Source organism: Sparus aurata, chromosome 1 (genome assembly GCF_900880675.1).
Source record: "Sparus aurata chromosome 1, fSpaAur1.1, whole genome shotgun sequence".
Classification (NCBI taxonomy): domain Eukaryota; kingdom Metazoa; phylum Chordata; class Actinopteri; order Spariformes; family Sparidae; genus Sparus; species Sparus aurata.
In genome coordinates, this window is record NC_044187.1 from 16,606,792 (window position 1) to 16,750,970 (window position 144,179).

A 144,179-nucleotide genomic window follows, 5' to 3' on the forward strand; every position below is an offset into this window, starting at 1 on the left:
TAGCTGCAGTGCTTTTTGTTTTGTTTTGGAGACAAATGTGACTAAAACTCAGCTGAATTCTCCACTAGTAAACTGGAGACAGGCGGCTCTCTGCCAGTTTCATCTGATCTCACCACTGGAGAACCAGCATTGGTTTCATCTTGAACCATTATTTGGTTAAGGCTCACTTTGCGACCAGCTACGTGACCATGTGCAGCATCCCCTCCCTCCCTCTCTCCCTCTCTCAGCATCACACCCCTCGTACACGCTGTCCTCAAAACCTCCAACGGCACTGTACGCGTCGGTCTGTGTGTGCTGAGCCGTCAGGGAGGAGGAGGAGGTGGGATCTAAGCTTCTGGTGGTAGTGGGCTAGTATACGTTGACGAGCGAGACGTGCAGGTCGTCATTAACCGCGATTCCCACTGGTTGTTTTGGGCCCAGCGCAGGATTTCCCGACACCACTCCCCACACAACATCTCAGCGAACGACATACACTCATCCACCGCTGTCTTTAATTATCGCCGTTTTCCTCTTCCCGCGGAGATCCCAGCGAGGTTTCCCGTTAACCGCAACCGCCACCATCGTCAACATCACGGGCAGAAGGGGGGCTGTGTGATGACCGGGTCGCCCTGCTGCGGTGCTTTGGTTATGTTGAAATAAGGCAGCTCTCGTCGTCAGGACAGTCTTCGCTTTCAGTTTTTTTGGGTCGGTTTGTCGCTTTTTTTTCTTCTTTAAAATAAAGCCTTCCAGCACCCTGAGTGTGTGTGTGTGTGTGTGTGAAGAAACACACACCAGAAGAGCACGGCTACTACTGGGGCTGAGGGAACCGCTGGTGAGTGAATGGTCCTATTTTCTTAACCCTTCATGTTTTAAGTTAGCTGCTAACCGTGAACCGTTAACGGCGCTGAACTTGGCAACAGTCATTGTCACATTACGAGTTCAGTATCAGAGTAACGCACGGTTTGTTTACTAGTTTAGCATGTGAGTGATTATATAATGTCATGCAGACTTGTTTTTTTCTCTGGGGAGACGCGCAGATGGTTATGCTTTTGACCTAATGCTATTTAACATCATTTTGGTTCGTTAAATTGGGACCAAACGGCTGCTCTGGTTTAAACGTTAAGTAACGCTATGTCATGTGTTGCTAGGTTAGCCGTCAACGCTGCTAGTTAGCTAGCGAGCCTACGCCCAGTTATCCCCCCTGTCCTGCAATAATCTGTGACCGCACCAAGCATTGATTAGCTGCAAGCATGAAGAATCCCAGCATGCAGTCACGTAAACGACATCACTGTGTGAAGTCATTTAGATTTGGCTCTCAAAGTGCCCCAGTGAGTGGCGTAATGATGTCCTATCACCGTGACAATCGCAACATTTTTCGCTCATTATCGTCATGTCAGTGCTTCACAGTGGCTGATCCACTGATAGTGGCTTAAAACCTCAACTCCACTCCCCTGTTATCCAGACAGTAATGACCCTTGTGAAAACGCATGGCAGGGGGAAAAACAGTAGGGCTTTTCTCTGCGTTTCCGTCCACACTGACAGCATTGTTTGGGCTGTGCACGCCTGTGCTATAACACGCTAATCCTCCGTGGGCATGGTTGGCAGAGGTGCAAGAATGAGACTATATGGGGCTGTATGAAGCCTCTGCCCTCCTCACTTTGCCTCAAGAGAGAAAAGGTATATGCGTAGAAAATGACTGCTCCCATCTGATTAAGTGCTGCGTGCGATGCAAGAAAGTGTTTGTGAATCATTGCAGCCCCCATGGTGCAGAAATCATGTTCGTATTTTTAGCTTACTGTTAAATTAGTCATGTCAGTAGCCTGCAAAAGCTGCCACCATACCAGAATCTTAGATTTTAATATATTTCCAGTGTAAGAAAAAACACTTGATTGCCTCTTTCGACACAACAAACACATCTCTGTACATTTGTAACAAAGTTAATATCTGTGCAGCCATCTTTTAAAAAAAAATGTTTTTATAGCTTTTGTACTTTTGATACTATCGAAGAAGGATATCATATTATTTAAAGTACCAGTGCTTTTGATGAGTGATAGGGGCAGACCGATATGCCATTTTCGGGGTTGATACCGATTATTAGAAATCAAGGAGACTGAAAACCAATATTTGGGACCAATATTTATTTGCAGTAAAAATATAAATCATGGTGTCAAATAATATAATATAAAAAAAAAACAGTGATTGAACAAACCGAAGTAAAATTTAGTTAAGTACTGTTAAGTAAAATTTCCAGGTACTTGAGTTTTTCCATTTTCTATACTTTCTCTCCACTACATTTAGTTACTAGTTACTTTCCAGATTCAGATTATTCAGTATTTAAAGGATATTAATTGTGATGTGTTACCAATTGTAGATATTGTTATGGGCAGGACATTGTGTGAGAGGATGTTTCATCAGAGCCAATATCTTTAGATTAGTTGTACTATCGGTATTCTGACAAAAAGATCACTGACAATTGGAAAATGCTGAATATCGGCCCCAATAATCGCCCATGGGCTATAATCGGTCTTCACCTACTTTTGACAACCTTAGTAATCTGGAAACAGAATATATTGAATCTCAACATACTTTTTACCCCTCTTTTTCCATTAAATAGTCTAAGGATCAGTGTTGTTATATGTTGCAATTCCCTCAGAAGGCTTTACATCTGTATGTCTGATTTGCTTAAATTGAAAGGTTTTGCTAATTCATGTGATAGATGGTGACTTGCATCAAAATTAAAAAATTGATTAAACGGTATACGCACTGACCTTGGTGATACCATGAGTGTGCATCTTGTTCAGAATGGAGACTAAATCGATTGGCAGTGTCTGTAAACACGCTGACTATGCTCATTCAGACGCAAGTAGTATTGTAACTGAACCATGCAGCCTTCTCAGAATACATTTCTGAATAGTTACTTCTTATTGTGAAAGCCCAAGGTCAAAAAAATCAGTGTCCCAAAAAACTCTTTCACTCTTAAATCTCTGGACAGATTTTTGTCTTCCTCCACATTGTATTGAATTTAGGTCATTTCACTGACTACAACCATGTGCCAATGCAGGTAATGGGACAATGAACTTTGCCGAAAGCTCAAATTTGATCAACCTTATGTGCGCTGACCTCTGAGAGCGATGCCATTGACTTGACTGTGCACATGATTGGACCTTTAGTACTAAATGGAGAAAGGAATTATTATACATTATACAGCATTTTAAAAAGCACACAGACTACGGGTGGCAGTTATACGTAGCTGAATGCCATATTTAGGTGTAGAACACAAGTCCTGAGGGGCTTTGAGACTGTATTGGCAGAGTTCAGACATGCTTTACAAGGTGCCTTAGCACTCAGTTAGGGCTGGAGGGGTTAAACATTGCAGTGCACTTTGCATTGCATAAATGTGAAAGCATGCTAGTATTAGTATAACCTGCTCTTAAATACATTAAGCTCAGCTCAACAGGTTTCATGTCTGGAGACCATTATGTGTTTAAGCAGTTTCAGAAACTGTATCAAAAAGGCAGGAACAATGAAAGAAAAACAGACGGAAACATCTGCCAAAGAATCAACTCAGTCAGTATGTCAAAGCAGGCAACAAACGGATTTCTATATGATCTGCATGCATAAGCTACTTTACAGTTGTAAGGCTTAGGAGAAATAAATACAGTACACAATAATACTGAACACTTAATCACCTGGCCCACAGCTTTTATTACTTTGTGCTGCCAAAGAAGCATCAGGGATCTGTTTTCACAGCTGTTGATTTGCCTAGTATTATATGGACCATCTATCTAGCAATATTAGTAAAACATTTAACATGATGTTGCTTCCCTTAGAGGTAAACCCAGAAAATATTTTTCAGTAGAAGGCAAACTAAATTACATCATTATTAAAATGGCTCATTTACATATGACTAGTGCAACCAAATCCTTAAGAAAACATTTGTAGCTGGCTCCTTCTTTCATTTACATTTACAGAATTAGTTTTTTTTTTCCCTGAAGGGATTGTGTAGTGCTACTAGGCTACACTAGGCTTCTGTCACTGTAAGGTTTTAGTGCTTATACAAGTTGTGTAATTTTCCACGTAATAGGAAATGAGCATTACTGGACATTCATGAAGTGAGGGGAACTTACTGGAGGGCCTCACATTCAAGGCAAAGGTTAAATAGTCGAATAGCACATTAAATAACAGATTTAAGGCAGACTTGTTATTTCCTTTAAACACATTAAACCAGTCCGTCATATTTCAAATACATGTTTCTCTCCCTGGAGACAATACAAGCTTGACTGCTGCAGCATTTGAGACATAGGTGATCAAGAGACATCCTTCAGTCTCCTCCAGTCTTCTTCAGTATCTGCAGTGCTCACATATAATGAAGGAACAATATGAAGAATTAGGAAGAGTGGTAAAGGACCTAATTTTTTTTTTCCAGTGTAACAGTATTTTCCCATGCTCTTGTAATTGGTGGCTGAATGTGACTTGTAGAAGCATGTAATCGTCTGAAAATATATTTAAAAATTTAAGATTCTGTGGCTATGTGCTTATGTTAGTTCAATAAAATAAGAAAGGGATAATGGTGGAACAGGAAAGTACGGAGCGATAGCTGTACAGAGGAAAAGGGGCACAGTAGAGAGACGGGAGAAAGGCTGTCTGGACAGGTCTTGAAGTTTTTTATTAAATGTAATCTGACACCTACAGCTGTGTACGAATATTTGTCTGAAGCCCTTCGTGTGTCAGTGGACGTGTTATATATCTTATGGCAATACGAAGGGGGGGAACACTTAAACAACCAAGTACGAAAGGCTTCATTTGAGACAGTAATGGCAGAGGTGCTTTGCAATGTTAGCATTAGCACTTACCTGATCTTGAACTGGAGTGGTTAAACATTTAGCTGCAATATGTGGAGCACAAATGTGAAGGCCTGCCAGTATTATGTGCTTTTAAACACATGAAGCTCTTCTTTGCAGCCTTCAAGCATTAATGTTTGGAGACTGTCATGCCCAAGGTATTTCAGGCACCATATCAATAAGGCAGGGGCACAACAATACAATTAGATTGCCCAGAGAAACGGCTGGGTGCTATTGTGTGTATTCGTATTGACACTCCAGCATCAGAGAACACAGCAGGTCCTTTGTATAGGTTGCATTGTCTTTTATGTGAGTGTGTGGGGGACAGCTTTGTTTGAGTTAAATGCAAGCAGAGGGTCATGCATGAAGCCTGCATGTGCATTTCAGGTTGATAAATAACTGACCCCCTTTGGTCTCATCTAGTTGGTTGATATATAAAGTTCTTGGCAGAATTTTGGATATTTTTTTGTTTTCTCCTTAGATTTATCCACTAATAATTATCATAAATACTGTTGTTCTTGGCCATGAGCTCAAGGAACTTGGCCAACTCAAACAGTAGTTTCTCAAATAGACAACACTGAGTGCACACACAAATGGTCTTAATAGAATATTTTAGATTTAGTTACAGTTTGTTACTTGACACCTTTCGTTTGTTCTGTTTGGTCTCTGTAATTGTTTATTTCATGCAGGTCAGTGGTTGATGACCCCAAGTTATCTGGCATGACTTGCAAAGGGTTAAGGTTGTTTTCGTGTTTCAACTTGACTTACTCACTCTCACATGACTAGAGGTTTTATTTATAGTGGTGGTGACCCTGCATTTGCAGGCCAGGCCTCAAGTTTCTTTGTGGAAGGTTGCTATGTACTTTTCATAGTATTAAGCTTGATGCAAGTTGAATATCATCTTTTTTCAGTGATTTTGTTTTAAAAGTGTATTTTCAAATGTTATATCTCAGTTCATTATTTAATGGGGTGCGGGTGTGGCTACTAAACCTAAAATCTAAGAGTCAATGGTTTACAAAAATAGATTAAGATAAAGTAGAAAAGAAAGTAAAACTAAGACAGTCTAATGGCTTCAGTTCATGAGGTGACACAGTACACTGCAATTCGAAACAAGCCCTCCAGAACTGGCACTAGATACAGGGAGACAAGAGTGCTATGAGACAGCTGTGTGTGTCAGTTTCTCTTGTTTGTGTCAGCTTGTGTTACTATCAGAATCCAATGAGGAATGATGGGCTTTAAGGGTAGGGAGAGAGAAAGTAGAGCAAACGTTTTCAGTTTGCTTCCATTTAGATCATTTTAGTTGATGATTGAACCTCCTCCCCAAGTCAAGTCAAATAAGAGGTATTAGGCCTAAGAGTTTTGGTACTCAGTTTGCCTTTAGGCCTACATTCAAAATTTGATGATACTCAATAAGTTTCTGGATTTCATACCGTTTGGATATTATTTAGATACATTATGATTATTTAAATCAGTCATAGTAATCAGACTCTTTACCACTAACCCAACTCTCCATACTCCCTTAGCTGCTTCCCCATACAAAATTAAGCCAGCAATGCAGTAAAGCTTCAGTTTTTCAACAAACCTTAAAACATTCCACATCTTTAAAACATATTCATGTAAGAATTTCGAGGACTTTCGAGGCTAACAATGAACTGCATTTCGAAAGTCAAACAATTCTTGTAAATTATTCTAGTAAAGACATGCAGTTCAGCCTAGGGCTGGGCGATATGGACTAATAGTCATATCCCGATATATTTAGGCTGAATATCGATATACGATATATATCCCGATATTTTTATGCAAAGTGAGAGCAAATGTTAAGTCAAAGCCAAATATGACATGTGGGTGGGAATTTCGTCATTTTAGGGGCAAGTCCATTTGGCCTTCACTTTTTTTTTTTTGTCAGGGGCACCAAGGCCACATGACAGGGCACAAAGGCCACTGAGTAAAATGTGTTGATTTACCTTTCAGACTGATACCATAACATCCTAATTTATAATAAGACATGGATTATGTATTAAAACATTTTTTAAATACCAATATCAAGTTAATGTTACATTACAAAACAGTTTTTTTAAGTAGGGTTAGGGTGAGGTGAGTTTTGTGACACCACACTGAATATTAGTGTTACTGAATATTTCTCCCAAATAGAAATTCCCCAAAATTATGGCAAAGCACATTTTTTCTAAACAAAAAAATTGTAGAATAACCAGCAGGAGACCACTGATGTGTTGAGTGATTTTGGTGGCACTACACCCTGAATAATAGTGAAGTTATTGAATATTTTTTGTACTTTCTCTTTTCAGTGCTGCACTTTGTAGACGGTCCCTGCGCTCTCGTCTCACAGCTGGCTGAGCTCGCTCGCTGTGCTGTAAGTTTCGTTCTTCTGTTTTGAGACGCTGCTGCTGTGTGGCTTTCACCTGAGATCATCGTGATGATGAGACTCCACCTGCGCGAACCGCGGACTCACTGAAGTTACTGTGAGTGACTACTGTGCACTCAGGTGGCTGTAATTAAAGACAAGCTCGCTATGCTGTCCGGTGGCCGTGCGATGATATTTTTTCACGGGGTATCAAGGCCAAAGTGCGGGGCAACGGTGGCCACCATAGTGTTTGTTGAAGAGTGCCGGAGTGTCTGTTCCAGCCCCTCCCCTCTCTGTACATGAAGGAGGAGGGGCGGGGGGAGCCGTGCAGAGAGCCCCGGTTCAGCGGTTTGCCTGGAGCAAGGATCACAGCGCAAAATTGAACTATATCGATATACGCGATAGGGTCTAATTCCATATCACATTTCAAAAATATATCGATATAAGTTTTATATCGATATATCGCCCAGCCCTAGTTCAGCCCCCAGTTATTGGTGAAGACACACAGTTTTGCTCCCAGCCATTATTCAAGTCATGCAGTTCAGCCCCTAGCCATGAGTGAACCATAGAATTCATCTCCCATCTTACACTATGTTTTGAGTCCTTCATTCCTTTCCTAATTTTTCAACTACTTATACTCTTCTAAACTTTTATCTACTCATTCATACTTTAAACCACAAATTCAATTTGAACTGCATTTAAGTTGAGTTCAATTCAACCATTTTTTCCACGTCTTTCATACAATATGTTTGGTGGTACGTGTAATGGCCTTAGATGTAGGCTAAAGCCAGTAATCGGAAATAAGCAGCCGACATCAGGTTGACCTTGTCAGCTCCACTCAAGTCCTGTGCCTCCCACATCTCCTTAACTGGAGTTATAGTTACAGCGACCTACTTACTGTAGAACTTGGCCAAACTTTGGAAAAACAAGCTTTTTATAATGCATATTTCAGGGCTTCAAGAGGAAACACAGTTGGATACTTTCATAAGTAATCCGGTGTGTGATCATTGATATCATCATCTTCATTCCTCCTGTGAAGAAACACAATAAAACTCTGTGCATTGCCTTTGAGTTTTTAACAAAGAGAGGACCTTTTTTCTAGTGTTCTTCACACATCAGTGACAGTTGTATGATCCTAGGTTTGGATTTTGTATGCTTTCTGACTAATCGGTTTACCTCCTTTCTGGCTAAAAGGACGATTTAACAAGCCACTCTTGTCATAAAACATTAAAACTAGGAGCCATTATGTTTTGATGGATGGTCTGATATCTAAATGGCCCATTGCCCCATGATTTACCCTGCTCATATGGTTGGAAATGTGGTATGTTTGTTCAGTATCATCATGAATGTGGGCATTTCATTGACCACAGCCAGCACATTTTGAAGAGTCCCTTGCTCTGCCTCTGAGGCCCTAGTGTTTGTTGCTGCCCTTTGGCATATTAAGTTTCAGATGTGCAAATCTCACGGCTGGCCGTGGCTGCTAGTGGAAATTTCCACTTCTTGTTTGGACAGCATCTTGTGAATATGAAGATGTGGGCTCATGACAAGAATCTCCTGAACTGAGTTAAGGTTTTGGGGTTGTTTTTGAAGGGAATTTGGTGTGATAAAACAAGGGAGGATGTACAAAAAACTAACAAAGGAAAAAGGCACATTAGATGCACATTCAATTCCTCTCTACTGTTTAAGGATTTGGCAACCTTTTTCTTGGAACAAAACAAATGGTAGTCAGCAGTTGCATGAGACTTATCTTTTCACATGACAAATATGAAATGTCATGGGTCTAAAGTCCATTATCTGTTCATTTGATGTATCTATGGGTATAGAAGAGCACTGGGGAGGGTTGGAGGAGTGGCTTGTTCCTTAGGTTTGATTAAGCTCTACAGCCCATACAGCCTTTACAACACATGAAAACATCAAGCTGTGATACTTTTAAAAATTGGTTTAAGGAAGTCTGTGCACTTGTTTGGACAGGGCAAAGTTCACAATGAATCTATGTTGTTACCCAAAGAAGTGATGACTCATTGGCCTAGAAAAGACAGTCCTTCAGACAGTATTTAAGGTTGTAGAGTGGTTAATAAACACTCGACAGAGGAAAAAGATTCATGCTGAGGCCGTACCTTTGCTACACTTATGGAGCGATGTTATCCCCAGGCACAGCTAAGAGTTCCCAGCACAGCTCATAGATAGCTTTATTCTATTACATTTCCAATGGAAGAAAAGAGTATACTGTCCCCATTCCCAACCCTAACAGAATTAAGCTTTCATGTTAAATTGTTTCTCAGTCCAACATACAAGGAAAGTAAACCCAAAATACAAATGGTTGATATTAAATTTAGTGTATTGTGAATAGTTTTCTGGATAAGCCCATATGTGCAGTTATATGGTGGGGCGACATTTTTTTGTCCAGATTTTTTATATAATCATTCTGGTTCATTTTCTTTGTTGTTTCCTGGTTGTGTACATATTCTGTGTCAGCACAGGCTGAATTTATTTGGGAAAAGTATGTGTCCTCTTTATAATTTCACTGTATCTTTATGACCAGGTTTGGGAAACATGGTTCTCTGATACTTAAGATATATTTTTTTATAATTTAGGTGGACTGATACTTTAAGGCTAACACAGGAGGTTAAAATATACAGTACATTTTCTGTTCCATCATACCACGGGAAACGGTGCACAATGAATGTGATTTGCTCACTCGCACTCATTTCCTATGAATGTAATGTGCTGCGCGTGGTCTCGTTGCTGGTTATGTAATAGGGTGAGGCCTTGTGAAAAATGTCCGAGTGAGAGAAGCAGATGGTGGCAGAAATGGTGGGATGAGGAGAGCAGATGCAAATCACATCTGCCCTTTCCAACCAGAAGACGCTGTTCGTTGCCAAGTCATCACATTCACTCTGAATGCTTTTTAGTCTGATTGTTGGATTGTCCTCTTTGTGAGAGGCACACACAAAAACAACAAGCTTGTAACTGGTATACATCTCTACTTCAGTAGGTGTGCAGTGGAGATAGCCCTGTCGGCATTGCCTCACTGTACATTCACATTTCACAACTAGTTTAGGCCAGTACCCAATGAAGCATGCAAGTTTGGCTTTTGTCCTGAGTGGGCCCTTCAGTTTCAAAGAGGGAGAGGGCCAATGGGGTATTTTTAGATGCACAGGAAGCTATTTAGTTGCAGGAAGCATCAAGGAGGGAATTTAGGACCAAGTGTTAGACCTTGTGCCTAGACTGTGGAAAGTTTTAAAAGTCACGGCTGAGATTTGATTTTCTTTTTTTTTATTTGACTGCAAGATTTGTTAAAATTTGTGGGAAATAGATGGGTGGCAAATTAAAACCAAATATTAGTTGTCTTTACAAGCCACCAGAGGAGCTTCAACAGGCCTTAGCACAGACTACAAATCTGTTTAACTCCAAAGACTAACAGGTACTATTTTTTCAAAATGGTTATTTGTCATTAGGTGTTTTGAGGATGGTGATCATACTCATCCAATCATTCAGTCATCTCCTGCAGCCTACAAGGAAGCGGTTGTACTTCTGTATCTCCAGTCACTCAGTGTATTGTATCTATATTGATTTCTGATTGTTTCACAACTATATTGCTCCATGACTGGTTGCATTGTCATCCTTTTTCAGTTTTAGTTCAGCAGTACATGTTGGTTCATTTGTAACAGACCCCCTGAGTTTGACGATGCAATACCCTCAAAAGTGTGCTTCTGGTATGTGGGTTGTTTACTGCTAAGGGGTCCGATTTCTGGATTGCCTGATGAACCCATAATCCACTAGGTCAGTGAATCTTGATACTGTAGGGGTGTTGCACTGAGCAAAGGGGACAGCCTTGGAGCAGAAGACTGACTGAAAGTTGGACCTTTAAAATCTGTCATATGGTCTTACCCGCATTGAATTACATTCTCTCACCTCCTAAACTCCTGCCAGCAAAATGACACATGTCTGTCCTGTAGCTTTCCATAGAACTGTAAAGGTTGATTTATGCATTTGCATTGGATGTTACAGCAGTTCTGCTATAGCTCCCTTAGGGGCAGAAACTGAGTTATATTTTGGTGTAGGTGTTGATCCATTGATTGTCAAAACCCCACAGCTACTTTAGATGGATAATTCATAGATTTTCAGGCCATGTCAAGCATCCATTATATACATTGATTTAAATGAATTGTTATAGCGCAATGCTTACAAAGGGTTGCCTTGTTTCAGTCTTTTTTTGTGGTCATTTTTAAAGCTAAATATTGATGGTTAAAATCATCAATCCAGAAGCCCCCAAGGAGTATATTACCCTAAATATTTATTGGCTTGTGGACTTGAAGGTCAGTGGTTCAAGTCCCACCCGGACCAAAAAAAAATAAATTATGTGGACTGGCAGTTGGAGAGTGCTGGTTCACATCCTGGGCATTGCCGAGGTGCCCTTGAGCAACGCACTGACCCCTAACACTGCTCATTGGGCGCCGTGGCTGCCCCTTCGCTCATCTCCGTGTGCGTTTGTGTGTGCGCACCTGTGTGTGATGTGAGTGGAAAAAAGAATTTCCAAATTTGGCATTAAAATAGTATATATAAAAAAAATAAAAAATAAAATAAAAATCCTAGCTCTGTAGCCAGCTAGCTATAGGGAAGGATGACATCTGACACATTATCTTTGCCTCTCCAACTGGTGGTAAACAGCTGACCATTAGCACTACACTAGATCTATTTAAATGACTGAACAAACTGGAGATGTGAGTGGTGATTCAGAGGTCTGGAGCCAGACTAGCCCCATATGGCTTTTGAAATGTTAACTACTTTCATGCATAATTAATGTGTCTATTGTAATGTCAGATTGATTGATGTCTTCATTTCATGGATAGTACACAGCTCACTATTTAAAACTGATATGCCAACAAAGAAGTGCTAAAAATGTCCAAATCACAATGCGGAGCAGCTTTTACATACATAGGAATTGGATGTTAGTAACCCAAGTGGCTATAGAAGTTGTGGCTGGCCGCTGGCAATAGAGATAACCAGTTGATGGCCGGATTGCAGTTTTCCTTTGTCTTCGGGAGTAGAAATGGACTACTGCTAAGGCTCCAGAAGAGTTAAGAGTGATGTGAAGGTTAAGAGTCAAAGAGTTAATTAGGGACTGAATTATGTGTGGGGCTTGTTTGAAAAAGAGAAGGCTGTGAGACACACCAGTCAACCAGAGGCAACCAACTGAGGGGGTTCTCAAGGACAACCCAAGTAACTTCTCAAGGACTTGAGTTATAGATCTACAGACATTTCTGCTCTTCAGCATGAAGGCGCCGCTCGGGTATGTGCACAGCACGTTCACCACCAGGCAATCTTTATTTAAAACTGGAGAAAAGTCAATGTATCAGTGCACTAAGAAGAAGTTTGCTAGTTTCATTTCATTTGAGCTTTAACTATTTAGTATTTTCTCTGTTTTGTGACCTTTTCAATTATATGGAATTACTTCAAATATACGAGTTGACAAAGGTTACCTAATCACGTACTCTGAGGAATGGAATGTCAGCCTGTCAGTGTCATGTATTTCCAGAGGGGCTTGTTGGTTTGTATGAAAGGTACGTAGCGCTGCAGCATGATTGTCTGTTCAGATAAGCAAGTGGAGGTTCTCCAGGCTGTGGATGCAGGGACTAAGACACAAGCATGGTGTCAGTTTAGCATGGAGCCTTGAAGTTGGTCAAAGAATACCAAATTGATGATACCGCATGATAAATCATGATACAGCTGATAGTTAGCTGGCAAAATCAACGGCTAAAATGTTTGGAAATTGCACCTGCTTGAGTCATAATTTGATATGGCGGGGAATTGTGCACATTACTATGGCTGAACAAATCATCATGACTACACCTGGACCGGAGGGGAGATGTTGCCTCTCCATCCAGAAGCCTCCGTTTATAGGCATTTAATTTGATTATAGTTGAGTTTAATTTCAGTGCCTCTGTTCGGACTCTCCATGCCCCAATACAGTATCCTGAAGATAAGAGCTGCATGGTAAACAAGTGTTCCTGTGTCAGTAATTCTCTCCCCTTCAGGGAACTGTTGGATGAAGTTCTCATGGCGGTCCTGTAAGCTTGTGGGTTTAGTATCCTCTTGTTTGTCTTTTTATAAGATCCCTTGTCCAAGCTATTTGTCCCATCAAAAGATGTATCTTAAATGCTGGACACAGTGTCCCAGCCACCATTTGAAACCCAAGGACATGATGATTCTGTCTTTTGGCACTCACATCACCAAAACATGCCAATGATATTTACTGTGATTGCACGCGCAATGTGCTCGATTTGCCAACTTTTATATGTTTAATCTGCCTGACAACATATAGTGTGAAAAGGCACTTGATGAAATAAGATTATCTGGTGATATGGTGAGAATTTGAAACATGGAAAAAACACTTCAAGTTACAAATCCCGTCAACCCCTGATATCAAGAGCCAGGTGTCACTGACACTGTCTAGTGGCTCCATTTTGAGGCACCATCATGACTGCCAATACTGTCTGGAGTAATGTTACATAGTGATATTGAGAGAGTGTTCCCCATGCTGACATACCGAAGTTATTTAATACAAAGCTAGGTTTTGGGGTGCTGTTATTTACATATGGTGTAATCATGAGCAGGAGAGGATTGTTAATGGCCTCAGCAAAACCTTCAAAACTTTCCACTGTCCAGAGTGTGGAGGAATGAAGCTCTCTGTTTAGTGAAGAGGAGGGGCACAAGACACGGTTCCCAAAGGAGCAAAGTTATTCCTGTCCTTGCCTCCTCCTCTTCTCTGGGTAGGCGTATTCATGTCTGGTCTTGTCCCTATGGTGTATTGTGTAAGAGAACTTGACCAATGGATCCTTGTTGGTGTGCTCTGGCTTTTTATGAATCAGCTTTTCAGAAGGATGCTAACACAGTATGAGCAAATACATGTAAATATCTTGCATTTATAATTTAAATTTAATTGCATTTTTACTTCTTTGTTAGCAGTGCAACAGTATGTATTTTAAAAGGTATATTTCAAATTATGAAAACATAATCAACAGCTTTCTTTCCTGAGATAGCGACTTGCCTTGTTTATGGAAGATAAAGAGGGCAGTTGAATATAAAGCTTTAGCTCGAATTCCATGCCATGGCATGTGCAAGTCATGTATGTTAGAAATTGGAACAGTTTCGTAAAGTGACATGTATGTACTATGTCCAGCTCATATTATGTATGTTTATTAATAATGTAAATTATGTATTCGTAATGTGTTATATACAAACTATACATAAGCATAGAAAATGGTGAAAATATGTTTGAAATATTTATTTTAATGTATGTCTATGGCTATTTCATATAATGTTTCCCCACATAACCCAAGGATGTAGGTAATAATCATATATTGCCTTATCGGTAACAACAGCTGTAGTTGAACATGTGGAAATGTTTTACAGGCTGATAAAGCCGAGGATAACATCAACATTTACAATAACACTAAACTGAAAATGAAACCCAACCCTGAAAAATGTTCCTGTAATGCTGAAAGTGAAAGTTCAGTTCCATTTTTCTTCTGTGTCATTTATTGCTGTCTCACTATTGGTTTAGGTTTTTTTTCTGTCAACAATGTATTTAAAGGTGTGTTACAGACTCTGTCATTTGTCTCTCTCTACCAGAATATCCATGAGCTCCGATTTCCCACACTACAGTTTCAGGATGCCAAATATAGGGTTCCAGAACCTTCCCCTTAACATCTACATTGTGGTGTTTGGGACAGCCATCTTTGTCTTCATCCTCAGCCTACTCTTCTGCTGCTACTTAATAAGGTAAGACCCATGCAACCATTAGCTTTGGATTTGGCTCCGCTTACAATCATTATCGTGTCCCACGTTGCTTTGCTGTTCAAGTTTGTGGCAATATGTGTCATACAGTGCTCTCTCTTTGGCGAGGCAACATTGTATATTCACTGGTGGCAACATCTAATATTAGATGGATGCAACAAGTTCTGGTGGTAGTGTAATATTCATACACAGCCACTTAAAAAAAACAGGTTGTAAAACACAGAGAAATATGTATTTTTCAGCCTTTATTCCAGCTCACACATTGATACCTCCACAAATATAACAGCACTGAAAGATTAATGCAGTTTTATTATAAAAGGATGTGGTGCGCTCTAATTTTGCTTGTCCTACAAGGTCACATTTACACATTCAAATAAAAAGGCAAATTCCAACTATTGTTACTTAACATTTAAACAGATTTTAAATTTACATGTGAATTTACAAATCAGCGTGCTTTGTTCAGAAAAGGCTTTGTACAGCCTGAAGACCATGACAGCTTTGAACGTACTGTACCTCCTTTGACAAGCAGATTGTCAGAACCACCACTTATGTGGGACTTGAAAATTATAATGAGGACTGAATGTTGATTGTCCCTGACTGTCATTATGCATCTTTCCTCTTAACACCTCCTTGTACATTTCAGGTCGTGTTGGCTCATGAATTATTTGTTCAGAAGTGCCCTCATGTACTTCTTCACTGTAGCTGTATCGTAATGGCTCATTACTAATTGCAACTTTATGTCTGGTAATCTAAAAAGTAGAAAGACAGCCTTGAAGGTCAGTACTAAACTTGTGTGCACCCTGAACTTACGTTCATAAAATCTATGCAAAATAATGAAATGAAATGTCTTATCTTTGTGCAGTTTCTATCTAACAAACTGCATGACACTTGTCATAAGAGCTTTTAGTTGTGGCTGAACCAAAAGGATTTCATTTTTTTCTCCTTTTGGAAATGTGTGATTTTGTATGTTGTGCTAATAGTTGTTTCACAGGCGGGCAACATGTTTCAACAGCACAGTTTGGAGAAGTTTGCCATGATACCACAATAAATAACTTGAAAATCTAAATCTATAAGAAAAGCAGTAATATTCTGAGATCAAAAGCTGCTTGTCTTCATTATTAAGATCATGGCACTTGGCGTCAAAGAAACTCAAACCCACTTAACCACCTTAATGTCCTCACCAATTCCTACTAGTACTCAATTGCTGTATTACTATGTATAGAATACTATTTGCATTAAATTTGCCTTTGGATGTTTGAATATCTTGTTTGAACCATTGATATTTACAGTGTTAAAGCTCCCTTCTCTAGCGTTTAGCTTTGAGTGTAATCCAGCAATTATTTCCCATAAAGTAAGGTGGAGGTGATTACTAGCCATTCCCTTGCCCCTTTTTTAAATCCCACTGTCAAATTTTCCTGGCTGCTGTTGCTGCAAGAGGTTTTCTCCTGGCAGCAACAAACTGAACCCAAATAATGTCCAACATTTCTTATCTAAGACAGTGACAAGCAGCAGTTTCCAACAAATTTCACCCCTCGCCTCCCTGTCATATCCTATCTTGCAGGGCAAATGGTAAGTAGGTTAACAGATACTCTGTTCCACCAATTCCTTATCTAACTGTGAAGTGACACTTTATGACTTTGATGCAGTATCATGATTCATCACTGAAAGTAAAGATAACCGGCGTCAATCACTTAAGGAAAAAGAGCGGTTTTGCTCCATAAAAGGCATGTAGAGATGTAGTCTCCCAAAGAACTTGCCCAAAATGACTTAAATTATTTGGACCATGATGCATGTTGAAACTACAAATTGTTCTGGCTTAGATAAAGGCCACCGTAACAGGGAAAACCTAGGGTTTCTTTGCAGTAGCTGTTTACATTGACAGTTGAATGAAGGGACCAGGGAATTTACGTTAGAGCTGACATGTGAGAAGTCATCATTCCAACAAAAATAAACATTCGCATGTAGTTTGACACATGGCAGACTCTCACAGAAATACTCAACCACCGCCATCACTGAGTCTTCATCCACACACACACGTGTGAAATATGCAATGCAGTATACATTACAAGGAATAAAAGGTGTTTTTTGATTATGGGGTCTTTGTTAATGTAAGGGACAGGAGGCCTTGAATTCATGCACTTGGCCTAAAGGTTTTTAAATAATCAATGTAAAGAAACCTGTTCAAAACTACAGTTTCTAACATTTATTCAGTGCTCTCGAGGGTTCAGTGAAGTGACCCAACCATTTGGTCATGTTTTACTACACTGCTCAAAAAAATTAAGGGAATACTTACATCAAAAATCGGATCTTGATGAACAAATCATTCAAGTTGAAAATCTTTACTGATGTAGGCCTACATTGTATACGTTTTTGAGAAAAAAAACAGCAATCAATGGAAAACAAAATTATCAACCTATTGAGTGCTGGATCCAAAATCACACAGATCAAAGTAAAAAAAAATCAATTCAGGCCAATCCAACTTTTGCAGATTTTATCATGGCAACACATAATGCGACTCAGTAGTGTACTATATGGCCCCAGAGTGCCTGTAAGCACTCCCGACAACATCTCATGCTCCTGATGAGTCAGCAGATGATGTCCAGGGGGATCATCTCCCAGTCTTGGGTCAGGGCATCGTGAGCTTTCTAGACAGTCTGTGGCCATACTTGGAGGCATCGGATGCACCGATACAAAACATCACATAGTAGCTTAATTGGATTTAGGTTTACGAGAGGGCCAGTCCTACTGCAGCAGCGAATGGTCTGACACTCGCTCTGAGGATTTCAACCGGTACTTAACAGCAGCCAGTGTACCGTTGACTATGATTTGGAGGTCTGTGAGACTCTCCAAGGATATGCCTCCCCAGACCATCACTGACCCACCACCAAACTGGTCATGCTAGATGATTTTACAGGCAGCATAACATTCACCATGGCGTCTTGCGGCTGCAGGTAGTGCCCCATGCTACCAGTAGTGATAAAGACACTAGCAGAACACAAAACTAGAGATTAATCAGTCAGGAAAGATGAGGAGAGAACAAATGTCTGTGGCCACTACATGCAAACCACACCCTTTTCAGGGTTTTTCTTGCTTTTGCCTCTCCACTGCACCTGTTGTCACTTTCATTTGCAACAGGTGAAAGTGATTCACAATCACTTGTGCTTCCTAAATGGACAGTTTGATATCCCTGAAATTTAACTGACTTGGTGTTATACTGTGAGGATTAAGTGTTCCCTTGATTTTTTTGAATAGTGTATAATCACGGCTGATGGAGACATTTATGAGTCAGTACAATCAAATAATGAGAAAGATGATTTAGCTATGGTTTGAAGGGAAATTTGGATGCCTGATTCAACTGGGCTACTCTCCTTGCTCACTTTGACTTAGTACTCAAGGGCCATTGAGCAACCCCAATCAGTCACCCAAGACCAACTCACCCATGGCCAGTTGTCCACTACCCTTGGGAGTATCTGCACCTTTTCCTGCTGACCTCTTTCCAAATGTCAGTTTCTCTCCTAGACTGTGCTGCTTGTTTTACAGATCCCTCTCACTCTGCTGCGAGAGGTTAAGGTTACTTATAATGGAGGTAAATCTTACAAACCTATGAATTTCTCCTATCTCTCTTGTTCTTTTCCTGTTTTCTACATGTTGTATTCTCCTTCTCAGTACCTAGATTATTTTCTTCTCCACTGCTCATGTTTTGTTTTACTCATTTACAAGAGTGATGTTAAGAGTTAAACATTGATTGCATCTGTGATGAGTTTAGCAAGCCATTTTAAAGTGTCTCAACAACCTGCAGTAATGCTGTTATTGTCTGATTCAATACATTTTGGGTGATATTTTGAGTTGACCTATTATTTTTCTGTTTTGACAAGAAATAGGCCTTAGGCCTAAGCCCTTAATCATATCTACAGTGAAGAAAATAAGTATTTGAACACCCTGCTATTTTGCAAGTTCTCCCACTTAGAAATCATGGAGGGGTCTGACATTTTCATGGTAGGTGCATGTCCACTGTGTGAGAGATAATCTAAAAAGAAAAATCCAGAAATCACAATCTATGATTTTCTAACAATTTATTTGTGTGATACAGCTGAAAATAAGTATTTGAACACCAACGTTAATATTTGGTAGAGTAGCCTTTGTTTGCAATTACAGAGGTCAAACGTTTCCTGTAGTTCTTCACCAGGTTTGCACAGACTGCAGGAGGGATTTTGGCCCACTCCTCCACACAGATCTTCTCTAGATCAGTCAGGTTTCTGGGCTGTCGCTGAGAAACACGGAGTTTCAGCTCCCTCCAAAGATTTTCAATTGGATTTAGGTCTGGAGACTGGCTAGGCCACTCCAGAACCTTGATATGCTTCTTACGAAGCCACTCCTTGGTTTTCCTGGCTGTGTGCTTTGGGTCATTGTCATGTTGGAAGATCCAGCCACGACTCATCTTCAATGATCTGACTGAGGGAAAGAGGTTGTTCCGCAAAATCTCACAATACATGGCTGCAGTCATCCTCTCCTTAATACAGTACAGTCGTCCTGTCCCATGAGCAGAAAAACACCCCCAAAACATGATGCTACCACCTCCATGTTTCACAGTAGGGATGGTGTTCTTGGGATGGTACGCATCATTCTTCTTCCTCCAAACAGGCTTAGTGGAATTATGACCAAAAAGGTCCATTTTGGCCACAAAACTTTCTCCCATGACTCCTCTGGATCATCCAAATGGTCATTGGCAAACTTAAGACGGGCCTTAACATGTGCTGGTTTAAGCAGGGGAACTTTCCGTGCCATGCATGATTTCAAACCATGACGTCTTAGTGTATTACCAACAGTGACCATGGAAACGGTGGTCCCAGCTCTTTTCAGGTCATTGACCAAGTCCTGCCGTGTAGTTCTGGGCTGATTCCTCACCTTTCTTAGCATCATTGAGACCCCACGAGGTGATATCTTGCATGGGGCTCCACTCCGATTGAGATTGACCGTCATGTTTAGCTTCTTCCATTTTCTAATGATTGCTCCAACAGTGGACCTTTTTTCACCAAGCTGCTTGGCAATTTCTCCGTAGCCCTTTCCAGCCTTGTGGAGTTGTACAATTTTGTCTCTGGTGTCTTTGGACAGCTCTTTGCTCTTAGCCATGCTGAATGTTTGGGTCTTACTGACTGTATGGGGTGGACAGGTGTCTTTATGCAGCTAACGACCTCACACAGGTGCATCTGATTCAGGATAATACAGTGGAGTGGAGGAGGACTTTTAAAGGCGGACTAACAGGTCTTTGAGGGTCAAAATTCTAGCTGATAGACAGGTGTTCAAATACTTATTTTCAGCTGTATCACACGAATAAATTGTTAAAAAATCATAGATTGTGATTTCTGGATTTTTCTTTTTAGATTATCTCTCACACAGTGGACATGCACCTACCATGAAAATTTCAGACCCCTCCATGATTTCTAAGTGGGAGAACTTGCAAAATAGCAGGGTGTTCAAATACTTATTTTCTTCACTGTATATGTGTATTGGATTTATATTCCTGTGCTAAGCAAAACAAACTTAACAGAGTTCAGGATGGTGTTATTCTGGCTCTTTCTGTTATTTGTGAATCCAGTTAATATTTGTTCAGTCAAAAAGTCACACGCTTATTATTCTACTGCCTGCCTGAGGCATAATGATCTTTAATGCAGAGCATACACAACCCAGACATGTTTATTTAAAATGGTTGTCTCTTTTTCAGATATGTAATTTTTATAAAACGTAGAACTGGTATGCATGTCAAGTATTATTCTATACTGTATGGATTGAGAATTGCCTTTTAATTATAACATCCATTGGACACCAGAGTGTTAGACTAGAGCAGACTGGTATCAGAAGGCAAGTATTTGAAAAGGAAACTGCATACATGTGTGTCATTTTTCTCTCTTTTTCAGGGATGTAGAACTTCTTTGTCTCTGTTTTGATATAGTCAGTCGGAGCCCCTTACTAATCAGAAAGATGCTTTGTCTTTACGTCTCCCCAGGTTACGGCACCAGGCACACAAAGAGCTATATGCATACAAACAAGTAAGCACTCCAGTGACACACACACACATATTTACACTGCAGTTCAGAAAAGTGAAATAATACATGACCTAATGTCAGCAGAAAATAAGTGTCAGAGTATGTGTACTTTAGTAGAGATTATCATGAAGTGGTCCCTAAATATCGCCGATTCTGCAGATTCTTCTGGCAGCGTCAGGTATTTCGAGGGTGCTTGTTGAATCTAGCCCATTTAGAATTATTTAGAGGTTTTTGGTGAGCACAAGTGTACTACCAAACATTATGAACTGCTCTCAAGCTGAAGGGAAGCAAGTTGCCCTGCTCTGCTCACAGTTAGCTCGGGCTGAGCATGATGGCAAAGTATAGCCTGCAATGCTAGTGAGAGAGAGTGATTGAGGGCATAAACATGACTCTCGCTACCTTCAATTATATAATAACAACATGTGAAATGAAGCCAAACATGTCAGAGATAAACACACACACACACTGGTGAAGGAGATGCAATTAACTCTGTAATTTGTTTCCTTACCCAAATCCTAACGCTGTTTATCCAGAGGAACTGATTGCTGTGTCTGCATAACAGCGTTAGTGTCAACCAGTGACTAATCTCTCCTCATCTCTTGTTATTCCTCTCAGGTCATTCAGAAGGAAAAAGTCAAAGAGTTAAATTTGCATGAGGTAAGCAGATCAACATCTTCTTTTGTTCAGTTATTATCAGTAATCACAACTTTCTTTATCTTGTGGACAGAACATTCTGTAATGTAACCTGAAAAGTACACAATGTACTGTCCTATAAACAATGCTTCTGCCACAATGTTTTTCATATACTCTTTTTTTTGTACTCCCATCCTCTTTGGATGTTCTGATACATGGAAAGCCACAAACCACACACTGTGCTCTCCACTGATTTATGATAAAGGGCTTAGGCTTATGCTGTCATTATCACAAACGCTGTTTGCTTCAGTGTGGTTAATGATAGGTTCCTAATGGCACACATTAGGTAATATGGTATATGCCTGCAGTTAGTTAATTATCTGTGCTTCTGTTTGTGAGAGTTTTTCTGGGTTTTGTTTAGTTTGGCAACGACGATGACCTACAGATAATTAAGGGTGCTGATACTATCAGCACTTCATTGGTATCAGCAGATAAAGGTTTCAAAATGGAACACCAACATCGGCCTGAGATGAACATTACTGCTAAGACGACTAGCTGATAAGATGACACACATGACTAAACATTTTCATTGGTCGCACTGCTGCACCTGATATCCAGGTCAGATTTTAAAATGTTTTTCTTGTGTGTGTTGTGAAAAAACATGTATCTGCTCCTTCATTGACATGATTTGGTTGGAATCCAAATTAAAATGTGTTATTGGTTGCGCTTACATTATGTGCTGGTGCACCTAAATGAAAAAGTTAGGCACACCAGTGCAGCCAGTTCAAAAGGTTAATCTGGAGCTTTGTATGTACTGTAACAAACTGTTTTTTTGAAAAGAATTGTATTTCTGCATCTGCCTTTAGGCTATCATCATGGAAGTAGATAGACTATGTTAATTCCACTATAGGAGAGTCTTGATGCTTTCTACAATTCGGCTGAAAAGATATGTGCATTTATCAGTTTTGGGATTAGCATTTGGCCAAAATTCAATATCGTGCATCCATGTTATTTAACATTTATGTGTCATGTGTCTTGTTATGTGAAAACTAGAATCTTGTGGTCAAGTCATGATTGTTCGTCCCTGTGCTTTTATGTAATGCTGTATGTCAGCTCACCTTTGTTGGAAAGTGACTTCCAGCAGTTGGTGAGTCAAGTGGCAGCACTGGCTTTGGAGTGGAAAAATGGTAGTCCCCAGACAGGAACACTATCCCTTTAACACTGTGGTGCAAATTAAATGTTATCAATAGCATCTTCATGTGTGCTTGGACACAGTTCCTTGTCATCAGTGTTGGAATTTCCCACTGTTCCACCAGGCCTCAGACTTTATTGTTTATGTTGTTAGAAACTGAGAGAGAGCATCAGAAGGTGTCATGTGAATGAAAACTGTGACAGAATAACCAGCTGTATTTGTTTAAGGACAATAATACACACATGCACACGCACAAGACTGGGTGGATGACCCAGTTTTAGAGGCTCCCACGCCAAAGGATCACCCTGGAGATGCGAGTATAGACTGAGCTGCAGGGACTCAATCTCAGCATTTTAAAGGAATTTGTAGAATAGGAGTGCTAATATGGGATCAGTTTACTGCTCCAGTCATATTCAGCTTTGTTTGTGTAACCTGATCAGTTTGAAGTGTGCCTTTGACCCCTATCCCCAGTTCTACTGACCCGTATTTGCGTGTAAAGAATGAATGTCAAGAATTCATGCCATGCAATATGGTATGAGAGTAAGTTTAGCAGTGGGATTTGCTTCAAATGAGCAATCTCAGAAAACAGTCAAAATGTGTTGATGTAGAAATATAAACACTCAGCAATGGATTGATGGCATTAGAATATGAACAACTAAGGCTGCAATTACACTACACATTGAATAGTTACATTAAATCAGCATTAAATGTTATACTTGTTTTATTTGTAGAAAAGTTAGTAAAGCTAATGCAGCAGGATTCTTTCAACAGTAAAATGAGTTGGGATGATGTAAAATGACAAATAAAGATTACTCAGTCATTCCATAGATGTAGTTATTGAACTCACAAGTCTGTTATTTACCACACTTAATCATGGAAGGCACAAAACGGAGCAGATTGAAGAGATTTTAGTGATTTATAGTTGCATCCTTCCTTGAAACATTTAAACTCCAGAATTTTCTGCTTTCCGGCAAATCAGCCTTTTGCCACTTTGTGGCTGTTTAGCATTAGATTGATGGCACAGGTGGACACAGACCACTTGCAGTCACTGGTGTGGTAAGAAGGCACTAAGCTGACACTCTTTTGTACATTGATTCATCTCGGTCTTAAAATTTTGTGAAATTGACACCAAATTTCAGTAAAAAAAATACATCAGTCCTGCACTTTGCCTTTACATGGGTATTTTTCTTCTTCAGTCACTGAGATAGCTTGATGCGACATAGATGATTGTCTTGCATTGTATCAGTGACACCAGAGTCGCTGTATAATGATAGTATTGTATCATCAGCTATTCTGTGACTCCCATTCCTACTTACTGTATCTCCAGTTATTCATGCAACCTTCATTTTAATGCATATAATAGATTCATATAATTACACTTAACTGATTAGGCAAAGGTGGACACCGGTAGGATAATAGCATCTATAGCTGGTTAGAGCCAAGTCTCCTGCAGTCCCTTTGTGCAGTCTTCATGATGTGCTGCTTCATTATCATTTGAGGAATCACTATCAGTTTTTAGGTTGGCAAAATTAATGGATAGGTTTGTTTCCTGGTGTCCAAATAGGCTTGAGCTTATTATATCACATTTAAAACCTTTTTTCATAAAGTAGTCATATATGGCATTATGAAGTTTAGTGTGACCGCTGCTGTTTTCATTTTGATAATGTGACTGGTTCTATGTTGACAGTGTTTTTGGTAATAGATTAGATTGAAGGCTTGTTAATGTTTATGGCACAATGTAGCTAGGAAATGGCTTTCACTCATATCTCCATGCTGGATATTGACAGAAGTGCCAACTTTAAATATTTACTTTAAGACTGATGATTTGTGAAGAGTTTTTTGCACGTTTTTTTATTGTGTAGGAAGTCCAGTAAGACATCCATTACCCCATTTATCCATACTAGTAATTTTTCTGTCACTAAAACGTTTATTTTGTCTTTGTGTCAGTGTCAAAGAACTAGTTTGTTGCCACCTGGACGTGAATTCTTTTTGAGGCAATGACTTGTTAATTTGTCTTTACACAACAGAAACTACTTATCTTTGTGCCAAAGATAAGAAACCAATGGCATCATGACCTCATCACTAGACATCCAGAAAGAAAGGACCTGTTGGTGTGAATACCCATTTAAGATAACTGTTGCTTTTGAGGATTATTCTAAGCCTTGGTCCTCCTCTTCTTCTCACTAAATCTTAACCCCACTCCATTGCTTGGCTTTTTTAATAGTACATTAATTTTGGAACTTATTTCTCCTTCACGTCTGTCAAGTAAGTAGAACCATGAATCTTAAAGCATGCTTGTCTTGATGAGCACAGGTTAATTTGCTGTTCTCTGATCTAATCCATGATCTAGTAATGTTTTTCCACAAAGTTAAGTCCATGTGTTTTGCATGGAATTTGTAACGAAAGCTTACAGGGTTATTCAATTAATTGGGAGAAAAGGGTTCTGTCAAAAGTTGGCGCAGGGTGCCAAATCCCACTGTGAGTGTGACACCATAGACAAGGCACAAAAGAACAAAAACACTGATCTATTCACAAATAAAGCGAGCAAAGCTGACATCTTAACAGAAGATTGTTCTGTGTCCAAAAATCATCAAGAGTGAGAGCCAAGAGCCCCCATGCTGTTCTTTTCATCCTTCCTTGTCCATCCATCCCCAATCAAGTAGAGCTGAGAAAAAGAGTCTGTGTGGCCAAAGGAGTAATAGTTGCGGGGTTAGACAGCCAAAAAACTAGTGTGCCAAATTAAAACCCTCTCTCATGAAAGTGTTATCCACTGGTTAGATGAGGTTTGGTGGTAGGAGTGCTGTGTAGATTGTATCCCATTTTCTCACCATTTGAAATATCCGATTCAACGCTGTTGTCCTTGTCATTGCAACTCTGATGTTTGTCTGGTAACGATATGGTAAGCCATCTGCCACCGACATTATATGTGGTGTTCTAAGTCAAACACTCTTAAAAACGGAACTATATTTATATTCAGTGTATGAATATATAATATGGGAGATATCAATCTATCAATCTATCAATCAATCAATCGCTGCTTCCTCCTATCCCAGTGATAAGTATATAGTTGGACAACTCACGTTAGCAGTAGCACCTCCGGCACGCCGCCGTCATGGCAGACAAAAAGTGTCGATCCCCGAGTGCGACCTTACAGGCAGGAGGTCCACCATTACTCTCCAGCCTGTTAGATCGTACTCGGGTATTGACACTTTTTGTCTGCCTTGACGGCGGCGCACCAGAGATCCAGCTCCAACGGTGAGTAGTTCAAAAACCTTCTTTTTAGTAAACTCTGCGTACACAAACAATGTTCTCAGTGTTCATGTGTAGAGACACTGGTGATACTACGAGCAAAGTTTCATGTTGTGTCGAGCCTACTTAGTGTTTTAAAAATAGCGATTTTGATGCTAGTGTCAGAGTGCCCCTGCACCCCATTGAAAATTAGCTTGCCCGAAAAGGAAACTACAGTAAATCTTAAAAGTGCCTCTTTCGTCGTAATGTTGCATTTGCACGAAGGTTTGACTCATATTCAATCACAAATAAAGCCTCGGTTGCTTTTTGGCGAGAGTTTCACTTTAATTTTGCTGTTTTATCCAGGGAAATATTAGTTAAGGCTAAGTATCAGATCGGGACCTGGTATTGGCAGGTACTAAATATTGAAGGACTCAGATCAGGATAAAAAAAACCTGATGGTTGGTTGGTTGGTTGGATGGGCCATTGTAGCTCATGTTTTGTTACCACATGCTTCATACTTTTTCAGCAGATTCTTGCTAGAAAGTATTTATCCTAGACAGTACCTGGAATGCATGTAGAAATTGTACATGCATCTTATTTGCAGTATATATATAAAAAAAAAAAATAATATACCAGCAGTCAGTTGTTTAAAAGTCGACCCAACAAGACAACAAAACGAAGGGAAATTGACAATTTAGAACTGGAAAAGATCTCCCTTGCACATTTAGTCTAGACTTGCAGGTCATGACCTCATTGTTGTTCCTGCTGAACGCCTGCATGAGTATGTGTGTTAAACAAACCTATAAAAGGACAAACAACTCCAACCTGTCCATCAGGATTTCCTCAGCGACCCCTAAAAGGACACCAGTTATCATTCATCTATTTTGACAGAAACCAACAGCACTGAGATCATAGACTCAGAGAGTCTGGTAGAATGTCCTGAGATTGATAACCAGTAGAAACATGGTGATGGTCAACTTATGTGCCTCTGGGTGTCTTTTAAAGCTTTCACTCTTTATTAGTCTTTGGCTTTTGAAGCAAAAGCTGAATAAAAGATTCTTCCTCTCTATCACAGTGATCTTTAGCCACTTACGGTAGCCTCCGTCCACCAACTGAACAAGTCCCCAGTGTTCGAGTTATATAACAGAGCATAGCTGGACAGTTACAGCTCTGTTGTTTGTGTCAAATTCTTTGCAGATGTTGGCCAAAGTTGTCTTTTTCCGTGAGTTCTTGACCTCGGCTGTTTGGATAATTTGTTTCCAATCTGCCAACACAAAGATCAGATGAAAACTGAGAGAAACAAACCACCAAAGAACAACCAACAAATTCAAAGCTGTTGCATTGCCTACTCCATCAAATATGTCTAACTGCCCCTTCTGTCTTTCAGATATGTGCAGTGTGCTTGGAAGAGTTCAAGCAAAAAGACGAGCTGGGAATCTGTCCATGCAAACATGCCTTTCATAGGAAGTAAGTATAAGGTTTTGTTGACATTCATTGACGCACAAACACAAGTGGGCACACACAAAGTCAAGGACACATACATCAGACTAGATAAAAAAGGAGGTTTTTTTTATGTGTTGCTATTTCCTACCCCCTTAAAGAGAGATTAAAGACTAAAATTAAGTTATTTTAAAGTCATTGCTCGGATGAAGTGTATGTTTGTGTCCTGGCAAAAAGTTCATAACGGTATATTTCTATACACAAAACTAAAGCCATGTGTGTAATGAAGGGAGGAACTACACAGGACATGATGGATTGCTTTAGCCAACTTTGTCCCACACCCCCCCTCCCTGTGCCCCGGCCGTTTCGACTGAGTTGTTTATATCAGCACGACACCTCCCTTGGCCTAGTTTCTTCCCCCAGTTGCAGCAAGAGTGGTCACCACTCACTGAATCCACTGTATAAACACCCCCTTTAGTGTGTGTGTGGACACAAGTCAAGTCGTGCTGTTTTCCAGAAAAAACAGACATTCCAGGCAGACCGTTACCGAAAACATTCAGCTAACATATACACTGCTAAAATTAAGGTTAAAAAATTACATTAAGGAATAAATGTAATGCTCATGTCACACACACTTTTGAAGTAACGACTTAAAGTGAAACTCTCGCCAAAATGCAACCTAGGCTTTTTTTTGTGAATGTATATGAGTCAAACCTTCGTGTAAAAGCATAATTACGACGCTATTCTTAAAACACTAAGAAGGCTCAACACAGCATGAAACTTTGCTCATAGTATCACCAGGGTCTCTAGACATGAACACGACCATTGAAAACATTGTTTGTGTATACAGAGTTTACTAAAAAGAGAGTTTTTGGACACCTCACATTAGCAGACATTCCCTCCACTCGCCGCCGTCCTGCCAGTGAGAAGTGTCGATCTCCAAATGCGACATAACTTGGAGATGAGTTAACACTCATAACACTGGTTACATAGTCACGCAAATAGGTTACGGAAGTAAAGGCTCAACTCTAAACGAGGTATTTCTGGAAGTACAGGCGCAGTGTTTTCTGTGGGAGAGAGAATCTCCCTTTGGTGTGGACTCTGCACAAAAGTGCTAAATAACATAGAGAAGGAAATGCAAAACCCCAAAAAGCAGAATATGAGCTCTTTAGAGTCGCTCAGAGATCAGAGAACTGTTGGATGCAGCAGTAATATGGAGCCTAGAAGGTGCACAGCTGCTGCCTCTATGTCAGTGATTGACAGTGCTGGCACCCCAGCTGGATGTGTTGATGTGCAGTGAGTCACATAATGTTTGACCTTACCCACTTAGTCAGTGTGGTTGTAGAATGTGATTGTGAGCTGAGTATATTTAGCTGTGGCACATGCATAGCCACCACATACTGATTCTGAATAGCTGCCTCCTCCTATCCCAGTGATTCAGTATTCCTGTGGGCAAGGAGGGTGAAAGCTGGGCCGATGAGCTGCCCCTGAGCCACTCAGGACTACAGCATAAACAGCAGCTCATAAGAGCTTGTATGCCACTGAACATCCACACAAAAAATGTTTTACTGTGACATAGTGGCTGCAAAGGTTTGTAGTTTGCTTTTTGACAGAGAACAGAGTCTGTGGTCAGCTTGGATTCTTGGCATTTACAATGGATTCCTATAATAACAGGTTTCCATTGTGAAAAAAATGTAAACATTGAAAGGAAATCAAACCACTTGTGCACTGTTAAACCCTTATCTGCAGTCTGTCTGTATTACAGACTTTTTAGGGTTCTACCAACATCATTATTGGGGAGTATTGAGGGGATAAAAATGGGATATACCATGATGATATATGTTAATTATTTTCTTTTAACATATTTAACAGTCACTTTTCAAAGGTTCTCTTTAATGAGTTTTTTCGGAAGTAGGACATCATACATGTTTATAGAAATATTTGTCTGTTCCCTCTAGTGGATACATTATGTAATGGCAATATGAGCTAATATGATACATTTATGATAAGCTAGATTTACCTGAGAATAACATATATTGTACTTTGTATTAGAGCTTGACTTGTATATTTGTTGGCCGATATTATTGGCCGATATTGGCCTATCAGCTATATATCAGTACTGGCGTATATGTAGTCCGATATGCAATGTTATGAAACCATTTTCCTGCAGAATACGAAGTTTACTACTTTTTCTTTCTTCCAGGTGCCTCATCAAGTGGTTGGAGGTGAGGAAAGTGTGCCCGTTGTGCAACATGCCTGTCTTGCAGCTCGCCCAGCAGGCTGGCAGCATGGATGCCACGGTGCCAATAGAGCAGCCTCTGCCTGGGATCGAGAACCTGGTGTAGCAGACTCAAAAACCTCTCTTACAGTACACTACAGTCACACAACCCATCACTCATACGCTCACCTGTACAGGTACACTTCGGTATGAGTCCATGGACCGACCGGAGAAAACTGGAGTTACTGCGCAGATACTCACAAGAACTGTGAATCTGCACCTCTCTTATCCTTGTATCGTTCTCAGAAAGGATTTCCTGATATCAGTTCAGACTGATAATCAACTGCTTTCCTGTTTTATTTTTTTATTTTTATTTTTGCGGACAATGAAGAAGTTGATGAAGAAGAAGTTTCGTTCTTGGCCAAGACGTGGTCAACAAGTTTCTCACAACCAAAGCACTTTTTCTGGGGACACCAGCTAAAGACCAGGAGAAAACACAAACACAAAAGCCAAGAACTACAAAACACTAAAACATAAATTGTTGTTGTTTTTTTGTTTGTTTTTTTAACAAGCACTTTACGAGAAGTCGAACCTTAATTGCTTGTGATCTTAGTAGCAAGGTCATGTTTTATATTTTATCATTAACTATTATTTCTATGTACAGTACAGAGCCACATGAGTTTTCACTTTTAATTAGTAAACTTTTGATTTTTAAACATACAAAATATTTGAAAGGGACAACAATACCTTCAGTATGTTGGTAGATGTCAGGAAATTGGACAATGCTTTGTGGCATAATTGCGCACACACACACACACACACACACACACACACACACACACACACACACACACACACACACACACACACACGAAATTATGCTCAAAGCAACCTCGAGACATTACGTCTGACTAAATGTGAAAAGTTTGAATGTGTTGAAACCCAGAAATCTTCACACTAAGCCTAAAGAATTTTGTTTACCCTCTTCACCTGTTTGTCATTCGCCAACAATGCGACTCTTGTTATTATCCGTTTAGCTTATTCTGTCAATACAGGAAGGGTTAGGGAGATGCAGTAGAAGAAGTATTTTCATTAAAGGACTATACCGGATAGCTTCCTGTATATATGAGTACTGTTAGGTAAGTGCAGGCTTGATAAACCCTGGACAGAAAAGCAATCCAGGACTTCTCCAACAGAAAATCAGTCTATTTCAACTACTTTGATTTTCAGTATTAGCGTTATAAACTGGTGCTTTATATATAGACCTGTTAATCAGAACAAACACCAGAAATGACATTAAAGATATTAAACAGAAAGATCTAAAATACGTAACCTTAATGTTTCAGTTTGATTTTGGTCAGCTGCTGCATCGAGCTAAGTGATTGTTACAGTGGCTTGTTTCCCAAAACAAAAATGACAACAGCCCTGATGATTTATCTTGAACTAGTGTAGCATATCCTGCAAGAAAATTATTGCTTATTTAGGAATAGACCAGGATGAAGCAAGCTTTTGCCTTCCGAGCTGTTTAACACCTACATAACACGTGCTGCAGACACAGTTGCAGTTAGTTTTGCTTCCAACCTGAAAGATTATTCGTATTTTTATATTTTTTTATTTATTATAATTTCTTGGTACAGCTGCATAGATCGAATGAGTAAGCAGACCGACACCTGTGTCAGAATCACTGCCCTCAGCATATCATCAGCATATTGTTTGCTTAAGATACACTCTACTTTGTAAAACACACACACATGCGCAGAGGGAGGGGCTCGAGCCGTCCCCTGCCAGGGCTGCCAGAGAGTCTGTGGTCAGCAGGTTGTAATAATGCAGCATTTTCATTCATACACAAACACACACATACAGGGTAGTTGTGCTTTTTTGGCTGCAGCATTCTGGTGCTTTCGCCTCTCTCCCTCTTTCTGTACGGTACAGGGTGCTTTTTGTTTTGTGCCACACTACAGTGACTCTGAGCCCCCTCTCTTTTTGTCCGCGTCCCTTGTTAGCTGCATTTAGTGAATGTGTTGTGGGTAAATGTGCTGATCTACAAGGGTTGCTTTAAAAACAGCTGCGCTTCAAAGTGATGGACCTAAGAAGATGAGCCTGGGAATGTCTTTTACCTGTGATATGTATTGTCAGATGACAATCACACATTATGTTTAAAGGAACAATCTGTCCAAATGTAAGCAAAGGATTTGTCCCACTATAAGAAAATAAAACTCGCTCAGGACTGACACAATTCATCTAATTTTACAATGTGTTCTGGTGCTGTAAACAACTTCCAAAATAACCAGAGCTGCAACAAATGATAAATTGATTGATTCGTTGTCAGCTATTAAATACATTTTCAAAATACTTTAAAAAAATTCATTAATTGATTATCAGAGAAAAAAAGCCAAATTCTCTGATTCCAGTTTCTTAAATGTGAATATTTTCTGGGTTCTCTGCTCCTCTCTGACAGTCTACTGACTATCTTTAGACAAAACAAGACATGTGAGGCCTCTGGGAAACACTAATCGACATTTTCACAATGGTCTGACGTTTTACAGATCACACAACCGATTGATTATTTGAAAAAAAAATTAATCAAATGGATTAATAAACAGTGACAAAAAGCTGCAGCCCTGGAAGAACAAAAAACTAAACAGGCCTCTGATTGGTGTAGAAACAACACCACCAAAAGACAGCAAAATGTGTATGGCAAAATCCCCAACTACTCTCTGTCATTTAGTCAAACAGGTTTATGGACGGTTTTAAAAGGAGACAATGCGTTTCATCCTTCATGGCAGGTGTGCATCGTCACTCCGACCTCTGTGGTGTGAATGTTTGTCATCTCTGTTGAATGTCTGCCCAACTCCCCCACAGGTATGACCTCCTGCGGTTGGGTCAGAGCATGCTGCAAGGTGAAAATGTCAGCACTGAGATGAGAGCCAAAGCAGGATTTCTTTCTCCTCTGTGAAGCGTATTAGTCAGTTGTTCCATGCTCTTAACAAGGTCCAGACCTCTGACAGATGAGGAACTATTAACATTTTAAAGCAGCTCAAATTCAAAGAAACACATTGTCCACATTCGTCTTATTTGAACAAAAACTGGCACAATTTAAAAAAAAGAGAAATCATCCCGGGCCGTGTTCATTTGCAATCTCATAACCTCTTCACTCTACAATACATTAATAATACTTTATCAGAAAGTCCTTGTTATTACCTCGTCTGTTAGTGAAGAGATTGTGGTTTTATATCCAGTATGTTGTGTGATGTACAGTGTTTGGTACCTTTTTTTTGCCTCGTTGGTTCTGAAGAGGTTGCGACTGTTTCTCAACGTGTATCTCAACATTCTCTTTCATACCCTTATCCCCAAAGCATCACTCTATAAACCATACAACGGCGAGTATTTCTGCCCCTGTCGCCTGAAAAGATGACACATTTTGTAGCTCAACGCTAATAACGCAAGTCTTAAAGCTTTGTTCCTGCTAACGATGTGTCTCAGAATGTAAGGTTCGCGAGAGAAAGCCAAGAATATGAGGAGATTTAATGTGAAAGCATGCTATTTTGCATAGTGAAGTTGCCACTGATATCAACATTTTTAAATGTATGTAGAGAGTAGTATCAGTAGTAGTGTATTTATACATGAGGTGCACAAAAACAAAAGCTCCTTCATAACAAACTAAATGGCAGCTGAACACTTCCTGCCATTTGGCCATCTTAAGTGTTGTGTTTGATTGTAAACACTTTTAGCCTTTTTCCACCTGAACTTTCCTGTTTCCTTTCTGTGTGCCGTCCTAATCCCACTGAAAACAAAGTGCCAACTCAAAGTGAGCTAAAAAAAAGAGTCCCGGCCCCGGTGAGAAAGATGAGATTATAGGCAAGGGTCGATCGTCAGAATTATTGTCCAAAAACAGAATGGAAACTGAGCCGGTCGTGAATATAGTAATAAATGGCTTCCCGCAACTGAAATGGCCATTGACGTCATTGCTGCCACTGAGTAAACTCCATTATAAATAGACGAGACACAATCAGATGGAATACGACAGCGGGAACACCGCTTCACATCAAACATTTAAGAGAAGAAAGCGTCTGAATGATGGCATCAGAGGCCATTTATATTGTTGTCCCTTGATGGCGGACATTGTTGTAGAAGAAAAAAAACATTTTAGTTAAAAAAGTAAAAAACACAGACATCCTCTGTAGATGAGGGCTTTCACTATATTTCCATGGTTGGTTTTAGCGACCAGACCCTTTAGGATTATGAATCTCTATCACTGCCTCCCTGAAGTGAACTTTCTCTGTTTGTATGGTGTGTTATTTATTCCCATGTAGCTCATGTAGTGCCCTTCCAACTCACAAATAACTCCCCCTTCTCTATCCAAACAAACCTCCCACCTCTACCACCGTACCTAAACCACCCTGCCCCCCCCAAACCTGCCCACACACCCCTTTTTGTTAACACTGATTATGTTTGTGGACTCTCACAGACATTGTTTGTAAAACTAAGAATTCTGCAGCAGAATATTTTTGGAGACAATTGCTGTACAGTATTTGTAAGCTCTATTTTTGTATATTGCTATTTTGGAGAAAATAATATGCATTATTTTTTTTTTCTTTTCTTGTTTTTGCTAATTTCATGTTTATTCATTTTAAGAAAATGTTGCATGTGACTGACTTGAACTGTAAATAAAATTTCCAAGTTTTGGGAAGAGCGGAGTGTTTTTTTTTTTCTTTGCCCACACAGTCAAAATGTCTTTCAGGAAAATCTATGCCAAATATTATCCAAAGTTATGTTATGCTTAAGGTAGATGTTGTTTAGAATGTTATATTTCTACCTCATACAAGTTAGACATGGTTTGTTGTCCAGATTCACTTAAGGACTCTTCACAGTCTGATGAGGACTAATAAAGTTGTCTGAACTGAACTGAACTGAATACATTCAAACTGACTGAAGTTGACGTCGACATTTGTAAAGATTGTGTCATACCGCCACCTTGTGGTTAAATTACAATAGTGTACATGGTCTGAATTACGCCTCTATCTGATGACTATATTTACATTGTCCTCATGGTTTCACTAATTAATTAAATGGGGACATGTTATTGTCTTTTATACTGAGTATAAAATTGAGGCCTTCCTTTAAAAGGCTGACACTGGAAAGGGAATTTAATCGTCCAAACCATTGACACACGAGAGACATCAAGTAGGTCTTAAAGCCCATTTCCTCCAGTAAAGGAAAAAATGAGATGAAAATTAAACTCAATTAAAATCAATACCAATGTAAGAAGAAAAAGGGGAAAAAAAAATATGTATGAGATAAAAGTCATAATAAAGGGAAAAAAATCTAAACTAAGAGATATAAAGTAATAGATGTTAAATAAAAAGTTGTCATAATGAGATAAAAGTAATCTTTGGGTAAAGTCACGGTTATATCATACAAATGTACAAAATATGAGATACAAAAGTCATAGTTTTGAAAGAAAGCGTCAACAATTATTTAAAGATTTACCTTTTATCTTTTTTTCTCATAATTTCTTGTATCTAATACTTATGACTTCAGTTTTCATAAATTTTTTTTTCTTTAACTGGCAGAAATGGGCCTCGATAGGTGAGAATATTCAATACCTGAGGTTGAATTTAACCTCAGAGACTGTCGACACATTTGATACATAATGTATGAACACCTCAGTTCAATTCAATTCAAAATACTTTATTTGTCCCTGATGGGTGGTATCATCTCTTTTTTTTTTAGTCCAGCATAGTTCCCATTCTTGCCTGACGCCTACATGTGTGATGGCATTTTTATGCTTAATAGACCGCACGCCAGTAACACGTTTGGAAGTGATCAGACAGTCATCCTCTGGACTGGGGTGGGAACAGCAAATTAAGAGGCCTAAAGTGACAAAGGATACAGCCAATCAGACTGCTTCTAACAAACACTGGAGGCCGAAACATAAGACGAGTGCTGCAAGAGTCGAGAAACATAATTTATGTAATATGGTTATATTAATGTAAAATAACACATCCAACTAAGTATCCTCTCAAAAATGGAAAACTCTGGTGAAAGTTTAGTTAAGTGAGTCATTTTAAAATCACTTTTAAAGGAGGAAAGATGGAGAAACTTTGAAAAACAGCAGTCAAATGTTTCGAGGTGGTGACAAAAAACTGTGAACCGAGATAATCTGAGTTCAACCAAAATTTTATTTTAACATGTTAACACACTGGATCATCTAGTTTTCCCAAACCTATCAACACTTGTGCGTCATAACATGATGATTATATCTTAGCATAAATAACATCCGCAGGTGGGTAACAAAGACTGTGGTCTGTGAAAATAGATAACATAACCCAGTTACACTGTGAAGAGGAACTTGTAGAACACAGTGCTGAAGTAACACACAACCAGACTGCTCGTGTACGTGATCCCGGCATGTGCAGTAGCAGCAGCAGCGTTGGTGGCAGTGGTATTTGTTGAGACTGTTGTGGCGGCAGCAGTTGTTGTAGCTGCTCCAGTCGTGGCTGCAGTGGTTGCGCCTGCGGTTGTCGTAGCTGCGACGGTCGTGGCTGCCACGGTCGTAGCTGCCACGGTCGTAGCTGCCACGGTCGTAGCTGCGACAGTTGTAGCTGCGGCAGTGGTGCTGGCCAATGTTGTGGCTGCAACAGTCGTCGTGGTAGCTGCTGCAGTTGTGGTTGCCTGACCATTTGCTGATGCTATCAAGCAATAAATAGAGCGTCAGTAAAAGAGAGGGCTTTGCCCCTTTTTCAAAAAATTGCAACACAGAAGAAAAATTTGTTTTACTTACCGACGATCAAGAGTTGTATTAGAATTGGGAGAAGCATCTTGAATCTCTGTTATGTCTAAAAGAATAAATACGATTTTTTACATCAGTGTTTTCTAGCGAGTATAACTTTAAGAATCAATCTTAATGATGCAGTTAAGTCAGTTATCTTCTCAGTAAAAGATTGTACATACCAAGCTTCTCTGGATTTCACTCATTAACAGACTAACTGACTTTGTTCTCCTGTCTCGCTCTTTAATCGGCTCACCCTGGGATTTGCACCACTCTGAGTTTGTCAGTGTCTTTATATAGTCAATGACAGACATGAAAAATTATGTGAAAGAAACACAGCTTTATGTACATGTGATGGATGATCATTCCTTCCACATTGTTCACCTCTGTGTTACAAGTTGCTTTGTTCATCTGCATATTTTAAAAGGACGTGACATTATTCTGCTGCAGCTGAAGGGATTTACAAAGCAAACAGGTCGATGACGAACTCCACGCGTTGTCTGGCCGTAAGACACAAAGACCTTAGTGTGTCCTCGGTGACTGTGAATTATTTGAGCATTGGATGCTAAGGCAGAACTTAAACAATGAATGTGTCTTGTAAAGTCAGAGGAATGGGAACAAACGAGAGCGACAAGAAGCGCGTCTTTGTACGCGACCTGTTCTTCAAATTTACTCTGCTATTTTAGGTTCCTTCAGCTCGGTGTTTTGGACTCAAACTATGACTTCATTTATGCTGCATTACAACGCCATGAGTCACAGTCGTTAGCAGTTTGCATGAATAAAGCTGTACCAGTGCCGAACATTGACAAAACATTATTATTCAGTTTCAAAAGCTACTCCAACCACTTCAGTGCGTTCATGTCCTTATGTGCGAATCTCAGTCAGCCTCCTGTTTTTCAAAGGACTTTTGAGCACCTCAATTCAAAATGTCCAATAGCTATTGATGAAGGTTAAAAATAGATTTGCTAAGCGATGAACAAACAGGTGAAACAGTTGAATAAATGTAACAAAAAGGTGGTTTAAATAACTTAATAAAATGGATAAATGGATGAAATGTCCAGTTTCTGACACTGGACATTATGGTCTTAAAATAATATCACCATTTCTTTTTAAGCTCAAGACACAATATATGTTGATATTTTTAAACATCCTCAGAAGGACTTCATGAATGCTAAAACCGGGCGACGAGATGTGGCATGTGTTTTGACCAAAGACAGTAACTTTAGGGATGACATTTTGTACTTTAAAAAACAGTCTGCTAAGTTTAGAAAATTACCTCAGTTACCATATTTCAGCCTTAAAATCCAGGGAAAGATAACACTTGTGCCATATCACAATATAACAATGTCTTAAATCTATGAAAATACATAGTCTCATATCACAATTATTATAAATATGTTAATATATTGCCTAGTCCTGCTCCCAAGTGGTAGTAGAGTGAATATAAACTCGACCAAACACGTATGGATAAAAAGTGTAAGAAAAAAAATTCGTATTCAGTTAGTCACATATAAGAAATGTTAAGCTTCCATTGTGTGTTTTAAAAATGTATATTCATAAATATATTGACATCTTAGCAAGTTTTAGATGGGAAATTCTGTGTATCTTTAAGACGTATGTTAAACATTATTTGAAGCAGGCACTACTTTTCCACTCTGTCGGACTCCCGGTTGGCAATAAGGCCCCGAGGTATGTGCCTGGATCACGCCCAGGTGTTGATGTAGGGGGTACTTTAGTTTATCTGACATGGCTGTAGGGTTGCATCAGAGAAAAAGGTTTGGGGCCCAAAATTTCTGCATTCATATAGTTCATTTATATCAAGGGTGAACTGTGACCCAGTCACTCAGAGCCATAACAACAGTATCTCGCTTAACTCGTTGAAAAATAAACAGTGAGTCCGGCCCGCCCTAAACCGTCACACACTGTACATCTCAGGTGAAACCACAGTAGACAAAACTGATTATTATCTTGATTAGTAGACACATTGTTTTGCCTGTAAAATGCCAGAAAGTAGTAAAAGAGAGCCTGTTGTCATCTTCACAGGTCAACTTCAAGTAGCTTGTTTTCAGTTGGAAGATCAAATATACTAAGCTAACTATTGGATAAGAGAAAGAAAAGCATTGAAAGCCTCACAGCTGAGAAGCTGGTAATGTTAGCATTTGTTATTTTTAGATGAAAAATAAATCTGCCTTCTGATTCTCTTTTAATCGACAAATCACTTTCTTTGTTTCGTAAAAATTGGGAATATTAACTTGTACACATTTTTCCTTCCAGCTAACTTTTAAGTAATAAGGATCCAATAGAGCAATATCAGATCTTCCAGTATGATCTGTGATATGCTAATAAATATTTAAACTTGTCCGATTTATCAGTTGAGTTTTACAGTAAACCTACAGCATGACTTCATGGGTTGACATGTGTTTGAATACGGTCATAAAATACCATTATTACACTTTTAAGTTGTAGTCTGTAACTATGTATTTGTTATATTTTCTAAAATTGTCATTATGATCTAGCAGAGGATCAGACACAGATGTACTGTGTGAAAATCCACTGTCTGTGGCTCCACCCAGTGGCCCTAATTTGATTTGCAAGAATCCACCGCTCACGGATCAACACAACCAATCAGAGCTAAGGGGAGTTTCTGAGAAGTGTCAATCATGCCCGTGCAGCCACTGCTGGCAGCCCCCCTCCATGCCAGTGCATACTTGGCAGTATCCACCTGTTTCCTCGGAAGCCTATGGGGGCTGCCATGACAGATAACTACTTCCGCCGGCGGTTGTCTGTTTCTGGTTGCCTTGTAACTGCATGACTGACCGCTGCCGCTAAGCTAGCCCTAAACAACTAGCGTTAGGTCATAAGTGCTAAATTGTTTTTAAAATGAGCTGAGGTACAACATGTGCCGTTGTTGGTTGCCACAACAATTCATGAAAATTGAAGTTTTTTTAAGAAATGTCTCCTGTAGTACATCAACAACTTAGACAAACTTGTCCGTGCCCTGCGCCCTACACGCCATGCTGAGGAAGGAGGAACGGAGACTAGCGCGGCTCGCGGCTTTGACACAAGAATAAATATATGGGTTTATGAATATCTTCCGCTGCTGCATGACTGCATGTCTTCCCTAACCCGGCAATGTCCGAGCAGCCGCCTGTCTCCACGACTTCCCTTTCCTTCAGCATTATCCACGCTGTAACGTTATGTTTAGCTTGATTGACACTATGGCTGGGCGCTACTGCTGCCTTCAGAAATATAAACTCGCTGTGTTTCTTCAACAGTACTTTCCCCATTTTGTTACTGTGCAGGTAGTTGTATGCTTCTGTGCTTTTCTAACTGCGTAATTCTCCGCCGTCAACACCTTCAGAAAATATAAGATATAAGATAAGATATAAGACGTTAGCTACATGTCGATGTAGCTAACGTCGGGCTAATGCTTCATGTCATCTGCCCACTCCGTGAGAACTGACGGGTGAGGCACTGTGAGAACTGTCCTCACGACTTATTAGAACATCTGTACTGTGTATCCACCTCCGATTTTTATCCATTCTGTCGCCTTCTTTGTGTTAAAAGCCGGTTTTTAGAGCGAGCATGACAGCTACATTAGCGTAAACACCGAGGTCAGCCAGTTCAACCGGAAGTGCATAACCGAATACCGCTATGAACCATGGGTAAACTCACGAAGTCAGGAATAAGGTGGATACTTTGCACTCCCCCGGGCAGGCAGTGCCTGCTCTCACGTGGTCAGATAGTTGAAGCTCAGAACTCAAACTGTTAACAATGGTGGAAAAGCAACAGCAGAAATATGCCCCACCATTGACCACGTCAGAGAGAAGCAGTGTAAAAACAAAGACTTGGACCTAGCCAGAGAGAAAACAAGGACACATTTTGGAGCGTCATTTCAGAGGTTGAGGGAGCTGCAGAATTTGTAAGGACTCAAGAGCGACGCAGAGTTCGACACTTTTCTGCTTGAAAAGTAAGGACCCCTGCTTGATATAATTATGGTTAATAATATTTTTTAACCATAAGGCTATGGTGGCGTCGCTTACAGTAATATTCACAATAGCGCGCATACTGCCACACGATGTTGCGGTCGAGCTACGTAGCTTGTTGGTAAATCTGGTTTGTTAGCTTGTATGCTACCTCCTGTGTTTAGCCTTGACTTCATGGCTACTGGTTAGCAACAGTATCTTTCAAGTGACCGGGCAGTTATAACGTTAGTTTGTGTTCAGTATGCTGGTTTAGAGAATTGGTTTAGAGAAATAATGTTACTCATGCTTGAGAGAAGCAGCATGGTAAAAATGTTGCACTGGGTAATGCTTAAGTGGTAACTCCGTCTATTGTGATGTGAGGAATATTGTTTGTTACTCCTGATATCTACAGTGATCGGCATGAGGCACTCGTCATTGCAATTTAGTTGTATTAGTCAGAAATAGAACAATCAGGGTTTATTTTGTTGTTATTCTGAATGCGCCATCTTGGTTATCTGGCTTACTCTGTTACTATGGTTACATGCCTGCTCTTTCCCAGCAGGCTCCTCTGTGTGGAGGGGCTTTGAAGGCAGGGCTGCAGCGCAACAGAGAGGGAGAAGGGGGGACCTGCGTGCTGTGCTCATTCAAAATTGGTGGCTCAGTCCACTTTTCTCATAACTCCAGACTGCAGCTTGAACACAATTACAGAATTTATTCTATAGCATAAAAACTTTCAGTATGGCGCTTGTCTAGACACTCTTACAGGGTTCCAGGTTCCATCCACACACAGTCATACTGGTGGTGGAAAAACTACAATAGTAGCTACAGCTGCCCTGGGGCAGACTGACCGAAGCGTGGCTGCCATTAAGCACCTACGGCCGCTCCGACCACCACCTCAAACACACAGCAGTCATAGACATTCACACGAGGCAAGGACACAACAACCATGACACAAGTGACAGGGCGGGGATCAAATCACCAACCCTCCGAACATTGGCCAGCTGCGCTACCACCTGAGCCACAGTCGCCCCACGATTACTCCTTGAGGCCCATTTCAGTTTTCCTCTGAAGTGTAGTTATGGGTCAGTCTTACTGATTTCATATGCATGCCCTTAATGCCCCACAGGGTTAAGTATTTTGCTTATTTTCCGCAGCAGAGAATCTAATTATCTTTTGGTGCGGACATATTGCTACCAAGCAAATATAAATAAAATCTTGCTCATTCACCAAAAGACACATCCAGGTCAAAGGTACATTAACCACAGATTTACAAGTCTGCCTGCCTGTTATGGCTGAAAACTTCAAAGAATCAAAGAAATCATATAATTAAAATGACCTTTAAAAAATACATGAAAACTGCCAGCTATACATTAACAGCAGCTGAATATAGTTCACCTAATAACTCCAGCAGACTGTGAGATAAAGTGCTAAGTTGTGAGAAATGTCTCCAAGGCTCAGGCTTCATTTAGGACTCCTTGCTATGTGCAAAACTTAGAACTTACAACAGATGTCTTAATAACTCTTTCATTTAAGGCCATTGCTTTCTATAGCACAGAGAGGTACATGTACATGTCTACAGAAGGTCACAAGCAATAACAGTGTGTTCTTATCTGGTTACACATGCTCTGCCCCCAGAGCCCCTCGTCTTTGCTGCCATCTAGTAGAGTGAATCATTACATGTCAGGATGGCCGAGCGGTCTAAGGCGCTGCGTTCAGGTCGCAGTCTCCCCTGGAGGCGTGGGTTCGAATCCCACTTCTGACAGTAACCTTTTTGAATCAAATCTGACAAGACTAAATCAAATAGTCTTTTATTGCCAGGCAAGAAAAAGTTCCTTTGAAAGACTTTTAAGCTGCAACAAGTCTTCAAAGACAAAAGTAAAGAACTGCTAAGTCTGTCACATCAGTTTAAATAGCTCAGATTTCTAAGTACATCCTTCCTGGACCTGGGCATGGTTCAAGCTTCCTGCACTTAGTCTCATATGCTGTTGTCATAAAAAGGTCTGAGGGTTGGTTAAAGCACATAATGCTCTACCACAGAATGTTTCTATAAAAGCAGTTTAATGGCAGAGTAAAAGTAAAGACCCAATGAAGTCGATGTGATGCATGTAAACAAACATAGGCTGTCTATCAGAGCAAGAATTTATTATTTTGTCCCTGTTCATTTTCATTATTATTTTATATCCACAGCAATTGGTGTATACTGTCACTTCGTTTATATTACTGTTAATGTAACATCAGGATTGTTTCATTTCATTTTTCATTTCAAATATGAAATTATTTTTATGAGTGATTGTGTTAATGACAAAGCAGATTATATAAAATCTGTAAAAAACTTTTTTTTGAGGATTATATTTCAATTCAAGTAAATTCCTAACCTTAAAAATACAACAATTAACATTAAACCCTAACAGGTAAAAATAAAAATATTTCCAAATTTTCGTGGCTTTGTATGAAATCTTAATCAATTGATACTCACTTTAATTTCACACCTTCACTCATACTTTAAGAATAAACTTAAGACGAAGGTAATGTCACTCAAAAGTGCATCCATGTCTTTATGTGACATGATTCACGGAGGGCCTCATGTTGACATGGAAAAGCACATATTCTGCATTCTTTCATTGAGCCTTTTTATCCTTTGTGCAACTTTCCCAGCAAACCATTTGCGTGACGATGTTAATAACAATTAAAATGTTCTTATTTAAATACATTTTAAAACCCTGCCAGTGAAACAATGTTGGTCACATGTGATCCTTCACAGACACACAGGATCTTACAATGCGAAAAAAACAATTATTTGTGATATTTCTGTATTTAGAAAGCTTTTATTGTGTTAATGTGTAAATAAATCCACTCATGCTTGTTGTATTCCAGACATCCAAATATAAGACATGTACACAAAATACTGAACAAATGCATTTTTTATTATGTCACAGGATCAAGCTTATTACTTTTTGGCCCTTTGGCTTTCACAGTCTGCTTCTGTGACTTCTGCAGCAGGGCCAGTGTGTCTCGCTTCTCGATTTTCCTCAGTTGTTTCTTCTTCATCCTCTTGATCTTTGCCGTGTTCTTGATCTGTGGTACAAAAGAGAATATAAACAAAGCTCAAATCGCCAAAGAAAAAGACTGTGCTAGTGCTGCTAATTAACAGCTCCCTTTTAACTTTACTGCCTTTGTGTTTGTCGTACAAATCAAATTATGAAGCAGTTTACAACTTTCATTGTAGCTTTGGAGCAACATTACTTAGAATTGTGTCTGTGTTTTGTGCAAGTTGGCGCCCCCCACAGTTTATGACTGCAACACCACTGAGGTAATACAAATTCCCAGGTCCTTATCAATTTGTCAGACGTAAATGTAGGTGCTAACTGCAAACAAAACTCATTACTACATAACAATGTTATGTGTTGAAAATGTGTATGTTGAAGTTATGTATGCAACCCTCTCACTGAAGTTACATAGTGCAGAAACAAGTGATAGAGACAGAGACATCATTCACCCTGTTACAAGACGCTGTACCAGCAACATGATTTGAAGCAGTTATTTTAGCATAAAAAGTGACATAATGTTGCTTTAATCATACTCTAAACAGTTAGAGAACATATTTCAGCCAACACTACCTTGGTAAACTAGGGCCATATGATATGACTGAATCATATATTAAAAATATATATTTCTATATAGTAAAAATGTGGCAAATACATGCAACATACATTAAAATAAATGAAGTAAAACCAATTATTAGTGTTCCACTTTTTGTGCAATTAATAATTATTGTGTGTGATTTTATAAATGTGCTTACTCAAGTTGAATATTGGCTCGTAAAGATTTTTAAAATGTTTTTTGGAGGCTCATGTTCCATTTTATGCTTAAGACTCAACCTTGAATTGAATATATTCAATACTAATAAAAAAAGGCACGGATGATGATCTTTAATAGCACCATTTTGCCAAAATTAGCATATAAATGTGGGTATTGTATGTGTAAGTTTTAAACCAGTACAATTCTGAATTAAACGTGTTTTTTCTGAGCTGATACAAAAGTTGTTAAGGAGTGAGACATCTCTGTTGAGAGTTGTTGATGAGCACTGAAGCCACTAAAAACAGGTACTTTAATATATTATATTTAAATCTCTTAAACACAGCGCTGACTGAACAATGTCCTAATTTTGGCCATTAAAGCAAACTTCAGGGCCAATCATCTGTTAAAGGACATTAATTATATCATTTACAAAAGACAGGCGGTGTTGCAATGTGAAGCTGCAGCCCATCTGTACGTGTTTTAACGACTTGTGCATGCCTGGTTGCAGTTTTTGGAAAAAGTCTGGTAATATTTACCAGTATGTTTACAATATGAAATATGCCTGGCAGAGGAAGACAGTATGAGGAGGTATTAGCTCTGCTGATTGGTTTTCAGTTCTTTTTTTATCCACTCGAACTTGTCATGTATTAAAAAAAAAAGCTACTGTGAAGCATTTTACCCTCACTTCTTGTATGCACTGTTAAAAGCTCATTTTAACACTTCAATGGTTTATTATACAGTGTACTCTCTTTTATTTTCTAGACTGCATGTACAGAATTGTAAATGGTGTGTGGTGTGGCGTTAGGGTGTAAGAAGCTAGTCAGAAATTGTTGACGTACCACTTGCACAATCTCCGCTTTGCGCTCGTTCTCTGCACGCCGTTTCAAGTTTTCTTCTCTTCTCTTCCTCTTATCCTATAAAGCCAGGAAATACAAAATACACGTGAAAAGGTGCACATACTTAACAGTATAAAGGTTAAATTATGTCACCGCTTCAGCTCACCTCTTTTTGTTTGGCTTTCTCCTCTTTAAGTTGCAAAGAATACTGTTTCAGCAGCTCCTTCTCCCGCTTGGCTGCCATCTTCTTTTCCCAAGAGGAGCACAGCTGCTTATCTCTCACCACTGCAGAGAACCTAAAACACAAAATCACATACAGCAGGTAAATAGATAACTCCAGACTCATTCAAGCAGTGTGTCTATTCAATAAGGTCAGTTGAGTTTTAATGCCAGTATTTTTGACAATGTGTGTACATGTTAGTATAAAACCCCTCCCCTCCTCTCAAAGCAGAGATAAACAAATGACTCAATTAGTCTTCCAATTACTTGGAAGATTCTGCATCGAAGCAGAGCCAGAGCATAAGCCAGAGATTGCAGGCTATGTTGGTTTTTCATGCAGCTTTTTATATTGTAGACTGTTGTAGTCTGAATTTTAAAATGACTTTTCTCATAAGAAGTTAGATTTATCTTTCCACTTGTATTGAAAAAAAGAAAAAAGAGCTATGTGCACTAATTTAAAAAATTGAGGGTGCAAAGTATTGAGACACATCGAGAATTGTTGTGCATTCAAATCATTGACTGCTGATTCGTAATTGAATCGAGAGGCCAGTGAAGATTTGCTCATTGCTCAGTATAAAACAGGATTCTACAAAATCTAACTTCTTTCAGTGAAATTGGCCAAACTTCTCAAATTCATCTGTTACATTTTGCTTTCGCACAAACTGCCTGAAATTTTGTATCCCATTTTCTAAAAATTAGGCTCAAGAATGAAATTTAACATAGCATCAAAAGTAAGGACATTTGTGTTAAGAAGATTACTTCTTTGTTGTAACAGTGCTCCTTGTCAATACATCTCATACATAGTACATATAAGGATAGCCTTTTTTTTTCCCTTTTAAATGGTGGCCACATCTGTAAGGAACATTTGTGAGATGAGCACCGGAGCTGAGTATGTGGGCTGCACTCGTGAAAAAATCTGTCAAATCTTCTCTGCCACACACTTTATTCTGCTATTGACTCTTGTTTGGTGTTGTTTGGTGGACTGGATGATCGAAAACTCAAGAAACAAGACTTATTGGCAATTTAACAATGTATAAATTTAACACACGAGCCTCAGTAGCATGTGGAAGAACCAGACACTACCTGGCACCTCCTCATCATGCCGGTCACCAGCCTGGTCACTAGTCAGCCAACGTGGTTGTGTTGGTCACTCTGGCACGAACAGCATGCCCAAGCTGATCCCACAAATGTTCAATGGGGTTGAGGTCAGGACTGCTGGCAGGCCATTTCATCCTCTCCACTCCCAAAATCTGGAGGTAGTCTCTGTGAAACCCCGCTCGTGTGTGACCAGGCTGGTGTGGCTGTGGATGGTTCTTCTACAGGCTGTTCTTAAGTACAATTTTGAGGTACTTTACTGGCATTTTGTTCATCTGGTACTTTATACTTCAATTTCACTCCATTTATTTGATACATTTAAATACTAATGACTTGCACATTTCGATTATATTCTTGTTTGAAGGCTTTTAATTGTTGCGTGTAGTCAGACAGTGCTAAGGGTGCAACATTGTGTGAGAGGATGTTACATCAGAGCCAGAGTAGCACATTTTTAAATTAGCGATACCAGTGAAAAATCAGTGATATTGATAATTGGAAAAAAGATCGATATCGGCCCGGATAAATAGTCTGTGCCTCATTTATCTATAGTTAGGCAGTTTAATCTATGGGTCATGTAAGCCTGTTTTATAGACTGACATGTTTTTGTTTGTATACTCTTAATCTGAAAAGTAGAGTGTTAGAGTAAATTAGCTCAGTACAAAATTACAATATTCCACTTTTAACCTTGTTGGAGTGGAAATATAAAGTATCCTAAAGTGTAAATACTCAGTAAAAGTACCTCTAGCAGAGTAACGTTACTTGAGTAAATACTGAGAGTCTTTCTCACCTCTGCTTGTTGCGGTTCTTCCACACTCTCCCAGATTTGGGTTTTCCCAGTGGGATCACCGGGCTCTGGTTTCCACTTGACCCCAAACGAGGCTTCTTCTTGGGGATGGTCTCGGTACTTGTGGGCGCTGTTTCTGCCGGTGCAGGCTCGGGCAGATGTCTGTCTTCGGCTCTGTGTGTGTCCGGTGCAGCCTCGGTGTGCGGCTCCGGTTCAGCGGCAATGCTGAGATCCTCCTCGGGTAGACTCTCGGGTCTCCGCTCGACCACCTCCGTGTTTTTCTCCTCCACTGCCGGCAGCTCCTGGAGGACAGACCTCCTTGTTCTCCGGGTGGGTGTCCTCACCGGGGCTTCGGAGTCTAGCAGTGCGGCAGGAGTGCGCACTTTGCGGCCGCTTCGGGTCCGTCTGGTCTCAGGCGGCGGTTCCTGGACCTCCTCCTCCTCGTGTCCCACCTCAGAAGCGGTCTTTTCTTCTGACATAGCTCTCTGCCTCTTCGACATGTTTTAATAAACTAAACTTACCACATTACTCTGACAGACCTGCGTACCCACGTGTGACCAGCACCAGCGTTGTGTACGTTGATGTACTTCCGCTTCTGTGGCGGATGGTAAAGAACACTGGAGCGCATTACCGCCATCAAGTGGTCAGGAGTGAGAACAGTAACCTCCATTCTGCACCAACTTCCTCCTTCTTCTTCTTCTTCTTCTTCTTCTTCTTCTTCTTCTCCCACAATTCTTGTTCTTCTTCTTCTTTTTCGTCTTCTTCTTCGTCTTCTTCTTCTTCTTCTTCTTCTTCTTCTTCTTCTTCTTCTTTATGACAGTTGCCATCATTTGAGTTGCGTTAGTGCCTCCTGGCTCAATTCATCCCTGCATCTTTAGTTGTTCTATACTATTTTTAATAATCCCAGTTGTTTTCAAAATGATCGCTTTGCTTCCCTCCAGTGTATCCCCATATCCAAGCAGATCCCCGACCCCTCTTCTTGGTGTATAAATCTCCTCTCTCTTCTACATATTTTCTACACATCATCAGGATGTGCTCCACTGTTTCTGCTTCCCTACATTGCTCACAATGTCCAGTTGCTCCTGTCTTTGTTTGACCCTAAAGTTAATTCATACAAACACCACATTCAGCTAAAAGAGCGAATATACCATTCAGTGAGTAACATCAGAGATACACATCAAGCAGAAGATGAAAAAAAACCCCCATGAAATTAGAGTTAGAAAAATAATATCCTATTAAAACACATGTCAATACAGAATTACTGAATACATGTAAATTCAGTTGTGAGTCAAGTTATAATGTGTTGACCTGCAGCTCGGGGCACCTTGTTCGTTCAGCGTGGATTCCAAGAATGAAAAGGTTCATAAATAAGGAGCTGCCATGGGGGAAAGTGAGCAAGAACCTTGAACCTGAACACACCTCAGTACAGCATAGTTCTGATCGATCCGAACTCCATTCAGGGAACAAGAATTTTAAAAGTTGTTTTCTTGTCATCCAGCCAATAGACCTGATGAAGCATGGATTCAGGCTTTTTACAAGGCAGAATGATGATGCTGTTATTTCTGCGTTCTTTTGATCCATTTATCACAGTCAGATCACAGAGACATCTTTTGATTTGGGTTCATACCGATGTAGTTTGCGGTTATTTTATTCATGATCCAATTCTAAATGCGGCATGAGATGTACTGTACATGGCAGGACTGAACGTCATCCAGATGTAGAAAGTGCAACAGAGAATTAAGAACACATGTTTATAACATCAAAAACTTGTTTTACATTTGTGATTGTGAGGGGATTTCTTCTTTTTCAGAGAGGAGAAACACTGAAGATGGGTGTTATATCAGCTCTTTATTAAATGCAGAATAGATTGAGAGGAAAACATCGTAGTGTCTAAGGCCATACAGGTGTTGGAGCACAGGATCATGGAGACAAGATCTCTTTCTTTGGTGATAAGAACCTCCATTCTACTGTATTAAACAAACTATGTTCAGTGTGACAACTCACGTGAGTTGAAACAGACACGGTGCACTCATTGTTTTTGTCTTCTTTCAGTAATGGCCTTTTTTGACACACTGATACATAAAACAATATAAACTAAATTCAGCAAAGCATAGGTCCCTACACTTATTTAAACTTCACCATGACGATAAGTCATGAGGCACAGTTTACTTCTACAGCGTTACAATAAGTGTGCAAAATAACATTAGTCCCCCAGTATATAGTTTGATTAGATGCCCTGTATGTTCACTAACAACATACGTTTTATAATATGGATTTAGGATATAAAAGAGTACATTTTCACCACAGTTCAATTAAGTAGGCTGTATGAAAAGAGAAAAAGATAAGCATGCACAAGTACAGTTATCAGTTAAACACAGAACATGCAGATCCTTTGTTAATGCGAATCTGACTTCTGCCCACCGCTGAGGAGCTCACATCATCTGATACTCAGATTGCCACACTATTCTCTACCATATCTGGTTTCAAGTATGTGTATGGGACTTTCAGAGTCTCATCTCTGACTTCGATGCGTGTTTTTAGCACTTTGAGCTCTCCATCAAGCTCCTTTATCAGCTTGCAGGGATACTCCTCAGTGAAATGCTCCTCAGGATAGTAGCCAAGAGGGACCTGATGAGATTAATCATACATTCAAAGTTTATTTATTTATTTTTAAAACAATTGCATGTTTATCAAACAGACTATTGGCAACATAATGTAAAGTTATAGAAAGTCAGCAGGGTTTCTTGAGTTGTCTCAAAGGTAGTATTTTGGGTGTAATGATATATTGATCTACAGTACTTTTACACAACTTGAATTGTTCATTAAAAACTTACAAAGTCAGTGGACTGCTTGCTGAGTAGCCACAAGGCGGCCATTCCATTAGCTGTTGTGTTGATATCAGGGAATGTCTCCAACATCGTGGCCTCACTTGTTGTCCCCTTTCTGGTTGGTGGGGGAAGTTGCAGGGAGGTGGGGGCGTTGGGCATCCAGCCACCATAGTCATACTGCAATGAATGATTAACATATGACTGATTAAAAAAGCCACAGTGGACTTTTGTTTATAATTAGGATTATTATTACGGTTGTTAGCTGCCCAGACACTATTGTATTCCTAGGAATTAGGGTCCGGGCAGCTAAGCTGCCAGGACACTATTGTATTCCTAGGAATTCTTTCTTTCTTTAGGGTCCAGGACACTATTGTATTCCTAGGAATTCTGTCTTAGGGTCCAGGCACCTAAGCTGCCAGGACACTATTGTATTCTTAGGAATTCTTTCTTTCTTTCTTCTTTCTTCCGAGGAAGTCATACTTCCCATGGGTGAAAACTCACCAAACTTTGCAGAAATGTCTGGCCCCATGCCAGATTTACTTAATTCCAAGGGCATGTCAATATTCCTCCTGGGGGGGGGGGGGGGGGGCACAATAAGCGTTTACATTTTAAAAACTTAAAAATTCCTACAAAATCAACAGTACATGCTACAGTTTTGAAACTTTCAGCAAACTGTAGCCCCAATACTGCTGAAACTTTAGTCAACTTAAACTCATTACAAATTATGAAGTCCATCACTCAGTTGTCACCTGTAAAACTCCTCCCACAATTTTTGCTCAATTGTCACCAAACTTGCTAGAGAGCATCTTCAGACCGTCCTCCACAAAACTTGTTTCTCGGATTTTAGATTTATGAAAAATTAAGCCTACAGTGCATCAAAATATTTGACTGTAAAAAGTACTGTAAACATCTACTATCAAATTCTTGCTAAATAAATGTTCAATCTTCCTGAACAAAATTGAGAATATTTTGGAGTCATGGTTGATGAAGTCTGGCAAAAATCTGAATTTATCTCAAAAACAAAATTTTTGAGAACATTTTGAATTGAATTCTGCTCTCATGGGAACAACTGGAGTCAATGTAAGAGTGGCATTTTTAAACATCAGATTTTCTCTTAAAAACAGTTAAAAACAAATCACCAACATTTCCATGCTGTCAAGATGCAATTTATGTATTATCAGATTTTTGTTCAGGTAACAGAATTTCTGACATTTTGACCATTTTTGAAATCTGCCTTGACAACAGCTGCCCGGACAGTGACTCCCAGAGTCGACAATGAAGCTACACAGGAGGTCTCACTTCCAGCCAATTAGCTCAGTGAGTTAGGAGCTGGTTCTTGGTGTCAGGGGTTGTGGGTTTGAGACCCAGCGATGATGATGATGACAGATCAAAACACAAGACAATTGTCCTGATGGTGGCATCACAGCAAGCTTCTAAATTAAATAAAAACAAATAGGTTGAACCGGACCATGAGTGAAAGCTAACCAAATTTTGCACAAAGGTCCAGTCTCATGCCGGATTACCTCAGCTGTAAACCCAAGCCAATAGTCCTGATGGTGGCGCTACAGCAAGCATCTAAAGTTCAAAACATTGAAAATTCATAACAAATCAACCCGCTAGAACTTCACACTTTCATCAAACTGTAGCCCCAATACTAAAGAAACTTTTGTACATTTAAACCTATTAAAAATTATGAAGTCCATCACTCTGTTTTTTTTTTAAACTGTAAAACTTATATCTCCTCCCACAATTTTTGCCTACAGTGCATGAAAATGTTTGACTGTGAACACTACTGTAAACATATACCTGCAAATTGATAAATAAATCTTCAATGTTCATGAAAAAATTTAACATTTTTTAGAGTCATGGTAGATGATGTTTGACAAATATCAGAATTTTACCTAAAAAATTTAATTTTTGAAAACATTTTGATTTCTGCTCTCATGTGAATAATTGCAGTCAATGCAAGCAGCATTTTTAAACATCAGTTATTCACTTATGGAGCAAATCAATCATTTTTAAAAACAAATTACCAACATCTCCATGCTGCAATATGTGTATTTTCAGATGTTTGTCTTGATAACTGAATTTTTTACAGTGGTTTCAAATCTGCCTGCACAACAGTGAATGGCTTACTCAATTTGTGAAGCCACTGTTGTATTGCCACTGGCCAATAAGCTTAGAACGAAAGATGAAAGTCTTTGGTTCCAGAAGTTGTGAGTTCAAGCCTCAAGTGGTCCAAAATGAACATTGTTATCAACTGTCTTGTCTTCCTATTTTCCTGTTTGTTTGTTTGTTTGCTCAGAATTACCTAAATTTGCCAAAAATAGCCCGGACCCGACCATCGCTGCGCAGCAGCTATAATTAGGGCCCGAGCAGGGAACCTGCAAGGACCCTATTGTATTTGAAATGGTTATTTTTCTTCGGCCCAAATGATCACATTTTTCACTGCCTGAACATACCCCAAAACTCACCAAACTTGGAATATAAGTCACACCTGGCGAAAATTAAAAGAATTTTGATAGTCAAAGGAATTACTCAAGTTATTATATAAATACTTTCTGCAGATTTCGTTACAAACAGGAAGCGTTGCATATCTCAGGAAACTCAGGTTACTACTCCCCCATGAGCAACTGAGGCTCTGTGAAACATTTTAGGCGATGACCACAAGGTGGCGCTTTTTAAATTTAAGTATTTTATATCTCCACATCGGTTCATCGGATTAACACAAAACTTAGTGTAGTTATTGTCAGTGCCCTCCTGAGGAGAGCTGATGTGAAGGGTTTACCGATCCGACATTAGATGGTGCTATGGTGCCAGTTTAATTTTATATTTGGCACTGTGCCCACACCATAACACTGAAATGAAATTCATAGGGATGGTCTAGAATGGCCCCTGTAACTCACACACCAAAAATGATCAGCAGGTGGCGCTATTTTCCACATGAAAGCGTTTTTGGCTCATAACTCCCACATAATGTGTCGCACATTGTTAAACATGTTCCCTCAATTCAGCTGAATTGTGTGGGCCACGCCCACTTTCGCGGTAACTTTCCATTTGTATAATCACAATAAATGAAAAACCTACTTTTTCGAACTCCTCCTAGACGATTTGACCAATTTGCACCAAACTTTGCATGTAGCATCTGTTGACCCTCTTTACAAAAATGTATCAAAAGAATTTTGATAGTCCATAAAATGCCCAAAATATAAGACAACAACTTCCTGCATATGGTGTTTAAAACAGACAATCTTACACATCTTTACAAAATACTGTCTGATTATCACATAAATGTTTATTATTATGTTCCATGGACTGATGAGGCTTTGTGTAAAATTTGGTGCAAATCGGCCAATAGGTGGCACTCTGGTTGCAGTCTAATTAGTGTGAATGAAGGTAAATAGGAAAATCTTCAAATCCTCTTCAAAACTCATCGAATTTCAACCGCTTCTTGTGCTTCATACTTTGAGCTACAGACACCATTCCACCTTTTAATGAGTCAGAAGACCTTGAACTATTGGGCATGTACTCAGCTTTATAAAGACTTTTATGGTTTTGAAATCATCACAGTTTTAGTTTTAAGTATTTTTAGGCCATCTTCTGATTTTATTATGGGTGTGTATTGCGTGAGCTAGAGTGCGTGACATCATCGCTAGAGTGGAAAGCAGCTAGAAATCTGGAGAAAAAATTCTCTTCAGCTTGATTTGGATCCCACATCTTTTACTTCACAGCCCCAGAGCGACAAGCACTCCAGCAACTCCCCCATAAGCCGCAATGTTAATTTTAAGCCTACATTTCTGGAGGAGAGCAGACGGTACATGTTTTATCTTGCGCTCTGCTGCCCTCATTTTTCACGTTACAGAAATAAAAAAAGACATCACAGAGTTCAGCAATGTCTTATGTTACTCAATACTAACTATTTTGGTGATAACCATTACATTTTCTTCAAAAGTTGCAGGAGTTTGGGAGGTGTTTTCCTATTCATTCTTATGGGAACATTTTCAACTTTGGCTCTGCTACTGCTCCAGCATCTGTGCAGCCACAGAAACTGTAAGAAAGCTCTACAGGTCAAGGTCCAACAGCACTCTCTATTGGTGCAAAGACAACTAGCAGTAAACAAGTCAGGACATGCTCAGTCACACTGAAATGCAGCAGACCAGTCTGTGAGCAGACTGTGTGAAGCTGCATGGACTTTCTGTGTGTTTCGCTAATAATGTGTGCATTCTTGAGGAAATGTGAGTGGTTTCTGCTTGTAGTTATGGATAATTTGATCACTATTGCAGTTTGTGATATTTAAATGGAAATATGTTGTGTGAGTTTGCGTTAGCTCAGTAGCCTGTGTCTCAGTAGTAGTTAGCTGCCATTTGCTAGCACTGCAGCTACATTTGGATCGTGAGGACTTAATGATGAATATTGCGTTTATAATGCCAATATTGCAACTCAGTCTATTTGTTGTGATTGTAACCATGTTTATTGTTAATAGAGTTTAATGGTCGAATTATTAACTGTGGTACTGTGGTCAGTATGTAAAGCTATCATGCTTTTTAGCATGCATTGCCTCTGCTAATGTTTTGTTGGACATTGTACTGCTTATTCCAACACTTATAATATATTGCTTTCAGCTTTTCAGCCTTTTCAGATGTTCTTTAATACCGACAGGAGGAGCAGCCCACCAAATCATAGGAAGAACTTAAATAGAGGGTGTTGCGTGGACAAGCCCGACGGCAGCATGCATCGACAGCAGTATGCCCCGACATGCGTGGACTGCGAGGGCCCGTTCATCGCTGCTTGCAGCTTTAATTACCCTTGTTATTATTTATGTAATTTGTCAGATTAATTATTGTTACATTCATTACTATTGTTTATTTATATTATTTATTCTTCTTTCCAGTTTTGAGAAAACTGCAAAATCTCATAAACCCATTCCACAAAAATAGCATTAAACCAGTACTAAGAAGATTCACCTGTCCAGAGTTGACAGCCGCATGCTGTGCTGAGCAGGTGAAGATCACCATGGTGACGAACTTGACCATCTCAGCCACAGAGGTGAAGCTCTGAGGAATTCCTGAGAATTGAAAAGAAAAAACTTCACTGTTTAAAGACATCTAGATGACTATATTAAAGTGTGATTTTTGCTTACATAATGATAATAGAATGGTACATTTATGTGCACATTTATAATCTTTACGGTTGAGTTTTTCTTTAAAGCCCACCTGTGCAAACTTGGGAGAGTAATCCATGAACAAAAATGTCCGAAATCCACTTCTGCAGTTCTGAGTCTTCCTCGACCTCAGCGTCAGTCTTGTAGTAATAGCTGAGCACTCCCTGCACAAACCTTTTAGAAGTATGGATAAGTTCTGTAAAAATCATTCCTAGTTGAATTGTATATTATTTATAAACACAGCAGTATTAAGACACTCTGCAAACTGAGACACACACATTATGACTTACAACAGTAACGGAAGTTTCTTGGAACGTGCTGGTATCTCTCTCTTAGCCGATCTCACTTAAATCCACGCAACACAGTGTGACCGTTTTTGTATCGTCCCCTTTAAGCCCATTAGTTAAATATGTACACATAGACATTTATTTTACATTTAACAGTATATTAATGTTAAAATATAAAATCATGTAAACTTGTCATTTTGATTTTGCATTAATATCATATCAGCTATAAAAAAAATGCATGGTGGAAACTGCCTACAGTACCTGTGGATGTATTTCCACAGCCGGAGTCCATCATCCCTGTAGTAGAAGTTTGGCACAGCCTCCAGTCCACGTTCAGCAATGTCATCTGGTATACAGAGGGAGCTATAGGTCATCGAGGACAGTGATCTCTTTAGGATTTCGATCATACCCTCTCCACCAGATGCTGCAAACTAGGGAACAGTCAAATATGTTGAAATTATAGTAAGAAAATAAAAATACTATATATGATATTGAAAGAAAAGAAGTTTTTAAGTTAAGGTCTACTGGGCATGTTGGTCATTTTATACCTCTGTGAAAATTCCAGTCTTAGATATCAGAAGATTTCGAGCCAAAAGATTGATCTGCAGAGTGTAGCGAGTGTGAGGTATGAGGAGCTGAGGGAGAAGAGGAACTTTAGTTACACTGTTACTTCTTAATAAATTCAGATATCTTGATGCTTCACTGTGAAATAATTGTACAAATATACAAACTAAAACATTTTGGTTCATCAACTTTTTAAGATCCCAAAACCAGCAGGTTGAATAGACTCAGACTACAGTCGATTCAGGATTCTCTTACACCGTTACTTTGTACAGAGGATGCACCATGGGCACGCTGCGCAGCAGTGACACTGCAAACACTTCAGCCGGCAGGTGAGTGCGCAGCAGGTGAAAGTTGAGTTGATGCAAGTTGAAATCTGCGCTTCTCACAAAGATCTTGGCCATCAGCCAGTCGTACTCAGAGTCAGTAGCAAAGAAGATGGGGTTGTTGTCTGCTGGAGTCTGCTTCAGCTGCAGGAGAAGGAAGAGGGATGAGGTTCATTCAGTCCATTTGATCCATCACCAGGACTGGTTAATAATAAATAAATACTTTTTGTATGTTTGACTGTTTACTGCAGATCTGTTCTGCTGTGCAGATTATTATTTTCAGTTTGATAAGCTGTTGTTCCCAATTCATATTTTCAGCAATAGTTGTTTGTCATGTGAATATAACTGACTTGTCTTTGTGTTTGAAAAACACAAAAGTCAAGCCATCATCGGTTCCATGATGGCTTCTGGTTGAAACTCATTTGTTTTTTGCCCACAGTAATTAAGAAGAATGTTTTTTGTAGCTGGTATTTTGTTTATTTTGGATTCTTGTCACGACCGTGGACCTGATATGTTGTTAAAGTTTTGGAGAAATGTGTGCTGATATTTTTTCATTGACTTCTGTATATGATTCTACTGTCAGCCTGTCAAACTTGGATATGACTCGTCAAGGAACATTTTTACCTGACTTGGGCATGTAGGCATTGCAGCTGGTGTGATATTTAAGAACTAATCTCACCTGAATAGCAATTGGCATCAGCTCATTTCGAGGTGTTTTGTGCAAAAGGACCAGAGGAGCCATCAAGTACTGCTTCTTCCCATTGATGGTGTTTGTTTTCACTCCATCCAAAAGTTTGTAGTCCGCCTCGAATATGTTACCTTTCTGTGGGAAAAATGAGAAACAACTTGACCCACATGTATACAGTGCAGATATTATTTATGCTAAGTGAACATGAAAGTGCAACATGTAATTCCAACTGTAAATGTGTGTCAAAACATGACTCTAATACTAGGATCAGTCAAGGCCAAGACAATCACCTCCATTTCTTCTTTCAAGCTGGACTGACCACGGAGGAAGACCATCTCATCAGTGACAGGAAAGTTACTGGGCAGGGTGGTGCAATGTCTGATCAACATGGGGTTCACTCCATTCAGATACTGTTCGTGGACGTATTCTGGGAAAAGGAGGGAGATTTACCTCCCTGAGTTGCAGTACAACCTCACTCGATCTTATGGCTTCTACTGCATGTGAAATGCATGTGTTTAAGAAAAATCAGAGTCACAGACTCTATGTCACATATTTTCTCATGTGCCTAAAATTAGGAAACTTACTGCATATTTATACACAAATTCCCCTTTGTATTTTTTTTTATCCATTTAGTGAGCAAAGTACAGAAGCCAATAGATTATAAAGTATTCAGTCAAAAGTCATGGCTTATCTCAGGAATAAAGACATCATAAAAGGTTTAAGGTAGCATAATAAAATCCAATGTCATATCTGAATAAATATAGTTGGATGTATACTATCATGCATCAAGTATCAATTCCATCAAACTACCATGATAGCACAGTACCTGACATGGCAGTCTCTTTGTACCAGAACACCCAATTGATACCCTCAATCTCCGTCCACTTCTCCTTGCAATCAGCCAACCCCTCCAGTTTCAGCTCAGTCAGCCTGGACAATAAAGGAAAATAGTAACTTTACTGTTTTGAATCAAATACTTTTGATCAACAGGCAGAGAGACAGGAACACAGTCATATAGATAGATATCTGATAGAATTTGAGGATTTTACCCTGCAGCTGCAGTGAAGGCAAACTGTGTAAACTTGGTGAAGGAGAAGCGGACCTCAGGAGGCAGAGAAAGAGGTCATTCTGTCTCTATGCAGTGAGACATTCCCTCTGCATACACTTTCCACATGGGAAAAAACAAGTCAAGCTTCCAACAGTTAGATACCACTGTATTTGCTTTTCAATTAGAGTATGCAAGCATTATATACTTGACACAAATTCACGTATTCAACATTGCAATTATGCAATTTTGCAGTTTTTCAACACATGCAATTTAACAATTTCTGAAGAAATCACGGCTGTTGACAAGCTGACGCTCGGCGAGTTGAATAGTGAAATAACGAAAAACATGTGAGAAAGATGTGGAATAATTTAAAGGTGCTATTTGTAAGAAAAGCTGTTTTTTTTTATTTTGTCAAAAATTGACGCTTTGGGATTTTAGGACAGGTCAGTCACCATCTCAATGTGACATTAGTTGACGTGTTGGGAATGAGACTCAAAAATCTACTTTTCTTCCAAATAGCATCTTCAAGATTTGTTGAAAAGCTGATGAAAGCTAAACTGAATTTTTGATCATGACTACGAGGAGTCTTAATAATGGGATAAGGATGAATCCTCAAAATATACTGTGGTCTGGCAAATAGATTACATTGCTGGAGGAGCTAAACTCAACTGATTGTTGCTTGTATTTGTACAGAAAAGTAACTGAAGGAAACTGAGGACAAACAAATACTATGAATGGGACAGAAAACTTATATAAACTTCTGATGTGTTAAATATGAGGTAATTACAGTATTTAAATGGACTTCCTTGCTTAAAGAATGACTGAGCAGATGAACACTAATTACAGTTAAAGTGGTTGGAAAAGTGGTAAAGAGATAACCAAATTTAAGTACACTGTGTCTGTGTGTGTGTGTGTGTGTGTGTCTGTGTGCACATGCTTGCATGTGATTGTTTGAATGAATCTGTCTCAGATGTCCTGCCAGTTGTAATCAAAGGCTGCCATGGTGAAGGTAACTACTGTTTGACTCAAAAGTTCATTTCACAGAGATTTTAGCTGAGGTTGACCTCTCCACTCTTTCTTCTTCCTCAGAGACAGTAACTGCTCTCATGTCAGTGAAAACTGTGGGACTTGGAGCACTTAGAAGACAGGATTTGCAGAATATTTTAAAGCTTAAAGAGTCCTTCAATGTAGCTACAGACATTCACTTACATACACATTAACGTAAAACGCTGAGAATGGCTAAAAAGTAGTGAACTTTTGAACTGTACATGTGTAGAAAGTATAAACGATATGAACAAACTGAATCAGTATGAGAAAGTCCCAGTCAATGTTGGAAATGAGGGAAGAGAGACAAAATGGTGACCATGGGTTTTCTAATTGACTTCCATTGTAACTAAGCTTCAGATAAAATTGAATATTCTGGAAAACAGTTTTAATGTGATTTGAAAGTTGAATAATACCTTAAATATTCAAAAGAGTGTTTAGTTGATCACATGAATGAGCAGATGAAAAAGCTTGAAAAAATATGATCTTTGAACATTCCACCATTCCATTTAAAGGGGAATATATGCTGTCAGAAAACAGTATGTATGATATAAAAGAGAAAAGTTATGGCACACAAATCTCAATGGAGCTGATTATTTTGATGTTTGAATGATGTTTTTAAGTAAAAAAATGTGGAAGATACAAATTGGAAAAAGTAGGTGGAAGAAATCATTAAAAAAAAATGTAAAATATATTTTGTTAATGCTGACTCAGCATTCACAATCAATAGACCCTTGCAGATCTAAAAAAAGTGTTTAAGAATTCTCATCATATAAAAATATTTCCAAACAAGACATGTTAGTTTTGGGGCGTGTAAATCTAAAATGTGTAAGCTCGAAGATCTCACCGATAATCTTCTGCTCGGTGCTTCAGCTCTTTCTCCCGACTGTACCTGCCGAGAGGATCCTTGTCTTCAAAGTCCCTCAGAGCTGAAAGACAGAACCACAAGAAAGTTTCTACTTGTTGATGTGTTTGCATAAATTTACTCTTTGTAAACCTCCTTGTAATCTCATTACGTTGATCATTGCAGGTGTCAGACAAGCAGTTTCAACAAACCTGTTCCCTCTCTGAAGTAGTGCACCTCGCTGTCAGTGATCCAGCGGTAGATGGGAAAGGTGTAGGCGTCTCCCTCAGGGGATTTTACTTCCACCTTGGCAGGGAAACAGTTGTCTTCAGGGAACAACGTGAAACGCTGTTTGTCCAGCTCTATCAGAACCAGCTTTCCAATGGATTTAGTGCAGGACACGGTAAAACGATGCTCCTGGAATAAAGGCAAACATTTGAAAAACATCAAGGTGGAGATACATTTCATTTGATAACCAAGAACGGAGCTGTAACGTCACAATAATTGGCATACAGTTACTGAAAGTAGAAGGGAACTTTGCATAACATATCAGCTTATGGAGCTCATAATGGGAATTTTTTAGGTTTGAAGAGTTGTGTTTCAGCACATACCTTGTTGCAGCGCATATGAGTCTGAGTTGCTGAGGGCTTACATCAGCTTTTTCTAAATTGGTGTTAAATGTGGCTTCGTGTGATCTCATGAGGAAAGGTCCTGTAGAGTTTTAGATGGATATTTGAGACTTACTATTCCTGTTAGGACAGATAAAGGTCCTTTGGCCCACGTGCGATCACTCTGTTCATTGTTCATAGTGGTGGCATAGGCACGATTGCCGGTGAATATGGTCACTTCATAATCCACCATTTCCACTCTTGGAAAGCAGAAGAATCCTGATGGGGGAAAGAATGATAATAATCATTTTCAGCACCGATTAGGTTGACTGTCATTACAGGAAACTGAATGCAAAAAAACTTTAAAATATGGATATAACAACATATTAGTTCATGTTCAACTTTTCAAGAACAGAATAGAAACGTGTTTGCAGTAGCAGTGCAGCACTTGTATTAGTAAAAGATTAGCCCTAATTCAGACCCTCTGCAGACTGGACCCACACCTGCTGCTCCATGGCAAAGAGGATAATGCACATGGCTCATGATACTATGGTTTGTGTTTAAGTCCCAATCTTCCCACTTTAAGAAAAACCTCCAACATATTGCAAACTTCACACAAGCATGCGTATGTTGATTGCATGTTTGATTACACTTGTAGCAATACCTGAATGTTTTTTATGTAATAATAATAATATGACAATGTGTTCAGTAGTGCCACGATTGGTACGTAGAGTTCTGGTAAATACCACCAGAAAAACAATGAAACTCTCTTTGCTTATTTGACAGGTACTATATATCTATTAAAAAACACCACTTTTTGCAGTTTCTCAGTGGCTCAATTAGTAGATCATGCCACATGTACAGAGGCTGTCTCCTTGCCACTACCCCACGGTTTGAAACCACCCTGGGGTTCTTTGGTACATGTCCTCCACACTCATTTTCTCCCCATTTCATGTCACTCTTTCTTGTTTCTGTACATTCTGCCTTTTTGCCTTCTTTGATTCTCAATATCTCGGCCAGTTTAAAGGCTAATTATATGAAACTTGGCCAGGATTTTCATTATTATTTCTAAAATTCCATTATCCCCTCTATTGTAAGGTGTATAGAATAGGAGATTCGCATCTATACCTACAACCTTTCACCTCGGGCCCGACTCTTTTTGATATACTGTAATCCTGACATATTGTAATGCTTTTCCCATGAATACCTAATAAATCTAAGCTGCTGCCTTCAAAATACAGGGGAAAAAAATATATATATATATGACATTTTTATTACACTTTAATAAGAGACCATTTTGGGTCCCAAGGTTGGAACTTGTACGTTTGTTGAATAAACTCTCATTGCTCCAAAAATAATAATGCATCAAAATCAACGTTGTAATCAAATATTGGTCTTGTCAAGGCTGTAATAACCTCATCCTAAATATTCAACTTTGCACCTTAATTTTGGAAAATATTGATATTTTGTGTTTTTATCATTGAGAAAATCATTGAGGTGTTTTATGACAAAAAGGTTAAAAAAAAAACATAAAAAACATTTTAAAAATATTTTAAAAAATCTTATATCTATGGTTAGGTCTGAAGTTGTTGAAAAGATGTGATGCGGTCAAAGTGAAAAAAAAATTATGTATGACATTTTTATTACACTTTTATGAGGGACCCAGTGTTGCCAGGTGTACGATAATTATCGTATTTGTACGATCATTTTGCCCTCTGTATGATGTACGATCAATAATCCCAAAAAAGGCCAAATATACGATAATTTGACCATTCCGTGAATGTGTGGTTGTAATTGGTTGTAATCAGCCTGTCGCAACTGTCCGTTGGAGTTTTTTTTGTGAACCCTGAAGGCATCTGTTTCCATGTGACAAGTTTCCAGCCAATCGTGCTTTTCTAAATGTGAGCTACGAGTGACGTGCATGCGTTTGCCTCAGAACAACGGTCATGATTGGCTGAATAGTCCACTGCGCCTGCCCCATGAGTGAGGAAAAGAAAAAAAAAAAAAAGAAGAAGAAGAAGCAGAGCCGGTCTGAAAGATAGTCTCCTCTCCGCTCTTCTTCATTTTATTCAGAAAACTGCCAAAGGCGGAGAGGTGACATGACTGACGCAGACCGGACAGCTTATGAAGACCGAGGCGATTAGGGCTACACACCACTTAGTTTTTTGTCAACATTAGATGTTGGGGTTTTGGTTAACTTGGAAAAAAAACATGTACCCCTTGGCCTGTTGTTTTTCATTTATTTATTTTTTTAAATTAATTTGTTATTTTGGTTACGTCTTTTCCAGGTTATTATATAGCCAGGTTATATATGCACTTTATTTTAAGTTATAACCTGGTAGCAGGCACTCTCTGCTCTGCTCCCTGCAAGAACCATTAGCATGAGCAAACAGGCTAGCTCTCGGTGCAGAGCGAATGGACTCATAACAGGCTATTGTAAGGCTAATGGATCATGGCAGGCTGTAACATGAACATGTACGTTATGAACAGAAAAACGAAAATGCTGGAATACGTTTCTGTCTGCAAAATTCAAGTTTCCGTCGCTGCCAGTGAGGGAGTAAGCACACGCTCGACAGATTGACTCGTTTGGTCTACGACATGGATGTAAACAAACGGTATGTAGCTCCTTGCACAAACACACTGTTTTAACCACTTTTTTGCTCAGTGTGAGTCATAAACGCTACAGTGCTGTGTTGTAAGGTGTCTGCTGATGTTGCATACCTTTTGGTGTGAGATGTGGAGCATGTTGAGATGCTTAAAACACAGTGTAAAGTTCTGACCCCATGCTGTTAGCTGTCACTGCTAACTCTCCGTTCAAGGAGCTCTGTAATGGTTGGACCAAAAGTGTTTGCGTTTTTGGTACTGGCCAGTCAAGGGTAGCTTGAGCAGTGAAGCTGCATGTTTAAATCGACCGAAGTTCTCCTTTAAGGGCTGTACGGTCCTTGTACGAACGGAGCAGGAGCTTGGTTCGCATTGCTGGCAGCAAGTCAGACCTGTTCCCAGTGCATGTTCGACTCCGGCAGGGCTGCCCTTTGTCACCGGTTCTGTTCATTATTTTTATGGACAGAATTTCTAGGCGCAGCCACGGGCCAGAGGGGATCTGGTTCGGGAGCCACTGGATCTCATCTCTGCTTTTCGCGGATGATGTGGTCTTGTTGGCTCCTTCGAGCCAGGACCTCCAGCATGTCCTGGGGCGGTTTGCAGCCGAGTGTGAAGCCGCTGGGATGAGAATCAGCACCTCCAAATCCCAAAAATGGTTCTCAACCGGAAAAAGGTGGCTTGCTCCCTCCAGGTTGGGGGAGAGTTCCTGCCTCAAGTGGAGGAGTTTAAGTATCTTGGGGTCTTGTTCACGAGTGAGGGAAGGATGGAGCGTGAGATTGACAGGCGGATCGGTGTTGTATCGGTCTGTCGTGGTGAAGAGAGAGCTGGGCCGAAAGGCGAAGCTCTCGATTTACCAGTCAATCTACGTTCCTACCCTCACCTATGGCCATGAACTTTGGGTCATGACTGAAAGAATAAGATCCCGGATACAAGCGGCCGAAATGAGTTTCCTCCGCAGGGTGGCAGGGCGCTCCCTTAGAGATAGGGTGAAGAGCTCTGTCACCCGGGAGGAGCTCGGAGTAGAGCCGCTGCTCCTCCACATCGAGAGGAGCCAGCTGAGGTGGCTCGGGCATCTGTTTCGGATGCCCCCGGGACGCCTCCCTCGGGAGGTGTTCCTGGCATGTCCCGCCGGGAGGAGACCCCGAGGAAGACCCAGGACACGCTGGTGTGACTATGTCACTCAGCTGGCCTGGGAACGCCTTGGGATCCTCCCGGAAGAGCTGGAGGCAGTGTCCGGGGAGAGGGAAGTCTGGGTGTCCCTGCTCAGGCAGCTGCCCCCGCGACCCGGCCCCGGATAAGCGGACGAAAATGGATGGATGGATGGATGGATGGACAATGATCACATGCAGAAGTGAAGTATCAGTTAAAACAGAACATCCTTTCTCAATTTTGTTAATGTGAACCTGACTTTTGCCCACTGCTGAGGAGCTCACACCATCTGATACTCAAAGGGCCACACATTTTTTCTACCTCGGTCGGATTCAACTATGTGTATGGGACTTCTAGACTCTCGTTTCTGACTTCGATGTGCGTTTCGAGCACTTTAAACTTTCCTTGAAATTCCTTTATTAGCTTGTGGGGAATCTTCTCAGTGAAATGCTCCTCTGGATAGTTGCCAAGAGGGATCTGGTGAGATCAATCATACATTTAAAGTGGAAATGAACAGGATGTTAGCAGTGGCTCAAAAGTGGTATTTTGGCTGTGATGGTATATAGACCTACTTTACACAACTTGAATATAAATAGCAATTTATGTAATTTTTAAAGAAGTCCTGCAGTACTTTACACAACTTAAAAATGAATATGGTTTATGTTATTTTTCATGATGTTTTGTCACATACAAAGTCAGTTGACTGCTTGCTGAGTAGCCACACGGTGCCCATTCCATGAACTGTTGCGTTGACGTCAGGGAATGTCTCCAGTATTGTGGCCTCATGTGTTTTCCCTTTACTGGTTGGTGGGAGAAGTTGCAGGGTGATGGGTGTCTTGGGCGTCCAGCCAACATAGTCATACTGCAATGATTGATGAAAGAGACTATATCATGGTTTCTGGATTTTCCCTTTCCTTTAGTGTTTTAAGCAGCTTTTTTTGCATGTAAAATGTCTGTAAAATTACAAACCCAAATTCCATGCCAAAGGGAATCATTCTCTTCAGACCCGGTAGCTCTGCCCATATTTTATACATTTAATGACTTCTACCAACCGAGGATATCAGGAGTGGATTTACTTCATTTTTGGTATTTTTGTTTGTGTGTTGCTGCTATGTTTAAAAGTACTTAATAGACATGCCTTGAAGTAAAGATTACAGCTACTTGGGAAAAAGAAATGGTCAAGCTGCAGGAATTTATTAGTTTGTCACAGTAAAACTATACAAAGACTATTACAAATCTGTAACGTTTAGTGGCCTGCTGGGCAGTGAGGCTGAGGCTGATACGGATCAGATTCCTTCTCTATCATATGGCAAAGTTTTTGTTCAGAAGCGACCATTGTAGTGATATTCACAGTAGAAATGCAGCTAGCTGGAAGCTTAAAACACCAGTATGAGACCATTACCAGTATGAGAAAAATAATGTGTTTTTTTTTTTATTACAACATATAAACCTGTTCTTATAGGCACATAAAATACATGTGAACTGTTCAAAATGTAAAGTGTGAACCTGAAAATGAGCATAATATGTCCTCTTAATACTTTTTGAAGTGTAGCTTTATGATCATGCTGCAATATATTTTTAAAGATCCCTATTTTTAGTCATGTTAGCAGTGCGGCCTCTACTTTAGTCCACACAGAAATATCTTAGCAACCAGGCCTACTGGATGTTCCGTCATCATGGTCCCCAGAGGATGGACCCTGTGATACCCTAAATGTTCCTCTAGTGCCGCATTAGGTTCGCACTGACGTTGGTGAATGAATGTCACAGAAACTTTCAGTCAGATTGCCTTTAAATTTTTTTCCAACATCTCTCACTGTGATAACATTGGTGATTTTTTTACTTTTCATCAGATCATAATATTTATTTGTAAAATAAGATTGTGACCGTGTAAACACCATACCTGCAGAAAAATAATTTATATGAGTTGGTTAGCATTTGTTGCAATTAGCTCAAAGCACCTCTGTGTTGAAGTCTAACCTGTCTGATTTCACCATGTTGGTGTTGTTCCTAAAATACCCTAATTTTGCTCCAGGATAATAATTTCTGATTACGAAAGTCTGCATTTCAAGCAAAAATTCTATTAAAACACATGTCATTACAGTATTACTGAATACCTGTAAATTCAGTTGTGCCTCAAGTTATGATGTGTTGACTGCAGCTCGGGGCGCCTTGTTTGTTCAGCGTTGTTTACAAGAATGAAAAGGTTCACAAATAATGAGCTGCCGTGAAGGGTTGTGAGCGAGAAAGTAAGACTACACACAGCATACTACACTACAAGACCTCATGAAGCATGAATGTAGGCTTTTTACAAGACGGATTTATGATGTTATTTCTCTGTCCTTTTGATTAATTTATTGCAGTCAGATCACAGAGAAATCTTTTTGAATTTGGATTCATACCAATGTAGTTTGCGGTTATTTTATTCATGATCCAATTCTAAATGTGACTTGAGATGTACTGTACATGGCAGGACTGAACGCCATCCAGATGTAGAAAGTGCAACAGAGAATTAAGAACACGTGTTTGTAACGTCAGAAACTTGTTTTACATTTGCAATTGTGAGTGGATTTCTTCTTTTTTTCGGAGAGGTGAAACACTGAAGATGGGTGTTAAATCAGCTCTTTATTAAATGCAGAATAGATTGAGAGGAAAACATCTTAGTGTCTAAGGCCATACAGGTGTTGGAGCACAGGATCATGGAGACAAGATCAGAGTTTTTGTCTTCCTTTCAGTAATGGCCTTTTTTGACACAGATCCATAAAACAACATAAAGTAAATTTAGCAAAGCACAGGCCCCTACAAGTATTCAAACTTCACCATGATGATAAGTCATGAGGCACAGTTTACTTCTACAGCGTTACAATAAGTGTGCAAAATAACATCATTCCCCAGTAATATAGTTTGATTAGATGCCCTGTATTTTCACTAACAACATATGTTTTATAATATGGATTTAGGATATAAAAGAGTACATTTTCACCACAGTTAAATCAAGTAGGCTGAATGAAAAGAGAAAAACATCAGCGTACACATGCAGAAGTACAATTATCAGTTAAAAACAGAAGAATGCAGATCCTTTCTCATTTTTGTTCACGTGAACCTGACTTTTGCAGACAGGTGTTGGAGCACAGGACCACGGAGACAAGATCTCTTTCTCTGGTGACAAGAACCTCCATTCTACTGTATTAAACAAACTATGTTCTGTGTGACAACTCACATAAGTTAAAACAGACACAGTGCACGCAGAGTTTTTGTCTTCCTTTCAGTAACACACATATACAGATTTTTAACACACAGATACATAAAAAAACATAAAGTAAATTTAGCAAAGCATAGGTCCCTACAGTTATTTAAACTTCACCATGATGATAAGTTATGAGGCACAGTTTACTTCTACAGCGTTACAATAAGTGTGCAAAATCACATCAGTCCCCCAGTAATATAGTTTGATTAGATGCCCTGTATGTTCACTAACAACACGTATATACATTTTATAATATGGATTTAGGAAATAAAAGAGTACATTTTCACCACAGTTAAATCAAGTAGGCTGTAGGAAAAGAGAAAAATATAAGCGTACACATGCAGAAGTACAGTTATCAGTTAAACACAGAACATGCAGATCCTTTGTTAATGTGAATCTGACTTCTGCCCACCGCTGAGGAGCTCACATCACCTGATACTCAGATGGCCACACTATTTTCTACTTTCTCTGGTTTCAGGTATGTGTATGGGACTTTCAGAGTCTCATCTCTGACTTCGATGCGCGTTTTTAGCACTTTAAGTTCTCCATCAAGCTCCTTTATCAGCTTGCAGGGAGTCTCCTCAGTGAAATGCTCCTCCGGATAGTAGCCAAGAGGGACCTGATGAGATCAATCATATATTCAGTTTACATTTCAAGTTTATTTATTTATTTTTAAAACAATTGCATGTTTATCAAACAGACTATTGGCAACATAATGTAAAGTTACAGAAAGTCAGTAGGGTTTCTTACGTTGGCTCAAAGGTAGTATTTTGGATGTAATGATATATTGACCTACAGTACTTTACACAACTTGAATTGTTCATGAAGCACTTACAAAGTCAGTGGACTGCTTGCTGAGTAGCCACAAGGCGGCCATTCCATTAGCTGTTGTGTTGATATCAGGGAATGTCTCCAGCATCGTGGCCTCACTTGTTGTCCTCTTTTTGGTTGGTGGAGGAAGTTGCAGGGAGGTGGGGGCGTTGGGCATCCAGCCACCATAGTCATACTGCAATGCAATACCCTTGTTATTATTTATATAATTTTTCAGATTAATTATTTTTACATTCATTACTATTGTTTATTCATATTATTTATTTATCTTTCCAGTTTAGAGAGAACTGCAAAATCTCATAAACCCATTCCACAAAAATAGCATTAAACCAGTAATAAGAAGATTCACCTGTCCAGAGTTGACAGCCGCGTGCTGTGCTGAGCAGGTGAAGATCACCATAGTGACAAACTTGACCATCTCAGCCACAGAGGTGAAGCTCTGAGGAATTCCTGAGAATTAAAAAGAATAAACTCCACTGTTTAAAGACATCTAGATGACTAAATTAAAGTTAGATTTTTTCTTACATAATGATTATAAAATGGTACATTAATGTGCACATTTATAATCTTTACGGTTGAGTTTTCTTTAAAGCTCACCTGTGCAGTCTTGGGAGAGGAATCCATGAACAAAAATGTCGGAAATCCACTTCTGCAGTTCTGAGTCTCCCTCGACCTCAGCGTCAGTCTTGTAGTAAAAGCTGAGCACTCCCTGCACGAACCTTTAAGAAATGTGGATAAGTTCTGTAAAAATCATTCCTAGTTGAGTTATATATTATTTCTAAACACAGCAGTATTAAGACACTGCAAACTGAGACCAACACATTATGACTGACTACGGTAACATAAGTTTCTTTGACCATGTCAACGTGCTGGTATCTCTCTCTTAGCTGAACTCACCTACATCCACGCAACACAGTGTGACAGTTTTTGTATTCTCCTTTAAAGGGATAGTTCAGGTTTTTTGAAGTGGGGTCATATAAAGTACATATCTATAGTCGATCTGTTTCCTACCGTAATCACCGCTCAGCGCAGCCTCAGTTTGGAGAAGTAGAGAGCCGCTCCAGCCCAGAGGCTCAGCTTTGTACTGCAGTGAACGGGGTTCAGGAAAAAAGCGAAATTAACCACCTAAAACAAGACTCACCTAAAAAAATCTATATCAGGTCAAGTGTACGTTGTATAGGTAAAATTCACACAGCTTTACATCGCCGTCAGACTGCGCTTTCTTTTGGCACTACATTTTCTCAACCACAGAACGCCGTATCCCTATGCATGAGCGCTAATGTGGAAGGATAAGGAGAGTTAAGTTTCGTTTTTATCGAAAGAAAACCTCTCGTCCAGCCGCCGCTCGCAGATCAGCTGTTGCCCAGTTACGCTAATGCGTAGGGATACGGAGGTTCTGTGGTTGAGAAAATGTAGTGCCCAAAGAAAGCACGGTCTGACCGTGATGTAAAGCGGTGTGAATATTACCTATACGTAAACGTACACTTGAACTGATGTAAATTTTTTTAGGTGAGTCTTGTTTTAGGTGGTTAATTTCGCTTTTTTGCTGAACCCCGTTCACTGCAGTACAAAGCTGAGCGTCTGGGCTGGAGCGGCTCTCTACTTCTCCAAACTGAGGCTGCGCTGAGCGGTGATTACGGTAGGAAACAGATCGACTATAGATATGTACTTTATATGACCACACTTCAAAAAAACCGAACTATCCTTTTAAGCCCATCAGGTAAATATGTACATACATAGACATTTATTTTATAATTAACAGTATATTAAAGCTAGGGTCTACAATCGTGGAGAGCTAGCAAGAGAGCTAGCAAGATTTGAAAGTGGCACCTCCTCTAAGTTCCACCCCCCCTCCCCATCCCGTCAGTGCTCCGTCCAGAGCCACTCCCCCACAAACTTGAACGTGCATCTGTTAGTGGGACTCCGCAGGGAGAACGAGATGCCGGAGCACGACGCAGCAATTCGGCTGAATTTAGCACGGAGCAGACAGGAAGTCAAGCGCCAAAATAACAAACTACATCCGGTTACTTTTCAACATAAAACACTCCGTGTTGACACCAGCACACATCGTGAGGCCAGCTGTCTGCCGTACTGCACCTTTGCAGACTCAAACCGCAACCGGTGGGGATTGCCGGAAGGCGGAGCAAAACCGGATCGGAGCCGCAACGCAGCGGACCCCTATCCAGTGGAAATTGGGCAGACTCATTAGCCATTCTCATGGCTATAAACAACACACAAAGAAGCTAACATTAGCATTGGGTTAATACAAGCTGCAAACGTAGCCAAGTTGGCAAACCTCACATATTTCATGAAAATAACAAATCCCCCTGAAACAAAACAAATAATTACCTGTCCAACAGAAAGAGAGCAACCTCTGCATCACTTTTCAAGCCCTTCACATGCCCCTGTTGTCTACACCGCTCAAACACCACACCGATGTTGACTTGGTCGACTTCTTTCTTTATCCAGAGCCTTTTTCGTTGCAGCCTTTTCTGCCTCAGGCTTTCTTTTCTTTGCCTTTTTAGCGGGGTGAGCTGTTACAAGTAACGCTGGCTGCGTTTTCTCTGCCATTGTAACCAAATGAACGTCTTCTACTGCAACTCCGTATTTCTGCAGAGGAGTGTGCTGACTATTTCCGGCAACAGTGAAACGTAACGTGTGCACGCGCAGAGGAGGGAGGAACAGAACCAGACATGAAGGCATCTGACCAATCCGTGCTATCCGGGCCGGATGGCACGGATTGGTCAGATTTTTCTCAGTCCTACAGCTGCCACAGAGGTCTGATTATTTTCGTTCCTTTTTCTGAATACATAATGTATTGGCTACTCTCAGGATAGCAGGATCATTTCACCCAGTATAACAAAATGTGTTTCTGAACAACATTACAGACCCTAGCTTTAATATTAAATTATAAAATCATGCAAACTTTTCTTTTGATTTTGCATTAATATCATATCAGCTCTAAGAAAAATGCATGGTGGAAACTGCCTACAGCACCTGTGGATGTATTTCCACAGCCGGAGTCCATCATCTCTGTAGTAGAAGTTTGGCACAGCCTCCAGTCCACGCTCAGCAATGTCATCTGGTATACAGAGGGAGCTGTAGGTCATCGAAGACAGTGATCCCTTCAGGATTTCGATCATACCCTCTCCACCAGATGCTGCAAACTAGGCAACAGTCAAATATGTTAAAATTATTGAAAGAGAAAAATACCATATATGATATTGAAAGAAAAGAAGTATTTAAGTTAAGATCTACTGGGCATGTTGGTCATTTTATACCTCTGTGAAAATTCCAGTCTTAGATATCAGAAGATTTCGAGCCAAAAGATTGATCTGCAGAGTGTAGCGAGTGTGAGGTATGAGGAGCTGAGGGAGAAGAGGAACTTTTTTAGTTACACTATTACTTCTTAATAAATTCAGATATCTTGATGCTTCACTGTGAAATAATTGTAAAAATATACAAATTAAAACATTTTGGTTCACCAACTTTTTTAAGATCCCAAAACCAGCAGGTTGAATAGACTTAGACTACAGTTGATTCAGTGTTCTCTCTCACAGTTACCTTGTACAGAGGATGCACCATGGGCACGTTGCGCAGCAGTGACACTGCAAACACTTCAGCCAGCAGGTGAGTGCGCAGCAGGTGAACGTTGAGTTGATGCAAGTTGAAATCTGCGCTTCTCACAAAGATCTTGGCCATCAGCCAGTCGTACTCAGAATCAGTAGGAAAGAAAATGGGGTTGTCGTCTGCTGGAGTCTGCTTCAGCTGCAGGAGAAGGAAGAGGGATGAGGTTCATTCAGTCCATTTGATCCATCACCAGGACTGATGGATAATAAATAAATACTTTTTGTATGTTTGACAGTTTACTGCAGATCTGTTCTGCTGTGTAGATGATTCTTTTCAGTTTGATAAGCTGTTGTTCCCAATTCACATTTTCAGCAATAGTTGTGTGTCATGTAAATATAACTGACTTGTCTTTGTGTTTGTAAAAAACAAGTCAAGCCATCATCGGTTCCATGATGGCTTCTGGTTGAAACTCATTTGTTTTTTGCCCACAGTAATTAAGAAGACTATTTATTTGTAGCTGGAGTTTTGTTTATTTTGGATTCTTGTCACGACCGTGGACCTGATATGTTGTTAAAGTTTTGGAGAAATGTGTGCTGATATTTTTTTATTGACTTCTGTATGTGACTCTCATGTCAGCCTGTCAAACTTGGATATGACTCGTCGAGGAACATTTTTACATGACTTGGGTATGTTGGCATTGCAGCTGGTGTGATATTTGAGAACTAATCTCACCTGAATAGCAATTGGCATCAGCTCATTTTGAGGTGTTTTGTGCAAAAGGACCAGAGGAGCCATCAAGTACTGCTTCTTCCCATTGATGGTGTTTGTTTTCACTCCATCCAAAAGTTTGTAGTCCACCAAGAATATGTTGCCTTTCTGTGAGAAAAATGAGAAACAACTTGACCCACATGTATACAGTGCAGATATTATTTATGCTAAGTGAACATGAAAGTGCAACATGTAATTCCAACTGTACATGTGTGTCAAAACATGACTCTGATACTAGGATCAATCAAGGTCAAGACAATCACCTCTATTTCTTCTTTCAAGCTAGACTGACCACGGAGGAAGACCATCCCATCAGGGACAGGAAAGTTACTGGGCAGGGTGGTGCAACGTCTGATCAACATGGGGTTCACTCCATTCAGATACTGGTAGCCAAAAAATGCATCCTCCTTCCAATGTTCCTGGACATATTCTGGGAAAAGGAGAGAGATTTACCTCCCTGAGTTGCAGTACAACTTCACTCGATCTTATGGCTTCTACTGCATGTGAAATGCATGTGTTTAAGAGAAATCAGAGTCACAGACTCTATGTCACATATTTTCTCATGTGCCTAAAATTAGGAAACTTACTGCATATTTATACACAAATTCCCCTTTGTATTTTTTTTATCCATTTAGTGAGCAAAGTACAGAAGCCAATAGATTATTAAGTATTCAGTCAAAAGTCATGGCTTATCTCAGGAATAAAGACATCATAAAAGGTTTAAGGTAGCATAATAAAATCCAATGTAATGTCTGAATAAATATAGTTGGATGTATACTATCATGCATCAAGTATCAATTCCATCAAACTACCATGATAGCACAGTACCTGACATGGCAGTCTCTTTGCACCAGAACACGCGATCGATACCCTCAATCTCCGTCCACTTCTCCTTGCAATCAGCCAACCCCTCCAGTTTCAGCTCAGTCAGCCTGGATAACAAAGGAAAAAAGTAACATTATTGTTTTGCATCAAATACTTTTGATCAACAGGCAGAGAGACAGGAACATAGTCATATTGATAGATATCTGATAGAATTTGAGGATTTTACCCTGCAGCTGCAGTGAAGGCAAACTGTGTAAACTTGGTGAAGGAGAAGCGGACCTCAGGAGGCAGAGAAAGAGGTCCTTCTGCCTCTATGCAGTGAGGCATTCCCTCTGCATACACTTTCCACCTGGGAAAAAACAGAGAGTCAAGCTTCCAACAGTTAGATACCACTGTAGTTGCTTTTCAATTTAGAGTATGCAAGCATTATATACTCGACACGTAGTCATGTAATCAACATTGAAATCACACTGTTGAAATGCTGACGCTCGGCGAGATGAATGGTGAAATAACAAAACAAATATGAGTAGGATGTGGAATTACTCATCAAAAACTGAAACTTTGCGATTTTAGGACGGGTCGGATGCCATCCCAAAGTGTCATTATTTGACATGTTGAGAATGAGACTCAAATATCTACTTTTCTTCCAAATAGCATCTTCAAGATTTTTTGAAAAGCTGATGCTAAACTGAATTTTGATCATGAGTATGAGGAGTTTTAACAATAGGGTAAGGATGAATCAATAAAATATACTGTAGTCTGGCAACTAGATTACATTGATGGAGGAGGAACTAAACTCAGCTGATTGTTGCTTGTATTTGTACAGAAAAGCAGCTGAAGCAAACTGAAGACTTAAAACACTGCGAAAGAGTCAAATACTATGAATGGGACAGAAAACTTATATAAACTTCTGATGTGTTAAATATGAGGTAATTACAGTATTTAAATGGACTTCCTTGCTTAAAGAATGACTGAGCAGATGAACACTAACTACAGTTAAAGTGGTTGGAAAAGTGGTAAAGAGATAACCAAATTTAAGTACACTGTGTCTGTGTGTGTGTGTGTGTGTGTGTGTGTGTGTGTGTGTGTGTGTGTGTGTGTATGCGTGCACACGCTTGCATGTGATTGTTTGAATGTGTTTGTACATGTGTGTCCATGTCTGTGTATCAAACTGTACTCATTAGCAAATCTGTCTCAGATGTCCTGCCAGTTGTAATCAAAGGCTGTCATGGTGAGGGTAACTACTGTTTGACTCAAGAGTTCATTTCTCAGAGATTTTGGATGAGGTTGACCCCTCACACACTTTCTTCTTCCTCAAATAAGATAGAAAATAGTGAACATTTGAACTGTGCATGTGTAGAAAATATTAATGTTACAAACAAACTGAATTAATATGAGAAAGTCTCAGTGAATGTTGGAAATGATGGAAGAGAGACAAAATGATGGCCATTGTAACTAAGCTTCAGATAAAATTGAATATTCTGGAAAACAGTTTTAATGTGATTTGAAAGTTGAATAATACCTAAAATCTTCAAAAGAGTGTTTAGTTGATAACATGAATGAGCAGATGAAAAAGCTTGAACAAATATTATCTTTGAACATTCCACCATTCCATTTAAAGGGGAATATATGCTGTCAGAAAACACTGAATATTTTGAAAAGTATGTGTGATATAAAAGAGAAAAGTTATGGCAGACAATTCTCAATGGAGCTGATTATTTTGATGTTTGAATAATGTTTTTAAGTAAAAAAATGCGGAAGATACAAATTGGAAAATGTAGTTGCTGACTCAGCATTCACAATCAATAGACCCTTGCAGATCTAAAAAAAGTGTTTAAGAATTCTCATCATATAGAAATATTTCCAAACAAGACATGTTAGTTTTGGGGCGTGTAAATCTAAAATGTGTAAGCTCGAAGATCTCACCGATAATCTTCTGCTCGCTGCTTCAGCTCTTTCTCCCGACTGTACATGCCGAGAGGATTCTTGTCTTCAAAGTCCCTCAGAGCTGAAAGACAGAACCACAATAAAGTTTCAACTTGTTGATGTGTTTGCATATTTTTACTCTTTGTAAACCTCCTTATAATCTAGCTTTTGCAACTTCTCTTTTTTTGAATGTCTCATTACGTTGATCACCGCAGGTGTCAGACAAGCAGTTTCAACAAACCTGTTCCCTCTCTGAAGCGGTGCACCTCGCTGTCAGTGATCCAGCGGTAGATGGGAAAGGTGTAGGCGTCTCCCTCAGGGGATTTTACTTCCACCTTGGCAGGGAACCAGGCATCTTCAGGGAACACCAAGAAACGCTGTTTGTCCAGCTCTATCAGAACCAGCTTTCCAATGGATTTAGTGCAGGACACGGTAAAACGATACTCCTGGAATAAAACCAGAAAACATTTGAAAAACATCAAGGTGGAGATACATTTCATTTGATAACCAAGAATGGAGCTGTAACGTCACAATAATTGGCATACAGTTACTGAAAGTAGAAGGGAACTTTGCATAACATCAGCTTATGGAGCTCATAATGGGACTTTTTTAGGTTTGAAGAGTTGTGTTTTAGCACATACCTTGTTGCAGCGCATATGAGTCTGAGTTGCTGAGGGCTTACATCAGCTTTTCTTTCTAAATTGGTATTAAATGAGGCTTTGTATCATCTCATGAGGAAAGGTCCTGTACAATTTTAGAAGTATATTTGAGACTTACTGTTCCTGTCAGGACAGATAAAGGTCCTTTGGCCCACGTGCGATCACTCTCCCCATCTGTGCCCACCAGCTTAACGAAGACATTGTTCATAGTGGTGGCATAGGCGCGATTGCCGGTGAATATGGTCACTTCATAATCCACCATTTTCACTCTGGAAAGCAGAAGAATCCTGATGGGGGAGAGAATGATAATAATCATTTTCAGCACCGATTAGGTTGACTGTCATTACAGGAAACTGAATGCAAAAAAACTTTAAAATACGGATAAAACAACGTATTAGTTCATGTTCAACTTTTCAAGAACCAAATAGAAACGTGTTTGCCAGAGCAGTGCAGCACTTGTATTAGTAAAAGATTAGCCCTAATTCAGAACCTCTGCAGACTGGATCCACACCTGCTGCTCCATGGCAAAGAGGATAATGCACATGGCTCATGATACTATGGTTTGTGTTTAAGTCCCAATCTTCCCACTTTAAGAAAAACATCCAACATATTGCATACTTCACACAAGCATGCGTATGTTGATTGCATGTTTGATTACACTTGTAGCAATAGCAGAATGTTTTTTATGTAATAATAATAATATGACAATGTGTTCAGTAGTGCCACGATTGGTACATAGAGTTCTGGTAAATACCACCAGAAAAACAATGAAACTGTGTCAGACTCTCTTTGCTAATTTGACAGGTACTATATATCTATTAAAAAACACCACTTTTTGCAGTTTCTCAGTTGCTCAATTAGTAGATCATGCCACATGTACAGAGGCTGTCTCCTTGCCACTACCCCACGGTTCGAAAACACACTGGGGTTCTTTGGTACATGTCCTCCACACTCATTTTCTCCCCATTTCATGTCACGCTTTCTTGTTTCTTGTCCTATCACAGAAAAGCCTTGAGTGTAAAATTGGACTTACTGTTACTGAATGAAATCATTTCTTAAAGCGCCTCTCTTACCGTTTGATGAGGATGAACAGGTCTTCCGAATGAAAGAAACACCACTGATGTCTGCTTTTATAGGTAAGGTTTGGTAGGAGTATCCAGAGTGTCATACCACTGACTCAGTTCTGGTGAAGGAATGTTGGTGTTGATACTAATTTTACTGATCCCCATTTCATGAGAAAAATTGAGCAATGAATTTACATGTTCTAACAGCACAATATACCCTTGAGGCACCTTGGGGTACCAAACGTGTACATTCTGCCTTTTTGCCTTCTTTGATTCTCAATATCTCGGTCAGTTTAAAGGCTAATTATATGAAACTTGTCCAGGATTTTCATTATTATTTCTAAAATTCCATGATCCCCTTTATTGTAAGGTGTATACAATAAGAGATTCGCATCTATACCTACAAGCTTTCACCTCGGGCCCGACTTGGACACATTGACTCCCGTTATAACCACATCTTTTTGATATACTGTAATCCTGACATATTGTAATGCCTTTCCCATGAATACCTAATAAATCTAAGCTGCTGCCTTCAAAATACAGGGAAAACAGGTTTTAGGTCTGATGCCCCCCCAAGCCCCAAGGGGCAGCAGAGCTTTATCACATAAAGTTTCAATGGAGGCCTGGTTCTCTTACTTTGCAAAATGTATGGCAATAAAAAAAAGGAACACCATAAAAATGGTCTTGGTTCATGGGAGTGATATAAATGAGTGTGTGTGTGTGTGTGTGTGTGTGTGCGTGTGTGTGTGTGTGTGTGTGTGTGAAATTCGAATAATCAAAGGCCAAATGAGCTGTTTACGTTTTTTCTTGATCAGGAGAGAGCCACCTCTCCTATTGGACGCGTGATACAGCATGTTTAAGCAGGTGCATGTTTGAAGTCTGTGAGAATAGTTTGCAGCCTTGTCTGGCTGGTCATTTCTCCAGCAGGCAGCCATGAAGAGAAGCTTGTAACTAGAGGAAGCTCTTGTTGCAGTCGTGCAGTCCTCTGAAGAGAGTGAGCAGTATGTTACTGAGGTAGATGTTACTAGCAGTGAGGATTCATTTGAAAACCAGGAGGGATCAGGGGAGGAATTCCTGCCAGGCACAGAGGTGATCAGAGAAAATCAGGTGTTTTTATGACAAAAAGGGCATAAAAACATAAAAGAAAATATATAAAAAACGTTATATCTATGGTTAGGTCTGAAGTTGTCAGGATTTGTTTTTCATTATTATCTTTAAAATTCCATGATCCCCTCTATTGTAAGGTGTATAGAATAGGAGATTCGCATCTATACCTACAACCTTTCACCTCGGGCCCGACTTGGACACATTGACTCCAATTATAACCACATATTTTTGATATACTGTAATCCTGACATATTGTAATGCTTTTCCCATGAATACCTAATAAATCTAAGCTGCTGCCTACAAAATACAGGGAAAAAAATATTTTGTACAACGATGTACAATTAATAATCCCAAAAAAGGCCAACTATACGTTAATTTGACCATTTCGTGAATGTGTGGTTGTAATCGGTTGTAATCAGCCTGTCGCAACTGTCCGTTGGAGTTTTTTTTGTGAACCCTGAAGGCATCTGTTTCCATGTGACAAGTTTCCAGCCAATCGTGCTTTTCTAAATGTGAGCTACGAGTGACGTGCATGCGTTTGCCTCAGAGCAACGGTCATGATTGGCTGAATAGTCCACTGCGCCTGCCCCATGAGTGAGGAAAAGAAAAAAAAAAAAAGAAGAAGAAGAAGCAGAGCCGGTCTGGAAGATAGTCTCCTCTCCGCTCTTCTTCATTTTATTCAGAAAACTGCCAAAGGCGGAGAGGAGACATGACTGACGCAGACCGGACAGCTTATGAAGACCGAGGCGATTAGGGCTACACACCACTTAGTTTTTTGTCAACATTAGATGTTGGGGTTTTGGTTAACTTGGAAAAAAAACATGTACCCCTTGGCCTGTTGTTTTTCATTTATTTATTATTTATTATTCATTTGTTATTTTGGTTACGTCTTTTCCAGGTTATTATATAGCCAGGTTATATATGCACTTTATTTTAAGTTATAACCTGGTAGCAGGCGCTTTTAAGTTTGCATAAGTGCTGTTTTTATTTATTGTATTAGTTGTTATCATTTTTGAGGACAGAGACATGTTGTTGCTCTGAAAATAAAATTTTAATATGTGAAGCCAGATCTTTATTTTCTTGTCAGTTATCATGAATACTGTTTCTCTTTGTCAAAAAAGTAAACCTGGTGCTATGTCTATTTCCTAACAGTAGGTGGCCTCATGATTTGGCTCATTAGTTCCCACCCGTCATTGTTTATGGGGGACATGTTAGCCTAACGCAATTGTGGGGCTGCTGATGAATCCATTCTGTACTGACGGCACAAAGCCGGGAGTGCCTGTTAGATGCTATTCAACACTAGAGTGACTATAGCGCATCAATAGACTTGTTATGTTGGTATGACAGGTGTACGATAATTTCCCTCAAAATACGATAATTTTATGTCTCTGGTACGATAATCCTACATTTCCCACCTGGCAACACTGGAGGGACCATTTCGGGTCCCAAGGTTAGAACTTGTACGTTTGTTGAATAAACTGTCATTGCTCCAAAAACAATAATGCATCAAAATCAACGTTGTAATCAAATATTGATCTAGTCACGGCTGTAATAACCTCATCCTAAATATTCCACTTTGCACCTTATCTTTTGAAAATATGATATTTTGTGTATTTATCATTGAGAAAATCAGGTGTTTTATGACAAAAAGGGCATAAAAACATAAAAAAACATAAAAAAAAATATTAAAAAAACTTTATATCTATGGTTAGGTCTGAAGTTGTTTAAAAGATGTGATGCAGTGAAAGTGAAAAATTATATGTGACCTTTTTTATTACACTTTTATGAGGGAACATTTCGGGTCCCAAGGTTAGAACTTGCACATTCATTTTAAAGGTGCCTCAAGGGTTAAGCCTGGTGCCCATTCTTTTCTGCTCTGGCACATGCATCTATCAGGCTACCCATCCCAATCAGGCAAATTTCCCTCAATTCATTTACAGCCTTAAATGATACGATGTTCTGTGAGCCAGTTGGGTTTGAGTATGAGCTGTAAAGTTCTGATAGATGAATGTTACTGGTTACATAAACTGTCACTTATTTTACCTTTTGGCAGTCCACCAAAATCTGTTTGTACGGGACAAAACATTTCGTTGTCCTAACCTTTAATTAGTTCAGCCATCACACCTGTTACCACCACCATGGTATAATTGTGATAAGACAAACTAAAGATTGAAACCCCTCCCCAGATTGATTCTCCTTTCTTGGGAAACGATGAGAAGAACAGTTCATATACCTTTTATGGTTTTAATGCTCTGTGGCCTTTATGTAAAAAAAGACATGGTAATAAACTGTGAAGTGCACCAGCATCAATTGTTTCTGTTCTCTCCTTCACCTGGTCACTGTCGGTGTGCTCTCCCCCGATATTTCACAAGAACCTGTGTCTCATCTAAAATAACCTTTTACCTAAATTATTTCCACATCTCATCCTCCCCCTTATAGATTGGGGCAGAGTGGCTGCGACAGAAACACCATTCATCTTATTACAAGACACTGTTCCATGAAAATGATTGTGGAGCTGTTATTTTAAAGGTAAAAGTAAAAAGTTACATAATGTTGCTTTAAAGTGGTGGCATCAGAAGTCACATGATTTTAAAATTCACACTCATCTGAGTTTACCCATAGCTGAGGCAAGAAACCAAAACTGCTAACAGATTATGTGTTTTCAGTGTTTATCAGTGCGTTTTACACTGTTATAGGTGTTTTCTGTGTTTGTGAAGTGTGATTTCAGTGTTCCCATTGATTTTAGTTTCTCAGCTTTTTTGTGTTTTTTGTGTTTAGTTCAGTAATGTTTTTAACTAGAGCTCAAACTCTTCAGTGTGTTTAAGTGTGTACATGTACTCTGTATGATCTAAATCCCCATTGTGAACAGAAAAGTATTTCAAACATATTGTACGGCTGCAGTGATTAATTGATCACTTGACAAGTTAAATTAATCACTAACTGCTTTCTATAATCTATTTATTCAAGTGTTTTTTTAAAAAGAGAAAATACAAATTCTAAATTCTCTGATTACAACTTCTTAAATGTGAATATTTCATATTACAAAAATGTCAACTTTCAGAAAGATTGGGAGGAATTTTTACAAACAAATCAGAAAGAATGATCCTTAGAGTCTACTGGGAGGATTAACTGCTCAAGATGTAAATGGCAGGACCTCAAGTCTCACTCTGTGCTTTACTCTGATCTAACCCTGAACCTGGATTGACATTTGAAAAAAAAAAAAAATTGAACTGTTATATGTGGAAGAAATCAGTTTTCTTTTCAGAAGAGTGTTTTTTTTTACATACAGATACATATAACAATATATGGTAGATTCATTGCAGCATAGGTCCCTACAATCATTTAAACTTAATTGTGACAATAAGTCATGAGGCACAGTTTACTTCTAAAGTGTTAGTCATAATGCAAAATGGCATCTTTCACCCAGAAAAAGTTCAGCATACACTGATATCTACATATATCTGTATTATCAGATGTAACATATTTTCATTCTTAATGCTAATGTTCCTCGTGTGAATTGTTCTCTTCCTGGCCACTATGGGGGAGGTTATATGGGGCAGCTGCCCCTTGTGGTGTTCAGTTGAGCCAAGTTGCACCTTTGATGGACCCTCTCCAGAGTTGGTCCAAAGTGCGCCCTCCCTACCTCCAAGTAGGCTGCTGTGACATCTCGCAACCAAGACCAACCTGCTGAAACGAGCCTCAACTCATGTCAGCAAACCTGAGAGAAAGGCATTTTTAGTTTAGTCAAACTCCAGTATCCTTGGTCAAACTTTCAGATATATGGTGTATTTTAATGTTTCACCGTGTTTGCTTTCAGCTGTTTCAGAAGTTCCTGCTAGAGAAAAGTTTTTATTGCAAGGAATTTATTGGAAATATTGTATATTGTACAATATATTATTGTTATATAATATTGTTTGCCACCTGATTAATGGAGCTTCGTTAGTCACTTTTTTTCAATAGTGTTGCAGGGAGGAACAGTGTTTACAGCCACTTCTCTGACTACTGCACAAGCAGAGCATGTCATCATTTGCAGACACACTTTCAAGAAGGATTCCCTGTTGGAATGGAAATGCAAATCCCTGGCATGCTGGGCTGACGTTGTGAGTTAAACCTAGTTGAGCCAGGATGTCAGAAAGAAACACCTCAGCCTGCAGTTGCAGTATCCTGTCAGCAGCACTTCAAACTCACACTCAGCTACTATAATTTTAACAAGCCAAACTAAAGATTGAAACCCCTCTCCAAATTGATTCGTCTTTCATGGGAAACGATTGGAAAAACAGTTCATGTAACTTAAAATACAAATTGGAGTGGACTGCTGAAGTTAATACCATGGAAAGTAAATTCTTTTCTTTTTTAGGGGCACAAAGGCCATGGATTATGTTTTAAAACATGTTTTAATATCAAGTTAATGTTACAAAAGAAAAGTTTTTTTTAAAGTAGGGTTAGGTGATTTTGGTGACACGACACAGAATATTAGTGAAGGTATTGAATATTTCTGCCTATAGAAATTCCCCAAAATTATGGCAAAGCACATTTCCAAACAAACAGTTGTAGAATAACCAGCAGGAGACCACTGATGTGTGGAGTGATTTTGGTGACACTACACTGAATAATAGTGAAGTCATTGAATATTTTTTGTAGTATCTCTTTTCGGTGTTGCACCTTGTAGAAGGTCCCTGCACTGTTGTCTCACAGACGGCTGACCATGGAGACCAATGTTAATGTCCAGCCCGGAGGACCGCTTGTTTTGATGAAAATACGGTTCTAAATCGTTGTCTACCTTACTATGATGGGAAAGAGTCGTTCTTTGTGTTTTAACAATGTTTCGCTTATGAGTTATTGATCCAGGAAGTTCAAATCTATTTCCAACTTTACCGAACTAAATCCTACCTCATAAGTCAGTTACGTGTTATATCAAAACCGGCTGAGCTCGCCTGCATACACCTGTGCTGTAGGTGTCGTTCTTCTGTTTTAAGATGCTACTGCTGTTTGAGAGGCTCAGGCTTTCGCGTGAGGTCATTGATGTGATGATGAGACTCCACTCCACCACTACGCTGCACTGGCGCTTTTTACATGGAACTTGGACAGAGCCAGGGGCACAAAGGCCACTGTGGCCGTACGATGATTTTTTCTCACGGGGCACAGGGCCATGGCCGCAGTGGCTGCTGTGAAATTCCCACCCGGCTGCCAACAGACGAGTTCCAATTTGTTTTCTTTTGTTTGTTTTTCATTTCTTGAGAAAATTCATTTTAAGTTAATTTGTTCACACCTTTGAAAAATGCCGATCGCGCTCTGATCTTACACACCCACAAACAAGTGATGGGGGCAGAGTGGCTGTGACAGAGACACCATTCATCCTATTACAAGAAACTGTTCCATTAAATGATTGTGGAGCTGTTATTTTAAGGTAAAGGTAAAAGTAATACGTTACATAATGTTGCTTTAAAGTGGTGGTCGCATCATTTTAAAATTCACACCCCGCTGAGTTTACCCATAGCAAGAGACAGCAAAGATTAAAACCCCTCTGCCAGCTGATTTTTTTTCTCATGGAATCTGTCACTGGCCACACTCCATATCTGTTACTTTAATGGATACAATCCAAACGTGTTCAAAGAAGCTCCACCCTGTGAATGCCACATTTCCTGAGAATAATTGAGCAATGTTTTAGGTTCTCTGTTATTATTCACTGTTTTTAGTGTGTTTTCAGTTCAGTAATATTTGTAACTAGATATCAAACTCTTCAGTGCATTCTGTATGCAAGTGTATGTGTGTGTGTGTATGTGTGTGTGTGTGTGTGTGTGTGTGTGTTTGTGTGTGTGTACTCTATATGCTCTAAATCACCACTGTGCCTTCAAAGAACATTAGAGAGTTTCTTTAGTGAGTGTCTCAGGGCAGACAGGTGTTTTACAGAAACAGCTGACTCATGGAGCACAGGACCATGGAGACAACATCTCTTTCTCTGGTGACATGAAACTCTTTTCTTCCATTAAGCAAAGTATTTTCTGTGTGATAAGCAGAACTTTTCCCATGAGATCAAACAGACACATGATTCACTCAGACGTTTTTTTCTTCCTCTCAGTAAAGTTTTTTTTTTTTACATACAGATACATATTACAACATATAGTAAATTCATCACAGCATAGGTCCCTACAATTGTTTAAAAGTCATTGTGACAAAAAGTCATGAGGCACAGTTTACTTCTAAAGTGTTATAATCATAATGCACAATAGTGTCTTTCATCCAGTAATTTAGTTTGATCAGATGCCCTGTATATTCATTGACAAAATAAGAGTTATGATGTGGATTAGGATTTAATCAGCATACAATGATAACATGTAGAAGTGAAGTATCAGTTAAAACAGAACATCCTTTCTCATTTTTGTTAATGTGAACCTGACTTTTGCCCACTGCTGAGGAGCTCACACCATCTGATACTCAAAGGGCCACACTATTTTCTACCTCTGTGGGATTCAACTATGTGTATGGGACTTCTAGACTCTCGTTTCTGACTTCGATGTGCGTTTTGAGCACTTTAAGCCTTCCTTGAAATTCCTTTATTAGCTTGTGGGGAATCTTCTCAGTGAAATGCTCCTCTGGATAGTCACCAAGAGGGACCTGGTGAGATCAATCATACATTTAAAGAGGAAATTAACAGGATGTTAGCAATGGCTCAAAAGTGGTATTTTGGCTGTGATGGTATATAGACCTACTTTACACAACTTGAATATAAATAGCAATTTATGTAATTTTTAAAGAAGTCCTGCAGTACTTTACACAACTTAAAAATGAATATGGTTTATGTTATTTTTCATGATGTTTTGTCACTTACAAAGTCAGTTGACTGCTTGCTGAGTAGCCACATGGTGCCCATTCCATGAACTGTTGCGTTGACGTCAGGGAATGTCTCCAGTATTGCGGCCTCATGTGTTTTCCCTTTACTGGTTGGTGGGAGAAGTTGCAGGGTGATGGGTGTGTTGGGCGTCCAGCCACCATAGTCATACTGCAATAATTGATGAAAGAGACTATATCATGGTTTCTGGATTTTCCCTTTCCTTTAGTGTTTTAAGCAGCTTTTTTTGCATGTAAAATGTCTGTAAAATTACAAACCCAAATTCCATGCCAAAGGGAATCATTCTCTTCAGACCCGGTAGCTCTGCCCATATTTTATACATTTAATGACTTCTACCAACCGAGGATATCAGGAGTGGATTTACTTCATTTTTGGTATTTTTGTTTGTGTGTTGCTATGTTTAAAATTACTTAATAGACATGCCTTGAAGTAAAGATTACAGCTACTTGGGAAAAAGAAATGGTCAAGCTGCAGGAATTTATTAGTTTGTCACAGTAAAACTATACAAAGACTATTACAAATCTGTAACGTTTAGTGGCCTGCTGGGCAGTGAGGCTGAGGCTGATACGGATCAGATTCCTTCTCTATCATATGGCAAAGTTTTTGTTCAGAAGTGACCGTTGTAGTGATATTCACAGTAGAAATGCAGCTAGCTGAAAGCTTAAAACACCGGTATGAGACCATTACCAGTATGAGAAAAATGATGTGTTTTTTTTTTATTACAACATATAAACCTGTTCTTATAGGCACATAAAATACATGTGAACTGTTTGAAATGTAAAGTGTGAACCTGAAAATGAGCATAATATGTCCTCTAAATACTTTTTGAAGTGTAGCTTTATGATCATGCTGCAGTGCATTTTTAAAGATCCCTGTTTTTAGTCATGTTAGCAGTGCGGCCTCTACTTTAGTCCACACTGAAATATCTTAGCAACCAGGCCTACTGGATGTTCCGTCATCATGGTCCCCAGAGGATGGACCCTGTGATACCCTAAATGTTCCTCTAGTGCCGCATTAGGTTCGCACTGACGTTGGTGAATGAATGTCACAGTAACTTTCAGTCAGATTGCCTTTAAATTTTTTTCCAACATCTCTCACTGTGATAACATTGGTGATTTTTTGACTTTTCATCAGATCATAATATTTATTTGTAAAATAAGATTGTGACTGTGTAAACACCATACCTGCAGAAAAATAATTTATATGAGTTGGTTAGCATTTGTTGCAATTAGCTCAAAGCACCTCTGTGTTGAAGTCTAACCTGTCTGATTTCACCATGTTGGTGTTGTTCCTAAAATACCCTAATTTTGCTCCAGGATAATAATTTCTGATTACGAAAGTCTGCATTTCAAGCAAAAATTCTATTAAAACACATGTCATTACAGTATTACTGAATAACTGTAAATTCAGTTGTGCCTCAAGTTATGATGTGTTGACTGCAGCTCGGGGCGCCTTGTTTGTTCAGCGTTGTTTACAAGAATGAAAAGGTTCACAAATAATGAGCTGCCGTGAAGGATTGTGAGCGAGAAAGTAAGACTACACACAGCATAGCTCTGATCAATCTGAACTCCATTCAGGGAACAAAAGTTGTTTGCTTGTCGTACGGCCACAAGACCTCATGAAGCATGAATGCAGGGTTTTTACAAGACGGATTTATGATGTTATTTCTGTGTCCTTTTGATTAATTTATTGCAGTCAGATCACAGAGAAATCTTTTTGAATTTGGATTCATACCAATGTCAGGGTTCTCCCCAGACGGTGGAACAACGGCGCTGCGCCGCTATATGGCTAGGTCAGCGCCGCTATAATCAACAATGTTAGCTGCTTTATAGCGGGTGTTTGTGGGCTGCCGCGGTTGATGGTGACGAGCGTCCGTCCGTCCGTCCCCCGGTTGACGGCGACGAGCCCCCTCGTCCATTTCTTCCTCCCCCCCCCCCGGACTGACAGTGACGAGCGTCCGCAACCCCCCCCCCCCAGGTGTTGGAGCACAGGATCATGGAGACAAGATCAGAGTTTTTGTCTTCCTTCAGTAATGGCCTTTTTTGACACACAGATCCATAAAACAACATAAAGTAAATTTAGCAAAGCACAGGCCCGTAAATTATTCAAACTTCACCATGATGATAAGTCATGAGGCACAGTTTACTTCTACAGCGTTACAGTCAGTGTGCAAAATAACATCATTCCCCAGTAATATAGTTTGATTAGATGCCCTGTATTTTCACTAACAACATATGTTTTATAATATGGATTTAGAATATAAAAGATTACATTTTCACCAGAGTTAAATTAAGTAGGCTGAATGAAAAGAGAAAAACATCAGCGTACACATGCAGAAGTACAATTATCAGTTAAAAACAGAAGAATGCAGATCCTTTCTCATTTTTGTTAATGTGAACCTGACTTTTGCAGACAGGTGTTGGAGCACAGGACCACGGAGACAAGATTCTTTCTCTGGTGACAAGAACCTCCATTCTACTGTATTAAACAAACTATGTTCTGTGTGACAACTCACGTAAGGTAAAACATACACAGTGCATGCAGAGTTTTTGTCTTCCTTTCAGTAACACACATATACAGATTTTTAACACACAGATACATAAAAAAACATAAAGTAAATTTAGCAAAGCATAGGTCCCTACAGTTATTTAAACTTAACCATGATGATAAGTTATGAGGCACAGTTTACTTCTACAGCGTTACAATAAGTGTGCAAAATCACATCAGTCCCCCAGTAATATAGTTTGATTAGATGCCCTGTATGTTCACTAACAACACGTATATACATTTTATAATATGGATTTAGGAAATAAAAGAGTACATTTTCACCACAGTTAAATCAAGTAGGCTGTAGGAAAAGAGAAAAATATAAGCGTACACATGCAGAAGTACAGTTATCAGTTAAACACAGAACATGCAGATCCTTTGTTAATGTGAATCTGACTTCTGCCCACCGCTGAGGAGCTCACATCACCTGATACTCAGATGGCCACACTATTTTCTACTTTCTCTGGTTTCAGGTATGTGTATGGGACTTTCAGAGTCTCATTTCTGACTTCGATGCGCGTTTTTAGCACTTTAAGTTCTCCATCAAGCTCCTTTATCAGCTTGCAGGGAGTCTCCTCAGTGAAATGCTCCTCTGGATAGTAGCCAAGAGGGACCTGATGAGATCAATCATATATTCAGTTTACATTTCAAGTTTATTTATTTATTTTTAAAACAATTGCATGTTTATCAAACAGACTATTGGCAACATAATGTAAAGTTACAGAAAGTCAGCAGGGTTTCTTGCGTTGGCTCAAAGGTAGTATTTTGGGTGTAATGATATATTGACCTACAGTACTTTACACAACTTGAATTGTTCATGAAGCACTTACAAAGTCAGTGGACTGCTTGCTGAGTAGCCACAAGGCGGCCATTCCATTAGCTGTTGTGTTGATATCAGGGAATGTCTCCAGCATCGTGGCCTCACTTGTTGTCCTCTTTTTGGTTGGTGGGGGAAGTTGCAGGGAGGTGGGGGCGTTGGGCATCCAGCCACCATAGTCATACTACAATGCAATACCCTTGTTATTATTCATATAATTTTTCAGATTAATTAATTTTACATTCATTACTATTGTTTATTCATATTATTTATTTATCTTTCCAGTTTAGAGAGAACTGCAAAATCTCATAAACCCATTCCACAAAAATAGCATTAAACCAGTAATAAGAAAATTCACCTGTCCAGAGTTGACAGCCGCGTGCTGTGCTGAGCAGGTGAAGATCACCATGGTGACAAACTTGACCATCTCAGCCACAGAGGTGAAGCTCTGAGGAATTCCTGAGAATTAAAAAGAATAAACTCCACTGTTTAAAGACATCTAGATGACTAAATTAAAGTTAGATTTTTTCTTACATAATGATTATAAAATGGTACATTAATGTGCACATTTATAATCTTTACGGTTGAGTTTTCTTTAAAGCTCACCTGTGCAGTCTTGGGAGAGGAATCCATGAACAAAAATGTCGGAAATCCACTTCTGCAGTTCGGAGTCTCCCTCGACCTCAGCATCAGTCTTGTAGTAATAGCTGAGCACTCCCTGCACGAACCTTTAAGAAATGTGGATAAGTTCTGTAAAAATCATTCCCAGTTGAATTGTATATTATTTCTAAACACAGCAGTATTAAGACACTGCAAACTGAGACCAACACATTATGACTGACTACGGTAACATAAGTTTCTTTGACCATGTCAACGTGCTGGTATCTCTCTCTTAGCCGAACTCACCTACATCCACGCAACACAGTGTGACAGTTTTTGTATTCTCCTTTAAAGGGATAGTTCAGGTTTTTTGAAGTGTGGTCATATAAAGTACATATCTATAGTCGATCTGTTTCCTACCGTAATCACCGCTCAGCGCAGCCTCAGTTTGGAGAAGTAGAGAGCCGCTCCAGCCCAGACGCTCAGCTTTGTACTGCAGTGAACGGGGTTCAGCAAAAAAGCGAAATTAACCACCTAAAACAAGACTCACCTAAAAAAATCTATATCAGGTCAAGTGTACGTTGTATAGGTAAAATTCACACCGCTTTACATCACCGTCAGACTGCGCTTTCTTTTGGCACTACATTTTCTCAACCGCAGAACCCCGTATCCCTATGCATGAGCGCTAATGTGGAAGGATACGGAGAGTTAAGTTTCGTTTTTATCGAAAGTAAACCTCTCGTCCAGCCGCCGCTCGCAGATCAGCTGTTGCCCAGTTACGCTAATGCGTAGGAATACGGAGGTTCTGTGGTTGAGAAAATGTAGTGCCAAAAGTAAGCACGGTCTGACCGTGATGTAAAGCGGTGTGAATATTACCTATACGTAAACGTACACTTGAACTGATGTACATTTTTTTAGGTGAGTCTTGTTTTAGGTGGTTAATTTCGCTTTTTTGCTGAACCCCGTTCACTGCAGTACAAAGCTGAGCCTCTGGGCTGGAGCGGCTATCTGCTTCTCCAAACTGAGGCTGCGCTGATCGGTGATTACGGTAGGAAACAGATCGACTATAGATATGTACTTTATATGACCCCACTTCAAAAAAACCGAACTATCCCTTTAAGCCCATCAGGTAAATATGTACATACATAGACATTTATTTTATAATTAACAGTATATTAAAGCTAGGGTCTACAATCGTGGAGAGCTAGCAAGAGAGCTAGCAAGATTTGAAAGTGGCACCTCCTCTAAGTTCCACCCCCCCTCCCCATCCCGTCAGTGCTCCGTCCAAAGCCACTCCCCCACAAACTTGAACGCACATCTGTTAGTGGGACTTCGCAGGGAGAACGAGATGCCGGAGCACGACGCAGCAATTCAGCTGAATTTAGCACAGAGCAGACAGGAAGTCCAGCGCCAAAATAACAAACTACATCTGGTTACTTTTCAAAATAAAACACTCCGTGTTGACACCAGCACACATCGTGAGGCCAGCTGTCTACCGTACTGCACCTTTGCGGACTCAAACCACAACAGGTGGGGATTGCCGGAAGGCGGAGCAAAACCGGATCGGAGCTGCAACGCAGCGGACCCCTATCCAGTGGAAATTGGGCAGACTCATTAGCCATTCTCATGGCTAAAAAAAAAAAAGCTACAAACGTAGCCATGTTGGCAAACCTCACATATTTCATGAAAATAACAAATCCCCCTGAAACAAAACAAATAATTACCTGTCCAACAGAAAGAGAGCAACCTCTGCATCACTTTTCAAGCCCTTCACATGCCCCAGTTGTCTCCACCGCTAAAACACCACACCGATGTCGACTTGGTCGACTTCTTTCTTTATCCAGAGCCTTTTTCGTCGCAGCCTTTTCTGCCTCAGGCTTTCTTTTCTTTGCCTTTTTAGCGGGGTGAGCTGTTACAAGTAATGCTGGCTGCATTTTCTCTGCCATTGTAACCAAATGAACGTCTTCTCCTGCAACTCCGTATTTCTGCAGAGGAGTGTGCTGACTATTTCCGGCAACAGTGAAACGTAACGTGTGCACGCGCAGAGGAGGGAGGGACAGAAGGAGACAGGAAGGCATCTGACCAGTCCGTGCAACTGACCAATCCGTGCTATCCGGGCCGGATGGCACAGATGGTTCAGCTTTTTCTCAGTCCTACAGCTGCCACAGAGGTCCGATTATTTTCGTTCCTTTTTCTGAATACATAATGTATTGACTACTCTCAGGATAGCAGGATCATTTCACCCAGTATAACAAAATGTGTTTCTGAACAACATTACAGACCCTAGCTTTAATATTAAATTATAAAATCATGTAAACTTTTCATTTTGATTTTGCATTAATATCATATCAGCTCTAAAAAAAATGCATGGTGGAAACTGCCTACAGTACCTGTGGATGAATTTCCACAGCCTGAGTCCATCATCCCTGTAGTAGAAGTTTGGCACAGCCTCCAGTCCACGCTCAGCAATGTCATCTGGTATATAGAGGGAGCTGTAGGTCATCGAGGACAGTGATCCCTTCAGGATTTCGATCATACCCTCTCCACCAGATGCTGCAAACTAGGCAACAGTCAAATATGTTACAATTATTGAAAGAGAAAAATACCATATATGATATTGAAAGAAAAGAAGTATTTAAGTTAAGTTATCTACTGGGCATGTTGGTCATTTTATACCTCTGTGAAAATTCCAGTCTTAGATATCAGAAGATCTCGAGCCAAAACATTGATCTGCAGAGTGTAGCGAGTGTGAGGTATGAGGAGCTGAGGGAGAAGAGGAACTTTTTTAGTTACACTATTAGTTCTTAATAAATTCAGATATCTTGATGCTTCACTGTGAAATAATTGTAAAAAATATACAAACTAAAACATTTTGGTTCATCAACTTTTTAAGATCCCAAAACCAGCAGGTTGAATAGACTTAGACTACAGTCGATTCAGGATTCTCTTACACCGTTACCTTGTACAGAGGATGCACCATGGGCACGTTGCGCAGCAGTGACACTGCAAACACTTCAGCCAGCAGGTGAGTGCGCAGCAGGTGAAAGTTGAGTTGATGCAAGTTGAAATCTGCGCTTCTCACAAAGATCTTGGCCATCAACCAGTCGTACTCAGAATCAGTAGGAAAGAAGATGGGGTTGTCGTCTGCTGGAGTCTGCTTCAGCTGCAGGAGAAGGAAGAGGGATGAGGTTCATTCAGTCCATTTGATCCATCACCCGGACTGGTTAATAATAAATTAATACTTTTTGTATGTTTGACTATTTACTGCAGATCTGTTCTGCTGTGTAGATTATTCTTTTCAGTTTGATAAGCTGTTGTTCCCAATTCACATTTTCAGCAATAGTTGTGTGTCATGTAAATACTTGTCTTTGTGTTTGTAAAACACAAGTCAAGCCATCATCCTGGACCTGATATATTGTTAAAGTTTTGGAGAACTGTGTGCTGATATTTTTTCATTAACTTCTGTATGTGACTCTCATGTCAGCCTGTCAAACTTGGATATGACTCGTCGAGGAACATTTTTACATGACTTGAGTATGTTGGCATTGCAGCTGGTGTGATATTTGAGAACTAATCTCACCTGAATAGCAATTGGCATCAGCTCATTTTGAGGTGTTTTGTGCAAAAGGACCAGAGGAGCCATCAAGTACTGCTTCTTCCCATTGATGGTGTTTGTTTTCACTCCATCCAAAAGTTTGTAGTCCACCAAGAATATGTTGCCTTTCTGTGAGAAAAATGAGAAACAACTTGACCCACATGTATACAGTGCAGATATTATTTATGCTAAGTGAACATGAAAGTGCAACATGTAATTCCAACTGTACATGTGTGTCAAAACATGACTCTAATACTAGGATCAGTCCAGGTCAAGACAATCACCTCTATTTCTTCTTTCAAGCTAGACTGACCACGGAGGAAGACAATCCCATCAGTGACAGGAAAGTTACTGGGCAGGGTGGTGCAACGTCCGATCAACATGGGGTTCACTCCATTCAGATACTGGTAGCCAAAAAATGCATCCTCCTTCCAATGTTCCTGGACATATTCTGGGAAAAGGAGGGAGATTTACCTCCCTGAGTTGCAGTACAACCTCACTCAATCTTATGGCTTCTACTGCATGTGAAATGCATGTGTTTAAGAGAAATCAGAGTCACAGACTCTATGTCATATATTTTCTCATGTGCCTAAAATTGGGAAACTTACTGCATATTTATACACAAATTCCCCTTTGTATTTTTTTTATCCATTTAGTGAGCAAAGTACAGAAGCCAATAGATTATTAAGTATTCAGTCAAAAGTCATGGCTTATCTCAGGAATAGAGACATCATAAAAGGTTTAAGGTAGCATAATAAAATCCAATGTAATGTATGAATAAATAAAGTTGGATGTATACTATCATGCATAAAGTATCAATTCCATCAAACTACCATGATAGAACAGTACCTGACATGGCAGTCTCTTTGCACCAGAACACGCGATCGATACCCTCAATCTCCGTCCACTTCTCCTTGCAATCAGCCAACCCCTCCAGTTTCAGCTCAGTCAGCCTGGATAATAAGGGAAAATAGTAACATTATTGTTTTACATCAAATACTTTTGATCAACAGGCAGAGAGACAGGAACATAGTCATATAGATAGATATCTGATAGAATTTAAGGATTTTACCCTGCAGCTGCAGTGAAGGCAAACTGTGTAAACTTGGTGAAGGAGAAGCGGACCTCAGGAGGCAGAGAAAGAGGTCCTTCTGTCTCTATGCAGTGAGGCATTCCCTCTGCATACACTTTCCAGCTGGGAAAAACAGAGAGTCAAGCTTCCAACAGTTAGATACCACTGTAGTTGCTTTTCAATTTAGAGTATGCAAGCATTATATACTTGACACGTAGTCATGTATTCAACATTGAAATCACACTGTTGAAATGCTGGCGCTCGGCGAGATGAATGGTGAAATAACAAAACACGTATGAGTAGGATGTGGAATTACTCATCAAAAACTGAAACTTTGCAATTTTAGGACGGGTCGGACGCCATCCCAAAGTGTCATTATTTGACATGTTGAGAATGAGACTCAAATATCTACTTTTCTTCCAAATAGCATCTTCAAGATTTTTTGAAAAGCTGATGCTAAACTGAATTTTGATCATGAGTATGAGGAGTTTTAACAATAGGGTAAGGATGAATCAATAAAATATACTGTAGTCTGGCAACTAGATTACATTGATGGAGGAGGAACTAAACTCAACTGATTGCTTGTATTTGTACAGAAAAGCAGCTGAAGCAAACTGAAGACTTAAAACATTGCGAAAGAGTCAAATACTATGAATGGGACAGAAAACTTATATAAACTTCTGATGTGTTAAATATGAGGTAATTACAGTATTTAAATGGACTTCCTTGCTTAAAGAATGACTGAGCAGATGAACACTAACTACAGTTAAAGTGGTTGGAAAAGTGGTAAAGAGATAACCAAATTTAAGTACACTGTGTCTGTGTGTGTGTGTGTGTGTGTGTGTATGCGTTTACATGCTTGCATGTGATTGTTTTGAATGTGTTTGTACATGTGTGTCAAACTGTACTCATTAGCAAATCTGTCTCAGATGTCCTGCCAGTTGTAATCAAAGGCTGTCATGGTGAGGGTAACTACTGTTTGACTCAAGAGTTAATTTCTCAGAGATTTTGGATGAGGTTGACCCCTCACACACTTTCTTCTTCCTCAAATAAGATAAAAAATAGTGAACATTTGAACTGTGCATGTGTAGAAAATATGAATGTTACAAACAAACTGAATTAACATGAGAAAGTCTCAGTGAATGTTGGAAATGAGGGAAGAGAGACAAAATGATGGCCATAGGTTTTGTAATTTACTTCCATTGTAACTAAGCTTAAAATTGATAAGATAAGATAAAATTGAATATTCTGATTGATAAGATAAAATTGAATATTCTGGAAAACAGTTTTAATGTGATTTGAAAGTTGAATAATACCTAAAATCTTCAAAAGAGTGTTTAGTTGATAACATGAATGAGCAGATGAAAAAGCTTGAACAAATATGATCTTTGAACATTCCACCATTCCATTTAAAGGGGAATATATGCTGTCAGAAAACACTGAATATTTTGAAAAGTATGTGTGATATAAAAGAGAAAAGTTAAGGCAGACAATTCTCAATGGAGCTGATTGTTTTGATGTTTGAATGATGTTTTTAAGTAAAAAAAATGTGGAAGATACAAATTGGAAAATGTAGGCGGAAGAAATCATAAAAATACATGTAAAACATATTTTGTTAATGCTGACTCAGCATTCACAATCAATAGACCCTTGCAGATCCAAAAAAAGTGTTTAAGAATTCTCATCATATAGAAATATTTCCAAACAAGACATGTTAGTTTTGGGGTGCATAAATCTAAAATGTGTAAGGTCGAAGATCTCACCGATAATCTTCTGCTCGCTGCTTCAGCTCTTTCTCCCGACTGTACATGCCGAGAGGATTCTTGTCTTCAAAGACTCTCAGAGCTGAAAGACAGAACCACGAGAAAGTTTCAACTTGTTGATGTGTTTGCATAAATTTACTCTTTGTAAACCTCCTTATAATCTAGCTTTTGCAACTTCTCTTTTTTTGATTGACTCATTACGTTGATCACCGCAGGTGTCAGACAAGCAGTTTCAACAAACCTGTTCCCTCTCTGAAGTAGTGCACCTCGCTGTCAGTGATCCAGCGGTAGATGGGAAAGGTGTAGGTGTATCCCTCTGGGGAATTTACTTCCACCTTGGCAGGGAACCAGGCATCTTCAGGGAACACCAAGAAACGCTGTTTGTCCAGCTCTATTTGAACCAGCTTTCCAATGGATTTAGTGCAGGACACGGTAAAACGATACTCCTGGAATAAAAACAGAAAACATTTGAAAAACATCAAGGTGGAGATACATTTCATTTTATAACCAAGAACTGAGCTGTAACGTCACAATAATTGGCATACAGTTACTGAAAGTAGAAGGGAACTTTGCATAACATATCAGCTTATGGAGCTCATAATGAGACTTTTTTAGGTTTGAAGAGTTGTGTTTTAGCACATACCTTGTTGCAGCGCATATGAGTCTGAGTTGCTGAGGGCTTACATCAGCTTTTCTTTTTAAATTGGTATTAAATGAGGCTTTGTATCATCTCATGAGGAAAGGTCCTGTACAATTTTAGAAGTATATTTGAGACTTACTGTTCCTGTCAGGACAGATAAAGGTCCTTTGGCCCACGTGCGATTGCTCTCCCCATCTGTTCCCACCAGCTTAATGAAGACATTGTTAATAGTGGTGGCATAGGCGCGATTGCCGGTGAATATGGTCACTTCATAATCTACCATTTTCACTCTGGAAAGCAGAAGAACCCTGATGGGGGAGAGAATGATAATAATCATTCTCTGCACCGATTAGCTTGACTGTCATTACAGGAAATTGAATGCAAAAAAACTTTAAAACACTGATATAACAACTTATTAGTTCATGTTCAACTTTTCAAGAACTGAATAGAAACGTGTTTGCTGTAGCGGTGCAGCACTTGTATTAGTAAAAGATTAGCCCTAATTCAGAGTAGAGTTCTGGTAAATACCACCAGAAAAACAATGAATCTGTGTCAGACGCTCTTTGCTAATTTGACAGGTACTATATACCGGTATATAAAAAAACACCACTTTTTGCAGTTTCTTAGTAGCTCAATTGGTAGAACATGTGCCCCTCGAGTGTAAAATTGGACTTTTCTTAGTCTTATTGTTACTAAATGAAATTATTTCATAAAGCACTTCTCTTACCGTTTGACGAGTTCCTTGGATGAACAGGTCTTCTGATTAAAAGAAACACCACTGATATCTGTTTTCATAGGTAAGGTTTGGTAGGAGTGTCTAGGGTATCATACCACTGACTCAGTTCTGGTGAAGGAATGTTGGTGTTAATTCTCCAGTTGTTTACTTCACATGGCCTGTTTGGCTGAAGTTACATGAACAAAACTTGAAGTTAGAACAGGTTTGCTCAGGTAAATTCCATTGAAGCAATCTGTGCCAGGCCACACTCTATCAACAGTATATTGTTCTAATCACTTCAACACAAGTGAGGTTTTTCAACCATGATCCAGTCTCTGCCCCCCATTTCTTGAGAAAAATTGAGCAATTAATTTATATGTTAGAAGAGCACCATTAAGCCTGGTGCCCATACAAATCACATGCATCTATTAGGCTACCCATCCCAATCAAACAGATTTCCCTCAATTCTTATACAGCCTTTGATTAGATACAACTAGTGCAGTGCTGTAAGAAAAATGTATTCCTATATAATATCTCTCTCTCTCTCTCTCTCTCTCTCTCTCTCTATACATATATATATATATATATATATATATATATATATATATATATATATATATATATATATATATATATATATACATACATACATACATACATACATACATACATATATATAATAGAAAAGTGGGAGGTTAAGTAGCTTTTTCATGGATGGGCAAATGAGGCTGTGTTTGAAGGTGGGGCGTCAGGGATATTTAGGTTTGTTGTGAAATCCGATATTCCAGGGTATAATTGGCCGTTTTTGACTATTTTTGATTTTGCCATTATATTTCACCTTAAAAACTATTTACTTGGTGTCATTATTTTCAGCACAACCTCACTTGTGTGACTGTACAGTTATTTTTTATTTTGACATACTGTATTAACACAATGAACCTAAATTCACAAAAAAAAACATAAAATCCGAAAAAAAAGTAATTTTTTTTTTACTGTGAAAACCACAAATGTGTTTAACAAACCATTTTTTATTACTTATAATGCAAATATAAATTGTTGTTTGCTAAGTTTGTGCATACATTTAAAAAATTGACAAAGTTATATGTAACTATTTACATTCAAATGCAGGCAATGCTCAGGTCTGCCTGAGCTCCTTCCAGCTGAATGAAGAGCTGCACTGCCTGCTCCACATTCAGCAGTCCCCTCATTGTTTTGACTCATTAAACAAAAGAAACGACTCCACTACACACTTAACACACTACACCAAACACTACATAACACACTAACTATAAACTCCAAACAGCTAAATGTCACAAATCTCTCAACTCTCAGTATCGCTGTCTCTACACTGACCGTCGTTGCCTGTCATTTATCCGCCTACGTCCCTCCCACAACTTCCTGTTCCTCAACAACCAAACTTGCTTCTTGGACACTTTCGTGACAAAAGCCCGTTTTTACCGTTTCTTCCTGCACCAGACACAAAGCAAACGTGACGGCAATGTTCGCGAAAAAGCGTGGCGGACATTATTTACCCCAAGTCCGATTTTGGACGTGTCGGTGGGTCCGGTCCGTCGACTTGGGAGGTGGGCCGTGTAGCTAGTTACACACGAACATCCACAGATTCTGATTCCACTTTGTTGTCCGCGCATTTCCGGATCTCCTCAGACCCGAACAGACTCGGTCCGGACTCATTTAGTCTCATTAATCCACAACAGTCAGTTTAGATGCACCGGTCCAGCTCGCGCTGCTGCAGGTATAAATCCGCTTGTTTCTTAAGGTGGGCTCTGCAGTGATTGGCTCTGGTACGCACATGGTTAAGGTGTGCAGTGATTGGCTCCTGTCCCGAGAATTAAAAAGAAGTCAGATTGCTGCATGGCTCCTTTCTCTGAAATAACTTTCCTGCTGACCTCAGACAATCACACTCCACAAGGCATTTAAATACAAACTTGTTACTCATTTCATTGCCGTTTCTTTGACTTAACCTTTAATTGGTTCACACCTCACACCTGTTACCACCATAATTGTATAATTGCAATTAGACAAACTTAAGATTGAAACCCCTCCCCCCTGTGCGGAATTTCTTTAGAAAAATTGAGCAACCTAATAACGTACACTGTAAAACTTTTTACTGCAAATTTACAGTAATTTACTGGCAGCAGCTTCGCCAGCAAAGTACTGTATTTCTTTTTACAGTAATATACTTTTTGAATTACAGTAACTTACCTGAAATACATTTATAGTTCATTACTGTATTCGGTCGCACTTCATTTTACAGTACATTAATAAGACGTAACAGGCCGTACTTGGTATCAAATTAGACAAAAACAATACGCTAATAAAATGTAACAAACTGTACTTTGTATCCAATTAGACAAAAACAATACACTAATAAGATGTAACAAGCCGCACTTGTATCAAATTAGACAACTAGAAATAATGTAATCTTAATTAGACAGTAAAAGTAAATACTGTAATTAGACACCATATAGCCTACCCAAATTATGTTGTAATCAGAAACCGCATATAAAGTCTTATTATTTGAAATATAGGCTACTATACTTAGACACTATTATACCAAATTATACTGTAATTACAAACCAAATCGGCGATCCTAATACAGTATTAGACACCATTTTATAAGATCTTAGTCTAATTAGAAATCACATTAAATGCCATGTCATATCCAAAATATGCTAGTTAGGCACTATTCTACCCCCACTACCAAATTATGCATGTAATGCTACCAACATCAGCCTGTAGCTTAATTAGATGAATGTACTGCCATATTATATTGGGCATGGCCTTTATAATAGTTCAGAGGAAAATACATTTATTTGAGCTTTATTTACAGTTTTTCTCGATTGTTTACACACATTTTCTGAAAGCATGCCTCATGCTCTCAGAACTCTACACACAAATCAAAAATCACACACACAATGGGCAAAACCCCTCAATTCTCCTGCAAAATGAAACTTTACATTCAAAACAATGTTATTTCTTCTCAAAATGGTATTTTGTTTTCAAATGACAAACACAAACCATCAAATGAATAGACATTTATAAGAACCAGTTGAACACTGATGTTCTCAATGTAAAACACTATGATGAACGGACAACACTTCTTCTTCATTCATCATGATGACTTAGGCCTTTTTTGTTCAGTTACACTTACTACAGTCAGTACATACATAAGTGTGTTGTAAAATATTTGAGAATATTGTTTTTATAGTCAGAACACACAAATACACGTTAACAGATATATTTTATTTTTCCCACAAACACAATGTACACAGTGTACATCCCAACCAACACAAAGTGCATATATACAACAATATACGGTCTACATACAAAACAACAGAATAATTTACTGTACACAGTTACAGTAAAAAACGAACAAACAAAAAAACTGTGCAGCATGCTCTCCTATGTTTCGGTCTGGCCACAGCACCTCATCCACATCACAAGCAATGTTTTCCCTGGCCAAGCAACAAGAGAAACATCAATTAGCATGGTGAATCCAGCCATGAAAAGCACCAACTGCTATATATCCACATGCGTCTTCCATAGCTTGGAGTAGGGGTACACGCATTTGTGGATTTCAGTCATAAACTTTCCATCTCCAGGCAGAAAAACAATTCTCAATAGGATTGAGGAATGGAGAATATGGAGGGAGATAAACAACTATAAAGCGTGGATGGGCAGTGAACCAGTTACGAACCAGAGCAATCCAGTGGAAACTTACGTTGTCCCAAATGACAAGGGTAGGGTGTCTAGGTGTTTACCCATTTGATGAATCAGTGTGCATATTAGGGCAATTCACTTTAGAATTTTGAATGACAAAGTGTTTTTTGTGAAAGCAAGAGTTTTTCTTCATGAAACTTGTGCCAAATGCAGAGAATTGTGTGTAGTGTTTTGAAAAAAGTGTGTTTTAGAACTGCAATTTGAGTGTAAAGCAGGAATTGTGCTTGTAGTTTAGCAGAATTGGTTCAGGGGGTTGGTGCATGAGTTACATGTTGTGGTCATTGTGTCTCAAGTACCAATTTTTGTGTGTAAACAATTGAGAAAAACTGTAACATAGTTTCACTTTCTTACAGAGTCATTTATTGATCATTAACTAAAGTCAAACCACATCGATTCACATCTGGTTGCTACTACACACGTCCCTGGTAACCTGGATGTTCTTGTGGAGTGTGTAGGTGGCTTCCGTGATGCTCTACTCCCATAGTTAAGACATCAGACCATTTAAGGTCATGTCACTATCCAATCCCAGTAACATTAGACCAGCTATTGAAGCTGCCAGGACATTGCACCTTTATTTCCCACTGTTAGACCCTTTGTGGCATATTTCAACAGAACTGTACTCTAAAATAAAGTGGCCCTTCTCGCTGTTAGATTCTTATTAGACTTAGCGTCTTAGAATAGCGTCTAACTAGCATATTTTGGATCTGATATGTACGGTGGCCCACTGCAAAACACGACGGCAAATCAGAAAACACAACAGCAAAACAGAAAACACAACACATTAACCAAAACGAAAAAAGGAGGTATCCTCTGGCAACATGAATTGTCGCTGATTGGACTGGTCCGTCCTCTGAACTGGAAAGACATGGTTTACATGTTTTTAAAACAAGAGCACCGCTAGTGGCGACTTACGTGCTGCTATTACAGTTTGTGCCTAATGCTTAAACGCTAAAAGTGGTTGCTATGCCCAAAGCATCTCAACCTCTAACTTTGGTGACCATGCCCTAAACAAAAGCACCAACCCTGCAAACACAATATATGCTTTGCACTGCGTTTGAAATTGTCCAACACACTTCTTGCAAAACACTACACACTGTTTTTTACATAAGACACATTGTTCAAAAAGGAAAGCTCATGCAATCATTGGGAAAACACATCTATTTAAAATACAAAACACAACTAAAATTGGAAAAGCACACAGACTCACACACATGAAAACATTTAAAATCTAATTGTCAAAAACCATCCACTGAAGTACTGAATACAACTGTGTTTTGCATAAAGCACATCTGTGTGTTGTTGCTGCTAGGAAAGAGTAATTCAAAGTAGCATGTGTTTAACGTTTTGATGCTAAAAACAGTTTTGAAATGGGATTGTTAGGTTTTGTTTCAAGAGTTTACAGTTTTTTTCAATTGCTTAAGCACGATTTTGAATAGAGGGCCCGGTTTTTCAAAACACTACACACAATTAGCACAACCATACACACAATTAGCAGAACACCTCACATCCTTTGCGAAATGAAACACTCTTGTAAAAACTATACACTACTTTATAAAAGTGATATTTTGTTACCATATGAAAACACACACGTTTCATATGACTTAATTCTGTCTGAACCAGTTACACACTGCTGCGCTTAACCTAAAACACTTTATCAATTCTACTCCTCAGTTATTTGAGTAATGTAAGTGAAGTACACAGAGAAAGTGCAAATATACAATACTAAAAATTCACCAAATACAACACAAGACCAATGCTGAAGAGTGATGAAAATATAATTTATTTATCTAAATCAGTCAAAATTTCAACAAAAGATGTCCATGCTACAACAGTACTGTGCATAACACCAAAAAAAACAAACAAAAAATACACACCCAATAAAAAAAAACAAAAAAGGGGCTGACAAAAAAGAAAAGAAAATCCAGCAGGGAAAATATTAGGGATTATCTCTTAGCCGAGCTGGATCAGGCCAGAGAATTTCGTCGACATCACAGGCGATATCTTCATTAGCAAGACAACGAGGGAAGAACCGCCGTGCATGTCGAATCCATCCTTGAATGGCTATGGCGTCAATTGGTCACATGCCTCCTCCATGGCCTCAATGAGGGGCACTTGAGCATGGGGCTGCAGATCATACACCTTCCACCACCACGTTGAGAAGAACTTCTCGATTGGATCGAGAAATGGAGAGTATGGTGGAAGGTATAGCACAGAAAATTGAGGATTGTGCTGAAACCAGTTGTGGACCTGTGCAGAGCGGTGGAATGATACATTGTCCCAGATGACAATGTATTGCATCGGTTGTATTTGGTTCACTGTGAGGATGTTGTGCAGTTGGTCCAGAAATGTCAGAATGTGAGCTGTGTTATAAGGGCCCATATTGGCATGACGGAGGAGGACCCCATTCTGTGTAATGGCAGCGCAGAGGGTGATGTTACCCCCAAGCTGTCCTGGGATGTTGATTATAGCCCTGTGGTCAATGATGTTTCTGCCTCTCCTTCTTGATTTTGTGAGGTTAAACCCTGCCTCATCGATGTAGATAAACTCGTGTGGGATTTCTTCAGCATCAGTCTGTAAAACTCTCCGTAATACAGTGAAAGACAAGATTGTGTAGTTTAGCATGGATCTAATACACAGTAAATTTAGCTTGCAGTGTGTAACATCACAGTGCTAAAGTGAACAATACATACCTCCACATATGCATGCCGCAGTTTTTTGACCCTCTCCGAATTCCGCTCAAAAGGCACTCGATACAGTTGTTTCATTTGAAGTTGATTTTTTTTCAGGATGCGTGCCAGTGTTAAGAGAGAGACCTGATGAACATTATTGAAAATGCCATCGTCGCCAATGATGTTGACTTGAATTTCTCTGAGAGAACCATGTTTATGATTGCTCTTTCTTGTTCTTGTGTGAAAATAGGCCCCCTCCTTCCTTGTCGCTCTCGCCCCTGAATCCTATGTGGAAAGAAATACATAGGATCTCACAGGAACCAGTATGAACAGTGCTGATATGGTACATACTAAGCAGTTGATTACTTTTGTAGAAAGATTTGTTTTTACCTGTTTTCTTGTCGAAATGTCCTGATCACAGATGCCACTGTATATCTGCTAAGATTTGGCTGAACTCTCAGTCCAGCCTCCCTCAGCGTCAGTCCGTGGTTCACCACATGGTCAACTAATGTTGCCCAAATTTCATTTGATAAATTTGGTCCTCTCCTTCTTAGGGCATGTATTCCTGCTTCCGGTCTTCCTCTGCATCTGCCTCGTCCTCGGCCTTGACCTCTGGCATGGCCTCTGCCTTCACCTCCTTTACCTTCTCTTTGAATTTCTCCTCTCATTCTTACTCTTCCTCGTCTTACTCGTTCCATTGTGGTAGAAGACAGGTGAACTCACCTGCTGCCTTTTTGTAGTGCTTGAACCTGATTGGTGTGTCTACAATTAAGCAATCATGTGTTGGTGCACCTGAGTGTTGTGTTTAACCAATTAGATGATGAGTGTGGTCATTTGAAAGTCAGTGCTTTGGAATTTGCAAGGAAGTGACATCATGATATGCATCTGTGTCTAATGTATACAAGTGTGTTTAGTGTTTTGCAATTTACTGTGTGCAGTCATTTGCAAAAAGTGTGAAGCTGAGATTGTGCTTATAGTTGTGCTAATCTGGTCCGGAGTTTTGCTCCTTGAGTGTAAGGTTTTTATAATTGTGTACGACTTTTGATTTTAGTGTTTATGCAATCCAAAAAAACTGTAATTTTGCCATATAAGTTAGATGTTTATCTCCATGTGCTGTGTCTTACTCGTCCTGTGTGTTAAGTTATGACACAGTGAGCCAAAGTCTGCAACGTGTGTAAGCATTCGTCAAAAATTGTAAAGAATATTTTGATGCAGGACATGGATATGACGTGATACTGGATATGCTGTCGACAATGAAATACTCTTGTTAAATACTTGTTTTGAAAACCTTTAAACCATGTCCTTACGTTTTAAAAGACGGACCAGTCCAATCAGCGACGATTCATGTCGCCCGAGGGTACCTACCTTTTCCGTTTTGGTTAATGTGTTGTGTTTTCTGATTTGTTGTGTTTTCTGATTTGTTGTTGTGTTTTCTGATTTGCCGTTGTGTTTTCTGTTTTGTCGTTGTGTTTTCTGAAAAATTCAACTGGAGTAAGCCCCACAATTATGTATTTTTTAATTTACTTGACAGGGATAATGTTTTGACAAAGCATAACATTTACAGTTTAAGGTGGAATAAAAATGATGATTTGCTTGATAGAGGTGCCTTATAAATGCAGGTTGAAGTGTGGCCATCTTTGTGGCGACAGAGACTTGCTGGCAGATTCGCTTCAAAGTTGAAAAATGAAATGCAATCTGCAAAAACAACTTTTGCCAGAAAATAAAATGCTCCTGTCATGTCAGTTAATTTTTGAATGAATTCCCACAGTATTTTCACCTACCGATGCTTAGTTGTTTACAGCAAAATTACAGTAAATTCCTGGTACTCTCTTAAAGTGCTGTAATCACATTCTTTTTTCCCCCCAGATTGCCTTTCAGTTTACAGTACAATACTGTAAGGGATTAATACAGCATAATACTGTTGAAATTTTATGGTAAATATACATCAAAGTCTTACAGTGTAAGCAAGAAGCTGTTATCTGTTGTGTTGCTTTAAAGTGGCGGCATCAGAAGTCGCAACATTTTAAAATGAGTTTACCCACAGCTGAGGCAAGAGACAGCAAAGATTAAAACCCCTCTGCCAGTTGAATTTTCTCTCATGGAAAACAATCTGTCACTGGCCATACTCCATATCTGTTAAGATACCAAAACTGTCAACAGAATATGGACACAATCCAAACTTGTTCAAACAACCTCCACTCCACCCTTGAAAAATGCAGATCGCGCTCTGATCTTACACGCTCACAAACAAGTGATGGGGGCAGAGTGGCTGTAACAGAAACACCATTCATCTTATTACAAGACACTGTTCCATGAAAATGATGTTGGAGCTGTTATATTAAGGTAAAATAAAAAGTTACATAATGTTGCCTTAAAGTGGTGGCATCAGAAGTTGCATCATTTTAAAATTCACACCCTGCTGAGTTTACCCATAGCTGAGGCAAGAGACATCAACGATTAAAACCCTTCTGCCAGTTGAATTTTCTTTCATGGAAAACAATCTGTCATTGGCCACACTCCATATCTGATAGATACCGAAACTGTCAACAGAATATTTGTCACTTTAATGGACACAATCCAAACTTGTTCAAACAAGCTCCACTCTGTGAATGACATTTCCTTAGAATAATTGAGCAATGTTTTTACACTCAACTCATGTCTCTGCAGTAAACCTGAGAGAAAGGCATTTTTAGCTGGAGCGCTTTGCTGAAGTAAATTCTATGGATAGCAAATGTATCCTTTATCTGTTATAACTGCCAACAGATAAATCATATTGCTTTATTAGACCAACCCTTGAAAAATGCCGATTGCGCTCTGATCTTACACACTCACAGAAAAGTGATGGGGGCGGAGTGGCTTTGACAGAGACACCATTCATCTTATTACAAGACACTGTTCCATGAAAATGATGGTGGAGCTGTTATTTTAAGGTAAAGGTAAAAGTAAAAAGTTACATAATGTTGCTTTAAAGTGGTGGCATCAGAAATCACATCATTTTAAAATTCACACTCAGCTGAGTTTACCCATAGCTGAGGCAAGAGACATCAAAGATTAAAACCCGTCACTGACTACACTCCCCGCCTCAAGTGGGCTGCTGTGACGTCTTGTCTTTCAAGCAGGATTCCCTGTTGTAATGGAAATGCAAATCCCTAGCACACTGGGCTGATGTTCCGAGTTAAACAGAGTCAGGCCAGGATGCCACAAAGAACACCTCAGCCTGCTCAAGCAGTTGTGGCATCAGAAGTCAGCGCCACTTCGAACCCACACTCAGCTGATATAATTGAAACAAGACAATCTAAAGATTGAAAACCCTCCCCAAACTGATTCTCCTTTCATGGGAAACGATTAGAAAAACAGTTCATATATTTCCGCTACCGGTTTGTTGAGGTAACTTAAAAATACAAGTTGGAGTGGATTGCTGAAGTTAATAACATGGAAAGCAAATATATCTGTTATCTGTTATGTGAATGTAATTGCCAACAGACGAGTTCCACTTTTTGTGCGTCATTTCCAGAGAAAAATTGAGCAACCTAATCACTTGAGCAAGAATCTCTTACTTTAAGTTTAATTTGATCCCACCCTTGAAAAATGCCGATTCGCTCTGATCTTACACGCTCACAAACAAGTGATGGGGGCACAGTGGCTGTAACAGAAACACCATTCATCTTATTACAAAACACTGTCCCATGAAAATGATTGTGGAGCTGTTATTTTAATGTAAAATAAAAAGTTACATAATGTTGCCTTAAAGTAGTGGCATCAGAAGTTGCATCATTTTAAAATTCACACCCTGCTGAGTTTACCTAGCTGATGTCAACTTACTTTTGCAAACAAAGTCAACTCAATTGTGGTAAGTTGACTTCACTTGCAAAAGTAAGGTGCCTTAACTTGTAAATGTAAGTTGACTTTACTGGCAAAAGTAAGTTAACATGACTTGCAAAGTTTGATCTACGTGATAAAATGATGCAAAAAGTTGACTTATTTCTTTTAAGTAGATCAAGCCCCGTGTTTTTATCAGTGTAGCAGCGTTTTATCGAGCTGGAATATATACTTTGTGTTTTGTTTGGGTGGCAGTGCTTGGTATGGGCATTTAGCTGAGTTTCTCCCCGTCAATTCGATATGCTACATATTGTGATTGGTGCTACCGAGCGAGCACAGAGGTCGGCTATGCAGCAAGCATCTCATGCTGCCCCCTGTTCAGTGGCCTCGTATTTGGGAACTCTGAAGTTGGCACTGTTTATCACCTGCTGCAACCAAAAACCGGCCACACACACCCAGACACATGGCCGACTTACGGCTAAAACCCATTGCTAATGGTTAACACCGCACAGGTGTGTTCTACATGCAGCCGAAAACGCGGCGCCGTCTGATTAACGTTTCGTGGAAGAAAAAAACACATCCCTGCCAGTTCTCAGACGGTTGGCGCAAAGTACCCAGCAGAATGCCCCAAAGTACCCAGAATGCACCACACAGGGCGCAGTTAGAGCAGAGTAAATACAACGAGCAAATTGTGTGTTGTGTGGTTCTGCATAAGATTTGTTGAGCCACTTACATACAGCTTCTTAGGGAAAAAAATCTAAATGACTTGTGTTTTGAACAAATGTAGATTAATTCACAACTTGATAAATTCATGTCAAGAGACAAACTTTGTTTTTTATTGTTATTATCACAGGCATATTCTACATATTCTAAGATTGACTTTTTTCAGTGTATTATTTCACCCCTGCCCCTCCAGCACCCTGAGTGCACCACTGGTTTTCAGTGTGTTTTCTCTGTGTGTTTAGTGTTTTCTGTGTTTTCTTTGTGTTCAGTGTTTGTCAGTCAGTGCGTTTACATGACACTCAAGAAAACCGAATTACTGCGTTAGTCTGACTATGATCGGATTTTTAAGATGCATGTATACACCTTTGTCTGACTAAAATCGGAGCGGATCGGATTTCTCATAGTCGAATTACACCACATAGATTATTCGATTGAAAGTTGCATTACTCCTGCATGTATACGTTTCCAGCGGATCGGATCGGATTTTGCGTTCCGCGCAGGCGGAAGTAGACGGACGGCGGCAGCGGCGTCTTTCCTCCGAAATCACCACAAGAAGCGCCAGAGTGCACGTAGTTTGTGTAATTATCATGTACACCATATATGAAGTGTACAAAGATGTAGCTTCGTCTCGCTCTTCGTACGCCATCTTTCTTGAATGCCGAGGCAGCTGGTGGCGTAAAGAGGTCAGCCGGAAGTGTTTCTGTTAACGCTAGTTGAAATGGGTACAGCGCCACCTAGCGTACCGGGTTATGACATGCTTTCGGCCAGTAATTTTCTCACCGGCATGTATACTCGGATAATTGCAGTTGTCCGATTGAGTAGCATAGTCGAACTATGGCTGTAATCTGACCAGAGGAGGCTCGTCCATAGAGGCAGAGGAGGTTGGTCCTCTATTTTTGGGAGGCAAGAGGAAGATCCATTTTTTTTAAAGAAAGAGTAACTGGTTGACATAAATCATTACCAAATCTCAGTATCATTTATAAAATATTATATATAATATATCATTAAAAAAGTTTCTTCTTTGGAAGAAAATCCACCTAAAACGGTTGAACAGTGACAGCTGCAGACGGAGGAGACAGAGCAGTCTGTGAGAGGAGCAGGGAGGAGGAAGATGGGGGCTAGAGGAGGACGGAGGGCTTCTGTCCTCCGTGGGAGGGATCTCCTTCCATTCACTCAATGCATTCAGGATTTTTTCATGCTGATCTATGATTGGCTAAGACACGTAAAATGACGCGCTAAGGGAGGACGTCCTCCCTTACCAATCAGCAACCAGAATACAAGATTGACAGCAGGTTGGTCCAATAACAGTTCCCAAATTTCATTCTCACGTTTATACAGCCGTAAACAAAAAATACTTCTATGTACCGTATTGACCCGAATATAGTACGAGTTTGTTTTTTGTTTTTTTCGATTAAAATTATGTGAAAAAGTGGGGTCGTCTTATAATCGGGATCTAACCGTTGACACATGCTGATAGTTGTCTGGGTCGCTACGCGACCGCAACGGCAGAGGGCGCCATCTTGTTGTAGAGACGTCACTGACACTGTGGCTGCGGTTATCTGTCAATCACAGCGGAGAAGAAGTGACAGGAGATGAAAAATGCAGAGACGCGGTGATTTTACGGAGTAAAGTGGATCAAGTGTGGCAAGTTAACAGACATCTGAGGCGGAGCTATGACGCTGATTTTAAGATAATGAGATCAATGCAGCGTAGGCGCCAAACAACTGTCAGCCAGCCAAGAAATATGGAGTTACGGAGGGTAACGTCCGAAGATGGCGGGTCCAAAAGACCGTCTGAAAACGCTAACAGTAAGAGAAAAGCTTATCGTGGTCCTCTAAGCGGCCTCTTCCAAGAGATTGACAGGAAGGTGTGTGAGTTTGTTACTGAGAAACAAATTTTGGATATCAGAGTCTTTTTCTGAAGATTAGTCTTGAAAAGAGGGGTCGTCTTATTATCAGGGTCGTCCTATATTCGGGTCAATATGGTATTTTACAGTTTTCACTGCCCGCCATGCTCGGACAAGAAATATGGAGTTTTCAGCGATATCGGAATCGGTTTCAAAGGAAATATAAGCACATTTCTGATAGAAAAAAAAACTGTTGGGAGAAATCAGAGCGAAGCAGTCAGAAAAATAATTCATAGTTTTCGTTTCGTTCGTCCTGCTGGAGGAAATAACGTTAGCGGCACGACCGGGCGATTGTGATGAGTGATGTGTGTGATGTCCTGTGCTGTCGTGAAGTATGTACATTGATTGCTGTGGTAGCACAGTGAGTAGAGCAGGTGACTGGGGATCAAATTCCGGAAGGGGTATACAGTGTTATTTTTTTTGTCTTGTATATTAGCCATTTAATAAAATGTTTTTTAAAGAATTCTTATAAGTCATTGTTTTATTGCTTAGTTTTCATTAAATATAAGAAAGTAGGGATAAGTAGTTGACTTGTATAAAATAACATGACACCGTGGACTGGTTTTCCTCCTGTCCTCCTCAATTTTTTCAGTCACCAGCCGCCACTGAATCTGACTAAGATGTGCATGTAAACGCACTGACTGTTTTAGGTGTTTTCAGTGTTTGCTCTGTGTGTGTGTGTGTGTGTGTGTGTGTGTGTGTGTGTGTGTGTATGTGTGTGTGTGCTTTCAGTGTATTTTAATGTGTTTTCAGTTTAGTAATGTTTGTAACAAAAAATCAAACGCTTCAGTGTATTATGTGTGTGAGTGTGTGTGTAAGTGTGTGTACCTGTACTCTATATGATCTGAATCACCATTTTGCCTTCAAAGAACAGAAAAAATGTTTCAAACATACTGTAAGGCTGCAACGATGAATCGACCAAACGATCAATTGACTTGTTGTTAACTATAAAATGAATCTTATTATTCAATAGAACTGCTTTCTATAAACGATCGAAACAAATCAGGAAGCATGTCTGAGCAAGTCTCACTCTCATCTAAACCTGAACCTGGATTGACATTCAAAAAATAAACAAAATGTAATTGTTATATTTGAAAGAAATCTTATCTCTAGTCTATCTAGTCTTATCTCATATCATGGATAAAAATGGCAGCTTGGAGATGGGTCTAAAATACCTTAAAAGAGATCGATCAAGAGAGGGATTCTTTTAAAAGGGGGTACCAGTGACATGTTTGAAATATAAGGGGGAAAACCAGTAGACAGAGAGCAGTTAATGTAACGGCTTATATATTACTGGTAAATAATGGTTTGAAATACAGCTTATAAGAACCTGAAGGTCAACAGTGCGTTCAGAACTTCTCAATGCAGCAGCTTCTTCTTTTTTATAGAGAAAAAACACCCAACACAGATATTTTGAATAATTTCTTCATCATTATTATATTATTATGGAGTTTCTTTAGTGAGTGTCTCAGGGTAGACAGGTGTTTTACAGAAACAACTAACTCATGGAGCACAGGACCATGGAGACAACATCTCTTTCTCTGGTGACATGAAACTCTTTTCGTCCAGTAAAGAAAAGTATTTTTTGTGTGATAAGCTGAACTTTTCACATGAGATAAAACTAACACATGGTTCACTCAGATGTTATTTTCTTCCTTTCAGCAGAGTATTTTTTTTCACATATCTGTAACAACATATAGTGGATTCATCGCAGCATTGGTCCTTAAATTATTTAAACTTCATTGTGACAATAAGTCATGAGGCACAGTTTACGTCTAAAGTGTTACAATCATAATGCACAATAGTGTCTTTCACCCAGTAATTTAGTTTGATCAGATGCCCTGTATATTCATTGACAAAATAAGAGTTATGATGTGGATTAGGATTTAATCAACATACAATGATGACATGCAGAAGTACAGTTATCAGTTAAAAACAGAACATGCAGATCATTTCTCATTTTTGTTGATGTGAATCTGACTTTTGCCCACTGCTGAGGAGCTCACACCATCTGATACTCAGATTGCCACACTATTTTCTACCATATCTGGTTTCAAGTATGTGTATGGGACATTCAGGGTCTCTCTGACTTCGATGTGTGTTTTCAGCACGTTAAGCCTTCCATTAAGCTCCTTTATCAGCTTGCGGGGAGTCTCCTCAGTGAAATGCTCCTCTGGATAGTTGCCAAGAGGGACCTGATGAGATTAATGATACATTCAAAGTTTATTTATTTATTTTCTAAAACATTTCAGTGTTTAACATAGACTATTGGCAACATAATGTAAAGTTATAGAAAGTCAGCAGGGTTTCTTACGTTGGCTCAAAGGTAGTATTTTGGGTGTAATGATATATTGACCTACAGTACTTTACACAACTTGAATTGTTCATGAAGCACTTACAAAGTCAGTGGACTGCTTGCTGAGTAGCCACAAGGCGGCCATTCCATTAGCTGTTGTGTTGATGTCAGGGAATGTCTCCAACATCGTGGCCTCACTTGTTGTCCTCTTTTTGGTTGGTGGAGGAAGTTGCAGGGAGGTGGGAGCGTTGGGCATCCAGCCACCATAGTCATACTGCAATGAATGATTCACATATGACTGATTAAAGAGGCCACAGTGGACCTTTGGGTTTTTAACTTTCCTTTTATGTGTTATACTATATTATATTAGCTATTATATGAGCTATTATATCAGCCTTTCTCTGCATCTAAATAAGTAATTTTCAACTTTTTTGTGCCAGTGACCCCACATCCATTATCCAGGTCCTTCACTGGCCCCATCATTAAAAAGGGGAGCTAATTGCCTTCCCTGAATGTTGATGATTAATCTGTTCATAATTATGATTATTATAACGATTGTTACCCTTGCTATAATTGATATCATTTCTTTATTTATCATTGTTACTTCATTATTATTGATATATTCATCATTCTCTTTCCAGTTTAGAGAAAATTGAAAGAAACTCATAAACCCATTTCCCAAAAATAGCACTAAACCGGTATTAAGAAGATTCACCTGTCTAGAGTTGACAGCTGCATGCTGTGCTGAGCAGGTGAAGATCACCACAGTGACGAACTTGACCAACTTAGCCACAGAGGTGAAGTTCTGAGGAATTCCTGAGAATTAAAAAGAAAAAAATCCAATACTTGAGATCCAGATGACTAAATTAAAGCTTGATTTATGCTTGCATAATGATTATAATATGGTACATTTATGTGCACATTTATAATCTTTACGGTTGAGTTTTCTTTAAAGCTCACCTGTGCAGTCTTGGGAGAGGAATCCATGAACAAAAATGTCGGAAATCCACTTCTGCAGTTCGGAGTCTCCCTCGACCTCAGCGTCAGTCTTGTAGTAATAGCTGAGCACTCCCTGCATGAACCTTTAAGAAATGTGGATAAATTCTGTAAAAATCATTCCTAGTTGATTTGTATATTAATTATAAACACAGCAGTATTAAGACACTCTGCAAACTGAGACAAACACATTATGACTGACAACAGTAACGGAACTTTCTTGGACCATGTCAACGTGCTGGTATCTCTCTCTTAGCTGATCTCATTTAAATCCACGCAACACAGTGTGACCGTGTTTGTATCTTCTCCTTTAAGCCCATCAGGTAAATATGTACATACATGGACATTTATTTTATAATTAACAATATATTAATATTAAAATGCAAAATCATCTAAGCTTGTCATTTTGATTTTGCATTTATATCAGCTATAAAGAAAATGCATGGTGGAAACTGCCTACAGTACCTGTGGATGAATTTCCACAGCCTGAGTCCATCATCCCTGTAGTAGAAGTTTGGCACAGCCTCCAGTCCACGCTGAGCAATGTCATCTAGTATACAGAGGGAGGTGTAGGTCATCGAGGACAGTGATCCCTTCAGGTTTTCGATCATACCCTCTCCACCAGATGCTGCAAACTAGGCAACAGTCAAATATGTTAAAATTATTGTAAGAGAAAAAATACTATATATGATATTGAAAGAAAAGAAGCATTTAAGTTATGGTCTACTGGGGATGTTGGTCATTTTGTACCTCTGTGAAAATTCCAGTCTTAGATATCAGAAGCAGTCGAGCCATGTGGTTGATCTGCAGAGTGTAGCGAGTGTGAGGTATGAGGAGCTGAGGGAGAAGAGGAACTTTTTTAGGTACACTATTACTTCTTAATAAATTCAGATATCTTGATGCTTCACTGTGAAATAATTGTAAAAATATACAAATTAAAACATTTTGGTTCATCAACTTTTTAAGATCCCAAAACCAGCAGGTTGAATAGACTTAGACTACAGTTGATTCAGTGTTCTCTCTCACAGTTACCTTGTACAGAGGATGCACCATGGGCACGTTGCGCAGCAGTGACACTACAAACGCTTCAGCCAGCAGGTGAGTGTGCAGCAGGTGAACGTTGAGTTGATGCAAGTTGAAATCTGCGCTTCTCACAAAGATCTTAGCCATCAGCCAGTCGTACTCAGAGTCAGTAGGAAAGAAGATGGGGTTGTCGTCTGCTGGAGTCTGCTTCAGCTGCAGGAGAAGGAAGAGGGATGAGGTTCATTCAGTCCATTTGATCCATCACCAGGACTGGTTAATAATAAATAAATACTTTTTGTATGTTTGACTGTTTACTGCAGATCTGTTCTGCTGTGCAGATTATTATTTTGAGTTTGATAAGCTGTTGTTCCCAATTCATATTTTCGGCAATAGTTGTGTGTCATGTGAATATAACTGACTTGTCTTTGTGTTTGTAAAACACAAGTCAAGCCATCATCCGTTCCATGATGGCTTCTGGTTGAAACTCATTTGTTTTTTGCCCACAGTAATTAAGAAGAATGTTTATTTGTAGCTGGAATTTTGTTTATTTTGGATTCTTGTCACGACCGTGGACCTCATATATAGTTAAAGTTTTGGAGAAATGTGTGCTGACATTTTTTCATTGACTTCTGTATGTGACTCTACTGTCAGCCTGTCAAACTTGGATATGACTCGTCAAGGAACATTTTTACATGACTTGGGCATGTAGGCATTGCAGCTGATGTGATATTTGAGAACTAATCTCACCTGAATAGCAATTGGCATCAGCTCATTTTGAGGTGTTTTGTGCAAAAGGACCAGAGGAGCCATCAATTACTGCTTCTTCCCATTGATGGTGTTTGTTTTCACTCCATCCAAAAGTTTGTAGTCCACCAGGAATATGTTGCCTTTCTGTGGGAAAAATGAGAAACAACTTGACCCACATGTATACAGTGCAGATATTATTTATGCTAAGTGAACATGAAAGTGCAACATGTAATTCCAACTGTACATGTGTGTCAAAACATGACTCTAATACTAGGATCAGTCAAGGTCAAGACAATCACCTCTATTTCTTCTTTCAAGCTAGACTGACCACGGAGGAAGACCATCCCATCAGTGACAGGAAAGTTACTGGGCAGGGTGGTGCAACGTCTGATCAACATGGGGTTCACTCCATTGAGATACTGGTAGCCAAAAAATGCATCCTCCTTCCAATGTTCCTGGACATATTCTGGGAAAAGGAGAGAGATTTACCTCCCTGAGTTGCAGTACAACCTCACTCGATCTTATGGCTTCTACTGCATGTGAAATGCATGTGTTTAAGAGAAATCAGAGTCACAGACTCTATGTCACATATTTTCTCATGTGCCTAAAATTAGGAAACTTACTGCATATTTATACACAAATTCCCCTTTGTATTTTTTTTATCCATTTAGTGAGCAAAGTACAGAAGCCAATAGATAATTAAGTATTCAGTCAAAAGTCATGGCTTATCTCAGGAATAAAGACATCATAAAAGGTTTAAGGTAGCATAATAAAATCCAATGTAATGTCTGAATAAATATAGTTGGATGTATACTATCATGCATCAAGTATCAATTCCATCAAACTACCATGATAGCACAGTACCTGACATGGCAGTCTCTTTGCACCAGAACACGCGATCGATACCCTCAATCTCCGTCCACTTCTCCTTGCAATCAGCCAACCCCTCCAGTTTCAGCTCAGTCAGCCTGGATAATAAAGGAAAATAGTAACATTATTGTTTTACATCAAATACTTTTGATCAACAGGAAGAGAGACAGGAACATAGTCATATAGATAGATATCTGATAGAATTTAAGGATTTTACCCTGCAGCTGCAGTGAAGGCAAACTGTGTAAACTTGATGAAGGAGAAGCGGACCTCAGGAGCCAGAGAAAGAGGTCCTTCTGCCTCTATGCAGTGAGGCATTCCCTCTGCATACACTTTCCACCTGGGAAAAAACAGAGAGTCAAGCTTCCAACAGTTAGATACCACTGTATTTGCTTTTCAATTTAGAGTATGCAAGCATTATATACTCGACACGTAGTCATGTATTCAACATTGAAATCACACTGTTGAAATGCTGACGCTCGGCGAGATGAATGGTGAAATAACAAAACACATATGAGTAGGATGTGGAATTACTCATCAAAAACTGAAACTTTGCGATTTTAGGACGGGTCGGACGCCATCCCAAAGTGTCATTATTTGACATGTTGAGAATGAGACTCAAATATCTACTTTTCTTCCAAATAGCATCTTCAAGATTTTTTGAAAAGCTGATGCTAAACTGAATTTTGATCATGAGTATGAGGAGTTTTAACAATAAGGTAAGGATGAATCAATAAAATATACTGTAGTCTGGCAACTAGATTACATTGATGGAGGAGGAACTAAACTCAGCTGATTGTTGCTTGTATTTGTACAGAAAAGCAGCTTAAGCAAACTGAAGACTTAAAACATTGCGAAAGAGTCAAATACTATGAATGGGACAGAAAACTTATATAAACTTCTGATGTGTCAAATATGAGGTAATTACAGTATTTAAATGGACTTCCTGGCTTAAAGAATGACTGAGCAGATGAACACTAACTACAGTTAAAGTGGTTGGAAAAGTGGTAAAGAGATAACCAAATTTAAGTACGCTGTGTCTGTGTGTGTGTGCGTGCACACTTGCATGTGATTGTTTGAATGTGTTTGTACATGTGTGTCCATGTCTGTGTATCAAACTGTACTCATTAGCAAATCTGTCTCAGATGTCCTGCCAGTTGTAATCAAAGGCTGTCATGGTGACACTTTCTTCTTCCTCAAATAAGATAAAAAATAGTGAACATTTGAACTGTGCATGTGTAGAAAATATGAATGTTACAAACAAACTGAATTAATATGAGAAAGTCTCAGTGAATGTTGGAAATGATGGAAGAGAGACAAAATGATGGCCATTGTAACTAAGCTTCAGATAAAATTGAATATTCTGGAAAACAGTTTTAATGTGATTTGAAAGTTGAATAATACCTAAAATCTTCAAAAGAGTGTTTAGTTGATAACATGAATGAGCAGATGAAAAAGCTTGAACAAATATTATCTTTGAACATTCCACCATTCCATTTAAAGGGGAATATATGCTGTCAGAAAACACTGAATATTTTGAAAAGTATGTGTGATATAAAAGAGAAAAGTTATGGCAGACAATTCTCAATGGAGCTGATTATTTTGATGTTTGAATAATGTTTTTAAGTAAAAAAATGCGGAAGATACAAATTGGAAAATGTAGGCGGAAGAAATCATAAAACATATATGTAAAACATATTTTGTTAATGCTGACTCAGCATTCACAATCAATAGACCCTTGCAGATCTAAAAAAAGTGTTTAAGAATTCTCATCATATAGAAATATTTCCAAACAAGACATGTTAGTTTTGGGGCGTGTAAATCTAAAATGTGTAAGGTCGAAGATCTCACCGATAATCTTCTGCTCGCTGCTTCAGCTCTTTCTCCCGACTGTACATGCCGAGAGGATTCTTGTCTTCAAAGTCCCTCAGAGCTGAAAGACAGAACCACAATAAAGTTTCAACTTGTTGATGTGTTTGCATAAATTTACTCTTTGTAAACCTCCTTATAATCTAGCTTTTGCAACTTCTCTTTTTTTGAATGTCTCATTACGTTGATCACCGCAGGTGTCAGACAAGCAGTTTCAACAAACCTGTTCCCTCTCTGAAGCGGTGCACCTCGCTGTCAGTGATCCAGCGGTAGATGGGAAAGGTGTAGGCGTCTCCCTCAGGGGATTTTACTTCCACCTTGGCAAGGAACCAGGCATCTTCAGGGAACACCAAGAAACGCTGTTTGTCCAGCTCTATCAGAACCAGCTTTCCAATGGATTTAGGGCAGGACACGGTAAAACGATACTCCTGGAATAAAACCAGAAAACATTTGAAAAACATCAAGGTGGAGATACATTTCATTTGATAACCAAGAATGGAGCTGTAACGTCACAATAATTGGCATACAGTTACTGAAAGTAGAAGGGAACTTGGCATTAACATCAGCTTATGGAGCTCATAATGGGACTTTTTTAGGTTTGAAGAGTTGTGTTTTAGCACATACCTTGTTGCAACGCATATGAGTCTGAGTTGCTGAGGGCTTACATCAGCTTTTCTTTCTAAATTGGTATTAAATGAGGCTTTGTATCATCTCATGAGGAAAGGTCCTGTACAATTTTAGAAGTATATTTGAGACTTACTGTTCCTGTCAGGACAGATAAAGGTCCTTTGGCCCACGTGCGATCACTCTCCCCATCTGTGCCCACCAGCTTAACGAAGACATTGTTAATAGTGGTGGCATAGGCGCGATTGCCGGTGAATATGGTCACTTCATAATCCACCATTTTCACTCTGGAAAGCAGAAGAATCCTGATGGGGGAGAGAATGATAATAATCATTTTCAGCACCGATTAGGTTGACTGTCATTACAGGAAAATGAATGCAAAAAAACTTTAAAATACGGATATAACAACGTATTAGTTCATGTTCAACTTTTCAAGAACCAAATAGAAACGTGTTTGCCAGAGCAGTGCAGCACTTGTATTAGTAAAAGATTAGCCCTAATTCAGAACCTCTGCAGACTGGATCCACACCTGCTGCTCCATGGCAAAGAGGATAATGCACATGGCTCATGATACTATGGTTTGTGTTTAAGTCCCAATCTTCCCACTTTAAGAAAAACCTCCAACATATTGCATACTTCACACAAGCATGCGTATGTTGATTGCATGTTTGATTATACTTGTAGCAATAGCTGAATGTTTTTTATGTAATAATAATAATATGACAATGTGTTCAGTAGTGCCACGATTGGTACATAGAGTTCTGGTAAATACCACCAGAAAAACAATGAAACTGTGTCAGACTCTCTTTGCTAATTTGACAGGTACTATATATCTATTAAAAAACACCACTTTTTGCAGTTTCTCAGTAGCTCAATTAGTAGATCATGCCACATGTACAGAGGCTGTCTCCTTGCCACTACCCCACGGTTCGAAAACACCCTGGGGTTCTTTGGTACATGTCCTCCACACTCATTTTCTCCCCATTTCATGTCACGCTTTCTTGTTTCTTGTCCTATCACAGAAAAGCCTTGAGTGTAAAATTGGACTTACTGTTACTGAATGAAATCATTTCTTAAAGCGCCTCTCTTACCGTTTGATGAGTTCCTTGGATGAACAGGTCTTCCGAATGAAAGAAACACCACTGATGTCTGCTTTTATAGGTAAGGTTTGGTAGGAGTATCCAGAGTGTCATACCACTGACTCAGTTCTGGTGAAGGAATGTTGGTGTTGATACTAATTTTACTGATCCCCATTTCATGAGAAAAATTGAGCAATGAATTTACATGTTCTAACAGCACAATATACCCTTGAGGCACCTTGGGGTACCAAACGTGTACATTCTGCCTTTTTGCCTTCTTTGATTCTCAATATCTCGGTCAGTTTAAAGGCTAATTATATGAAACTTGTCCAGGATTTTCATTATTATTTCTAAAATTCCATGATCCCCTTTATTGTAAGGTGTATAGAATAAGAGATTCGCATCTATACCTACAAGCTTTCACCTCGGGCCCGACTTGGACACATTGACTCCCGTTATAACCACATCTTTTTGATATACTGTAATCCTGACATATTGTAATGCCTTTCCCATGAATACCTAATAAATTTAAGCTGCTGCCTTCAAAATACAGGGAAAACAGGTTTTAGGTCTGATGCCCCCCCAAGCCCCGAGGGGCAGCAGAGCTTTATCACATAAAGTTTCAATGGAGGCCTGGTTCTCTTACTTTGCAAAATGTATGGCAATAAAAAAAAGGAACACCATAAGAATGGTCTTGGTTCATGGGAGTGATATAAATGAGTGTGTGTGTGTGTGTGTGTGTGTGTGCGCGTGTGTGTGCGTGTGTGTGTGTGTGTGTGTGTGAAATTCGAATAATCAAAGGCCAAATGAGCTGTTTACGTTTTTTCTTGATCAGGAGAGAGCCACCTCTCCTATTGGACGCGTGATACAGCATGTTTAAGCAGGTGCATGTTTGAAGTCTGTGAGAATAGTTTGCAGCCTTGTCTGGCTGGTCATTTCTCCAGCAGGCAGCCATGAAGAGAAGCTTGTAACTAGAGGAAGCTCTTGTTGCAGTCGTGCAGTCCTCTGAAGAGAGTGAGCAGTATGTTACTGAGGTAGATGTTACTAGCAGTGAGGATTCATTTGAAAACCAGGAGGGATCAGGGGAGGAATTCCTGCAAGGCACAGAGGTGATCAGAGAAAATCAGGTGTTTTTATGACAAAAAGGGCATAAAAACATAAAAGAAAATATATAAAAAACGTTATATCTATGGTTAGGTCTGAAGTTGTCAGGATTTGTTTTTCATTATTATCTTTAAAATTCCATGATCCCCTCTATTGTAAGGTGTATAGAATAGGAGATTCGCATCTATACCTACAACCTTTCACCTCGGGCCCGACTTGGACACATTGACTCCAATTATAACCACATATTTTTGATATACTGTAATCCTGACATATTGTAATGCTTTTCCCATGAATACCTCATAAATATAAGCTGCTGCCTACAAAATACAGGGAAAAAAATATTTTGTACAACGATGTACAATTAATAATCCCAAAAAAGGCCAAATATACGATAATTTGACCATTTCGTGAATGTGTGGTTGTAATCGGTTGTAATCAGCCTGTCGCAACTGTCCGTTGGAGTTTTTTTTTGTGAACCCTGAAGGCATCTGTTTCCATGTGACAAGTTTCCAGCCAATCGTGCTTTTCTAAATGTGAGCTACGAGTGACGTGCATGCGTTTGCCTCAGAGCAACGGTCATGATTGGCTGAATAGTCCACTGCGCCTGCCCCATGAGTGAGGAAAAGAAAAAAAAAAAAAGAAGAAGAAGAAGCAGAGCCGGTCTGGAAGATAGTCTCCTCTCCGCTCTTCTTCATTTTATTCAGAAAACTACTAAAGGCGGAGAGGAGACATGACTGACGCAGACCAGACAGCTTATGAAGACCGAGGCGATTAGGGCTACACACCACTTAGTTTTTTGTCAACATTAGATGTTGGGGTTTTGGTTAACTTGGAAAAAAAACATGTACCCCTTGGCCTGTTGTTTTTCATTTATTTATTTTTTATTATTCATTTGTTATTTTGGTTACGTCTTTTCCAGGTTATTATAAAGCCAGGTTATATATGCACTTTATTTTAAGTTATAACCTGGTAGCAGGCGCTTTTAAGTTTGCATAAGTGCTGTTTTTATTTATTGTATTAGTTGTTATCATTTTTGAGGACAGAGACATGTTGTTGCTCTGAAAATAAAATTTTAATATGTGAAGCCAGATCTTTATTTTCTTGTCAGTTATCATGAATACTGTTTCTCTTTGTCAAAAAAGTAAACCTGGTGCTATGTCTATTTCCTAACAGTAGGTGGCCTCATGATTTGGCTCATTAGTTCCCACCGGTCATTGTTTATGGGGGACACGTTAGCCTAACGCAATTGTGGGGCTGCTGATGAATCCATTCTGTACTGATGGCACAAAGCCGGGAGTGCCTGTTAGATGCTATTCAACACTAGAGTGACTATAGCGCATCAATAGACTTGTTATTTTGGTATGACAGGTGTACGATAATTTCCCTCAAAATACGATAATTTTATGTCTCTGGTACGATAATCCTACATTTCCCACCTGGCAACACTGGAGGGACCATTTCGGGTCCCAAGGTTAGAACTTGTACGTTTGTTGAATAAACTGTCATTGCTCCAAAAACAATAATGCATCAAAATCAACGTTGTAATCAAATATTGATCTAGTCACGGCTGTAATAACCTCATCCTAAATATTCCACTTTGCACCTTATTTTTTGAAAATATGATATTTTGTGTATTTATCATTGAGAAAATCAGGTGTTTTATGACAAAAAGGGCATAAAAACATAAAAAAACATAAAAAAAAATATTAAAAAAACTTTATATCTATGGTTAGGTCTGAAGTTGTTTAAAAGATGTGATGCAGTGAAAGTGAAAAATTATATGTGACCTTTTTTATTACACTTTTATGAGGGAACATTTCAGGTCCCAAGGTTAGAACTTGCACATTCATTTTAAAGGTGCCTCAAGGGTTAAACCTGGTGCCCATTCTTTTCTGCTCTGGCACATGCATCTATCAGGCTACCCATCCCAATCAGGCAAATTTCCCTCAATTCATTTACAGCCTTAAATGATACGATGTTCTGTGAGCCAGTTGGGTTTGAGTATGAGCTGTAAAGTTCTGATAGATGAATGTTACCGGTTACATAAACTGTCACTTATTTTACCTTTTGGCAGTCCACCAAAATCTGTTTGTACGGGACAAAACATTTCGTTGTCCTAACCTTTAATTAGTTCAGCCATCACACCTGTTACCACCACCATGGTATAATTGTGATAAGACAAACTAAAGATTGAAACCCCTCCCCAGATTGATTCTCCTTTCTTGGGAAACGATGAGAAGAACAGTTCATATACCTTTTATGGTTTTAATGCTCTGTGGCCTTTATGTAAAAAAAGACCTGGTAATAAACTGTGAAGTGCACCGGCATCAATTGTTTCTGTCCTCTCCTTCACCTGGTCACTGTCGGTGTGCTCTCCCCCGATATTTCACAAGAACCTGTGTCTCATCTAAAATAACCTTTTACCTCAATTATTTCCACATCTCATCCTCCCCCTTATAGATTGGGGCAGAGTGGCTGTGACCGAAACACCATTCATCTTATTACAAGACACTGTTCCATGAAAATGATTGTGGAGCTGTTATTTTAAAGGTAAAAGTAAAAAGTTACATAATGTTGCTTAAAAGTGGTGGCATCAGAAGTCACATGATTTTAAAATTCACACTCATCTGAGTTTACCCATAGCTGAGGCAAGAAACCAAAACTGCTAACAGATTATGTGTTTTCAGTGTTTATCAGTGCGTTTTACACTGTTATAGGTGTTTTCTGTGTTTGTGAAGTGTGATTTCAGTGTTCCCATTGATTTTAGTTTCTCAACTTTTTTTGTGTTTAGTTCAGTAATGTTTTTAACTAGAGCTCAAACTCTTCAGTGTGTTTAAGTGTGTACATGTACTCTGTATGATCTAAATCCCCATTGTGAACAGAAAAGTATTTCAAACATATTGTACGGCTGCAGTGATTAATTGATCACTTGACAAGTTAAATTAATCACTAACTGCTTTCTATAATCTATTTATTCAAGTGTTTTTTTAAAAAGAGAAAATACAAATTCTAAATTCTCTGATTACAACTTCTTAAATGTGAATATTTCATATTACAAAAATGTCAACTTTCAGAAAGATTGGGAGGAATTTTTACAAACAAATCAGAAAGAATGATCCTTAGAGTCTACTGGGAGGATTAACTGCTCAAGATGTAAATGGCAGGACCTCAAGTCTCACTCTGTGCTTTACTCTGATCTAACCCTGAACCTGGATTGACATTTAAAAAAAAAAAAAATTGAACTGTTATATGTGGAAGAAATCAGTTTTCTTTTCAGAAGAGTGTTTTTTTTTACATACAGATACATATAACAATATATGGTAGATTCATCGCAGCATAGGTCCCTACAATCATTTAAACTTAATTGTGACAATAAGTCATGAGGCACAGTTTACTTCTAAAGTGTTACAGTCATAATGCAAAATGGCATCTTTCACCCAGAAAAAGTTCAGCATACACTGATATCTACATATATCTGTATTATCAGATGTAACATATTTTCATTCTTAATGCTAATGTTCCTCGTGTGAATTGTTCTCTTCCTGGCCACTATGGGGGAGGTTATATGGGGCAGCTGCCCCTTGTGGTGTTCAGTTGAGCCAAGTTGCACCTTTGATGGACCCTCTCCAGAGTTGGTCCAAAGTGCGCCCTCCCTACCTCCAAGTAGGCTGCTGTGACATCTCGCAACCAAGACCAACCTGCTGAAACGAGCCTCAACTCATGTCAGCAAACCTGAGAGAAAGGCATTTTTAGTTTAGTCAAACTCCAGTATCCTTGGTCAAACTTTCAGATATATGGTGTATTTTAATGTTTCACCGTGTTTGCTTTCAGCTGTTTCAGAAGTTCCTGCTAGAGAAAAGTTTTTATTGCAAGGAATTTATTGGAAATATTGTATATTGTACAATATATTATTGTTATATAATATTGTTTGCCACCTGATTAATGGAGCTTCGTTAGTCACTTTTTTTCAATAGTGTTGCAGGGAGGAACAGTGTTTACAGCCACTTCTCTGACTACTGCACAAGCAGAGCATGTCATCATTTGCAGACACACTTTCAAGAAGGATTCCCTGTTGGAATGGAAATGCAAATCCCTGGCATGCTGGGCTGACGTTGTGAGTTAAACCTAGTCGAGCCAGGATGTCAGAAAGAAACACCTCAGCCTGCAGTTGCAGTATCCTGTCAGCAGCACTTCAAACTCACACTCAGCTACTATAATTTTAACAAGCCAAACTAAAGATTGAAACCCCTCTCCAAATTGATTCGTCTTTCATGGGAAACGATTGGAAAAACAGTTCATGTAACTTAAAATACAAATTGGAGTGGACTGCTGAAGTTAATACCATGGAAAGTAAATTCTTTTTCTTTTTTAGGGGCACAAAGGCCATGGATTATGTTTTAAAACATGTTTTAATATCAAGTTAATGTTACAAAAGAAAAGTTTTTTTTAAAGTAGGGTTAGGTGATTTTGGTGACACGACACTGAGAATATTAGTGAAGGTATTGAATATTTCTGCCTATAGAAATTCCCCAAAATTATGGCAAAGCACATTTCCAAACAAACAGTTGTAGAATAACCAGCAGGAGACCACTGATGTGTGGAGTGATTTTGGTGACACTACACTGAATAATAGTGAAGTTATTGAATATTTTTTGTAGTATCTCTTTTCGGTGTTGCACCTTGTAGAAGGTCCCTGCACTGTTGTCTCACAGACAGCTGACCACGGAGACCAATGTTAATGTCCAGCCCGGAGGACCGCTTGTTTTGATGAAAATACGGTTCTAACTCGTTGTCTACCTTACTATGGTGGGAAAGAGTCGTTCTTTGTGTTTTAACAATGTTTCGCTTATGAGTTATTGATCCAGGAAGTTCAAATCTATTTCCAACTTTACCGAACTAAATCCTACCTCATAAGTCAGTTACGTGTCATATCAAAACCGGCTGAGCTCGCCTGCATACACCTGTGCTGTAGGTGTCGTTCTTCTGTTTTAAGATGCTACTGCTGTTTGAGAGGCTCAGGCTTTCGCGTGAGGTCATTGATGTGATGATGAGACTCCACTCCACCACTACGCTGCACTGGCGCTTTTTACATGGAACTTGGACAGAGCCAGGGGCACAAAGGCCACTGTGGCCGTACGATGATTTTTTCTCACGGGGCACAGGGCCATGGCCGCAGTGGCTGCTGTGAAATTCCCACCCGGCTGCCAACAGACGAGTTCCAATTTGTTTTCTTTTGTTTGTTTTTCATTTCTTGAGAAAATTCATTTTAAGTTAATTTGTTCACACCTTTGAAAAATGCCGATCGCGCTCTGATCTTACACACCCACAAACAAGTGATGGGGGCAGAGTGGCTGTGACAGAGACACCATTCATCCTATTACAAGAAACTGTTCCATTAAATGATTGTGGAGCTGTTATTTTAAGGTAAAGGTAAAAGTAATACGTTACATAATGTTGCTTTAAAGTGGTGGTTGCATCATTTTAAAATCCACACCCTGCTGAGTTTACCCATAGCAAGAGACAGCAAAGATTAAAACCCCTCTGCCAGCTGATTTTTTTTCTCATGAAATCTGTCACTGGCCACACTCCATATCTGTTACTTTAATGGATACAATCCAAACTTGTTCAAAGAAGCTCCACCCTGTGAATGCCACATTTCCTGAGAATAATTGAGCAATGTTTTAGGTTCTCTGTTATTATTCACTGTTTTTAGTGTGTTTTCAGTTCAGTAATATTTGTAACTAGAAATCAAACTCTTCAGTGCATTCTGTATGCAAGTGTATGTGTGTGTGTGTATGTGTGTGTGTGTGTGTGTGTGTGTGTGTGTGTGTGTGTGTGTTTGTGTTTGTACTCTATATGCTCTAAATCACCACTGTGCCTTCAAAGAACATTAGAGAGTTTCTTTAGTGAGTGTCTCAGGGCAGACAGGTGTTTTACAGAAACAGCTGACTCATGGAGCACAGGACCATGGAGACAACATCTCTTTCTCTGGTGACATGAAACTCTTTTCTTCCATTAAGCAAAGTATTTTCTGTGTGATAAGCAGAACTTTTCCCATGAGATCAAACAGACACATGATTCACTCAGACGTTTTTTTCTTCCTCTCAGTAAAGTTTTTTTTTTTACATACAGATACATATTACAATATATAGTAAATTCATCACAGCATAGGTCCCTACAATTGTTTAAAAGTCATTGTGACAAAAAGTCATGAGGCACAGTTTACTTCTAAAGTGTTATAATCATAATGCACAATAGTGTCTTTCATCCAGTAATTTAGTTTGATCAGATGCCCTGTATATTCATTGACAAAATAAGAGTTATGATGTGGATTAGGATTTAATCAGCATACAATGATAACATGTAGAAGTGAAGTATCAGTTAAAACAGAACATCCTTTCTCATTTTTGTTAATGTGAACCTGACTTTTGCCCACTGCTGAGGAGCTCACACCATCTGATACTCAAAGGGCCACACTATTTTCTACCTCTGTGGGATTCAACTATGTGTATGGGACTTCTAGACTCTCGTTTCTGACTTCGATGTGCGTTTTGAGCACTTTAAGCCTTCCTTGAAATTCCTTTATTAGCTTGTGGGGAATCTTCTCAGTGAAATGCTCCTCTGGATAGTCACCAAGAGGGACCTGGTGAGATCAATCATACATTTAAAGAGGAAATTAACTGTATGTTAGCAGTGGCTCAAAAGTGGTATTTTGGCTGTGATGGTATATAGACCTACTTTACACAACTTGAATATAAATAGCAATTTATGTAATTTTTAAAGAAGTCCTGCAGTACTTTACACAACTTAAAAATGAATATGGTTTATGTTATTTTTCATGATGTTTTGTCACTTACAAAGTCAGTTGACTGCTTGCTGAGTAGCCACATGGTGCCCATTCCATGAACTGTTGCGTTGACGTCAGGGAATGTCTCCAGTATTGCAACCTCATGTGTTTTCCCTTTACTGGTTGGTGGGAGAAGTTGCAGGGTGATGGGTGTGTTGGGCGTCCAGCCACCATAGTCATACTGCAATAATTGATGAAAGAGACTATATCATGGTTTCTGGATTTTCCCTTTCCTTTAGTGTTTTAAGCAGCTTTTTTTGCATGTAAAATGTCTGTAAAATTACAAACCCAAATTCCATGCCAAAGGGAATCATTCTCTTCAGACCCGGTAGCTCTGCCCATATTTTATACATTTAATGACTTCTACCAACCGAGGATATCAGGAGTGGATTTACTTCATTTTTGGTATTTTTGTTTGTGTGTTGCTGCTATGTTTAAAATTACTTAATAGACATGCCTTGAAGTAAAGATTACAGCTACTTGGGAAAAAGAAATGGTCAAGCTGCAGGAATTTATTAGTTTGTCACAGTAAAAATATACAAAGACTATTACAAATCTGTAACGTTTAGTGGCCTGCTGGGCAGTGAGGCTGAGGCTGATACGGATCAGATTCCTTCTCTATCATATGGCAAAGTTTTTGTTCAGAAGTGACCGTTGTAGTGATATTCACAGTAGAAATGCAGCTAGCTGAAAGCTTAAAACACCGGTATGAGACTATTACCAGTATGAGAAAAATAATGTGGTTTTTTTTTATTACAACATATAAACCTGTTCTTATAGGCACATAAAATACATGTGAACTGTTTGAAATGTAAAGTGTGAACCTGAAAATGAGCATAATATGTCCTCTAAATACTTTTTGAAGTGTAGCTTTATGATCATGCTGCAGTGCATTTTTAAAGATCCCTGTTTTTAGTCATGTTAGCAGTGCGGCCTCTACTTTAGTCCACACTGAAATATCTTAGCAACCAGGCCTACTGGATGTTCCGTCATCATGGTCCCCAGAGGATGGACCCTGTGATACCCTAAATGTTCCTCTAGTGCCGCATTAGGTTCGCACTGACGTTGGTGAATGAATGTCACAGTAACTTTCAGTCAGATTGCCTTTAAATTTTTTTCCAACATCTCTCACTGTGATAACATTGGTGATTTTTTGACTTTTCATCAGATCATGATATTTATTTGTAAAATAAGATTGTGACTGTGTAAACACCATACCTGCAGAAAAATAATGTATATGAGTTGGTTAGCATTTGTTGCAATTAGCTCAAAGCACCTCTGTGTTGAAGTCTAACCTGTCTGATTTCACCATGTTGGTGTTGTTCCTAAAATACCCTAATTTTGCTCCAGGATAATAATTTCTGATTACGAAAGTCTGCATTTCTAGCAAAAATTCTATTAAAACACATGTCATTACAGTATTACTGAATACCTGTAAATTCAGTTGTGCCTCAAGTTATGATGTGTTGACTGCAGCTCAGGGCGCCTTGTTTGTTCAGTGTTGTTTACAAGAATGAAAAGGTTCACAAATAATGAGCTGCTGTGAAGGGTTGTGAGCGAGAAAATAAGACTACACACAGCATAGCTCTGATCAATCTGAACTCCATTCAGGGAACAAATGTTGTTTGCTTGTCGTACGGCGACAAGACCTCATGAAGCATGAATGCAGGCTTTTTACAAGAGGGATTTATGATGTTATTTCTGTGTCCTTTTGATTAATTTATTGCAGTCAGATCACAGAGAAATCTTTTTGAATTTGGATTCATACCAATGTAGTTTGCGGTTATTTTATTCATGATCCAATTCTAAATGTGGCATGAGATGTACTGTACATGGCAGGACTGAATGCCATCCAGATGTAGAAAGTGCAACAGAGAATTAAGAACACGTGTTTGTAACGTCAGAAACTTGTTTTACATTTGCAATTGTGAGTGGATTTCTTCTTTTTCGGAGAGGAGAAACACTGAAGATGGATGTTATATCAGCTCTTTATTAAATGCAGAATAGATTGAGAGGAAAACATCTTAGTGTCTAAGGCCATACAGGTGTTGGAGCACAGGATCATGGAGACAAGATCAGAGTTTTTGTCTTCCTTTCAGTGATGGCCTTTTTTGACACACAGATCCATAAAACAACATAAAGTAAATTTAGCAAAGCACAGGCCCCTACAATTATTCAAACTTCACCATGATGATAAGTCATGAGGCACAGTTTACTTCTACAGCGTTACAATAAGTGCGCAATATAACATCATTCCCCCAGTAATATAGTTTGATTAGATGCCCTGTATTTTCACTAACAACATACGTTTATAATATTGATTTAGGATATAAAAGAGTACATTTTCACCACAGTTAAATCAAGTAGGCTGTATGAAAAGAGAAAAAGATAAGCGTACACATGCAGAAGTACAGTTATCAGTTAAACACAGAACATGCAGATCCTTTGTTATTGTGAATCTGACTTCTGCCCACCGCTGAGGAGCTCACAACATCTGATACTCAGATGGCCACACTATTCTCTACCATATCTGGTTTCAGGTATGTGTATGGGACTTTCAGATTCTTCTCTCTGTCTTTGATGCGCATTTTTAGCCTTTCAAGCCTTTCATTAAACTCCTTTATCAGCTTGCGGGGAGTCTCCTCAGTGAAATGCTCCTCTGGATAGTCGCCAAGACGGACCTGATGAGATTAATCATACATTCAAAGATTATTTATCTTAGAACATATCAATGTTTAACAGTGACTATTGGCAACATAATGTAAAGTTACAAAAAGTCAGCAGGGTTTCTTGCGTTGGCTCAAAGGTAGTATTTTGGCTGTAATGATATATTGACCTACAGTACTTTACACAACTTGAATTGTTCATTAAACACTTACAAAGTCAGAGGACTGCTTGCTGAGTAGCCACAAGGCGGCCATTCCATTAGCTGTTGTGTTGACGTCAGGGAATGTCTCCAGCATCGTGGCCTCACTTGTTGTCCCCTTTTTGGTTGGTGGAGGAAGTTGCAGGGAGCTGGGGGCGTTGGGCATCCAGCCACCATAGTCATACTGCAATGAATGATTCACATATAACTGATTAAAGAGGCCACAGTGGACCTTGGGTTTTTAACTTAACTGTTATATAATATCATATTAGCTATTATATTAGCTTTCCATGAATCTAATTAAGTAATTCTCAACCTTTTTTGTGCCAGTGACCCCACATCCATTATTCAGGTCCTTTACTGGCCCCATCAATAAAATGGTGGGCTAATTGCCTTCCCTAAATGTTGATGATTTATCTGTTCATAATTGTGATTATCATTACGATTGTTACCCTTGCTATTATTTATATAATGTATTATATTTATCGTATTAACTTCTTTGTTATTGTTATATTCATCATTCTCTTTCCAGTTTAGAGAAAACTGCATATTTCATAAACCCATTCCACAAAAATAGCATTAAACCAGTAATAAGAATATTCACCTGTCCAGAGTTAACAGCCGCGTGCTGTGCTGAGCAGGTGAAGATCACCATGGTGACGAATTTGACCATCTCAGCCACAGAGGTGAAGCTCTGAGGAATTCCTTAAAATTAAAAAGAATAAACTCCACTGTTTAAAGACATCTAGATGACTATATTAAAGTTTGATTTATGCTTGCATAATGATAATAAAATGGTACATTAATGTGCACATTTATCATCATTAGGGTTGAGTTTTTTCTTTGAAGCCCACCTGAGCTTTCCCTGGAGAGGAATCCATGAACAAAAATGTCCGAAATCCACTTCTGCAGTTCGGAGTCTTCCTTGACCTCAGCGTCAGTCTTGTAGTAGTAGCGGAGCACTCCCTGCACGAACCTTTAAGAAATGGGGATAAATGATGTAAAACACATTCCTAGTTGAATTGTACATTATTTATAAACACAGCAGTAGTAAGACACTCTGCAAACTGAGATAAGCACATTATGACTGACTACAGTAATGGCAAAACAGAAATTTCTTTGACTGTGACAACATGCTGGTACCTCTCTAACACCGGGACAGACTCCCAGCATACAGCCCCTGAACCAAAGAAAGAGTGAGCAGCATCGGTCGTTCAGCTGATAAATGAGGACCACAAAGCACACATCCCCTGAGCCCAATGAAAGAGGGGCAACAAACTCCTGTAGTGGCTAACATTAGCATAAAGCATGCAGCCCTTGAGCTGCAGCAGCAGTAACAGCCTCCTCTGGAAGCTAATGTTAGCATAAGCCCACATAGCCCTGCAGTAACAAGTATCAAGCTGGGTAGCCTAGCCTGAGGTACATTCATGACAGTTATTTTGCTGGTGTTGACATGATTGTGGCATTTAGGCATGAGTTATTTGTTTATGTATTCATTAGTCCAAAAAGCTAAGAGCTCTCCCAGCTAGCCAGTGAACGCTACAGGGCATTCATCCTGTCTGTAGTCAGGCAGTGTGCCTTCCTGTGTTTTGGAGAAGTTGCTCTGAAAAGATGGGTAGGATTTTTTCATTGTATAGTTTCAAAATAAGGCTTGCTTTTGCTGTTTTACAGTCTTACCTTTCCCAGCTTTAAAGGAAACAAAATTGAAATGATGGTTAGAACGAATATTTTATTCTACGCCGATGACATTAAAAACATCTGTATGAAAAGAGAGTCTGTGTATGGTGCACTAACATAAAATAAATTGGCCATACAGAGAAGTAATTAGCTCAACTCACATACATCCACACAACACAGTGTGACTGTTTTTGTATCCTCCCCTTTAAGCCCATTAGGTAAATATATACATACATAGACATTTTATGATAAATAGTATAATAATATTAAAAAGTAAAATCATGTAAACATGTCATTTTGATTTGCAAAAAATATCAGCTTTAAACATTATGTATGGTGGAAACTGCCTACAGTACCTGTGGATGGATTTCCAAAGCCTGAGTCCATCATCCCTGTAGTAGAAGTTTGGCACATCCTCCAGTCCACGCTTAGCAATGTCATCTTTTATACAGAGGGAGCTGTAGGTCATCGAAGACATGAATCTCCTCAGGATTTCGATCATACCCTCTCCACCACATGCTGCAATCTAGGGAATAGTCAAATATGTTAAAATGTTAAACTGCAATGTTACATGCAGACATTGATACAACTACAAGGCTTCTTCAGTTTATATCACACTGATTCAAATGTGGAAACTGTGCAATAGTTAAATTGAGATATTAAGTTGACTGTGTTAACTGTGTAGTAAGTTTCATTGTTTAATTTGTCAAATGTATTGATATCAAATGTGAAGACAGTGCCAATGTGCAGGCTTTTTGTTGACACAGGAAATTTTGATTATTTATATTTATTTTAACTAATGTATTATCATTTGTTCTAACAAGCAGAGAAGAAAATAAATAATGTCTTCGAATTCAGTGCATCTGTAACCTTTATACCAATGTATTGGTATCGGTACTCGGCATCGGCAAGTGCACAAATGAAAATACTCGTACTCGGTTTGAAAAAGATGGTATCCGTGCAGCCCTAATATTCTATGAAAGAAACTAAGAGCTTAAGTAATGGTCTACTGGGCATGTTGGTCATTTCGTACTTCTTTGAAAACTCCATCCTCAGATATCAGACGATCTCGAGCCATGTGGTTGATCTGCAGAGTGTAGCGAGTGTGAGGTATGAGGAGCTGAGGGAGAGAAGGTTACACTATTACATCTTAATAAATTCAGATATCTTGATGCTTCAGTGTGAAATAATTGTAAAAATATACAAACTAAAACATTTTGGTTCATTAACTTTTTAAGTTCCCAAAACCAGCACGTTGAAAAGACTCAAACTACATTAAGTTCAGTATTCTCCCTCAGTCACCTTGTACAGAGGATGCACCATGGGCACGTTGCGCAGCAGTGACACTGTGAACACTTCAGGCAGCAAGTGAGCGCGCAGCAGGTGAGCATTGAGTTGATGCATGTTCCAATCTGCACTTCTCACAAAGATCTTGGCCATCAACCAGTCATACTCAGAATCAGTAGGAAAGAAAATGGGGTTGTCATCTGCTGGAGTCTGCTTCAGCTGCAGGAGAAGGAAGAGGGATGAGGTTCATTCAGTCCATTTGATCCATCACCAGGACTGGTTAATAATAAATAAATACTTTTTGTATGCTTGACTCTTTACTGCAGATCTGTTCTGCTGTGCAGGTTATTCTTTTCTGTTTGATAAGCTATTTATCCACTCAGAGGAAATTCATATATTCAGGTCAATGTCACTAACTTCTCTTTGTGTTTGACAAACAAACACAAAACACAAGTCAAGCCATCATCGGTTCCATGATGGCTACTGGTTGAAACTTATTTGTTTTTTGCCCACAGTAGTTAAGAAGACTTTTTATCTGTAGCTGGAGTTTTGTTTATTTTGGATTCTTGTCACGACCGTGTACCCGATATATTGTTTAAGTTTTGACTTCTGTATGTGACTCTGCGGTCACTCTGTCAAACTTGGATATGACTATTGGAGAAACATTTTTACATGACTTGGGCATGTAGGCATTCCAGCTGGTGCGATATTTGAGAGCTAATCTCACCTGAATAGCAATTGGCATCAGCTCATCTTCAGGTGTTTTGTGCAAAAGGACCAGAGGAGCCATCAAGTACTGCTTCTTCCCATTGATGGTGTTTGTTTTCACTCCATCCAAAAGTTTGTAGTCCACCAAGAATATGTTGCCTTTCTGTGAGAAAAATTAGTAACGACTTGGCCCACGTGTATACAGTGCGAATTTTATGTAAACTAAGCGAACACATAAGTGCAACTGTACATATGTGTCAAAACATGCCTCTAATACTAGGATCAGTCAAGGTCAAGACAATCACCTTCATTTCTTCTTTCAAACTAGACTGACCACGGAGGAAGACCATCCCATCAGTGACAGGAAAGTTACTGGGCAGGGTTGTGCAACGTCTGATCAACATGGGGTTCACTCCATTCAGAAACTGGTAGCCGAAAAATGCGTCCTCCTTCCAATGTTCCTGGACATATTCTGGAAAAAGAGGGACTTGCAGTACAACCTCACTCAATCCCTGTTTTTGGCTTCCACTGCATGTGAAATGCACATGTTTAACAGAAATCAGAGTCACATATGTTACATCACATATTTACTCATGTGCCTAAATTTAGGAAACGTATGCATGTTTAGATATACACACATTGCCTTCCATATTTTCTTTTTCCATTCAGTGAGCAAAGTACAGAAGCCAATAGATTATTAAGTATTCAGTCAAAAGTCATGGCTTATCTCAGGGATAAAAACAATATAAAAGGTTTAAAGTAGCATAATAAAATCCAATGTAATATCCAAATAAATATAGTTGGATGTATACTATCATGCATCAAGTATCCATTCAATCAAAGCCAGTTTCAGCTCAGCCAGCCTGGATAATAAGATAAAAATAGTAACATTATTGTTTTGCATCAAATACATTTGATAAACAGACAGAGAGACAGGAACATAGTCATATAGACAGATATCTGATAGAATTTGAGGACTTCACCCTGCGAATGCAGTGAACTTAAACTCAATAGACTTGGTGCAGGAGAAGTGGACCTCAGGAGGCAGAGATGATTCTTCTTCTGCGTCTATGCAGTGAGGTATTCCCTCTGCATGCACTTTCCAGCTGGGAAAAAATAAAGCTTCAAACAGTTAGATACCACTGTATTTGCTGTTTTAATTTAGAGTAAGCAAGCATAATATACACATGAATTCATGTATTCAACATTGTAATTTTTCAACACATGTTCATGCACTGTAACAAGGTAATTTCTGAAGAAATCATGGCTGTTGAAAAGCTGATGCTCAGCAGGATAATGGAACAAAAAAACACGTGTCAGAAAGATGTGGAATATTTGAAAGGTGCTAATTGTAAGAGAAGCTGATTCTTTAGTCTCATTCCCAGCTTGTCAAAAACTGACGCTTTGGGATTTTAAGACAGGTCGGCTACCATCCCAAAGTGTCATTATCTGATGTGTTGTAAATGAGACTCAAAAATTTACTTTTCTTGCAAATAGCATCTTTAAGATTTGTTGAAAAGCTGATGCTAAACTGCATTTGACTAGTGAGGAGTCTTAATAATGGGATAAGGATGAATGATCAAAATATACTCTGGTCTGGCATATAGATTACATTTTTGGAGGAGGAACTAAACCCAACTGATGTATTGTACTGCTTGTATTTGTACAGAAATGTAGCTGTAGGAAACTGAAGACTTAAAACACTGGGAAAGAGTCAAATACTATGAATGGGACAGAAAACTTAAACAAATCTCATGATGTATTAGATAACAGTATTTTAATGGACTTCCTTGCTTAAAGAATGACTGAACAGATGAACACTGAATTCAGTCAAAGTGTTTGGAAAAGTGTAAAAGAGATGAATACTGCAGAACACAATGTGAATGTGTTTGTACATGTGTGTCTATGTCTGTATATCAAACTGCACTCATTAGCAAATCTTTCTCAGATGTCCTGCCAGTTGTAGCCAAAGGCTGCCATGATGAGGGTAACTACTGTTTGACTCAAGAGTTCATTTCACAGAGATTTTAGCTGAGCTGAGGTTGACCTATCATACTCTTTCTTCTTCCTTTAAGACAGTGCTGTTACTTCAATGAAAATTGTGGGACACTACATTACACACTGAGGCAAAACTCAGAGAATGGCTTAAAATAGTGAACCTTTAACCTGTGCGTGTGTAAAAAGTATGAATGATATGAACCCACTGAATTAATATGAGAAAGACACAGATACTGTGCATGTTTCAAAGTTTGAATTGAGTCTTTGGGTAAATGTATGAAGGAATGGGGACGCTGGAAATGAGGGAAGAGAGACAAAATGATGGGCTTGGGTTTTCTAATTGACTTCGATGGTAACTAAGCTTCAAATAAAGTTGAATATTCTGGAAAACTGTTTTAATGTGATTTGAAAGTTGAATACCTAAAATTTTACATGTGGATGTGGAACATTTTAAAGTTTGAATGGAGTGTTTAGCTAACAGCATAATTGAGCAGATGAGAGTTGAAAAAGCTTGAACAAGTTTTAAAATGGGGGATTTCTGAACATTCCACCATGTAATTTAAAGGGGAATATATTTCACAGAAAACACTGAACATATTGAAAAGTATGTATGATATGAAAGAGAAAAGTAAAAGCACACCATTCCCAGTGGAGCTGAATATTTTGATGTTTCTAAGTTAAAAAATGTGGAAGATACAAATTGAAAAAAGTAGGTGGAAGAAATCGTAGATTAACATAATTCGTTAATGCTGACTCAACATTCACAACAATTAAACCCTTGCAAATCTTAAAAGTAAACAATTATGATCATATAAAAATATTTCCAAACAAGACATGTTAGTTTTGGGGTGTATAAAGCTGAAATGTGTAAGCTTGGAGATCTCACCTATAATCTTCTGCTCGCTGCTTCAGCTCTTTCTCCCGACTGTTCCTGCCAAGAGGATCCTTGTCTTCAAAGTCCCTCAGAGCTGAAACACAGAACCACAAGAAGGTTTCAACTTGTTAATGTTTGCATACATTTACTCTTTCTAAACCTCCTTGTAATCTAGCTTTCACAACTTCTTTCTTCAATGTCTCATTACGTTTAACAGTGCAGGTGCCAGAGAAGCACTTTCCACAAACCTGTTCCCTCTCTGAAGCAGTGCACCTCGCTGTCAGTGATCCAGCGGTAGATGGGAAAGGTGTAGGTGTCTCCCTCAGGGGATTTTACTTCCACCTTGGCAGGGAACCAGTCATCCTCAATTAAGTAAGACTGTTTGTCCAGCTCTATCAGAACCAGCTTTCCAATGGATTCAGGGCAGGACAGGGAAAAAAAACCATACTTCTAGAACAGAGACAGAAAATGTTTGGGAAAAATCAAGATGAATATGTATTTAATTTGATCACCAAAAACGGAGCTGTAACATCCAAATAATTGGCATACAGTTACTGAAAGTAGAAAGGATCTTTGCATATGAACTCATAATGGAATTTTTTAGGGGGTTGAAGAGTTGTGTTCCAATACATATCTTGTTGCAGCACATATCTGAGTTGCTGAGGCCTTACATCAGCTTTTCTAAATTGGTGTTAAATGTGGCTTTGTATGATCTCATGAGGAAGTATCTTATACATTTGAATATATTTGAGACTTACTGTTCCTGTTAGGAAGGATGAAGGTACTTCGGCCCATGTGCGATCGCTCTCCCCATCTGTGCCCACCAGCTTAATGTTGACGGTGTTAAAAGTGGTGGCATGGGAGCGATCTCCGGTGAATATGGTCACTTCATAATCCACCATTTTCACTCTGGAAAGCAGAAGAATCCTGATGGGGGGAGAATGATAATAATCATTCTCAGCACCGATTAGGTTGACTGTCATTACAGGAAACTGAATGCAAAAAAACTGATACATCAACTAATTAGTTCATGTTCAACTTTTCAAGAACTGAATAGAAACTTGTTTTCCGGAGCAGTGCAGCACTTGTATTAGTAAAAGATTAGCCCTAATTCAGAGCCTCTGCAGACTGGAACCAGAATTGCTGCTCCACAGCAAAGAGGATAATGCACATGGCTCATGATGCCATGGTTTGTATTTAAGTCCCCATCTTCCCACTTTAAGAAAAACCTTCAACATATTTGTAGACCTCACACAAGCATACCTTATGTTGACTGCATGTTCGATTACACTTATAACAATGTCTGAATGTTTTAAAAATAAAATAATAACACAATTAGCACCTTTCTCCATTACATTTTAAATGCCTTCAGTAGTGCCACGATTGGTACATGAATTCGCATACTTGCTAAATATTTGGTTTCACCTTTGACATTTAGATTTAACATTTAACATTTAGATTTAACATTGACAATATATATTTACAAGATAAGTAAATATCATGTATATCAAGTTCATAAATATTGCTGTAAATCTGGCCAAAAGTTACATAAAAAAAGTTGCTTAATGTGGCGAAACGTTGCTGTTTATTTTAGCATGCATAACTTTACAATCTACATACTTTAGTGCATGTCCTCCACCTTCAATTACTCCACATTTCCTGTCACTCTTTCTTGTTTCTTGTCCTATCACAAAAAAGCCTCTAGTGTAAAATTGGACTTTTCTTAGTCTCATTATTAGTAATTTAAATTATTTCATGAAGCACCTCTCTTACCGGTTGATGAGTTCCTTCGATGAATAGCTCTATTGATTAAAAGAAACACCACTGATTTCTATTTATATAGCTAATGTTTGGTAGGAGTGTCCAGAGTGTCATACCACTGACTCAATTCTGTTTAAGAAGGTTTTTGAAACATGATCCAGTCTCTGCCCCCCATTTCTTGAGAAAAATTGAGCAATTAATTCACATAGGCCTTAATCTGGTTCCCATAGAAATCTTTTGGCATTTTTTTTCTGCTCTGCACATGCATCTATTAGGCTACCCATCCCAATCAGACTAATTTCCCTCAATTCATATACAGCCTTTGATCAAATACAATGTTCTGTGACTGTGTCGGGTTTGAGTATGAGCTTTAAAGTTCTGATGGATATTTGGTACCGGTTACGTAAACTCTGACTGTCAACTGTCAATCCCACTTTGTGCACTACTTATTCTTCATTTAGTTCAGCACTCACACCTGTTACCACCATCATTGTATAATTGGGATAAGACAAACTAAAGATTGAAACCTCTCCCCAAATTGATTCTCCTTTCATGGGAAACAATTAGAAAAACAGTTCATACATTTCCACTACCTGTTTGGTTGAGGTAACTTAAAAATACAAGCTGGAGAGGATTGCTCAAGTAAATTCTTTGGATAGCAAATGTATCTGTTATCTGTTGTGTGAACATAACTGCCAACAGATAAATAATTTTGTATTGCTTTCTCGGACACCAACCTCAGTTGTACCACAAGCCCCAGTTTGTGTGCGTCATTTCTTAAGAAAAATTGAGCAACCTATTAATTTAAGCAAGAATAAGTTATTTTAAGTTTCATTTGTTCACACCCTTGACAACTTCACAAACAAGTGATGGGGGCAGAGTGGCTGTGACAGAAACACCATTCATCTTATTACAAGACACTGTACCATGAAAATGATTGTGGAGCTGTTATTTTAAGGTAAAGGTAAAAGTAAGAAGTTACATAATGTTGCTTTAAAGTGGTGGCATCAGAAGTCACATGATTTTAAAACCCCTCTGCCAGTTGAATTTTCTCTCATGGAAAATACTCTGTATTTCCAACATATTGTACGGCTGCAATGATTAATCCATCAATTGACTGGTTGTTAACTATTAAACTCGTCACTAACTTCTTTCTACAATCAATTTATTTGAGTAGTTTTTTAAGAGAAAGGAAAAAAATCTAAATTATCTGATTCCAGCTTTTTAAATGTAAATATTTCACATTACAAAAATGTCCACTTTTGGAAAGATTGGGAGGATTTTTTTTTACTACAAATCAGAAAGCATGATGCCCAGAGTCTACTTCAAGGATTAATTGCTTAAAATGTAAATGGCTATACCTCAAGTCTCACTCAACGTCAACCTCAATGTACTTTACTCTGATCTAAACCTGAACCTGGATTGACATTTTTTCAAAAAATGTAATTGTTATATTTAGAAGAAAACGGTTTTATCTAATATCATGGATAAAAAATGGCAGCTTGGAGATGGATCTAAAATCACTTAAAACAGACAAATCGCGAGAGGGCTTCTTTTTAAAGGGGTTACCAGGGGCATGTTTGAAATTTAAGGGGGAAAAACCAGTCAGAGGTCAGTTAATAAGGCCTTATGTATCTAGAATAGTTTGAAATACAGCTTTTAAAAACCTGAAGGGCAGAAGTGTGTATAGAACAAACTTCAACTTCTTTTGCAATTATTACTTATTAATTATGAGCCAAACTATTCTTTTATAAAACACCCAACATAGCTTTTTGAATCATTTCTTTATTATCATCATTATATTATTATAGAGTTTCTTTAGTGAATGTCTAAGAGCAGACAGGTGTTTTACAGAAAGAGATTGAAACCTCTCCCCAAATTGATTCTCCTTTCATGGGAAACAATTAGAAAAACAGTTCATACATTTCCACTAACTGTTTGGTTGAGGTAACTTAAAAATACAAGCTGGAGAGGATTGCTCAAGTAAATTCTTTGGATAGCAAATGTATCTGTTATCTGTTGTGTGAACATAACTGCCAACAGATAAATAATTTGTATTGCTTTCTCAGACACCAACCTCAGTTGTACCACAAGCCCCAGTTTGTGTGCGTCATTTCTTCAGAAAAATTGAGCAACCTATTAATTTAAGCAAGAATAGGTTATTTTAAGTTTCATTTGTTCACACCCTTGACAACTTAACAAACAAGTGATGGGGGCAGAGTGGCTGTGACAGAAACACCATTTATCTTATTACAAGACACTGTACCATGAAAATGATTGTGGAGCTGTTATTTTAAGGTAAAGGTAAAAGTAAGAAGTTACATAATGTTGCTTTAAAGTGGTGGCATCAGAAGTCACATGATTTTAAAACCCCTCTGCCAGTTGAATTTTCTCTCATGGAAAATACTCTGTATTTCCAACATATTGTACGGCTGCAATGATTAATCCATCAATTGACTGGTTGTTAACTATTAAACTCGTCACTAACTTCTTTCTACAATCAATTTATTTGAGTAGTTTTTTAAGAGAAAGGAAAAAAATCTAAATTCTCTGATTCCAGCTTTTTAAATGTAAATATTTCACATTACAAAAATGTCCACTTTTGGAAAGATTGGGAGGATTTTTTTTTACTACAAATCAGAAAGCATGATGCCCAGAGTCTACTTCAAGGATTAACTGCTTAAAATGTAAATGGCTATACCTCAAGTCTCACTCAACGTCAACCTCAATGTACTTTACTCTGATCTAAACCTGAACCTGGATTGACATTTTTTCAAAAAATGTAATTGTTATATTTAGAAGAAAACGGTTTTATCTAATATCATGGATAAAAAATGGCAGCTTGGAGATGGATCTAAAATCACTTAAAACAGACAAATCACGAGAGGGCTTCTTTTTAAAGGGGTTACCAGGGGCATGTTTGAAATTTAAGGGGGGAAAACCAGACAGAGGTCAGTTAATAAGGCCTTATGTATCTAGAATAGTTTGAAATACAGCTTTTAAAAACCTGAAGGGCAAAAGTGTGTATAGAACAAACTTCAACTTCTTTTGCAGTTATTACTTATTAATTATGAGCCAAACTATTCTTTTATAAAACACCCAACATAGCTTTTTGAATCATTTCTTTATTATCATCATTATATTATTATAGAGTTTCTTTAGTGAATGTCTAAGAGCAGACAGGTGTTTTACAGAAACAACATGACACATGGAGCACACGACCATGGAGACAACATCTCTTTCTCTCGTGACATTAAACTCTTTTCTGCCATTAAGCAAAATATTTTCTGTGTGATAAGCAGAACTTTTCACATGAGATCAAACAGATACATGGTTCGCTCATATGTTATTTTCTTCCTTTCAGTAGAGTATTTTTTTTTTGACATACAGATACATATAACAACATACAGTAAATTTATCACAGCATAGATCCCACAATTATTTAAATTTCATCGTGATAAGTTGAGAGTACAGTTTACTTCTAAAGTGTTCAAATCAATGTGCAAAATAGTATCTTTCACCCAGTAATTTAGTTTGATCAGATGCCCTGTATATTCATTGACAAAATAAGAGTTATGATGTGGATTAGGATTTAATCAGCATACAATGATCACATGCAGAAGTAAAGTCTCAGTTAAAGCAGAACATCCTTTCTCATTTTTGTTAATGTGAATCTGACTTTTGCCCACTGCTGAGGAGCTCACACCATCTGATACTCAAAGGGCCACACTATTTTCTACCTCTGTGGGATTCAAGTATGTGTATGGGACTTCTAGACTCTCGTTTCTGACTTCGATGTGCGTTTTGAGCACTTTAAGCCTTCCTTGAAATTCCTTAATCAGCTTGCGGGGAATCTTCTCAGTGAAATGCTCCTCTGGATAGTCACCAAGAGGGACCTGGTGAGATCAATCATACATTTAAAGTGGAAATTAACAGGATGTTTGCAGTGGCTCAAGTGTTTTTTTTGGCTGTGATGGTATATAGACCTACTTTACACAACTTGAATATAAATAGCAAATTATGTCATTTTTGAAGAAGTCCTGGGCACTTTGTAGAACAGCTGTAGGAAGTGAGCAGGATGATATTTTGGCTGTGATGAAATATTGACCTACAGCATTTAACTGTAACAACTTAAAAATGAATATGGTTTATGTTATTTTTCATGATGTTTTGTCACTTACAAAGTCAGTCGACTGCTTGCTAAGTAGCCACACGGTGCCCATTCCATGAACTGTTGCGTTGACATCAGGGAATGTCTCCAGTATTGTGGCCTCATGTGTTTTCCCTTTACTGGTTGGTGGGGGAAGTTGCAGGGTGATGGGGGTGTTGGGCATCCAGCCACCATAGTCATACTGCAATAATTGATTGACATATGATTGATGAAAGAGACTATATCATGGTTTCTGGATTTGTCTGTAAAGTTACAAACCAAAATTCCATGCCAAAGGGAATCATTCTCTTCCTACCCGGTAGCTCGAGCCATATTTTATACATTTAATGACTTCTACCAACTGAGGATATCGGGGTGGATTAGTTTGCTACAGTAAAACTATACAAACACTATTACAAATCTGTAACGTTTAGTGGCCTGCTGGGCAGTGAGGCTGAGGCTAATATGGATCAGATTCCTTCTCTATCATATGGCAAAGTTCTTGGTTCAGAAGCGACCGTTGTAGTGATATTCACAGTAGAAATGCAGCTTATCTTATCTTATCATCATTGATTTATCTTGTATCCTAGCTGTCCAAATGCTCTCTTTTTAATCAGTGTGCTGTAATATATTGTTTTTGTTTTTTTGTTTTGTTTTTTAGGGTGCCTATTGTCATCTGGCCAGGGACTACAGCAGGATATTAGCCATGTTGGCTAAAGCTGCCCCTTTTTACTGTTGTCGATGCAGTTAATTTATTGGGATTGTCTTCGATATAATAAACTAATAAACTAAACTAAACTAAACTAAGCTAGCTAAAAGCTTAAAACACCAGAAACATCAACAGTATGAGAATAATAATGTGTAATATAGGCACATAAAATAAATGCGAACTGTTTGAAATGTACAGTGTGAACATGAAAATGCGCATTATATGTCCTCTTAATACTTTTTGAAGTGTAGCATTATGATCATGCTGCAGTAAAGTGTATTTTTTCAAGGATCCCTATTTTTAGTCATGTAAGCATGACTAGTACTAACTAGTAATGTGTAATGGTATACTTTTTTTCAGTAACTACCCCAACACTGCTCAAGAGACTGAGGTTTGTGTCCCAACTGAAGCATATTAGTATTCAGTAGGCGATATGAGGGGGGATGCCATCCCCCTTGTTAGCAAAATTACCAAAATGCATCCCCCTTGTTAACCTGACATCAGTCTCCATCCGCTAGTAGTAGATAGTGTGCTAAAATAACAAGTGGCCGCGATCAGCCCTGACGCACAGTGGAGTCAAGTCGGACATGGCTGCTTTGCGATCCGACTGCCCGGTTTATTTTTGACGAAAGCCGCAACAAGCTGCACAGGGCAGATCGTGTCAACAGGAAGTCAGAGACACGGAAACGGCATAGAGTATCCAGCCAGTTTTCAAAATAAAAACACTCTGTGCAGACTCCCGACTGTATAAAAATGAAAAATTACCAGATCAACAAAGTCTGGCAGGCAAAAGACTCCGCTTCTGAAACGTTCCCGTTATGATGCTGTGCGGAGAGCGGAATAAAACCTGTAGCAGACGCACATATGGAAGCGAATTTGTACCATA

General features: G+C 39.1%; 5 protein-coding genes, 1 long non-coding RNA gene, 1 other non-coding gene and 2 pseudogenes across 8 annotated transcripts in view; 2 read left to right on the plus strand and 7 right to left on the minus strand.

The window, feature by feature from the left end:
* Positions 1-202: 202 nt before the first annotated feature.
* rnf24 (ring finger protein 24) lies at positions 203-34,430 on the plus strand. Of its 2 annotated transcripts, none has more exons than XM_030413436.1 (6): positions 203-811; positions 14,818-14,967; positions 20,987-21,029; positions 21,642-21,683; positions 27,470-27,549; positions 29,726-34,430. In XM_030413436.1, the coding sequence occupies exons 2-6, from the start codon at positions 14,825-14,827 to the stop codon at positions 29,865-29,867; spliced, it is 450 nt and encodes a 149-aa protein (XP_030269296.1). In that variant the 5' UTR covers positions 203-811; positions 14,818-14,824; the 3' UTR covers positions 29,868-34,430. The 2 variants fall into 2 exon arrangements, with proteins under 2 accessions (XP_030269296.1, XP_030269304.1); XM_030413444.1 differs by lacking the exon at positions 203-811 and adding an exon at positions 7,173-7,191.
* A 1,474-nt stretch (positions 34,431-35,904) lies between these two features.
* On the minus strand, positions 35,905-36,783 carry LOC115589268 (uncharacterized). Its single transcript, XR_003985508.1, has 3 exons — positions 36,695-36,783; positions 36,525-36,579; positions 35,905-36,432 (listed from the first exon to the last, which is right to left on the minus strand). It is a non-coding gene; the product is annotated as an uncharacterized LOC115589268 (long non-coding RNA).
* A 5,373-nt stretch (positions 36,784-42,156) lies between these two features.
* On the plus strand, positions 42,157-42,239 carry trnal-cag (transfer RNA leucine (anticodon CAG)). Its single transcript has one exon. It is a non-coding gene; the product is annotated as a tRNA-Leu (tRNA).
* A 1,141-nt stretch (positions 42,240-43,380) lies between these two features.
* Positions 43,381-47,814, minus strand: ccdc86 (coiled-coil domain containing 86). The gene is made up of 4 exons (XM_030433041.1): positions 47,213-47,814; positions 45,278-45,407; positions 45,115-45,189; positions 43,381-43,552 (listed from the first exon to the last, which is right to left on the minus strand). Exons 1-4 carry the CDS (start codon positions 47,707-47,709, stop codon positions 43,403-43,405), a joined length of 852 nt encoding a protein of 283 aa, XP_030288901.1. The 5' UTR covers positions 47,710-47,814; the 3' UTR covers positions 43,381-43,402.
* Positions 47,815-49,605: 1,791 nt separating this feature from the next.
* Positions 49,606-60,857, minus strand: LOC115589865 (hydroperoxide isomerase ALOXE3-like; annotated as a pseudogene).
* A 6,100-nt stretch (positions 60,858-66,957) lies between these two features.
* On the minus strand, positions 66,958-76,459 carry LOC115591220 (hydroperoxide isomerase ALOXE3-like). Its single transcript, XM_030433016.1, has 14 exons — positions 76,296-76,459; positions 75,760-75,964; positions 75,519-75,600; positions 73,819-73,941; positions 73,596-73,699; positions 73,031-73,197; positions 72,732-72,875; positions 71,994-72,197; positions 71,711-71,797; positions 71,427-71,596; positions 69,027-69,148; positions 68,779-68,879; positions 68,434-68,604; positions 66,958-68,217 (listed from the first exon to the last, which is right to left on the minus strand). The coding sequence occupies exons 1-14, from the start codon at positions 76,437-76,439 to the stop codon at positions 68,038-68,040; spliced, it is 2,004 nt and encodes a 667-aa protein (XP_030288876.1). The 5' UTR covers positions 76,440-76,459; the 3' UTR covers positions 66,958-68,037.
* A 10,862-nt stretch (positions 76,460-87,321) lies between these two features.
* On the minus strand, positions 87,322-96,530 carry LOC115591227 (hydroperoxide isomerase ALOXE3-like). The gene is made up of 14 exons (XM_030433030.1): positions 96,372-96,530; positions 95,834-96,038; positions 95,593-95,674; positions 93,830-93,952; positions 93,607-93,710; positions 93,042-93,208; positions 92,743-92,886; positions 92,122-92,325; positions 91,839-91,925; positions 91,553-91,722; positions 89,169-89,290; positions 88,921-89,021; positions 88,576-88,746; positions 87,322-88,359 (listed from the first exon to the last, which is right to left on the minus strand). Exons 1-14 carry the CDS (start codon positions 96,513-96,515, stop codon positions 88,180-88,182), a joined length of 2,004 nt encoding a protein of 667 aa, XP_030288890.1. The 5' UTR covers positions 96,516-96,530; the 3' UTR covers positions 87,322-88,179.
* Positions 96,531-111,780: 15,250 nt separating this feature from the next.
* Positions 111,781-118,532, minus strand: LOC115588654 (hydroperoxide isomerase ALOXE3-like; annotated as a pseudogene).
* A 10,701-nt stretch (positions 118,533-129,233) lies between these two features.
* The window catches only part of LOC115582692 (arachidonate 15-lipoxygenase B-like), a 27,937-nt gene continuing 12,991 nt past the window's right edge, over positions 129,234-144,179 (minus strand). The window contains exons 3-18 of the mRNA XM_030418810.1: positions 142,616-142,786; positions 137,432-137,600; positions 136,922-137,120; positions 136,686-136,767; positions 134,785-134,907; positions 134,635-134,664; positions 134,440-134,469; positions 134,107-134,305; positions 133,821-133,964; positions 133,109-133,312; positions 132,840-132,926; positions 132,163-132,332; positions 130,984-131,105; positions 130,734-130,834; positions 130,143-130,313; positions 129,234-129,944 (exon numbers count right to left, since the gene is read on the minus strand). Coding sequence (XP_030274670.1) covers positions 129,765-129,944; positions 130,143-130,313; positions 130,734-130,834; positions 130,984-131,105; positions 132,163-132,332; positions 132,840-132,926; positions 133,109-133,312; positions 133,821-133,964; positions 134,107-134,305; positions 134,440-134,469; positions 134,635-134,664; positions 134,785-134,907; positions 136,686-136,767; positions 136,922-137,120; positions 137,432-137,600; positions 142,616-142,786 — 2,182 coding nt within the window. The 3' untranslated portion in view covers positions 129,234-129,764. The remainder of the gene's footprint in view (positions 129,945-130,142; positions 130,314-130,733; positions 130,835-130,983; positions 131,106-132,162; positions 132,333-132,839; positions 132,927-133,108; positions 133,313-133,820; positions 133,965-134,106; positions 134,306-134,439; positions 134,470-134,634; positions 134,665-134,784; positions 134,908-136,685; positions 136,768-136,921; positions 137,121-137,431; positions 137,601-142,615; positions 142,787-144,179) is intronic.

What these genes read in the sequence shown, in the direction of transcription:
- ccdc86 (XM_030433041.1), bottom strand. Translation starts at nt 47,709, where the DNA reads ATGTCGAAGAGGCAGAGAGCTATGTCAGAAGAAAAGACCGCTTCTGAG. An exon ending in AAGAACCGCAACAAGCAGAG is followed by an intron (nt 45,408 to 47,212) that starts GTGAGAAAGACT and finishes TTTGTGTTTTAG; the next exon opens with GTTCTCTGCAGTGGTGAGAG. An exon ending in AGAAAGCCAAACAAAAAGAG is followed by an intron (nt 45,190 to 45,277) that starts GTGAGCTGAAGC and finishes CTGGCTTTATAG; the next exon opens with GATAAGAGGAAGAGAAGAGA.
- LOC115591220 (XM_030433016.1), bottom strand. Translation starts at nt 76,439, where the DNA reads ATGGTGGATTATGAAGTGACCATATTCACCGGCAATCGCGCCTATGCC. An exon ending in TGATGCCAATTGCTATTCAG is followed by an intron (nt 72,198 to 72,731) that starts GTGAGATTAGTT and finishes CTTCTCCTGCAG; the next exon opens with CTGAAGCAGACTCCAGCAGA. An exon ending in CTGTGGAAATACATCCACAG is followed by an intron (nt 69,149 to 71,426) that starts GTGCTGTAGGCA and finishes CATTTCTTAAAG; the next exon opens with GTTCGTGCAGGGAGTGCTCA.
- LOC115591227 (XM_030433030.1), bottom strand. Translation starts at nt 96,515, where the DNA reads ATGGTAGATTATGAAGTGACCATATTCACCGGCAATCGCGCCTATGCC. An exon ending in GCTTGAAAGAAGAAATAGAG is followed by an intron (nt 92,887 to 93,041) that starts GTGATTGTCTTG and finishes TTTTTCTCACAG; the next exon opens with AAAGGCAACATATTCTTGGT. An exon ending in GCAAGCAGTCCACTGACTTT is followed by an intron (nt 88,360 to 88,575) that starts GTAAGTGCTTCA and finishes TGATCTCATCAG; the next exon opens with GTCCCTCTTGGCTACTATCC.
- rnf24 (XM_030413436.1), top strand. Translation starts at nt 14,825, where the DNA reads ATGAGCTCCGATTTCCCACACTACAGTTTCAGGATGCCAAATATAGGG. An exon ending in AAGAGTTAAATTTGCATGAG is followed by an intron (nt 21,684 to 27,469) that starts GTAAGCAGATCA and finishes TCTGTCTTTCAG; the next exon opens with ATATGTGCAGTGTGCTTGGA. An exon ending in AAACATGCCTTTCATAGGAA is followed by an intron (nt 27,550 to 29,725) that starts GTAAGTATAAGG and finishes TCTTTCTTCCAG; the next exon opens with GTGCCTCATCAAGTGGTTGG.